At 36.5% G+C, this 144179-nt stretch overlaps 3 protein-coding genes across 3 annotated transcripts; all 3 read left to right on the plus strand.

The window, feature by feature from the left end:
* Positions 1 to 11544: 11544 nt before the first annotated feature.
* LOC125821520 (uncharacterized) lies at positions 11545 to 13208 on the plus strand. The gene is made up of 6 exons (XM_049500941.1): positions 11545 to 11677; positions 11906 to 11983; positions 12068 to 12177; positions 12294 to 12405; positions 12654 to 12841; positions 13023 to 13208. The coding sequence occupies exons 1-6, from the start codon at positions 11545 to 11547 to the stop codon at positions 13206 to 13208; spliced, it is 807 nt and encodes a 268-aa protein (XP_049356898.1).
* Positions 13209 to 36359: 23151 nt separating this feature from the next.
* Positions 36360 to 37606, plus strand: LOC125821531 (uncharacterized). The gene is made up of 2 exons (XM_049500952.1): positions 36360 to 36506; positions 36848 to 37606. The coding sequence occupies exons 1-2, from the start codon at positions 36360 to 36362 to the stop codon at positions 37604 to 37606; spliced, it is 906 nt and encodes a 301-aa protein (XP_049356909.1).
* A 10988-nt stretch (positions 37607 to 48594) lies between these two features.
* On the plus strand, positions 48595 to 85917 carry LOC125821375 (THO complex subunit 6). The gene is made up of 13 exons (XM_049500790.1): positions 48595 to 48823; positions 48925 to 48944; positions 49030 to 49134; positions 49680 to 49750; positions 61257 to 61302; positions 61828 to 61888; positions 62740 to 62793; positions 63003 to 63083; positions 63286 to 63325; positions 63554 to 63666; positions 67465 to 67575; positions 85145 to 85261; positions 85498 to 85917. Exons 1-13 carry the CDS (start codon positions 48626 to 48628, stop codon positions 85612 to 85614), a joined length of 1134 nt encoding a protein of 377 aa, XP_049356747.1. The 5' UTR covers positions 48595 to 48625; the 3' UTR covers positions 85615 to 85917.
* Positions 85918 to 144179: the final 58262 nt, after the last annotated feature.

Below are 144179 nucleotides of genomic sequence, written 5' to 3' on the forward strand. Positions count from 1 at the left end.
AATTCATCTTTTAATTCAATTTGGTCACTAATATTATTTGTCTATTCCAAAGAGAGGAATAATATACTAAAAAAAGCATTAACATAAAGAGGAAAAGAGGCAGAACCATACATGAAATTGATTTGGTCATGTTTAATAAACAACAACATATGACGTCTGCATCTTTTTCAAAAACAAGTAAAATCTCATTGACATATTTCTTATCTCACATTCAATTATTAATGCTAATTCTAAAGGTTTGCTTGAATATCAGCAAGCATTACACCTTAACTAGCTACATATGCTCACAACTTTTCAAATTAAAAAATTAAAAGCTACAAAATTACCTGTTCAAAATTGGCAGATAGAGTTTCCACAAATCGATGGCATGAACTAAAGCTTCAAATTGAGTAAGTGAGTTGACAGAGGCTCAACGGAGATGCAATTCCATCTCTGAAGTTATACAATCGTCTATGAAGAAAAGGGAGAAAGAGACGAGTTAGGACTTTTTAGGTGATATAAAACGTGGGAAAGAGACGCGCCTCTTATTTTAATTTTTTTTTTCCTTTTTTAGTCAAATCTGGTCAGTAATATTTTAAAATAAGAGACGTCAAATTTGGTCAATAATATTTTAAAATAAGAGACCTTATGAGTGTCTCTTATTTTAAATATTATTGACCAAATTTGACTAAAAAAAGGAGACCTTAGAAAGTTTCTAAAATTTATTTTTTATTTTTTGTTGTCACAAATAGTGACCTTGTGAGGTCGCATGGTTTAGGCAAAGTAGCTGCCAAAATAAAATTTAAAATAAGCGATCTATACTAATTTATATATATATATATATATATATATAATCGACCTCATGAGGTCTCTTATTTTAAAAAATAAAATAGAATAAAATTATAGATGCAAATAGTGACCTCATGAGGTCTCTTTTTAGTGACCTACGTTTGAGGTCTCAATTTTTAGGTATCTTTTATCAGTTTTTTTAGTAGTGTCACCTAAGACACATAATTTCCGGATTGTACTCATCATCTTTTTCAAAAACTTGCTCTTCTTCTTTTCATGTTCCGTCATCTTTTTCTTCCTCCTCCCAATTTTTACCATCATGTTCTTGAGAATCTGGTTATCCTGCACTAGAGTGGAAAGGGTAGAAGTAGCACTACCTGAGGCCGATGAGCTTTCTCCTGGTCCTGTAGGAATACTCCTAGTCAACTCCTGAATCTGCAAGTGAATCGAAGTATCCATAAATTGCATCTGTCCTGATAAGTGAACTAGTGTCGGTGGTCCTTTCAATAGCAACTCAGCTGGAGAAGGGATAGAGTCTAAACTATGTGAATCAGTGCCCTCAATGAATGTGCCAAACACTGGATCTTTCACATCAAACTTTCTCTTCTTAGTCACATGCCTTGGACACTTCTTTTTCAGTGGATAGATACTTCCTTTGGGACTCCTCATGTTATCTCTCTCATGTGTCACAAACCACTCTTGGCCTACTTCCCTTGCCCTTGTCATGTGAATATCATTATTGACATCGGAAGACAATAGTAATTATTGATCCTCGTGGAGTCAAAATGAACTTTTTTACTGAGGATCGTAACTACCAAGTCAGCGGAGAAGTTGGTTTCGGCGACATGCACATAGAACTCTCGAACCACCGTGTGGTTAGCCTTGATAGGCACATTCACGAAACACATCCATCCGCCGGCCTCCAATCACCCATAGAAGTTCGGCATGCGCTCTAGAAATTTTTTTTAAGAGAAGATCTCTCTCCTTTGTGATATTCTTTGTGGGGATGTGGTCATGCAATCGGTGGAATTTAGCGGACACAAACCGCTCATGATTAGAGATTTCATCTTCCATGATATTTTCTTCTATTTGTTCCTCCACTTGATTGATGTCGTCGGCCATGATTTTGCAAATAAAATATATATACATGATGCAAACATGGAAAATGAATGTATAGACATGTAAAGCAATGTATTGTCAAGCAATTAGGTAAAGAAATGAGTGAAAAAGAAATCGAGTGAATAGAGGTGAAGCTACTATTTTTGGTAGTTTTCACTACCAGTTATACAACTCATCACGATCACGAGATTAGATGTCGCAATAGTGAGCCTCACCTTTTCAAGTCATCGCGATCACATAATTAGACATCACAATCAATTTCAAAATTTAATACATTCGCAGGATGAGACATCATGATCGCATAGAATACTTCAGCCTAGAAAATATTTTTCACTTTGGCATAACATCGAACATGTTGTGAGCAACCTGTTCTCATGTCGTTTTCAACCAATTGCAAGCCCCTAATTCACCCTTATTTAGTTAACACCCATTACACAACATTAAACAACAACACTACTCCACACAAATAAATTTTCAACACCAATCATGATAAAAAAACTAAGGGCGAGAATCACCCTTTTTGCAAATAATTCACCAATTTCAAGCAAATATAAAATAAAATAGGGGGAAGAAGACATACATTAAGTGATGAAAAAAAGCTTGAAGGGAATTCTTGTCAAAAATTGATTGGAGTAATTGATTTTATAGTGGGGTGGGGTGAGGGGGGAGTTTTTAGGAGTTTATGGGACACTAAAATGAATTTCAAAACTTCTGCCTTGTTATATTCACGTGAGTCATCATGGTCGCGACTCCGCTCTTCGCAATCGCGATAAGAAGCTATTTTACCTTTCGCGAATGTGGCACTAGTCACCCGCGATTGCGACTATAGGCCATCGTGATCGTGATGAGTAACATGATGTCACACTTGCTAAAGTAATTGTCTATTTGGGAGATGGCTGAGCAAAAAAGACGATCCACCCAATTTTTAAGGCACACCTGAGCATCCAAAAATGTGTCAACTCCTATTTTTGAAGGTGTTTTCACCCCAAACTTCAATCCCAATCAATTTTATACATTCAAACCAGTTCAAAACACCAGCACCAACTTTGAAATTATGAATGTTAGTTAAAAACAAAATCAAATCTAAACTACAAATAAAAAATGAGAAATTAAACTAATTTGGGTACCAATGGGTTGCCTCCCATCAAGTGCACAATTTAACAGTGCAATACAACACCAGGTATATCACCTTTGTGTATTCACTTCGAAGCAATGAACCTCCTACCAAAATTTGCCTCATACTTTCATTTTGGATCCTTGGGTAGGGTTGAGAGAGTCACTAGGCCACCTGAGCATTGTTTTTCATGATAGTTAACCCTCAATTGAGTGACACTCTTGATTCCGTATGAACTAAAGTTTCCATAAATAATATTTTTGGTTCTTTTACGCAACTTTAGTATCATCACATTTATTCTAGCTTCTTTTTTGTTATTGGTTTAGATTGGTTGCAAAGGCACAGAATATCCTCAATGCCCACCACCATCCCTTTTTTTATTTCCGCATTAGCTTCCAAAGTAGCGATTTCAAACTCGAGTCAGACCACCTTATAGAACCTAGCTAGGTGTAAGGCATGATACTTCTCTTCGATCCTTTTGACCATTGGATAAGGAGTAACATCTACCTCCTCTCTTGTTCCCACCATGGTCCTAAGAGTTGCGAGTTCAAACTCGAAATTGACTGCCTCATGGCACCGAGTGAAGTGCATTTTGAGAAGCATTTTCTTTTCTTGGGAGAGTTGGAGTAGGGCCCTTTCACCCTAAATGAGCTTTTCTTCCACGACCCTAACCAAAATTAGGTTATCACATTTGATTCACAACATGGACATGGGTCGGTATAAGGCATACCACTCCCAAACATATGATCACAAAAAAACATAAAATCAAAACAAAAGAAAGTAAAGACAACTATAAACAATTTAGATAGAAATAAGTAAACTAGAAATCCTAAATCAATTCAATACATCTAATTGAAATAAGTAAACTAGAAATCCTAAATAAATTCAATACATCTAATTGTTACCCAACAATGGTGCCATTTTTTATAACACTCAAATTACCCTCAAAACAAGTTCTAAGAGTAAACGGTCGTCATCAATAAAAATACACAACTAAGAGTCAGGATCGAATCACACGAGGAACAATTAGTCGGCAATCGAAAAGACAAAGGATAAATAGATACCAGTTTGAATCTAAATATGCAATCTACAAGACAATCAAATAGAAAGAGGTCTTGCTAACAAAATAAAGGATTTGGGCAAAGACAATATCAAGCAATGGATGATTGAGATTTAGGAAATTTGGAACTCAACACTCATTCAACGATCCATTGTCATCTCAACATATGTAAATTAATCAAAGATTGACTAGATCATCATCAATCAACACGTATCTTCTTTTAGTCTCAAAGTGATTTATCACAAAATCTCCTTTCGGGCTCAATTGTGTTCAACAACAAGCAATCCAATACTTTAATCTAAATCCCTGCTCCTAGTAAATTTAACATTCAACAGAGTAATCTAAATTATCTCATTTCGGTCTTAAATTTAGGAATCAAAGTCAAACATGACTATTAATCTAATTCTCTTTCAAGCAATCAACAAAAACTGGAGGCTAGATTTAAGCATGAATCTCAAATCATAGATTAAAGCATGAAAATTAGACTAAACCCTAATCATCAAAGCATGAAACTGTAATGACTCGAACCTTCGTTAATTAGGAAAAGCAAAAATTTGGGAAAAATTTGGGGCCACTGTCCGCCAGGGCGGGCCAGATGCTGCTAAGGCGGTGACACCAAGGCGGGGTAAGTTAGCGCCAGAGCGGGATAGGCGAGACAGAATGTAAATAACGTGAATTCTTATTTTCTCCTTCTTCCTAAAATACCTAGATTAGGCGTAAATCACTCAGAAACCCTCCAAAAAGCTGCTCCAAGCTTAGGAAAGAAGGAGGAAGAGATTCGAGTGTGAGGATGGCGAAATCTTGCGGATTCTTGGCCAAATTCACCGTCATGTCGTCCGAAAAACCAGAAAATTAGCTGCAATTCCTCCGTGCAACTGCTTGGCGTCCAGGTAGGCTAGGTTTTATGAATTAGTAGTTATAAATTTGTGTTCACTATGTAATATATGTAAATCAATGGTAGGATTTATGCGTAGGCCTTCGCGCACCGAACGAAATACGATTAAACCCTAGGAAGAAGCCTTAAATGATGAACTAGGGCTAAGTATGGTTGAATTAATGTCTACATGAGATTCGTCGATGAGTAGTTCATTAGGATGGTTGTGATCCTATTATTGTGTGTTGTGGGTTGCTCTTGCTTCATTGTAATACGTGTTTGTATGTGAACGAAGCCTGTTGATCACACCTAATGTGAACAAGTATGAATGAAGAACTATACATTATGAATCATCTCTTGTTGTATGATTGTGATGATATGCCTTGTGATTGTGATTGTGGATCGGTTGCCACGTTCCGGCATAACTAACTAGGATCGGTTGCCATATTCCGGCATAATCTTTGGATCAGTTGCCACGTTCGAGAATAATCTTTGGATAGGTTGCTACGTTTCAACATAATCTTTGGATTGGGTACCACGTTCCGGTATGCTAACAAATTGAGTTTTGGTTCCATGAGAGAACCAATGACTTGACATAATTGTAGGCCTTGAGAATTGGGAAATTGTACCTTGTTCATAATGATAATTGATGTTGTAATTACCGGAGTTGTTTTATGGTTATGGGGACTTATGATTGATTGTTATTCTATGTTGAGTAACTTGATATGTACCTTGAGGTGGAGTGATACAGTAAGTGGGGAGTGAACGTCGCAAAAAGTGTTAAGGACCAGGTAAAAGATGGTGTGTGTTGTAATGGCAAGGAGTGGGGTGTGGTGTACGAGATGTAAGTGTTTAGGTGGATTTCACCTTGGAAAAAGGGAGTTGTGTTTAGTAGTGGGCTTGAGGTAATGTACTACGTGGCCATGTATGGGTGCTATGAGGAGGTAGTAAGGGTGTAACATGAGCGGTTAGTTGGAATGTTGTAGTTGTATTTGGGGAATTGTCTATGTGTTAGAATGGTTACGCTATGATCAAGAACCTAGTAAGTAGGCTGGCCGATAAAGTGGTTAGTAGTTAGAGTGCCAGTGTGATTTGGAGGTATTTCGAGAGAGAGTAAAGGTGTAGAAGCAATAGGTTTTATTGCATGATCTTATTAGTTGATTTCTTATGTTATGTGGCGGGCAGTGGGTTGACCAATGATGTCAACTAGTACGTGTGGTTGTACTGATACTACTCTTGCTATGTCTTTTGACATAGACTGGATGCAGGTTGGAGACGTTTCATTAGATGAAGACGAAGAAATCTCCAACAACTTCTATTTTTCTTTCCGCATGGTGAGAGTTGTGTCTTTTATTTATTATGTCCAGTTGTACTCTAAGTAGCTCTTGTACCTGTTTAGACTAGATTCTTTGGGGGTGTAAGTTACTTTACAAGTTTTAACTCTAAATTGTTTAAAGTTTATTTATGAAAACTCGATGATTTTGTTTATCTCTATTTTTCATTAATTTTTCGCATGTTTTAACTGTGGGGTATGAGTGTTCTCCTACTTAGGTGGTAGTATGTAGGTGCCCACACGGCCCAGTGGGTTGGGTCGTGATAGAAACCGCATACAAAAATCATTAGCGTGAGCAATCAAGACCCAGATGATTTGTCTATTTCTAGCATAAAACATTAATCTCAATTACACAATTCCACTTACAATTCTAGAAATTTAAATCAAGGGAGTGAACAAGGAAATAAGCGATTTTACTAATAAGAATACACATTTTAAATTCAAATGTGAATTGTGAGGCAATTTGCAACTCTCAACCCAGATTGAAATCTACAAGTTTTTCTCTACTCTAAGCTAAGAAGATGGAATTCTCTCTCTAGGATTGTTGTATACAAAATGGATACAAGATGGATATATGAACAATGATTGTTGGTGAGTGTAAAAAAGATTTTAAGGATCAATTTGGGGAAATTCCAAATCTGCCCAGGTGCTAGGCGTTTTACCCTTCTCGGTCATGATAACTAACTCACGCGGTCGCGATGAGTAGAGTTTCTAGGTCATGTGATCCCGACCTCTGACCACGCGATCGTGAGATTTAAATCTCTTGGGCAATGCGATCACGACCTTTTCTTCACACGGTCGCGATGAGCGAACTTCTGTCAGTTCTACTTTCTTCTAATTGACCTCCTCTTGTTTCAATTCCACTTGATTTCTTTAAACATCTTCTCAATCAACTCTGCATTTCATTTTCCTGCAAATATGAAGCAAACCACATTAAAAAAACAATTCTAAACTAAAGAAGGTCAAAATAACTATCAAAAAAGCCTCAAATGAGTGGAAATCCACCACTCATCACTCACTCCCTTGTTTTCTACACTTGTGTAGTTTATGGGATCCGTTCATCCTGATCATCCTCTCGCACCTGTGTCTGAGGCTTGATTTGAGGAGTTTGTGAGGTAGTTGTTAGTCATCACGGAAGGCATCACTCACTCTTCACTATGTGTTTCTACTATTCTAGGATTGTATACATTCAGACTTATTCTTTTATAAAAATCTGTATATTTACGTAGTGGCTCGTATACGTGACACCAGGTTTTGGGGAAGGTTTGGTTATGTTATTATTTCCGCTATTCTTACGTTATGTTTAGTCCTTTTTTCCTTTCTTACTTCCGTATATTCCTTTGTCGATGGTTGCTTTGTTGACATGTCTTGATTGGATAAGGCAGGTGTCATCACACCCAATTTTTGGATCATGATAGTTAGAACTTTTACCTCTTCACACCGTTGCATTTTTAAATTGTAAAATGATAAATTTGAATGATCCAAACTCAATGAATGTAGTTCTCTAAAGCAATGAAGAAACAATCTATTGGGGAGGGGAAAGCTCCACGGGACCACCTATCAGTAGTTCTAGAATTCTTTCACCGAAGTAAGAAGATTGCTACTCTAGCCCTAGCTGCTCTACGCAGATATGATCTTTCCTCTTCCCTGGGCAATCCGCTAGAGACAAGGACTTAACATTTGTTGTTTTAGTGGGTATGTTTTTGCATGGGTTTATGTTATGAAACATTAACTTGCATAAACTCCCTTTTTTTCTGTGCAGGTCTAAGTCTATGTTTTTGTTTTGTTTGTGGACAAACGATATCCAGTTAGGCCTATGGCTGGATCCTTTTAGATCTACGAGTCATCCGGCCCCGACCGTTTACATAAGAACAAGGAATATATGGTTGTTGAAGTGTACACTTGTACACTGAATATGTAGGAGTAGTCTCACCCAGTAGATGGACAAGCCAGTAGTACAAATCAAGGAAGCCTTGAATTCTAGAGCTTTCTTTCCTGATGGGGACTAGGAAAAGGAGACGAATATAGCTAAACAACTGCAGCAGAAAGAATGAAAAGCCAAAAGTCAAGGTGCATAGCGGTCTTTTCAAGAATAAGGGAGTACAGAATAAGGGGTTTGCAAGAAAAAAGTGAGTCCGCTGGAACTATGGACAAGGATATTTTACTCAATTCCCCTCTTACTATTTTGAAAAGTGGAATAAAATGAAATTCCATCGATGTGTATGTAAGACAACCAACATTCTTTGTGTTCAATTAGGCAAGCCAGGCAAAACTTCTTTGTGGGAATACCCGGCTATCTCTTACTTTAAATAGAGAAAATCTCTGGAATTCTCTGATGCCGGGGATTCTGTCTAAAAAACTATGTATTGTGATCTCCGCAGATAGATCGTTCTTTTCTTTTCATAAGATCTGAGTCTTTCGCTGATTGACAGAAATGCCGGTCGGAATTCGAGAACGGTCCATCCCATCATAATGGAAGGAAACCCGGGACTGAAAACAAAAAGGATAGGAATGAATTGAGTAAACAAAGAATATATAGAACCTTGAGAATTTTCTCTTCTCGACAATGGTTCGAATCTTGGGCAACCCACTATCATATCAAAATTATAATTCTCTGTAGAGAAGTTCGGATTTTTCCAATCAACTTCATTAAAATTTTGAATAGATCCACATACACCTTGGTTGACATGAGTATATAAGTCATGTTATACTGTTGAGTAACAAGCCTTCCATTTTCTGCAGGCTAGAAAGATGTTGTTTGCTGCAATTCTATCTATTTGTGCATCAAATTCGAAGAAGATCTCAATTTATAATGAAGAAATGATAGTAGCTCTATGTTTTATAGGCTTTATCATATTCAGTCGGAAGAGTTTAGGTAATACCATCAAAGTGACTCTCGACGGGAGAATCTAGGCTACTCAAGAAGAATCGCAGCAATCCCCAATCCAAAAGAAGTAGTTCCTCCGAAATCCAATGAACATCAACGATTACTTAGGATCAGCTTGCGAATTTATGGCACCGTAGTAGAATCATTACCAATGGCACGTTGTGCCTAGCACCGAAAGAGAAGGCCTTGTTCTGCAGGGTATGGCCCTGGACAATGGAAAAATAGAATAAGATGGAGCCTACCTACTTGGTTCGGACGAAGTGTCTAAGTCACTTCATTTCTTTTTGTCCAAGTGCACGATCAAGATCAAAGTGTCCGTCCGTTCGATAAGTCAGCCAGTCGTCATCTTATCTTGAACGAGCATCATCGTCCCCTGCATTTATTGAAAAATTATATTTGATATAGGCTTAATTTTTTCTAATATCTATACATTGTTGGTTTCCCACACCAGGAATAAATTTCTCTTCAACTATTTTTTGAATTCCTTTACTAAAAATCTTGATGTTATTACTATTCAAAGGAATAGTTCAACAACTAAGAGGAGACATATAAACACGACAAAACAATTAATTTTTCAATTTCATTTTCCCATAAATTTTTTGTCTATCACATTGCAAAAAAAAAGTGAACGTTTTTTATTTAATTTAAAATTGAGTTTTTATTTTATTTTAATATATCTTATAGTATTATATGAGCAACTACAAATATATTACTTTATGTATGTCACATATTTGTTAATTTCATAATCTAAACAAGTTTAAAGAAAAGAGATGTGTAGTCTTCCACCCCAAAACAAAAATTCAAATACTTTAAGTTTAGGTCAAACTAGTCTTTTCTAAGAAAAATATTATTACCTCAATCACAATTTAATGTCCTATATCAATTTTGTAGTGAATCTGATAGTTTGAATTAGATATGATATTGGACTAACTCTATGAAAACCATTTAACTTTCTTTGGTCAAAGTCTTAAAATCAAAGTTGTCATGTATTATGCTAAATTTAAAACACACTACACATATAATAAATTACAAAAGTAAAAGAAATAAATCATATATTTTAAATAAATTTCTCAATTAATGTTAAAATATCATTATTAGCACAATAATAAAATTCTTCGCAATAATTAATTTAACAATCTAGTTTGTTCACACCTTTGCACTTAAAAAATTTATCTTACATTTAATTGACAAATAATAAATTTTCCTAAATTGAACAAACATAATTTTCAAGAAACAACTTAGCAGTCGAGAGTGTACATACAAAACACGAGATACTGTCTGGTTCACTTCTTCATTTTAATTTTATTTTTTAAAAAAAAATCTAAGCAGTCAAGAGGAGACACTTGAATCAATATAGGTGATAAGCGATATCATTTTGCTTCTTCACTTACTTCAGTTTTGTAAGGGAATAGATTAACAGCCCAGAGGAACATGTAAACGCGATCGAGACGGTATTGATTTACTCATTCATTTTATTCAATTCATTTTTATTTTTTATTTTATTTCAATAAAGGACTCGAATTACATGATGGTGAGTTTGATTCAATTCAAATCTTGTTTTGTTTCTCAATTTTTTCCCTTGTGTTCATTTTAGCAAGTGCCTTTGAATTTATAGACCATTTTTAATAAATTTTAAAACCTAAAAATTAACAAGATTGACAAATATTTGGTTTCTCCTTCTTGAAATCCTGTTTCAATTTTTTTTGTCTAGGGCATATCGAAAAAAATATCTCTACCCCACAAAGGTTGTACCAAAAGTTGTATACATCTTCCCATTTTCAAACCCTAGTTTGTGTATATCTCACCCTTTTTAAATCCTACTTGTGGGATAACACTGGTATGTTGCTTTTTTTGTGTGTATCGATATGTATGAACAATCTCATTTAAATAAAATGAAACTTCCATCGATTTTCCCAAAGGTATTCACTCAATTTTTCAATCTGAGAACGAGACTTTCATCTCGATCTGAGAATGACCGTCATTGAAGGATGATGCTTTCTTCATTCCTTATAATCATTCCTCTATGTTTCTCTCAAATCTAAAAGCTTTGTTTTTGCTCTCAGATCTATATGTAATATTAATTTCTAATTTTAAAAAAAATTATTTTCACTTTATGACATACAGTGTATATGTACGGTGATGATTAAGATAAAGTGTATGTATCTTCAATGGCATATGTGTATATTAACCTAATTAGGATAAAGTGTATGTATGTTTAACGGCATATGTGTATATTAACCTAACTATTTTTCTTTTGTGATTTCTAGAATTTCATTTGTTTTTCAAATTAGACTCATTAGTATGGAGGGAAGATCTTACTTTGTGAGAGCATGATTTGTCAATTTGAATAATTAGTTGATATTGCTTTTTGTATTTAATTCCACAGTATATGTCCAATATGCTCGAAGCACAAAATAAAAAGAAAGAAGATGCCAAGAGGAACAACAAATCTTCTGGAAAGGACCAAGAGAACTCTCCCAAGAAGATATTACAGAACAAGCGAAAGCAAAAAATTATTTATGGTATGTATTTAATTCATTCGGCATCTTACACTTGACTTATGTTGATTATTATTTTCCTTGTTCACTTTAATAAATTAAGAGAGAATTAATGTCTTTTTTAATATTAATCTTATTATTAAATAACCTTTTTAAAATTAATTGAAGTATTAGTAGTCAGCAAATTAATTTCAATGTATCATTAATAATTTTTTCTTAGTAAAATAAATTTATAACAAATATTGTTTCAAGGGAACAAGGGAAGCAATTCACAACTTCCTATGAAAGAGGGGAAGGATGCAAACGATCATGAACAACAAATTATTCACGGTACATAATTTATTAATTTATTCTACAACTTATAAATGAATTATACTATTAATTATCTTTCATTTGGTTATTTATGATTTTCAGGTGAGTTTGAGAGCCTTGGCGAAGATAACCCATTGAATAATTCTAATGCTACCTTAATAGACAATAACATTGACAATACGTGTTTGTATCCCCTCCTTCATGCTTGCGAGGTAATTGTTCAGAACTTATGTCTATCAATAAAATTTTTTATTGAGTATGCGTGTTATATTTCACAATATATTTTTATATCTCCAATCATTTATAAAGGAATACTATGAATTTGCAGGAGTTAGAAAGTGAGAAATTCAAAGAATGCAGTGAAAGCAACATAAAACAGGATCAAAAGGATTCTTTTGAGGAGGAACTTGTTGATCAACAACAAGAAGAAGATATCAATGGTACCTAAGGAATTTTACATTTTACAAATTAAACTTATGTTAACTATTTGGAAAAAAAATTCCCATTGAAAGTAGAGATTTATCCTAAATTCAAATCAATGAGCGCATGGTAGTTGAAACACTTGCCCTAAATGGCATAAAACACAATGGTAGCCTAAAATACAACCATTAGATTGAAGCTTCAGTCCCACTTTTTGAACTTATTATTTATTTTACATATATCATGCAATCTCGCATATAATTTTCAGGTGATTCAGATCTCAACAAAATTACTTGTGAAGATGGTCTCCCAGATAATTCTGATCGTATTATAAACGACAATATTATCAATTATGGCTCGAGACTTTTGGCAAGAGATGAAAATGATGGAAACTATCATATCACACAAGGAATGCCGAGAAGTACAAAATTTCGTTCCATCGACAACCTCTATAAGGTAATTCATATAAAGCTTATGTTTATCTTCTTCTATAACATAAAGTATTTTCAACAAGTTTCTAATATTGTTCAACAATAAGTTGCTTTTTCTTTACTTTTGGTAATTAGATACTTGACAATATAAAAGAAATTGTTAAACTTATTTTGATTATCTCATCAAATTTCCTTTCATTCCACAGTGTACTTCCAGGATCTCACCAATTGAAGATGAATATAATTGGAATTGTCCAACTAAAGAAGACCCAAATATGAATCATTTGGCAAACGAATATTCAAGTATCAAAACAAATGAAAAGAACGTTGGTTGTGAGAGAAAAGGGAGAAACAACAATGGAGAAAAGGATTTTGATACTTCTTCCCCCTAAGTTCAAGATTGCATTTTTATCATTTCTTTGAATTCTATCTCCAAGCTCAGATTTTCTTTTGATCCATTTTTTGAATGTTGAATTTTATCATTTCATGTAAAACTTTAAATTTAAGTCGCCTTTATAAACTTTGTCAATTACTTCTTTAGTTCTTCTTTATTAACTATCCTTTATTAAGGTTTATTTTCAAAATTCATCAACAAGAATGGTGTAATCTCTCTCGAGTAATAAAAGATCACATTTGACATCAAGGGTCTTTAGAAAACAGCCTATCTACCTTTACGAGATAGTGATAAGGTCTGCATACACTCTATCCTCCCCAGATTCGACTTAGTGAATTTCACTGGGTATGTTATTGTTGTTGTTGATAGTATACCAAATCAATAAAGGTAAGTATTCTCAATATCAAAATGTTTGTTCACAATAGTCTATGAATTCATAGAGTCTAAATAGCTCACACAGCATGTAATAGATCTTATTTCCTACAGTTCAACATAATGATCTTCACAATAACTAAATAAGCAATGGACGCCAACAAGACACCAACCATGTGTCCTTATGAACAGCCTCACTATAATAAATAAATGATTTAGTGGCAATAGTATAATTTGTCGCTATATTGTATTTAATGGCAATAATCAATAAATATGAGTATTTATAACCAATACTCATAAAAATGTCATCAAAGGCTTTAGTGACATTGGATGCATTAACTCAATTACCACTAAATGTCTCTTTGGTTGTAGTGCTTGTAAGTGAAGTATCAGTGTCACAGCCTATACATGAATTTTGAGGACGTTAAGGGATCATGGAAAAATACTATAGAAAGGATGACAAGATTACAACAGAAAAAAATATATTGAAGGTCAAGATAAAACAAGATTATATGCTGCAAGATTACAACAGAAAAAAAGTTTGAACATGCATACCCAACCCTAATCCAATCCTTTTAACTTCCTATCTCTTATAGCTTCACCAAATTATAAGGTCTTTGATCAAGAAGGAAAAGGGGGGGGGGGGTATTAGGTAGGTTTTATCTAACCTATTTCACTTGTATTTTCAGTCTACTATGAGTATATTCAAAATAAACAAGTCTCTTTTAATTTACACACCTCATGATAACACAGTTCATTCTCTTTATTTTTTCTCACAAACTATTTCTCCATGCCGTCTACGAAAAACCACCTGTCACTTCTCTCTTCAATAATTTAGTGTTTTTTTTATGTTTATTTATAATAGCTGAATATTGCTACTAATGTTATTGGTTGGTCTGCCAAATTCATAATTCCTAGCTAGAATCTTTGAATTACTCTTGCATCAAATAAATACTTTTATATTTCTTCTATTCTAAAATAATACAACTAATTGTTGAAGTAGCAAAGAGGAGATTGTTAAGTTTTAAGGGATGATGACTGAAATGCTCTTATTGCTAAGATATCTATATTTTGTACCAAATATGAAATTTTGATATCGAATTTTGAGGAGCTATATGTTAGCTCTTTAAGATCACGGCAAAAACTTGCTCACTATAGTCTTATATCATTACCGTGTAGAAGTGTTTTGCAACATTATAGATTTGCAACTTCAAGAACTTAATATCGTTTTAATGAAGTGGCTACTGATTAGCTACATTGAATTGCTTATTTAATCCAATTAACTCATTTTCAAATTTTGACATCAAAAAAGTAATAAGAATGACTGAATAATATCCAGATGACTTTGATGAATTTAATATGATATTCTTGAGAATCAACTTGCCAGTTACATTGTTAATGTTCTTGATATTGATGAAAGGTTCTCCGACTAAATGGACTTTGTGATCCTTCCAAAAGATTAGTCCAAACAAAAAAATATTCAAATTATTGTCTGGCATTCCACTTAGTGAAACTTGCTCTACTACTACCAGTTGTCATTGCATTCGTTGAAAGAGTTTTCTCGACAGTGAAGTTTATCGAGAATGAGTTATGGAGTCAAATAAGTGATGATTTTTTAGTGGTTGTTTAGTGCTCTTTTTTAGAAAAATATGTATTTGATACTATTCCTAATGATGCTATTATTAAGACATTTGAAGATATGAAACTGATACGTCCAAACTTACACCTCAATTAAGAAGTATAAATGGTTGAAGTCAATTACAGAACTCAACTGAAGTTGAGGTCAATCCCACAGGGAATTTACTACAGAAATAACCTTATTGATGCTTTTATTCAATTGTGATTAGTATTTTCAAAAGAAAATAAATTACGAAAAGTAAATGTTAGGTTGTTTGTGTTTAAGTAACCAATTTTCAATTCAGATCAACCGTCAACAAGAGCAACAGTAGTTTCAAGATTTCAACAGTTGATTTAACGAGACTAGGATTGTGTTCCCTATGACCTTAAGTTCACTCTCGAATTCTATATGAATAACTATTCGTTGTTAATATTATATGTTCCTAGCAATTTAGATACATCTAAACATTTTTCAGCCCTATTAGATGACTTTCACTATTGCCCTCTTGGTCTTAAAGTGTTTTGAAGTTTACCCTTGTATACTTGTTAAGAAGGTTATCTTCTCTCAATCTCAAATATTCAAAACAAGTTAATGGAGTTTGATCCTAAATTTTCCTAAATATCACTTTTCTCTCGAACAAGTAATAAATACATGCAAGTTCTAATGTGTGCACTCATTAGAAAGCAGTCATTATGAAATTAGAATTAACATATGTTATTAACAACTAAACGTTACTCGTATTTGAATCCGTAGTTATGTTTTAGTCATGGTTCCCACAACCCTGGTGTTGGTGTTTAGCCACTCATTATATCAAGAAAATCAACAAAAGAAATTATTGAAAGCATGATATCAGAGACTTACAATAATAGAGAACCAAAAGATTCTTGATATCAATACTGAATCACGAACACGAAGTTTTGATCCAAAGTAATCAACCAAACAAACTGTTCAAAAATAGAAATTGTTGTTTCTTTGTACTGTGAATGTCTCGATGTAAAGAATGATAAACAGTAACATTTAAAAATAAACCCTAAGTAATTAAAATAGTCTTTAAAAACAAGTCATGCTCGAAGTAGGACTTCACTGTCACAACACCTCATGGGTAGGGTGACGACTCGTGTAAGAGTTGCCGGCTTGCCAAGCCCCCCTTGATGCCACACTTAGACAATGTGGGTCTTCCTTTACTAGTAGTTTCACGAGCAACTAGATGGCCCATCTTAAGCACCACAGCCCATCAATTGCTCTGTGGAGTTGCACATTCACTTGGGTGGCTACTGACTTCATTGCCTCTCTTGTACAAATAGTTGAACGGCTCGTCACCTCAACCACGACCCGTCTTGGGTTCTGTGGCCTTCATGCTAAACTTAGGCATCCATATCTTTAACTGGCTCTCTTCCACGAGCCCTCAGATGGCTCGTCAACTAGACCACGACCCGTCTGGGCTCTGTGGTGTTGATTTCAACTCTATTTTCCTTAACTTTTTTCCTATCTTTTGCATCAAAGTGTTTTACCTATTCAACATCAAAGAAAGCATCGTATCCACATAAACAAACTTGATTTCTCACACTAAGCCTTAGTTTTGAGTGTCAAATGTACTATGAGTTCATAACACATCAACACCCTCTTAGAACCATTGCTTGTCCTCAAGCGATGAAAAAGAACAACACCCGATGCTCAAATACAAAGGAACACATCACAAATATGCAACATCTATCTTCACAACAATCTCATCCAAAATCATTTATCTAATAAGCAAGGATCAATGGACGACATCTCATTACACACAATCGATCATGCTTATGTCAGTACCAACTATAAGCTAACATAGAAACTATCAAATGCAAACATAATGCACTCACAACAAAGAAATCCCTCACACATGATAATTGGGACTGACGAATACGCACTCTCCAAGAGAACTTCTAACACTGCAAGTATACAGACCATACGCTTGCCCTTATTTTCTAACTTAAACTATCAAACAACCGGAATAGGATCACTATAAGACTTTTATTGGCTTGTAAAGTTGGTTCAGACTAGGGAGTGGAACATTTGGTCTATGAGTAACTAGATTACCTTGGTTCTCCAAAGTTCTTATTACCACACAACTCTTATTCGAGTGGTTCCAACTTCTTTTTCTTCAGCACATCCTGGCACCCACATCATTTCTTTTCTTCTTTTCTTATTCTCTTTCTTTTTGTTTTTCAATTCCTTTTTTCCTTTTTTTTGTTACTACCATTTACTTGAATCATTCAAACTAGACCCATTCAAACATACATTGTGGTTTCATGCCTTCGGAATAACCAAGGATACGATACTGCTATTCTTTTATTCAGGTCATGACCACCCTCAACTTAGGCTTTTGGCCTGAGTTGTGACATTGTGCCTTTGGAAAACCAAGGATACTATATCGACAAGGTGACAAAACAAATAGCTTCAAGGCTCAAATAGGGTTCAAGGATTCATGATTTCATTTGGTAGTTGTTTTTTATTACAGTGGACTTAATACAAAAATGAACTATGATCATTTCTTATCCAGTTATTCAATGATTTTAGCAAGACTACTTGGGCATGTTCTAGATTCTACTTACAGAGTTAGACTTCATATCAACCTCACAATCACATGGAACATGCTTAGACTTTTAGTATTCAGTCAACCAATTTACGTCCAAGATAGCAATGATCAACACGCAAGTATATGAGATGTCGCACAAAGAGCCTAATAGTCAATTTTTAGATTAAGAATTGTTTTCTTATCATTCACACAAAACACAAAATTTAGTTGCTGCTACCAATTCACACATACAAAATGTCAACCTATCCACAGAACAAAACAAAAGAGCCAACCTCCATGGCAGGTTGCTCAACCACCCCCTCCCCAACAAAATAGACTTTGGCCTCAAAGTAAAAAATATAAGGGCTGTGAGGAGGGGTCATACCTGCGACGCTCTAGGCGTCGGTAGTATGAGTGATTTCGATATACTTATCAATGGTTGCGTGCTCTGGTGCAGGGACGGTATCAGGACAACTACTATCTACATAAGTAAGAGATCTACTAGCTCAGCTCCAGAGCTTATCGCATCACGTAATTGCTGCTCCAGGGCTTCCTTCCTTGAACTCTCTCTTAGCTTTCTTCATTCTCCTCCGGTCTTCCCTCAAAAGTTCTTCATGGCGCTCCGAGTCAGAGCCTATATCTTTCCCTTTGCCTTTTCTTGTCTCAGGTCTAGCCAAATCACCTGAAATATCTCCAACACGTTAAGTGGCTGGAGACATGCCAAATAGTTTCATCAATGAATCTAGTACAAGTGGTGGAGGCGTCGTAACTGGCTTATCTACTAGTTTTGCAAACCCAGCTTTCATCACAACCATTTATGCTTGCAAAGAGGCACCATCTACAAGACCCAAAACATGTAGCCGGTTATTCACATGAGCCTCTAAGCCGTCCATTCGGTTATTCAGCACAGAAACCTCTTGTTGGAGTTACTATTGTAGTTATTACTCCTCACTCTAAACCTGACTCTGGACTACTGATGGTAGTTTGTCAACTAATTAATCTAGTATGGACCGAGTATACCTCTGCTCTACTACGAGTTTCTCAGGGAATATGGTGAGCAAAGAAGCAAATGTACCTGAAATTGCTGAAGGTGATGCTGGTGGAGGCTGCACTCCTGAAGCTACACTCTTGAAGCTGTCTGGGCTATCCCCTCTGCCTGATCATTGTCTCCCTCGGCGCGAAAAGGATCAATCGGAACATGTGGCAACATCATCAAAGGTGTTATAGGACTTGCTCTTGAACCATATAACGGGTTCGCACATGTTTTATCTTAGTCACTCACCGTAGTGACCTTCTTCACCTCAAGATATTTGTCCACCAATTTGTTAGACAGTATGTTGGCATGTGCACACAGTCTCCTTATTAGACAAGGAAATGACATACTAACTCTTTTATTCAAGGCACAATCTCTCATCTCAATAACAATAATTCTCCCAACATTTAATGGATAACAAGTTGTGATACATGCAACCAAGGAAGCTTATGAAGGTGATAGGGTGTTGTCATTCCCCATTGGCCGCAATTGGGCACGGACCACTGCCCACCAGATCTTTGATGGAAATGTCAAGGATGCCTTGGTGATGTGAACCTATGGGTTGGCTACCCACGTTGTTGCTTCATCATCAGTCGCAATCAGCCCCACCATCCATCTTAGAACACTCCTGTGAGACGGGATCCTCCATCTCGACTTAATTGGTCACCGAATGGTGGCGAACCTCATATAGACCTACCATGGTAGGTGCAGTGTACCCCTGACCATGTAGAAACTTATTTATAGTGGTCTTCGAGATATCAACCTTCTCACCCTAAATAACCACCTCAACTAGTGGTCCCAATTTAGAAGTTGTTACTTTATTCCCCGTCTTGGATGATTCGGTGTGTGATAAATTCATCAATAAGGCAACATAGAAGGAGTAAAATTCTTTTGTCAAGTGTCACGCGAACTCTCTTGGATTTTTGGTCATCCATTCAAACTGATGTTGTTTGAACAGGTTGTAAATATTGAAAATGCCTCCAAGTCAGCCTCCACAACTCTACACTGGTCCCCCTCAAATGCCGCTGCACTTGGATAGTATTTTGTTATCAAATATGTCCCTTTATTCAGGAATAGACCAAGTCCTTCGAAAGACATCTATGAGGTGTTGTTGCATCACTGGGTCAGCTTGCCTCTATCGAACAAACTGTACTAGTGAGTCATCGGTGTCACAAACATCACTATCCTCATGACTGTTCCTCTCTTCTTCTATAATTTCAAATGTTGGTGGGTCAATACTGGATGCGCAAGAATCATCATCAGACCCATGCTCTCCCTCAAAACTACTTTCTTTCCCTTTAGACTTGGAAGGGGTGTTCTTATTATCACTTGCACTAGCTGTCCGAGATCTAGTCGCATGGGGGGAGTGTGGCTCAATCTCTGTGTTGACCTAGACCCCAGGGCTACTAGGAGCTTCCTCACTCAAACTTTGTTCTGGAGAAGCAGGGGGTGAGATGTGCAACAATGTCGTCTTGTGCCTTGGTTTTTCCATTGTACTTGAGAGACAAAAAAATAGAATCCATGTATACCAAACGACAACACTAATAGGTACTCAAAATTCCCCTCTATATTTATACAAAGTAACACTTTGCCTTAAGTATGTCGTCACTCAATTTATCATTGGGAAGGGCAACGCACTGAATAAAGAATGAATTAAAAAAAGAATTTTTTTTGGTATTTTAAAAATTATATATATATAAGGCTCTATACGGTCCGTGGTAAGTACCACAGCCGGTCTAAGCCATCGTGAAACCTGGCCAATGTGTTCTAACCTTCTAAGTGTGGTTCACGAAGGGTTTCATGCCCCGTGCACCCTTGCACGGTTGAAACCTTCGTGTACTGACACTTTGGTTAGGTTTTGACTCGAAATTTCTAAGAACTCACATTTTCAAATTAATCAATCAAAAACACCCAAAAATGACTGGAAATCATCTAATTTCAACACATCCATCATAAATTACACATATAATCACCATCCAACATACCATCCACTACTTTCACACCCTTCCGTCAACTTACAAACCCACAAAATATTAAGAAAACCATGAGATGATCAATAATAAGTAGTTCTTATACTTGATTTCAACAACATCAAACTTATATCAAGTAGAGACTTAGGACTTACTTCAAATTGAAATTGAATTTTTGCACAAAGAGGGAAGGAGGAATGCTTGACTTTAGGAATTTCTTGAAATATAGAATTAGGGCTTGAACTCCTCTTTGATTCCTTGATATTGATATTAGAAAACTCCTCAAGTTCCAAAAAGACGTTATGAATTCAAGTATAGGGGGAAAGAACTGGTCCTTTCACGCTTTGAAGCCTTTAATTTTAAAATATGGGTTTTGATCGAGTTTAGGTCGGGTCGGGCCAGGTATGGCACTGCCGACTTAACCTGAAGGGCCATGAAGTGGCTCGTGAAGAGCACCACAGCCCATAGTAGTGCTCATGAACATGACTCAGACAAGAAATCTTACATGCATGTTTACGAGAGGCTAAACGGTCCGTCTAGGATCAGACGGGCCATAAACCCTTTCGTGAACATTTATTGTCCTTATTCCAATGAGCTCCACTTCAGTTGGCTCACATCTTCACGGGCCGTATAGAGTGAAATGGCCCGTCTAACGGCTCGTGAAGAGCACTTCATGCTTCAGCTTTCCTACACACTTGCTCACACTTTGACCTTATATATAAGAATAATTGAAATTCATAGAAATTAAACTATTTATTATAATTACATCTTGGGTTGCCTCCCAAGTAGCGCACAATTAAACATCGCAACGCGAAGCAGGTTACTTAATTACTGAAACTTCATCAAGTTTGCACTCCTTAACTATCTCCACTTCTTCTATTGACCCCCATATATGCCTTGACTGACTAACCATTTGCCTTGAACTTCTCACCTTTTTCGTTTTCAAGTTCAATTGCTCTCGATTGAAACACTTGGGTCACATTGAATGGTCCAGACCATTTGGGCCTTAACTTTCCCGGAAATAGGCGTAGCCTTGTGTTAAACAATAACAACAAGTCTGCAGCACTGAAAGTCCTCTTCTCAATATGTTTGTCATGATACAGATTCATCATTTCCTTGTACAATGCAGATCTCTATAAGCTCTCAGTCAAAACTCATCCATTTCATTTATCTGCTCAAGTCGCATATTCGCTGCCTCACTCCAACTCAAATTTAGTTTCTTTAGTGCTCATAATGCCTTGTGTTCCAACTCCACAAGCAAACACTAAATGATATGGTGACATACCAATGGGTGTTTTGAAAGCTATCTGATATGCCCATAAAACATCATCTAATTTCCTTGTCTAGTTAGTTTTGTTGGCATTCACTATCTTCGTCAATATTAATATTATCTCCCTATTGGAGACTTCCACTTATGTACTAGTTTGTAGATGATAAGGCGTCGACACTTTATGATGTTTCACCCCTTATTTAGCCAAGAGAGTTCTAAAAAATTTATTGTAGAAGTGTGAGCCTCAGTTTTCCCTAGGTGTGCCAAACCTCGAGAAAATATTCTTCTTTAGAAATCCTGCAACACTCTTGCCATCATTCTCCGCCAAGGCCACAACCTCAACCCACTTGGAGACATAATCAACTGCCACCAATATATATTTTTGCCCGAAATAACTCACAAATGGTCCCATGAAGTCAATCCCCCAGACATCAAATAATTTGACCTCCAAGATAGCGGTCATAGGTAGCTCATGTCGGCGAGAAATGGCCCTTTGCCTTTGACACATATCACAACTTTAATCAGGTCGAATACATCTTAATGAATTGTAGGCCAATAGTATCCGCTTTGGAACACCTTATGGGCAGTGTGAGCACCCCCATGGTGCCTACCAACTAGAGATCAATGACAGGCTTCTAGAATACTACACATTTCAGCCTCAGGCACACGTCGCCTGATTATATTATTCACACAAACCCTGTCTAAGTAAGGCTCATCCCAAAAGTACGTTACCACATAATGCAAGAACATCTTCCTTTGTTGAAAATTCAAGACCTCAAGCATCAAGTCACTGACAAGATAATTGGCAAAGTAAGCGAACCAAGGAATGGAATCAAGAGTAACAGCTAGTACCTGCTCATGTGGAAATTAATGTCTAACTCAGCTTCCTCTTTCTTCTCTGCCTCTAGTCTGGACAAGTGATATGCCACTTGATTTTCATAGCCTCTTCTATCTTTGACTTCAAAATCAAACTCTTATAATAACAACACCCATCTTATCAATCTCGGGTTAACATCTTTCTTCCCCATCAAGTACCACAATGATGCATGGTCAGTGTGAATTACCACTTTAATTATTAGCAGGTATGCTCTAAATTTCTCAAAGGCATATACTACTGCAAGCAATTCTTGCTCAGTGATAGTATAGTTCCTTTGTGCTCCATTCAACATTTTGCTTGCATAGTATATTGGGTGAAAAATCTTATTGCGTTTTTGCCCTAACAAAACCCCTAAAGCAACACCACTTGCATCACACATCACCTCAAATGGTTCCGACTAATCTGGACCAATGATTTCTGGGGCTGAGATTAATTTAGCCTTCAAACACTCAAAGGCTTTGGTGCATGTTTCATCAAAATTGAACTAACTCTCATTTTTTTTAAAACTTACATAAAATATGTGCAATTTTAGAAAAGTCTTTAATGAAACGCCGATAGAAACCTGCATGACCAAAGAAAACTCTGAATCCCCTTCACAGAGATAGGTGGAGGCAGCATTTCAATCTTCGCTCTATCAACCTCCAAACCTTTCTCGGACACTTTATGGCCCAGAACTAGGCCTTCCTTGACCATGAAGTGGCATTTTTCCCAGTTTAGCACCAGGTTCGCCTCTTCACACTTCTGTACTATCCTGCTAAGATTCAACAAACAGTCATCAAAAGTGTTACCTACAATAGAGAAGTCATCCATGAATACCTCCAAAGTGTCCTCAACTATATCCAAAAAGATGGACATCATACATCGTTGGTGTATTACATAATCCAAATGGAATGCACTTGAACTCAAAGGTTCCATAAAGACATGTAAAAGTTGTTTTTTCCTGGTCTTCTGGTGCAATTGAGATTTGATTATACTTAGAGTACCCATTTAAGAAGCAATACCACCATTTTCCTACCAACCTATCTAATATCTAATCCATGAAATGCATTGTGAAATGGTCATTCAAGGTTCATTTGTTTAACTTTCTGTAGTCCATGCACACTCATCAACCTGTAACTGGCCTTTGCGGGGTCAACTCATTCTTCGCATTGGCCATTACTTTCATTCCACCCTTCTTGGGCACACACTGCAACGGTCTCACCCAATGACTATCAGAAATGGGGTACACTACCATGCATCTAGCCACTTCATAATTTCCTTATTTACCACCTCTTGCATTGGTGGATTAATCTCTTCCTATGCTCTATACTCGGGCTGCAATTGTAACGACCCCAAAAATGAACTAGTAAAACTAGAGCCTCACATGTGAGTTTGGAGTTGAGAACTTGATGAAATGATGAGAAATGACCGTGACGTCCGGAAACTAGTCATTTGAACTAGTGAGTTGTAAGGGTCAACTTTAAATGGTCATATCTTTTAGCTCAAAATGAATTAGGTGGACCTTTACCTATCCAATTAAAGGTCTTTGAGTCCTCTTTCCAACGACACCAAGTTTGCCCAATTCCGACCTTGGAGTAAAAAGTTATGCCCGAAATATTGAAGCACTGTCAGGCTGAAAAAAAAGGGCGAACTAAGACGGGAAGGGGTAGAATTTTTAAGTTAAGACTTTATGGGTCCTTAGTCCTTTTCCAAAATTGACCCTATGCTATTTTATTCTTTTCTTAGCAACTATAAGACCTTTTTATGACTTAATTCCTTTCATTTAAGCCACTCCTCTTAGAATTAAAAAGAAACCCATCTCCTTTCATATATTTCTCTCTAACTCAAGGAAGAAGAGGAGTTGGAGCTAGGATTGAAGATTTCGAGTGCTTCTTCTTCAATTTTCGTGGGTTTTCAACTTAGAGGTATAGGGATCCTTATCCTTGATTATTCTTTCTTTCAAGGAACCCAATCAAAAAGGTTTTCAAGGTTTTTCAAATACACACAAAAACCTATTTCGATTCAAGCATGGTTCTTGCATAAAAAGGTTTTAAATGATGATTTATATGGTTATTAATGATTATTAATGGTTTTTAGAAAAAATTCTCATGAACCCATGTCTTCTCAAATTCTCTAAATTTGGCCTAAAGTGGGTGTATTGATTTTGTGTAATTGATGGACGATTATTGTGTAGATTGTTGTGGACTGTTCATATATGTATTTATCTATGTGGAATTGTTAAGAATTGTTAGTGAATTGAAGGATGTGGGATGTTAGCCTTGAATGGACAAAATTGTGAATTGGTCTTCATGTTGATTATTGGCTTATGCTTAGCTTAGCTTGTATAGTTGAATGTTGTTATTATCATTGTTATTGTATTGTTAATTGTTGGAATATGAGGATGATGAAGATAGCCATGGAAAGAGGGTAAGTTGATCAAACTTGATAAATATTGTATAATTGGCATGGAATTGAGTATTGTGGCTTATGGCCTTTGAAAAGGGTGGTAAGATGGTTTGATCTCTTAGTATTAATATAATTGTTATTGGTTGGTTTGATCCACCTTTGGTGGAGGTGGTTATTTGTTGTATTATTGTGAATTGAGGCCATGAAGGGCATTATGTGAATGTTATTATATTGTTGTATTATTATACACATATGAGGCTATATGTAAAGTCCTATATGAAGCTATATGTAAAGTTTTATGTGAAGGTATGATGTGAATGAGTTTTATGTGAAGCTATATGTGAAGGTATGATGTGAATGAGTTTTATGTGAAGGTATGATGTGAATGAGTTTTATGTGAAGTTATATGTGAAGGTATGATGTGAATGAGTTTTATTTGAAGCTATATGTGAAGGTATGATGTGAATGAGTTTTATGTGATCTTGTGATGATCCTATGTAAAGTGGATAGCATTGTGAGTTAAAGTATGATTTCTCATGATGTATATATGAAATGATGTTGGATTATGAAGTATCCTTAGATGAAAATGTTGTGACTTGGTTGGTAGACTAAAGTGTCCCTCCTTGTTACTTAAAGTCTTGAATGCATGAATGTGTGAAGTGGGCAAGAACTAAGAAATGGTGCCCTTTCTATAAATGCTAAAAGAGGAATTATAGGCCAAGACTTGAATCAGCAAAACTAAGAAATGGTGCCCTTTCATAAGTCTAGCTTTCCTAAGTAAATGTAAAACCATGAAATCGGTAGACCTAATGGTGGTAGCCCTTCTCATGTGTGAAATGATGAACCTTGGACCGGTAGGCTTAAGGCACCCTTAATGAAAAATCGGTAGGCTTAAGGCACCCTTCCAGGGGGATTTAATGAGCTATCTTTAATGAACCTTGATCGGTAGATCCTTGTGGTGCCCTTCTTGGTAGATGTGCTATGGGTCGGTAGACCTAATGATGGTGCCCTCTCTAGCACATACATGTGAATGAAATTACTTTATGGGAACTAAGGCTAAGCACCGAGTGGATATGGTTAAGATGGTAGCTCTCCCGAGTATAAGGCAAGAGTACAATGAACATCTTTGGATATCCCCTAAACCATGTGCCTACAAGGGATGTGTCCTAGTTCTACCCTTGGCAAGTAGAACACCTTCCACGGTGTAGGGTTTTATGACACCGGATTCCATGTCTAGCTTGCATGGTCTATGTCGGTTAATGCCTATTCCCATCATGTGGGATGTGCACTCTAGTTATTGGATAGGTTCTACAACGTGTAGGTAGTAGTATGAGATTCTATCTACACATGGCACGAGTAGGCTTTGAAGATACTAAAGTGAGTTCCCTAACTCTAACGACTATTATGTGAAAGTCCCCTTATGTGCTTGAATGTCTCCAAAATGGTTTCTTAAAGAATGTTGGTCTATTGATGTTATGTTGTAAAGGAAATGTCCTTATCTAAGGTAATCTTGGGGAACACTTAAGTGTGCTTGAAGAGGTTGTATGGGCGGTCACTTCTTGTCTCACTCAAGTGTGTCTTAAGATTATATTAGGTAGAAGTCCTATGGTAATGAAATGACATGTGTTCTTTTAAAGTTAAGCATGGGTTGTATATGGACATATGTTGAGTATATGTATGGTTGGCTATGGTCTTATATGTTAATGTTGACTTGTATTATGTCTCTTATACTTGTAAAGGAAAGGTTTTATCAAATGATATGAAAGCATTTACTTCCTTGAAAATGTCCTTTTTGGCATGTTTTTGCATGGTCTCCATACTTAGTACTTAATTGTGCTAACCCCTTTCTTTCCCTTTTTGGACTAAAGTGTAGGGATTTGGAGATGATGACATGTCATGGCTATTTGATAGGTTTCTAAGTGTTGAAGATGAAGATTTGGTGAGTCCTCATATATTCGAGGACAATACCCCATATGTTCTTTTATGTCTTTTTAGTATTGTTTAAGTTGTGTATGGGATTGGTCCCGAATTTTGTACTCTAAAGTATTAGATGGTTTTGAGACATCATGTATAAAGTCTAGAAAGTCTTCCGCTTTCTATTGTTTCTTTTTTTATGAAATGTGTTCTTGGTAAAGAAAGTTTTAATTCCTTATGGTTTTAGTGTCTATGCGATGAATGAATTGCTAAGAGGCTTATATTAGACCTCTTCGAGGTCGAGTACGCCGGTTACGACTAGGGGGTGATCCCGGGTCGTGACATCAATCTTCCTCCAGTTGAATTTTGTGAGTGCAAATACCTGAAGGTATCCCATGATGTAAGCAATGGTCCAACCAATTGCTTTCTTGAAAATCTCTTCAACACCTTCACCCCTACTTGCACTTGTTCAACATTAAGATCTATAGCCAAAATAAATGGCAAAGTGTTATTTTACCTAAGAAATACATACCTCAAGTGACTAGACAACTTCTTTAATTCAAGCACAAGCGTTTCCTCAATGGATGGTTTTGCTGGAGGGTTTGGCCTGTTCTTTAAATCCAAGTCCAACTTTTTGGGAGAATATGAATGTGAACCCATGCCTTGCAGTGCATTTAGGATCTCCACCTAATCGACTCGAAAGACTTCATTAAAGTTCATTACCACTACAACCAATGTCTCCACACTAAATCATTCTTCTATAGACGTTTTTGTGTCTCTTTCTTCACCAATATTGATTGTAGACACCACACATATATCTTGTGGTTGCTTCATCGACTTACACTCTTTGAATTTGACTTCTTCATTATTAACCCAAAATTTCAGCTCCCTACTTTCTACATCAACTAAAGCTCTCCTAGTGGCAAAAAATGGTCTTCCTAAAATTATAGGAACCTCGAAATCCACTTCGCAATCCAGAATCACAAAATCAGCTAAAAAGATAAAACTTTCTACCTTAACCAACACATCACACAAAATGCCCACAGGCCTCTTCACTTATCTCTCTGCCATCATCAACCTCATAGCAGTGGGCCATAGAGCCCCCAACCCCAATTGTTTGTATATGGCCGATGGCATAAGATTGATACTCGCTCAGATCACATAAAGCTTTAGAGAACTCGAATGCGTCAATACTGCATAGTATAGTGAATGTGATTGGGTCCTCTTTCTTCAACACCAAGGTCCTTGTAGCAATAACACTACAATGGTGAACATTATATGTTGGTTCAAAACTCACAGTCCACTTCATCGTTACTAAGTCCTTCATGAACTTAACATAACCTGGCATCTGTTTCAGAACTTCTACTAGCAGAATATTTACTGATAGTTGCTGAAGCATGGAGATAAACTTCAAGAATTTTCCATCTTCAGCTTTCTTCTTGAGCCTTTGAGGAAATGGAGGAGGAGGTTTAGGTATTTGCCGTAAAGGTAAGGTTACCTCTACTATAGAGTTTTTCGCTCTTGATGACTTCTCTACCCATCTAAATACCTTTGAGTCATCCACAACTTATGCATCTACTTATGTTTCCTCATTTCTTTTTATGCTCTCGTTCTGCTCAATGCTTGAAGGTTTAGGTTCTAGAAGTGATTTACCACTTTTTGTAGTGATCGCAATGCAATCCCTATCTTTCTTTGGGTTTTGAATGGTATCACTAGGTAGTGTTCCATTATTTCTCTAGTTTAATGAGGCTGACAGTTGCCCCATCTGCTGCTCCAACTTCTTAATAGATGTTGAATGTGAGTCTACAAGTTGACTTTATAGTGGAGAAATCATTTCTTAGCTCTTTGACCCCCACATCTATGGATTCAACTCTTCGAAGGACCTTCGCTAATATGTCTTCTAGCTCGGACCCGCTGGAGCCACTATCTTCTTGATCTATTTTACCTAGAGGTACATACACACCAATGTGCTCATTTTTATAACCCTCATTGTTTTCCAGTTGCCTTGTTCACGATTCCCTATTATGTCATACTGACCATCTCTCTAATAGTTCCTACCTTGATTTCCAGAACTATAACCTTGGTTGCCCAAGTTATAAATTTTGGAAACCCCTTTATTGTTTAAGTACTTGGCCTCTTCATCAAAATCAACTTCATGTACTTTATACCTGTTAGCTGCACCCACTATATTTACCTTTTCTTGCCCAGTAGTGAGATGTTTCGTGATGAGGTCCATCTTGGTTTTAAAGTGGTCCATGTCTTGTCCCCATTCTTTCTCTCTCTTTCTTTACTCAGTAGAGATTTCAAAGGTGAACCCAAGGTCTCCAACCTCTCCATCTCTTGTGTGCCAGGCCCAAGTGTTCTTTGATACTTCATTCATGACAACCACAATCTCAGAGAATGGTTTTATGATGCCTGATCCACCACATACTACATGTACAACAGGTTTAGTCACAAAATTTAATGACCTCTAAAATACCTGGCCATGATTCGGGAACTTCTTTAGCTTTTGGAAAAACTTCCACCATGTGTCAAGCATTGCTTAACCTAGTAGCTTCTTATGAGAACCTATATCATCCTTCATTTGCAGCTTTTTTGCTTCGGGGAAAAACCTCTCCATGAAAGCTTCCCTTAGCTCTGCCCAAGTTCTGATTAAGTCGTGTGGAAAATCATTCAGCCAGTTTGTTGCTTCCCCAGTTAGGGACAAAGGAAACAACCTCAGCCTCATAGCAGTTTGACTGACTCCCAGAATCTCCGCTGACTTGCAAATCACCACAAAATCTTTAAAGTTCAGAAGTTGGATCATGGTGCTAGTTATGGTGAAATTTACTCATAGAGGTAGCATTGGCAGTACTATGGCTCTGGTGGGTCCAGTTCCATCTAACTCAAGGTCATCTTCTTCAAACCACCATACGTGTCGGTTGTTGGACTTGACCCCTTGGATCTAGTGGGTGGTGTTGATAATGGGCTATCTCTTATATCCCTTCATTTTCTTCCACCACCCTGTTTGGATCATTAGCATTGTTGTGAGAACCTCTAGCATGGGCCTCAACATCTTGTCTCAATCTCTGCCTCTAGGCATCTAGTTCCTATGCATTCACCATTTTCCTTATAGTTTTACTCAACATGGGGTTGTAAGGAATCAAAGGTGCTACCTTACTTCTGGTGTTTGGCATGCACTAGAGAACTCACCTGTAAATGACACAAACAAGAACCAAGAAGTAAAATTATGAAATACAACTACAACCGAAGTGATAGCTAGTAAAGTATTTCTGAACCGAAATTCCCCAGTAGCGGCGCCCAAATTTGATACGTCCAAACTTACACCTCAATTAAGAAGTATAAACGGTCGAAGTCAATTATAGAACTCAACTGGAGTTGAGGTCGATCCCAAAGGAAATTTACTATAAAAATAACCTTACTCGTGCTTTTATTCAATTTCGGTTGATATTTTCAAAAGAAAATAAATTACGGAAAGTTAAAGTTGGGTTGTTTGTGCTTAAGTAACCAACTTTCAGTTCAGATCAACAATCAACAAGAGCAACAACAGTTTCAAGATTTCAATAGTTGATTTAATGAGACTAGGATTGTGTTCTCTTCTACCTTTAGTTCACTCTCGAATTCCATACGAATAACTATTCATTGTTAATATTATATGTTCCTAGAAAGTTAGATACATGTAAGTGTTTTTCACCCTATTAGATGACTTTCACTATTTTCTCTCGGTCTTAGAGTGCTTTAAAGTTTACCCTTGTATACTTGTTAAGAGGGTTATCTTCTCTCGATCTCAAATCTTCAAAACAAGTTAATGAAGTTTGATTCTAACTTTTCCTAATTACCACTTTTCTCTCGAACAAGTAATAAATACATGCAATTTCTAATGTGTGCACTCATTAGAAAGCAGTCATTATGAAATTCGACTCAACATATGCGATTAACAACTTAACGTTACTCGTATTTGAATCCGTAGTTAAGTTTTAGTCATGGTTCCCACAACCCAAGTTGTGGTATTTAGCCGCTCATTATGTCAAGAAAATCAAAAGAAGACATTATTAAAAGCATGATAAGAGACTTACAATAATAGAAAAAGAAAAGATTCTTGATTATTAATACGCAATCACGAACACGAAGTTTTGATCCAAAGTAATCAACCAAGCAAAGTGTTCAAAAATAGAAACTGTCGTTTCTCCGCGCTCCGAATGTCTCGATGTAATGAATGATAAAAATTAATATTCAAATATAAACCTTAAGTACTTAAAATAGTCTTTAAAAATAAGTCATACTCGAAGTAGGACTGCACTGTCGCGACACCTTACGGGCAGGGTAACGGCTCGTCAAGCCCTTCTTGATCCCACACATAGACAGTGTGGGTCTTCCTTCACTTCTAGTCTTCACCAACTAGATGGCATGTCTTAAGCACCACAACCTGTTTAGTGCTCCGTGGAGTTGCGCCTTCACTTGGGTTGCTACTGACTTCACTGCCTCTCTTCTACGAGCAATTGGACGACTCTTCACCTCAACCACAACCCATCTGGGGGTTTTTTGGACTTCAATCTAAACTTAGGAATCCACAACAATCATTACCTCTCTTCCACGAGCCATCAGATGGCTCGTCAACGGGACCACGCCCCGTTTAGGCTCCGTGGTGTTGACTTCAGCTCTATTTTCCTTCTTTTTTTCTATCTTTTGAATTCAAGTGTTGTACATGTTCAACACCAAAGAAAACATCATATCCACCCACATAAAAAAATTGATTCCTCACACTAATTCTTAGTTTTGAGCGTCAAATGTGCTATGAGTTCACGGCACATAAGAAACCTCGTACAGTACAATTGTAATAATGTAGGTAGTTTCATTTTCAATTGTAAAATTATATTTAAATAGGCTTCACTATGTTTTGTTATACATTCTATGATGTGATGATTTTTACTGATTTATTTGAATGAAAATTAATATATATATATATATATATATTTGTCATTTCCAATTTCATTCTTGAAACTTCAAGACTCTCCTCATGTTTACATTCTACATTATGTTTGATCTATTTAAGTCTTTAGATATATGTGCTCTAAATTAAGTATTTTTTATCCGATCCGTTCATATTCGATTCGACCCATTTATTTGTAGATTTTATTTGTATGCTTAGTGTTTTTCTTGAACCCCCTTTATGAAAATCATGTCTTCAGCTCTGCTAATTCATGCACTACTAATTCATGCATTACTAATCTCTAAGGGGTCATTTGGTTGGGAACAAGTTATCGCAGGATTAGTTATCTTGAGATTGGCTATCCAGTTATAACTTATCCCACCATGTATATGGAATAACTTATCTCATCAATATGGTATAAATGGTGGGATAAGTTATGACAACATGGCAACCAAGCAACACACAAAAAAATTATCCCATCACTATTTTCTTATCTCATCACTATTTATTTTTATCCCTCATACCAAACAACCCCAAAGTTATTAATCTTTGTGCATAACAACCCCTTAATGGTAGCTCTTAACTTTTATACACAACATGTGTAATGAATATAAACAAAATGTCTAGCAACACCCTCATATATATATATATATATATATATATATATATATATATATACACATATTGAGTTTGTACCCTCTTTTAACATATCTCCTTTAACAGTCTTAACAAGAATGTCAAATCATAAAAAACTGAGCAACACAATCACCAATCAATATAAATCATCAACACATTTGTCAAAGTACAACCAAGTCAATAAAATCTTAAAATCATATACATCCCGACCTTGTAGTTGTGCATCTGTCAGAAAACACTAGCATATGTATAGGTCTAGACTGATGACCTTTTCAATATGTTGAAGTTGTAGATTCAATTAAAAAAAATATAATCACAATTAAAAATTGTTGCCACTGATGAAACAACATTTTTACAAATGCTCTCTCCTGAAATTTAGTGAACGTGTGTCATAATCTGACAATCATTATCCTTTAATTTATGAAACACTCCGGCATTGGGTAGACTTACCTAGAGCTAAAATGAATGGGGTAAGAGTTTAGAGAGAAGGCAAGGGCCTAAATCACCTAAGAAACATGGAAGAAAATGATTATTACTTTGGTCCATTCGGAGATGGGTAGTAGCATCGCCCAAGTACCTTGGCGATTAGCCAAATGGACTCTCCTCTCCTAGTGGGCAGACTCCCCTAGACCTAGCTACTGGGATTATATGTGAGCTAGGTCGAGGCTCACCAACCCACTTGGTGCATCACCCAAAAGACCTTCCTCTCGCCCATTGGAAATGCTCCATGATGGAGAATTCTGGAAAATTAGGCAAGCCAAGGGTCTATTAGGCGTGTCGCCTAGTGCCCTTGGCGAGCTAAGGGGGTGCATTGGGCGAGCCAAGTCGTGAAAGAAGGGAAAATTTAAGTTGTAACTTAAAGGGTCTCAAGTTTTCTTCCAAAATTAAAACCACTTTATTCTACTCTTTTCTCAATAAGTATATAACCTTTTTAGACTTGAAATTCCTCCAATTAAGTCACTTTTAAAAGAATTAAAAGAAGACCCATCTCCTCTCCAATATTTCTCTCACTAAAAATCCTCCATTGAAGAAGAACAAGAACTTGAAGGCTAGGGCTCAAGAACTCATCTTCTCAACTCCAATTCGTGGGGAAATCTTCAATCAAGGTATGGGGATCTTGATTCATGGAAAGCATTCTTCCATGAAGCCCTAAAACTCTCAATTACAAATTAGTAGATTCTTCAAAACCTAGGGTTTTCAATCTATGTCATGGGTTCTTCCTAAAAACGATTTCAATGAGTTAATTGTCTATTATTATGATTGAATTGTTGTTTATTGGTGGTTTTATGATAAAATTCCCCATGGACCCATGAATTCCCCCGTGACCCAATTTCATGAATTGTGATGGGTGTATTGATGCAAGATGAATACTATGAATTATGTCTATGGTATGTTAGTTATTGAGATCATGTTGTCATTCATGCCTATTGTAGTATTTCTAGGTGTGATTCTGAGACTTGATTAATGACCCTTGAAGGGTAAATTATGAGGGTCTGTACATGTTGATGAAAATTGTGTATGAACTTATGATTCACTTAGAAAGTAAAGATCCTATGACTATTGTGTAAATTGTGGTATTGCCGAAAGATCATTCTCCCCTTACCCTTACACATGACTATGTATGAATTGTCTAGGATATGATCATGTGGTTGTGTTGATTGAAAGTCTATTCTCATGAAACATTATGAACATAATGTGAAAGGTTTACTCACATATTGATGATTGAAAGTCCATTCTCACCTAATTGAATCCATGAGATATTTTATGAGTTGTCTTGAATGAAGGGTAAGATATCGCTTCACACATGTAAATGGAATTCAAGAGTAATTATGTATAATTAGGGAAATAATGTTTAGCACCGAGTGTATATGAACAATGAGATAGAGGCCCTCCCGTCAATACAATAGGCCGGGTTTCTAAAAGGTAACCTCATGAGATGGAAGTTCTCCCGTCAATATATTAGGCCGGGTTTCTAGAAGATATCTCCATATCGCTTAACTATGTGCCCACATAGGTCTTTAGCTAGTGGATCCACCTAAAAGCTAATACATTTAGTTCTACCTTAGGCAAGTAGGACACCTTATTTCGGTGTGGGGTTACATGACACCGGATTCCATGTAGCTCACATGGTCTATATCGGTTAAGGCTATCTTCCCTACATGACAAGATTATGAATATGACACGAACTATACCTATGACTTCTTAATGAGCTTTGCTTAGTAGGAGTGGGTGTATGAGACTTCACTTTTACATTGCACAAGTAGACTTTGCAAGGGGTTATGGGGTGGTTTCTAATGTTATGAAAATGTATGAATGTATGCATGTATGTTGAATGAATTGTTGCTATGGATGACTTCCTTATGTTCAAGTTAATGTACACGACTATTTCCTTATCTATGACTATTGACTATGATGAGATCTAAGGATTATATGTATGACTAAGGTGGGCTCAAAGGGGTACTTAGAATGGTTGGTATTATAGGATACCAACCATACATTGCACAGGTATACCTTAGGGTTACTAACGTAATGGATTTACTATGTTATGAGGATTTATATGATGAACATGCTATGACTTGTGTTTTAAATTAAAGATGTCTGGTGATTCTCAAACTTAGTAAATGCATACTTTTCAATTAAATTGTCCTTTTTAGCATGTTTACGGTTTTATTGCACGGCTTCCATACTTAGTATATATTTGTGATAATCCCTGTTTCTTTTACATTTTCTCCAAAGTGTAGGTTCCGGGCATTGAAGTTTTTTCTTTCTTGACTAAGGCTTGGATTAATTATCTCCAAGACTTGTGGTGAGTCCTTATGGTTCGAGGACAAGATGTCATTCTCTTCTAGTTACTTTCCTATTGTTCTAGGTTGAGACTTTTGATTGAAAAAGGGTTGTGACCCTATTGAAATTCTATTGTAGTAGATGGCTATGAGACAATGTCTAGACTTCGCTTTTGATTTTTAATAAAAAGACTTCGATTGTAAAAATTTAAACTTCGCGTCATTTTCATTTCCTATGTGTATGATATGCTAAGGGCTTGTATGAGAGTCAAGTACGCCGTGTTGCATCTAGGGGGTACCCCTGGGTCGTGACTAACTTGGTATCAGAGCATAAGGTTTTGGGATTGATTTTTACGTTGATGTCTCATAAACCACGTCTAGTAGAGTCTTGTTCATGAGTGTGAAGCGTGTCACACTTATGAATGAGAGGCTATACGACGTTTAGGAAAGTTCACTTCATTCATTACTCCTTAGTCGTGCTTTAGAGTTTTAACTCTATGAATTCATTTTCCTAACCTTCTCTTGTGTTTATAGGCTATGAATACAAGAAGGGCGAATGCAAGATGGATGAAAGAGGAGAACGCGAATGAGGGAGTTCCTCCCCAAGGTACTCAAGTTCCTATGGATGACGGGGCTATGACAAATGTGGAAATAAGGGCGGCTCTCTACATATTGACTCAAGTCGTAACCACTCCAGCAATGAAAACTCAAGCTCAAGCCATGACGGCCCAAGCTACTAGGACAGTTGTTGCTCCGACTAATCCAAATCTAAATTCGGCAGCTTCTAGGGTTTGAGATTTTTCTAGGATGAATCCTCCGGAGTTCCATGGCTCCAAAGTGAGAGAGGATCCTTATGAGTTTATGGAAGAGGTTCTCAAGATACTTGATATTATGGGAGTGAGTTTGGTGGAGAAAGCGGAATTGGCTGCTTATCAATTGAAAGGTGTTACTCAAGTTTGGTACACTTAATGGAAGGCGAATAGGCCGGTTGGAGCGGGTCCCAATGGGAAGTGTTCAAAACCGCATTTCTTGCTAGGTATTTTCATCAGGAATTGAAATAGCCTAAAGTTCAAGAATTCATCAATCTTCGTCAAGGAGGCATGAGTGTGCAAGAGTACTCCCTCAAGTTCACTTAATTGTCTAAGTATGCTCTTTCTCTAGTGTCGAATCCGAGGGATGAAATGAGTAGATTCTTGACGGGGGTGTCCGACTCAATTGAAGAAAAATGTCGTGCGACAATACTTCATGACAACATGGACATATCACGTCTTATGGTTTATGCTCAACAACTTTAGGGGTTAAGGCTTAAGAAGAAGAATAGGGAAGTGAAGAGGGCAAGGACCAATGATGGAAATTCTTCCAAAGGTAAATTCGAAGGTCAAGGTAGACCAAGGTTCAAGGGGAAGTTCTCCAATCAAAGCTCCTCTAATGCTCTAAGGGGAAACAAAGGTAGGGTGTCTAACCCTAAGCCTCAAGGACGCAATAGTGGTGGATCTTCCATGAAGAGGCCTACTTGTGCCAAGTGTGGCAAAAAACATGATGGTAAATGTCTTGTCGGCATGGGTGTGTGCTATGGTTGTGGTAAGAGTTGCCACCAATTGAAAGATTGCCCAACACGTACGACCAAGGGGAGGGAAAATAAACAAACTGCTCCAAGTGGTTCAAATTCTGATGCTCCCAAGAAAAACTACTTTTATGCTCTTCAAGCTAGAGGTGACCAAGTTAGCTCCCCGAATCTGGTTACCGGTACATTGCAAGTTTTTCTTATTGATGTTTATGCATTATTGGACCCAGGTGCCACTCTATCTTTTGTGACGCCCTTTGTGGCGATGAGGTTTGATGTTCATCCGAAAGAATTATTAGAACCTTTTTTGGTTTCTAGCCCAGTTTGTGACTCTGTGGTGGCTAAGAGGGTGTATAAAAGGTGTCCCATTTCCTTGTCCCATAGAGTTACTTTTGTTGACTTGGTAGAACTTGACATGTTAGATTTCGACGTAATTCTTGGTATGGATTGGTTGCATGATTTTTATGCTTCAATTGATTGTAGAACTTAGGTGGTTAAATTCCAATTTCCGAATAAACCTATTTTAGAGTGGAATGGTGGAAAATCTATGCCTAGAGGTCAAATTGTTTCTTGTCTTAAAGCTAGGAAAATGATCTCCAAAGGGTGCATTTACCATCTTGTTAGGGTGAAGGATGTTGAATCTGAAACCCCTCTTCTAGAGTCCCTTACGGTAGTGAATGAGTTTCCGAAAGTTTTTCCCGATGATTTACCCGATATTCCTCCCGAACGGGAAATAAATTTTGGTATTGACCTTATCCCGGATATGCAACCTATCTCTATTCCTCCTTATATAATGGAAAAGCAACTAAAAGATTTGCTTGACAAGGGTTTTATTCAACCAAGCATCTCTCCATAGGGTGCTTTGGTATTGTTTGTTTAGAAGAAGGATGGAACTCTTAGAATATGTATTGATTATTGGCAATTGAACAAGGTGACCATTAAGAACAAGTACCCACTTCCTAAGATTGATGACTTGTTTGATCAACTTCAAGGGGCTAGATACTTTTCCCAAATTGACCTTCGTTCGGGATATCACCAACTAAGAGTGAGAGGGGTTGCCATTCCCAAGACGGCTTTCTGAACTAGGTATGTGCACTATGAGTTCCTTGTTATGTCATTTGGCCTAACTAATGCCCCGACGGGATTTATGGACCTTATGAATAGGGGTTTCCAGCAATATCTCGACATGTTCGTCATTGTGTTTATCGACGATATCTTGATCTATTCTAGAAGTGAGAGTGACCATATGGACCATTTGAGAGTTGTGTTACAAGTACTCAAGGATCATCAATTATTCGTAATGTTTAGTAAATGCGAGTTTTGGCTAAGGTCTGTGGCATTTCTAGGTCACATTGTGTCAAACAAGAGTATAGAGGTAGATCCAAAGAAGACGGACTCGGTCAAGAGTTGGCCTGGACCACTATCACCAACCGATATTAGAAGTTTTTTGGGTTTGGCCGGCTACTATAGGAGATTTGTTGAGGGTTTCTCCTCTATTGCTTCTTCTTTGATGACCTTAACTCAAAAGAAGGCTAAATTTGTGTGGTCGGAAGCTTGTGAGAAGAGCTTCCAAGAATTGAAGAATAGGCTTACCTCCGCTCTGGTGTTGACCTTGTCGGAGGGTACCGATGGTTTTGTTGTATATTGTGAAGCATCTAGAATGGATTTAGGATGTGTCCTTATGCAACATGGGAAAGTAATTGCCTATGCTTCAAGGCAACTCAAGATACATGAGAAGAACTATCCGACTCGTGATCTTGAATTGGTGGCGGTGGTATTTGCTTTGAAAATATTGAGACATTATCTATATGGGGTGCATGCTGATGTGTTCACTGACCACAAGTGTCTCTAATATGTGTTTAGCCAAAAAGACTTGAACCTCCGACAAACAAAGTGGTTAGAACTTTTGAAGGATTATGACATGAGTGTCCTTTACCACCCTGGCAAAGCCAATGTAGTTGTGGATGCCCTAAGTCTATTGTCCATGGGTAGTGTGGCCCATGTAGAAGATGAAAAGAAGGAGTTAGTTCGTGATGTTCATAGGCTGGCCCGGTTAGGTGTCCAACTAGTGGATTCCACCAAGGCTGGTGTCACGGTCCATAATGGTTCCAAATCGTCCTTTGTAATGGATGTTAAGGCAAAGCAACACCTTGATCCTATTCTAGCTAAATTGAAAGAGTCGGTACTCAACAAGTCCATTGAGGCTTTCTCCTAAGGGGGAGATGGGGTTCTTAGGTACCAAGGTCGATTATGTGTTCTGGATGTTGATGGCTTAAGAGAGCAAATTTTAGATGAAGCTCATGGTTTGCGGTATTCTATTCATTCGGGAGCCACCAAGATGTACCGTGACCTACGAAAAGTCTATTGGTGGAATGGTATGAAGAAGGATATAGCGGGTTTTGTAGTCAAACGTCCGAATTGTCAACAAGTTAAGGTTGAACACCTAAGACCGAGAGGTTTGTCCTAAGATATAGATACTCCCATGTGCATATGGACTTTGTTGTGGGTTTTCCTCGTACCCGAAGGCAACATGATTCTATTTGGGTCATTGTGGATAGAATAACAAAATCCGCCCATTTTATTCCCGTCAAGGTTTCCTTTTTGGCGGAAGACTATGCCAAATTGTACATCAAAGAGGTAGTGAAGTTGCATGGAGTTCCTTTATCTATCATTTTGGATCGAGGTACTCAATTTACTTCACACTTTTAGAAGGTATTCCAAAAAGGGCTTGGTACTAAGTTCAAGCTTAGCACGACTTTTCATCCCCAAACCGATGGTCAAGCGGAACGTACCATCCAAACCTTAGAAGATATGTTGAGGACATGTGTTATTGACTTCAAGGGTAATTGGGATGACTATCTTCCATTGATAGAGTTTGCCTATAATAATAGCTACCACTCAAGTATTGTCATGGCTCTTTTTGAAGCATTGTATGGTAGGAGGTGTAGATCTCCGGTTGGTTGGTTTGAAGTAGGTGAGATTGCTCTACTTGGTCCCGAACTAGTTTGTGAGGCTATTGAAAAAGTCTGACTCGTTAGAGAGAGGTTAAGGACAGCCCAAAGTCAGCAAAAGTCTTATGTGGATGTTAGAAGGAGGGACCTATAATTTGAAGTCAATAATTGGGTCTACTTGAAAATCTCACCTATGAAAGGTGTGATGAGGTTTAGCAAGAAGGGGAAACTTAGTCCCCGGTATGTGGGTCCCTATAAAATTTTGAAGTGTATTGGGAAAGTGGCCTATGAGTTAGACTTGCCGAATGAGTTGGCTCCAATTCACCCGGTATTTCATGTTTCCATGCTTAAGAAGTGCATTGGTGATCCGGTATCCATCATTCCTTTAGAAGGTTTGGGAGTTGATAAGAGTCTTTCGTATGAAGAGATTCCGGTAGAGATCTTAGACCGGCAAGTTAAACGGTTGGGAAATAAGGAAATAGCTTCCGTGAAAGTTTTATGGAAGAATCATTTAATTGAGGTACATGGGAGGCCGAAGCCGATATGAAGTCCCGTTATCCTCATATTTTTCCTTCTACTCCTATCCAAGCTTGAGGTAAGTAGTTCTCTTGAGTTTGGTGTTTTAGGAGTCATGTGTGCTATCTGTGTTCAATAGGATTTCTTTATGATATGCATGTTCTTGTGAGAATTCATGTTTAGAATAAAATGAGTTTTCATGAATTTTATGTTCTTCATGTTGTTGTACATTTTAGTATGATGATTGCATATTTGACTTCGTGAGATGATTTGATGAACATGTTTTACTATACTTTTGATGAAATGGCATATTGGCTCCATAATGTTGTGTTAAGCTTATTTTAGTTGGAGAAGGTAATTCCTCCTATGATTATGTGGAATGATGAGTTTTGTGCATAATGGGTTGTGGATATAGCTCCTACTTCCTTGTGTTGCATTGATTATGTCTTATGATGGAGTTGATGTTTCCTCCTTTGAATTGCGCATTATTTTGATGTTGCATGCATGATGGGATGCTAGTCTTGAGTCTTTACTTCCGTAAGGTGTCTAGATCGTCATTCGAGGATGAATATCCCCAAGGGAGAGATAATGTAACACTCCGAAAATGTGTAGACTTAACTAGAGCTAAAATGAATGGGGTAAGAGTCTAGAGAGAGGGCAAGGTCCTAGATAACCTAAGAAACATAGAGGAAAACGATTATTACTTTGGTCCATTAGGCGATGGGCAGTAGCATCGCCCAAGTGCCTTGGCGATTAGCCAAATGGACTCTCCTCGCCTAGTGGGAAGCCTCCCCTAGACCTAGCTACTGGAATTTTAGGCGAGCTAGGTCGAGGCTCACCAACCCACTTGGTGCATCACCCAAAAGACCTTCCTCTCGCCCATTGGAAATGCTCCATGATGGAGAATTCTGGAAAATTAGGCAAGCCAAGGGTCTATTAGGCGTGTCGCCTAGTGCCCTTGGCGAGCTAAGGGGGTGCATTGGGCGAGCCAAGTCGTGAAAGAAGGGAAAATTTAAGTTGTAACTTAAAGGGTCTCAAGTTTTCTTCCAAAATTAAAACCACTTTATTCTACTCTTTTCTCAATAAGTATATAACCTTTTTAGACTTGAAATTCCTCCAATTAAGTCACTTTTAAAAGAATTAAAAGAAGACCCATCTCCTCTCCAATGTTTCTCTCACTAAAAATCCTCCATTGAAGAAGAACAAGAACTTGAAGGCTAGGGCTCAAGAACTCATCTTCTCAACTCCAATTCGTGGGGAAATCTTCAATCAAGGTATGGGGATCTTGATTCATGGAAAGCATTCTTCCATGAAGCCCTAAAACTCTCAATTACAAATTAGTAGATTCTTCAAAACCTAGGGTTTTCAATCTATGTCATGGGTTCTTCCTAAAAACGATTTCAATGAGTTAATTGTCTATTATTATGATTGAATTGTTGTTTATTGGTGGTTTTATGATAAAATTCCCCATGGACCCATGAATTCCCCCGTGACCCAATTTCATGAATTGTGATGGGTGTATTGATGCAAGATGAATACTATGAATTATGTCTATGGTATGTTAGTTATTGAGATCATGTTGTCATTCATGCCTATTGTAGTATTTCTAGGTGTGATTCTGAGACTTGATTCATGACCCTTGAAGGGTAAATTATGAGGATTTGTACATGTTGATGAAAATTGTGTATGAACTTATGATTCACTTAGAAAGTGAGTATCCTATGACTATTGTGTAAATTGTGGTATTGTTGAAAGATAATTCTCCCCTTACCCTTACACATGACTATGTATGAATTGTCTAGGATGATGATCATGTGGTTGTGTTGATTGAAAGGTTATTCTCATGAAACACTATGAACATAATGTGAAAGGTTTACTCATATATTGATGATTATAAGATTGAAAGTTCATTCTCACCTAATTGAATACATGAGTTATTTTATGAATTGTGTTGAATGAAGGGTAAGATATCCCTTCACACATGTAAATGCAATCCAAGACTAATTATGTATAATTTGGGAAATAATGCTTAGCACCGAGTGTATATGGACAATGAGGTAGAGGCCCTCCCGTCAATACAATAGGCCAAGTTTCTAAGTTAACCTCATGAGATGGAAGCTCTCCTGTTAATACAATAGGCCGGGTTTCTAGAAGAAATCTCCATATCCTTTAACTATGTGCCCACATAGGTCTTTAGCTAGTGGATCCACCTAAAAGCTAATACATGTAGTTCTACCTTAGGCAAGTAGGACATCTTATTTCGGTGTGGGGTTACATGACACCGGATTCCATGTACATCACATGGTCTATATCGGTTAAGGCTATTTTCCCTAAATGACAAGATTATGAATATGACACGAACTATACCTATGACTTCTTAATGAGCTTTACTTAGTAGGAGTGGGGGTATGTGACTTCACTTTTACATTGCACAAGTAGACTTTGCAAGGGGTTATGGAGTGGTTTCTAATGTTAAGAAAATGTATGAATGTATGCATGTATGTTGAATGGATTGTTGTTATGGATGACTTTCCTTATGTTCAAGTTAATGTACACAACTATTTCCTTATCTATGACTATTGACTATGATGAGATCTAAGGATGATATGTATGACTAAGGTGGGCTCAAAGGGGTACTTAGAATGGTTGGTATTATGGGATGCCAACCATACATTGCATAAGTAAACCTTAGGGTTACTAAGGTAATGGCTCTACTATGTTATGCGGATTTATATGATGAACATGCTATGACTTGTGTTTTACATTAAAGGTGCGTGGTGATTCTCAAACTTAGTAAATGCGTATTTTTCAATTAAATTGTCCTTTTTAGCATGTTTACGGATTTTATTGCATGTCTTCCATACTTAGTATATATTTGTGCTAACCCCTATTTCTTCTACATTTTCTCCAAAGTGTAGGTTCTGGGCATTGAAGTGTTTTCTTTCTTGACTAAGGCTTGGGTTGCTTATCTCTAAGACTTCTGGTGAGTCCTCATAGTTCGAGGACAATATGTCATTCTCTTTTAGTTACTTTCCTATTGTTCTAGGTTGAGACTTTTGATTGAAAAAAGGGTTGTGACCCTATTGAAATTCTATTGTAGTAGATGGTTATGAGACAATGTCTAGACTTCACTTTTAATTTTTAATAAAAAGACTTCGATTGTAAAATTTTAAATTCCGCATTATTTTCATTTCCTATGTGTATGATATGCTAAGGGCTTGTATGAGACCCCTTCGGGGTCAAGTACGTCGTGTTGCATCTAGGGAGTACCCCTGGGTCGTGACAATTTCACATATGATACCTCATCTAATCATAATATATCAATTCTATTTATATATTTACTCTCAAATTTAGTTCAAATTAAATATAAAAATTTATGAATTTCACAATTATATAGTATTTTCATGAAGTGTTGAATTGTCATATTCCATTAAATTTTGTTTGAAGTTTTTCATCTAGACTAGATGGACTTTTTTTTTGGCTAAAAGTGGCCGACAAACCCTTTATTAAAAAAAGAAAAGATACAAGAAAAAGGTTCGATCCAAAAAGTGATCATGACCTACAAGACTTCTAAAAATAATAAAATAAAATACAAATAACTAGAGAAAAAAGAATTTAAAAAAGAACTAGAAAAACAAAAAAAATAAAAATAGAAATGCGGTCAAATCCACATTAAACGATCCCAAGTCTTCTTTTAGGAAAGTTACAGAGTCCGCTTCACCTTATTCTTTATCATCTTCGCCAATAGAGCTTCGAAATCCTTTCCGTCAAGGTGGGTCCTTCATTCTTCATATCGTAAGAAATTCTGTTGATTTTATCTGATGAAATAAATGTGTGAAATAGAGGTCGGAGATTTGGAGGAGCTAATGAGGTGATGTCGAGTTTCTTGAGCTCGATGGTGGATAACTACTAGTGTAAGAAAATCCTTGGGTAGATGATGCCTAAGTAGCCTCAAGCTTTCACACAGGTGCTACATAATTTGTCCCTAGAAGGGAGAATTTCTTCTTGCTTTGCATTTGTCAATACCATCTACTACCAATAGGTAAACTAGACATGCTCTCTCACTAATTGAAAAACTAAATTGTTGATCTAATCCTATCATGATTTTCGCTGTCTTATTCTGATGAGTTGAATTTCAAAGAAATTGATACCACCATCTAGGAAGATGCATTTGATATCATGATTAACTCACACTCGAAATAGATTGCTGTGTACCATTGTTTAAAAAATTATTGTTGTTGTATTTATTTTGCTCCTTATCATGTTGTCTGAGTAGCTGATTGTTAACGATAACCTTAGTCTTGTTCTCTTGTTCTAATAGGTGTAAACTTGAGATTAGGAATTTGTACCTTGTCCATTTTTAAGAGGGTTTTTCCCTTTCCTGGCCACTGCTGATTATTGTTAAATTTTGTTGTACCTACAAAATTAAATGAGTAGTTAGTAAAAAAATCTGCCACCATATTTTCCTCCCTCATAATATGTGTCACATGAGTTTCTTTTCTATCCCTTAGCTTGTTAATAGATAGTAGATCACTTCTGATGCTCTAGGGTGAGACCTATTCTCCGATAATAACCTTCTTTAGGACTAAAGAGTCGGTCTCAATAATTAGAGGGAATAGATCATGAAAACTACAATAATCTAGACCCTCTTTTATAGCATTTGTTTCTGCATTGATGTTGACAGTATCCTCAATAACCTTAGACCTTACAGAGATAAAATCTCCACCTTCATTCCTTAGGTACAAAACAATTGAGTTTGGTTCCGAATTTTCTTTTAATGCTCCATCTAAATTGCATTTAAATCATCCCGATGGGGGGTTTAGATCAGACAATCTGGACACATTTGATCCTCAGACTATAACTTTCTAGGCACCTAATCATATGTTCTCAAGACCTTGGGATGTTTTGTAGCCAAAAAAATCTACTTCTTGCAAACATATAGAGATTTTCGTTAATTTCATGAGCAACTCTCCCTCTAGTCATATTCCCCTATTAATAAGAGTGTTTCTTCATTTTCATATTTCCCACAAAATAAAAATTGGGGCAGCCTGAAACATAGACTTTATCTTACGTTTACAATCTTCTTTCCACCATTTAGATATTATTTGATTGATTTGCAAAAATGGTCTATTATACCTACAATACTATCATAATGAGCCCATATACCCTTAGCAAATTGACCCGAAAGGAACAAATGATTATGGTTTCTAGCTGAAGTGCATCACAATAACATCTAAAAACCATGCCTATGCCACACCTAACCATTACCTCGTCAACTTGTAACTTTTGTTTCCACAACCTTCATAGGAAGAATGAAACTTTGAATGGAATTGTCACGCCCCGAGCTACCCCCGAGACGCGGACATGGGACCTAGGATCACAAGTGATCCCAAGCTAACCCTGCTGGCATGATCATAAGCATACTAAAGATATTAAACTGATGCGGAAGCTAAATCATAAATAAATCTGAAAAGATGGGGAATACCCATATACTATAACTGAGATATATCAAATCTGAGAGTTTAATACAAAAGAAATATCAAACTCAAAACACTAAGCTGAATCTAACTATGTCTGAAATAAGCCTCTAAACTGACTAGAAATGTTGGGACATGCCCCAACTAGATCTAGCAAAACTGAAACTAAAGACTAAAAGCGATAAAGATAAACATGTCACTAGTCCTCGAAGAATGAGGACTCACCACTGATGCCGCTGAACTGAAGATCGAGAACCGATCTAAGCGTGATCTAGAAGCTGAGAACCTGAACCTACATCACGAGAAGATGTAGCGCACGTGTGCGTCAGTACTTGAGAGGTACTGAGCATGCAGGATAGAGTAAAGCTGAAATAACATATAACTGAACAAAGCAATAAAGCAATGAAATCATCTTAACATGATATAGATATTGAAATACTGAATACTGAGCTAACTGATGCAATGACCAAATTTATAACATGCTGAGACTGAATATTGACTGTACTGAAATATGGTCAATGCAAAAGAGTCTGACTGAACTGTGGGAGCTACTAAAAACCGACATAAAACCACATGAGCTAAATGTGGAGTCCGATGTATACGCCCCATCGAGAGGACCCAATATACCCTGCCAGAGGTATAGAGGCATGTTGACGTGATCACTAAACTGATGTTGCCCACAAAGAGGACTTACACCTACGTGGCTCGTAGTTCTGGGACTATATGGGTACGCTGAACCCTAGTCCAACTCGGTATTATGCTACTCCCAATGAATTAAATGGTTAACTGGTTATGACTGAATTTTTGTAAATACTGGATAGCTCGAAACTGAACATGCAAACTGAGAATGCAACAATTAATCTGATAATGATGCATTCATAAACTGAGGCATGTAAAACTGAATACTGAAATATCTGACCTAGCATGTGTAATTCAAGAACTAAAGAAATACATAGCTAGGGTTCTGAAATTTATGCGATAAACTGAGCAATAACATGAGAATCTGATTTGGAACATTTAAATAACTAATTCATGATGATCTATTGAAATTCTAGAAACCCTAGGTCTGTTCATAATCATGGAATCAAGAATCTGACTGAATTCTAGGGACCCAATGGGTGAAAGGAACCCACTAGTGAAATCCCACATACCTGGTGACGAATTCCACGGAGAAATCTTTCGATTTCGGGGCTGGAATTGATGGAACCTTGCTGCGTTCTTGAACTAGGGTTCTTGACCTTTTTCTCCTCTCTTGATTCTAATTTTCTAAGTTTTGATTAATGATTTTGACTAAGGTAAGTTCTAGTTATGTTTTTAGGCTTAAACTGATTAAAATCTCATGATTTAGGGTCTAAACGACGTATCTTAGGGGTTAAACGAAAAAGGAAAAGACCAAAAGACCCCTGACTTAACTGCTGTCGGAGTGATCGACGGATTGGACTGACGGGCCGTCATTCAATCGACGGTCCGTAGATTGGGTCCGTCGATCGAGTCAGCCCGATAGGGCTTCACTAAAATAAGCATAATTTTTTACTCGGAGGTCAGAATTTAGCAAACTCGGTGGCGTTGGAAAGATAATTCAATTATCTATCTAACAAAAGGTTATGGGACACATAATTCATTTTTTGCTAAGAGTTATGACCATCTGAAGTTGACCCATCAACAATTTTCATCTAACTGGCTGCTAATCCTCATCTACGGTCAGACCTACGGACCGTGGATCGATTGACGGTCCGTGCTGGTCGACCGTAGTTTGTGTCAGAAGCTGGGTAAGGGAAATCTCGATCCACGGACACAGACCACGGACCGTGGTCTGATCTACAGACCGTGGGTTTGTCCGTGAGTCGGGACTTAGCCAAAATTTCTAACTGAGTTCTGGGGAAGTTTTCTGTCACGAACCACGGACCTGCAGGACGGACCGTGATTCCATCTACGGTCCGTGAATGGTGTCTGTGAGTGCCACCTGTAACACCAGAAATCTGAAATCTCTATTTTTGGATACGGGGTGTCTGATCAAATCCCAAGCACTCTTCACTGTGAATAATCCTGATTTTGTGGCAATCCATCAAGGATGATTCCATATATCTTCAAAACTTACAACCTCTAAATTAGAGTAAATATACTCAACAATATTAGAAGGAATATGTTAAACTAAAGAGATGTTCCAATTCCAATTCTCCTTAGGGAAGTCAAGGTTGTCCATTCTTTCATCAATTTGAATGTTTTGTGGCAATGCTTGATAAAGAGGACCAAGGTTTAGTCCAATTAGCAAATCATAGGCTATTTTTACATATTTTTTTATAACTTAGGGGTATGGAAAGAAGAAAGAGAATTACAATGGAAGAAATGAAACTCTTACCAACAAAATGAAAATTTATATGGTCAACCAACTAAACTGTTGAGATTTTCCAATTTTATTTTTGTATTAAGAAACAATTATTTTTAATTACATGTCAAATGTGGCTAAAATTTGAATTTTGATCCGAAAGTGGCTAGTCCACCTAATATTCTTTTCAAGTTTTCTTCATAACCCTGATTCACTACACCCAAAATATTCCGGTAACAATGGCTACAGCCATGGACTGCAGAAACTGGGACGAAGACATATACAGAGATTCCATTATACTCGAGAGAGAATCTCAATGTCGAACGGTCTTCCGGACTGCATTTGCCCCGAACCCGGACCATAATTCCTATCCGGACCTCATCGTCGGCGCCATTAGCGATGGCTCCATTGCCGCTTACTCTATCTCTTCTTGCCTTGTAAGCTCAATATTACAGTCTATAAAGTAAGAAAGAACGTTAATATAGGGATTGCTCTACAAACTAATTGCTATTATTTGATTCCTTTTTCTTATTGATAGGGATTGAACTCCGCGGGCAAGTGAGTTTCTGTTTTCTCAATGTTTTCGAAGTGTTCTGGTCAGGTTTGGTTTGAATTGATATTTTATTTGGTGACGTTGGTTTAGTTCATTGGTGCCAGTAGCTGAACCTAGTTGGCTGGTGCAAGGACATGATGGACCTGCTTATGATGTTAAATTTTATGGTAACCATGAAGATTCACTGTTATTGAGGTATATTTTCAGAATTTGCGTCTATCTGTACTGATAAAAGCTGTAGGTAAATTTGCACAGATTGGAGATAGTACAACTTCTTTTTTTTTTTGTTTAGAATCAAAATTATGGGAAAATGTTACTTCAAGTATCCAAAATGCAGGTACAAAACTTTTAGCTTGACTAGAGCTCATATGCTATATTGCTTGGACTCTTCAAAATGTCATCGGGTGCGTGTCGGATTCTCCAAAAGTAGTGTCTTTTTGAAGAATCTGACACGGGTGAGGCATCGAAAGTGAAGAGTCTGCGCAACTTAGCTCATATGTTAGGGCAAGTAGAGAAAAGTTGTAAAACTGTTTGATACTGAGGTTTTAGAGAGTTGTAGTTAATGACTGAGCTGTGAAACTTCGTGAACTAATTTTCTTTTTAATCAAGTAAGCAAGAGAGGCAATTATCTTGTGGTACTTATTACATAAAAGTAAATAACTCCTATAAATTTCTCCGGTTAGTGTTATTTATTCTATCGTATGTGCCAATTCTTTGTTAATATATGTAATTCCATGCAGTTGTGGTGATGATGGTCGGATTCGAGGATGGAAGTGGAAAGAAATATTGGGGTCTAAGGAATCGGCACAAGGTACCATCTTTTTTGTGTGTGCAGTAATGAATCCTTGAGTAGTTTGAGATTGAGGCGTAGTTATATTGTTGTTGAATGACAGATTCTAACATCCTATTTTTGAACATTTTAAAATGTTGAGCTCCTTTGCTTGGTTTTGCTTCCAGTTCTAGCATCCAACTCTTTTGCTGTATTGAAACTCATGCAGCTGAGTGATTTCTTCGCCGGACAAACTTGTTATAATGTCCTCACATTATGAAAGGAAGTTCAGGAGGGGAAAGAACAGGGGATGCAATGCATATGCATTCGTGTCTTTCATCAGCTTAACTAATTAGAAGTTAAAAATGTCAATTCAGCAACTTAAGATTTTCAATCTGCCCCTCTTGTAGCAGTTCAGCTGACGTTTTTTTTTTGACGAAGGTAACAACTTATATTAAATCACAAAAAGGGCTGTGAAGCCAGTATTTGCAGGAGTATTAGAAGGCAAAAACTACTATTCTAGGAAGATATCTTCTAGCAAAAAGGAAAACTATAGAGACTCTAGGACTTGAAGTAGAGTCTCAGTGTCTTCTATGTATTCTTGTTTACACCAAAAATGAAATAGCAAAATACAACTAAACTTTATCTTTTGGATTGGGTTGCTTTTGCATTCAAAAAATCTTAAATTTCTTTCCTTCTAAATAGTCCTCCGTATGCATCCTAGGATTATGCTCCATCTTCTTTTCTGAACTTTGGTCCCCCCCTTTTCTGCTCCAGCTAGATAGCATCTCTAGTGAACTCCCTGGCATAGTTCAGCTCAAGCCTGTCATAACCCAAAAAGAATCCCAGAGTTGGGTGGTTACTCTGCAGTACAGGAACAAATGATTATTTGTCTCTGCAGTCCTTCCATATAAAAGACAGATAGAACATAGCTGTAGTTGCCTTCTTTGTTGCTTATCCTGTGTCAAAACCATACAAAACAGGGCACTTTATATGGAATCATAGTCTTCCATCTGTGCTTCCAAGGCCAAAAGTCGCTGATAGTGTTGCCATAATTCAGCTAGTGGTTTGCTGTTTTGACTGAGAATTCACCTGAGTTGTGGTTTTTTCCACCATAATACGTCTCTGAGGAGGGTGGTTCCAGTAAATTGAGCAAGTGTGTCGTAGAATTCTGCAAATCCACCAATCTCCTATAGCTAAAATTCCAGCCATGATTACTCCAGACTTCACTGATATTGGCTCTTTGCTACTGATTCAGGAACCTCCATGAAGAGAAATTTTAAGGAGCCGATTCAAGCCAGTTATTCTTCCAAAAGGATAGTTTTTCCCCATTTCTAACTTTGTTCTATAATTGAAAGATTGGAATAGGTTCCTAATAGTCCTTCAGATACTGACCCCATAAATTGTGCTCAGCACCTTTGTCTTCCATGATTCATATTCTCCATACTTGCCTTCAATAGCATACTTCCATAAAGAATAATCTTTATTAGAGTATCTCCATAGACCATAACCACTTCATGAGTAGGCTTTGGTTCTGCTTTCTGAGTTTTTTTTTTGCCTAGGCTCCTTGTGTTTTAACAGTCTTCCATTTGATAAGGTTGTAGCCCCTCTTCTCCTTGTTTCCCTGCCACAAGAAACTTCTTCTAAGTGCATCAATTCTCTTCTCAAATTTCAACCTTTGGGGGGATTAGAAATAATGACATCATGTATGTGAGACTTAACCTTTGAAAAGATAAAAAAATACTCCCAGGCACAGCTCCCAAGGGGAACCTGTCCTAGGTTCTCTCTCTTACTTCGTTTGATCCTTTTCCGGCAACTCCTATCGGAATTAGTTTTTTTTACCATGGGGGACAAAATTATTTACTTTGCGGTGGAATTTTAATCATACGATCTCTTAAGTATGGGTGACAGGGTGTGCCTTTTCATTTCCAGTGATAAGTCTTTTGAAATAAATGATATCAGTGAAGGTTCTTTTAGGTGGTTCTTGTTCAAGGAGTTCAGTAGTCGGTTTGTCAGTAAGATTAAGATTGACGAAGTCATTTTAAGATGGGTATGCAGTGTTATGAGATTAGCTTCCAAAGGTGTTGGGGACCTTTATAGAAGATGGGGCAGGCTTAAGGAGGGGGATCTGTTCAGAGTTTATCAGAACTTCAACTCTTATGGGAGATTTCTTCGAGTAGAAACATTGAGGGGCCAAAGAAAATCAGCTATTATCATCCCGGAGATGGATTACAATGTAGGGTGGAGTGATTTAGCCGACAAAATTATCAGATCTTTGGGTGAGCCAGTTAACCCAGTTCTCCGGAAGTTTGTCACCCCAGGGAAACCTTTCATGGATGCTGCAAATATCCAGAAATGGCCAGTCATGAGCTCTCAGTCTCATTCTGAATTGGAGAATCTACAGGAATACTTGCAGTGTTGCTTAGTTGGAACCTTCAATGACCCTTTCAGCTCGAGTCCAAATCCAACAGTCATCCATCAGTGGTTCCTGAAAAGGTGGAAGATGACGGCAGGGTTGCGTGTCTTACAGCTCACACATAACCAGATGATGTTCGAGTTTCCATCTAGGCAAGAAGCGGAGAGGATAATAATGGGGGAATGGTTTTGGAATGGGAGAAGATTATCACTTGAGTGGTGGTCTCCAGAATCAGGGACAGATAACTCTAAAAAAGAATTAGTAGCAAATCAGAGGTGGATTAGGGCTTTTGGCATCCCGCTTCACGCATGGTCGGAAAAGTCGCTGAAATTTATCGGGGACTGTTGTGGTGGTTATATCGGTGCAGATGAGGACACAAAGAAGAGAAATCATATTCTCTGGGCTCGGATTTGTATTCCAGCAGTAGCACGAGAACCTCCACACAAAATTGATTTGAGAGTAGGCGGCAAAATTTATGAAATATCCATTATTGCTGATGCCTTCTCGAAAATCTCAGTTGCCGGTGATTCTGATGAACAGGGTTTTAACCAGCGGTCCAAACAAGTTTGTGTCTCGAAAACTGAGCAGTCTATCAATTCAAATTTGAAATCTGCTGATGTCCCTAGGGTTGGGCCCAAAAAACCTAAGACAACCTTGGGCCAACTTAAAGCAAAGGCCTAATTGCAGCAGAAGACTCCAGACCAAGTTTATGTTTTTCAGAATGAGCAGCCTATTGATTCAAATCTCAAATCAGCTGAGGACCCTAGGGTTGGGCCTAAAAATTCTAAGACAACTTTGGGCCAACTTAAGGCAAAGGCCCAGTTGCAGCAAAAGACTTCAGACCATCTTTATTATTCAAGGAGGAAAAAGGGGAACTTGCATCTCAATAAAAAGAAGGAGATATTAAAGGAGTGGAAGACTATTAGGCCAGCCCAAGCCCAATCTATAGTGGCAGAGACACAAAAACTTTTCGAACGACAGTCGAATGCTATGTTGTCTCAAAAGCCATTGTTGGCTCCCCTAACGCAAACTGATTCTCTTGATGAGTGGGAGGGAGACGCAGACGACGAAGCCGAATGCATGCGACCTCTATCTCTTCTCTCTCTTCCTCCTATCCACTCTGTTTTCTCTATTGGGTATTCTCAAGATTCAGGTTTCTCTTCCCCAATTAGTAGCGACACTTTGTCACTACCCTGGTCTGGTGACAGCTTGGTGGAACAAGTTATTTCACACCCAACAGTTATCGAAACCTCCCATTGGACCAAGATGGTGATGACTAAAGCTTGTAAAGCCTTTGGGGTCAATTCAGTGGGGTTTGAGCACGAAATCTTCGATATGATACTGCGAATGGAACAAAAGAGGAAGTTATAGTTGCAGAAATCAAAGGGGAAAGAGCAACAGAAGAAAAGATCAAAGGAAAAGGGTGAGATTGTGGCCAAGAAGTTGCAGTGCACAATTAATTATGAGAATGGAGAAGGGTCAAGTAGGGGCAGGTTCCACAAGGCTTTCTCGGAATGAAAGCAAAAATTATCAGTTGGAATATAAGGGGGCTTAATGATATAAGCAAAAGAAGCACCATCAAGCTACTTATTCAAAAATGGAAGCCTGACATCTTGTGTTTACAGGAAACAAAAACAGAGTGTTGTTCTGTGGCAATAGCAAGACATATTTGGGGATCAAGATGGGTCGAATGGGTTGAATTGAAAGCAAGTGGTACCAGGGGTGGCATTATTATTTTGTGGGACAAAAGACAATGGAAATGCTTAGACTCTTACCAAGGGCGGCATACTCTTTCGGCCATGTGGGAGGGTTTGCAGGTGGACTTCAGATTCTGTTTCTCTGGGGTGTATGGACCTCACTCAACTCCAGAAAGGTTTGACCTATGGGATGAGTTGGCTGCTGTCAGAGGCATTTGGGATGGATGTTGGGTCATAGGTGGTGACTTTAATGTATGTAGATATGAACATGAGAGGTACAATTGTATAAGGAGATCCCAGGACATGAAAGACTTCTCTGAATTTATTCAAGACATGGGTCTTATTGATCTCCCCTTGCATGGTGCAACTTATACATGGACAAGGGGAGAGGATTTTCTGCAGGCTTCCAGAATTGATAGGTTCTTAATTTCCGCTGAATAGAATGAATTCTTTGGAGTTGTGAAGCAGGTGGCCCTGCCAAGGGTTCTCTCCGACCACAGTCCCTTAGCCCTAGAGAGTGGCGATTGGACTTCTGATCCTTCCTACTTCAAATTCGAGAACATGTGGCTGCAGCATGAAGGTTTTCATGAGATGGTCAAAAATTGGTGGCAAGGTTATATAGTAAATGGCTCTCCAGACTTTATACTCTCCCAGAAATTAAAATTTTTGAAGAAAGACCTTGTTACTTGGAACAAGGAGGTCTTTGGTAAGCTAAATTCCAGAATCAGTAAAGCCATGGATGATCTTCTGCTGACAGAACAAGCAACTGAAGGAAGGGTTCGGTCTCAAGTTGAAAAGAACAAAATATTGCAATTACAACTAGAGATTCAACAATTAGCAAAGGCAGAGGAAACCTCTTGGAGACAAAAATCGCGGTGTCTATGGTTAAAAGAGGGGGATAGGAATACAAAATATTTTCAAAGAATAGCCAACTCCCACAGGAGATACAACCACATTGACAGATTGCAGGTAGGAGATGACCTCATTGAAGGAAAAGAGCAGGTGAAAGAGGTAATTCTTGACTTCTACCAAGAGTTATACTCTGAAAACGAATCATGGAGGCCTACTGCTTCTTTTGAGGGCCTGGGCAGTTTGAGTTCTGAAGAGAAGAATGCTTTGGAGCAGGCCTTTGAAGAAGAAGAAATATTGAATGCAATCAACTCATGTGCCCCAGACAAAAGTCCAGGGCCAGATGGCTTCTCTATGGGGTTTTATCAGAAGTGCTGGGGAATTATCAAGCAAGATATTTTGGGTGCGCTCAATCACTTTCACAACAATTGCCACATGGTGAAATCTTTTAATGCCTCTTTTATTGCACTTGTCCCTAAAAAGAAAGGTGTGATAGAACTTAAGGATTTTAGGCCTATCAGTCTTATTGGTAGTGTGTATAAAATTTTGGCCAAAGTGCTCTCAGAAAGGCTAAAGAAGGTGATTGGGAATCTAGTCTCTGGTTTTCAGAATGCTTTTGTTCAGGGAAGGCAAATCACTGATGCAACACTTATTGCCAATGAAGTTCTAGATTGGAAGCAGAAAAGTGGTACTCCAGGACTGCTTTTTAAACTTGATGTTGAGAAGGCGTTTGATAAATTGAGTTGGTCCTTCCTTATTTCAATCCTAAGGCAAATGGGATTTGGAGAGAGATGGATTCGGTGGATCAAGTATAGCTTCTCCACCATAAAGTATTCTGTACTAGTGAATAGAAGTCCTGTGGGTTTTTTCTCTCCCGGTAGAGGCATCAGACAAGGGGATCCCTTATCACCCTTCCTTTTTATTCTGGCTATGGAGGGTTTGAGTAGGATGTTGGAGAAGGCTAAACAACTTCAATGGATAGAAGGCTTTGAGGTGGGCAATGGTTATGGTCCACCAGTCTCGATCTCACATCTTTTATTTGCTGATGACACCTTGGTTTTCTGTGGAGCTAAGAAATCTCAAGTGCAATATCTTAGCCTCACCCTTATGATCTTTGAAGCATTGTCAGGTCTCCACATCAACATGTCCAAGAGCACTATATACCCTGTAAATGAGGTCCCTGATCTGGAAGATATGGCAGCTATCATGTGTTGCGCTACTGGCTCCTTTCCCACCACTTACTTGGGTATGCCTTTGGGTGCTATGAATAGATCATCTCAAGTTTGGAATGTGATTGTGGAAAAGTTTGAGAGAAGGTTAGCCTCCTGGCAACAACAATACCTCTCTCTAGGGGGGAGATTAACACTCATCAATAGTGTATTGGACAACATTCCCACCTATTTTATGTCCTTACTCCTTATGCCAGCTAAGGTGAAACAGCGACTTGACAAAATCAGGAGAGACTTTCTCTGGGAAGACAACAACAAGGACCACAAAATTCACCTTGTTAAATGGGCCAAAGTCACTTTGCCAAAACAATATGGAGGATTGGGGATAAAAGACTTGGCCTTACATAACAAGTGTTTGCTATTGAAGTGGCACTGGAGATACAATCAAGAGGCGGCTGGCTTGTGGAAGGAAGTGATTCAAGCAAAGTATGGTAGTGATAGTTATTGGTGCTCTAATAAAGTCAGTACCTCTTATGGCACGGGGGTCTGGAGAGATATAAGGAAACTGTGGGAAAAATTCTTCAGTGATGCCTCACTTATGGTGGGAAATGGGGAACATATTCAGTTTTGGAAAGATATTTGGCTAGGAGACACTCCTCTAATGAGTGTTTTTCCAAGCATTTTCCAGATTGCATCTCATCCAGACTCAACCATCTCGCAGTACAGGGAAGACAATGTGTGGAATCTGATCCTAAGGAGAAATCTTAATGACTGGGAGTTGGAAGAGGTTTTTAGCCTTATGGCCACCATTCAGACTAGTGCAATCAACAGTCAACGCAGGGACAAACTTATCTGGAGACATAGCAGGGATGGATCCTACACAGTTAAAGCATGCTACCTTCAACAAAGCTCCAAGAAGACCGTAATTGATCAATGGCCATGGAAATTAATCTGGAGAACTAAGTTGCCACCTAAAGTTATTTGTTTCAGTTGGATTACTCTAAAAGACTCTTGCTTGACTCAGAATAATCTCATGAGGAGGAAATTCCAAATAGTCAACAGATGCTACATGTGCTTGTGCAACTCAGAATCTATTAATCACTTGTTCCTTCATTGCACAGTTGCAACAGGCCTATGGAACATGTTCTTCTCACTTTTTGGACTCACTTGGGTCATGCCAAGATCATTGAGAGAGGCTTTTGTGTGTTGGAGTTCTTGGAAAGTTGGGAAGTCCGTCAAGCATATCTGGTCTTTGGTTCCAGCCTGTATTTTGTGGTGCTTATGGATGGAGAGGAACAAAAGATGTTTTGATGGCACCCCAACTCCCATCTTTACCTTTAAAGCAAGATGTTTGATTACTCTTTTTGGTTGGGTTAATTTCTCTCCTGTACTTAGTGTCGATTCTTTCCTAGAATTTATCAGCTCCATAGATCTCTGCTGTTAGCTGTTTAGATAGCTTTTTTTGCCTTTTTGGGAGCTGATATTTCTTTCTTTTGTAATCTGTGCATCTGCTTGATGCTTTGTTAATGACATTCTTCTTACTTCATAAAAAAAAATAAAAAATGACATCATGTATGTGGAAGGGCATCTAAAACACTATTCATTAGAGTGAATCTGCCACCCAGAGACAAATATTGGTTTTTCCATCTGGAAAGTTTCTTCTCACACTTATCTAGAACCCCATTCCATATGTCTTTAGACTTGCTCTTTGCTCCCAATGCCATTCCAAGGTAGACAGTAGGTAATGTTCCTATTTCACCTCCCAGGATCTCAGAACATTAGTGGAAGTTCTGAGGATAATTGATGGGATACATCAAGTCTTTTCTTTGAGCCATTTGTTTCTTTTTAACCGCTCCATTGCTATCAGAAAAAGGAAAGGAGACAGAGGTTCTCCTTGCCTCAGTCCTCTGTGAGATTGAAAGAAACCTTCAAGTGAACCATTAATCAAGACTAAAAACTTGAATGCATTGATCCAGTTCACCCACTTACTTCCAAAACCCATTTTTCTTGAAGTTCTCAACAAGAATCTCCAATTCACATGGTCAAAAGCCTTTTTCTATGTCTAGTTTGCAAAGAATTATGCTTCCCCTTCCTAGAATCTGGAGTCTAGGCATTCATTTGCAATTAGGGCAATATCCCTAATTTGTCTTCGTTTGATGAGAACTCTTTGATGTGTGCCCACCAATTTATGCATCATCGCTGTTTTGAGCCATTCTGTTAGAAGCTTGAAAACAATCTCGGAGACACTGCCAATCAAAATGATAGGTCTATAGTCTCTGTGCTCCTTAACCCATCGGTGGCCCCATAAAGTGGACACTAATTTTCACTTAGACACTCCAACTAGACTTTGTTCATTTTAGACACCTCATGTCATGTCCCGCTGTGTCATTTCGACACTTTTTGCTGACATGACATAGTGAGTGATACACTCCTTACCGGAGCGTGGAGAGCTTATTTAACCTATTTTTATTTTATTTTTTCTTTTTCTTCCCCATTTTAGCCTCCATTTTCTAAAACTTAAACTCCTTCCATGGAGAAATAGATCTAATGGTGCTACAACACCAATAGATTTCAAGCTTAAACAACTTTTCTTATTTTGTTGCCATTCTTCCTCGAAATTTTTTGAAAAAAATCGAAATATATATATATTTTCTTAAAAGTTCTAGGAAATTCTTTTAAAAGGGAACTGTTTGTTTAGATTTGAAGAATTTAATTTTATTTGAAGTTATAAGTAAGACGAATTAGTTTTTGCAAAGAGATTGTGCTTTTGTAAAATGTTTTTTTTTTTCAAATAGTTATATTACTATGGAAGTATTTTGGAGAAAGACAATCTGGATTGGGGAGAGGTTGGGGTTCGGGGGGTGGGGGGTGGGAGGTGGTGGAGACGATGATTTGAGTGTGGGAGGGGTAGGGGGTTGTGGACTGTGAAGAAGACAATTTGGTGGGGGAGGGGTTGAGGATCGGGTGTGGGGGGTGGTGGAGAAGACAACAAAGGATGAGTTGTGCAAGTGGTTCATTTTTTAAAGATTATTTGGATAAAAATTGCCACGTGTCATTAAGTCATTGCATTCTTTTTATACTCAAAATTCATTATTTAAAAATTATTTTCAATATATATGCCACGTCTTTATTTAACTCGTCATGTTGACACGTCATCGTCGGTGTGTTACACACACCTTACACATTTGACTGATAATAAAAAAAGTGTCAAAATGACACACCGAAACATGACATGAGGTGTCTAAAATGAACAAAGCCTAGTTGAGGTGTCTAAGTGAAAGTTAGTGCCAACTTTAGGTGGCCACCAATGTGTTAGGCCTTTCTTTTAGGAATCAAAGCAATGCTGGTGGCATTAAGGCTTTTTAAAATTTTTTTTTTTTTTTGATGACAAAGGAAACCCGCAGCCGCTACCCTTTGGGTGCGCACAGGGTAAAACCCCCGCTCCTATACAATAGCTCGCAAACCACATAGGAGAGGTAGCCCACACTAGGCAAGCCCGGTGCGACGAGCTCAACCTAGAAGGCAAACCCCTTGCTTTCACTGGCAAGGGGTTTCGAACATAAGACCTCCAACATAGAAGTCCCAAACCCAAACCACTGGGCCACCCCGAAGGGTAAGGCTTTTTAAAAATAATTCTTGACTGTGAAAGTTCTGGATGGACATAATGTGTATTGATGACCTCCCAGCAGTGTATATGAAAACCCCTACTAAACCCATGTTGCTTCAATTTATTGGAACTACCTCTTCTGATTGTAGAACTTAGAAGTAAGATACTTCTCTCCCTTTGTCAATTCTTCATGTGGTATGTTCTTGTTAGGTAAAAGAGAAACTGAATAATAAAGACAAGGAGAGTAACATGAGGGTAGCAGTGAAATGGCCTGCAAAAGTTGTGTCAGACATAAGTGAAAAAACTGTTGGAGTGCCACATTGTTTGTGGGATGGGAACATGGACTAATCATATGGTCTTGGACAATCCTCCCCACTTGAGCTTAGCTTTTGGGGTTGAGTTGGCCCAAAGTCCATGTCTTTATCGTGATATGGGAGTTGGGCTCAAACCAATTCATTGTTCCATTCGGTGTTGCATCTCTTGTCTTATATTGTCCACGCTCCAAATCTGCAGTCCTAGCGTGCTGTGGATGTTGAGGCCCACATGGGTGGGATAAGGGAAATTTGGTCTCCTTGTATGGTCTTGGGCAATCCTTCACTCTTTTACCTTAGGCCTAAGTCAACCTCAAATTCTAGCTCAAGAGGAGAGGATTCCCCAAGACCATATAAGGAAGACCTAAGTTGCTCATACTCTTCACTTTTGGTGCCACACTCGTGTCGACACGACGTGGGTGTGGGATCCGTGTCCGATTTGGTCAACCAATTTTGGGTACTTTTATCAAACTCGATGGGGAAAGTGTGGACAATTTTGATGATTTTTGTAATCAATACAAAAGCTAAGGTGAAATTGAAGGAAATGGAATACCTTTTCTATAGAAATTTCTATGTCACTGCCTTTCCTTGGATCTCCTTCCATGATTCTTCTCAAGTTCTCCACATAATATCTCATAGTTTAGGTTTTATAGCTCTATTTTTAGATATTCTAATTATATTTAGGCGAATCCCCGCACCCGTATCCACACATGGATTCATATCCCTTGATCTTAAAAATTAGACCATGAAGGATCCGACCTTTAGATCCGCACCTGTATCGAACACCCACAATCGAGTCCGAGCAACTTAGAGGAAGACTAAATTTCCCTAATCTCAGTGGTGTGGACTCAACATACCCTCACATGCCTAGGACTGTTGTTCTGGAGCATGGTCAATACAAGATAGGGGGGCCAACATCAGATGAAATAATGAATTAGGTTGGCCATGGATCTGATATCATGATAAAGAAATGAACCTTAGGCCTAACTCAACACCAAAAGCTAGCTCATGAGGGGAGGATTGCCCAAGACCAAATTTCCTAAGCCCACCAATGTACGACTCAACAAAAGCACAGAAAAATTGGATTCTAATATCGTGGCTCTATTGCATTATAGATCTACCAGTGCAAGAAATATTGTTAATCTTGGATGAAAGAGAAGTGAGGGAATGCACTTTCTGCCGCACCTAATGAACTGGCAAAATATTAGTCTTGAAATGTTCTTGCCTAATTCTGTAAGATGCCCCTTTCTTGTTTCCCACATTATATTTTGTTGTGTGCCCTCTTAGATACTAGTTTAACAGCCACAAACCAAATTACCTTTTGAACATCAACATACTTTTTCTGTTTGGGCAGAAAAATTCTGCAAGTCAAAGCATCAGCTGAATGCCGATAGGCTGTCTGGTTTTCACTGTGATGTTGATGCAACTTGAAATTATTTTGTTACTGCTTTTGGCTATGAGTTGAATTCTCTGCTTACTTTTCTTTTGTTACTATTCAGGAGGCGTATCAAAGCCGGTACTTGACTTGGTAAATCCTCAAAAGAAGTAAGTTACCAAGAAACATAAAATAATTTCAGATTTCTTCAAATATCCCATGTTGTAGGGGCTTCAAAGAAAGCTTGTAGTTTAGGGTGGAATATTACTAACTTCTCACACAGTTTGCATTACTGTTATGTGTTGATATTGCATCCTTAGCAATTGACGTGCAACAAAAGATGTCCTGTTCAGGATTTAAACATTTTGTCTTTTCAGTTTCCTGCTTACTGATGGTTATTGAAATTTTCCTCTCAAACATAATGTTAGTAGCTTTTATTGTTTACCTGGAATCAGGGGGCTTGGGTGTTGGGGGAGGGGGACTCTGAACAAATATATTATGCAATTAAAGTTTTTGATTGCTTTTAATTTAAAAAACTTCTTGGATTGGTGTGTAGATGAAATGTTGTCTTTGACCTTTGCCTTCTATATCTGAAAATTAGTGGTTACTGCTTATGATGGTTCTATTATTTCATCCTCCTCTACTTTACACTATTATTGCCTTATTTGTGTTCCAACCATGTTCTCATATCTCAGAGGTCCGTGGGGGGCGCTTTCGCCAATTCCTGAAAATAATTGCGTGGCTGTTAATACTCAGGTATGTTATCCTCTCTATCTTTTTCTAAACCAGCCTAGCGGCTTCTTGATTGATGCTATAGGGTGAGAGGATAGAACTATAGGTAAGTCTGATTTCTGGTTATGCGTTAGCTGCTAGGAGGTAGATGTGAATCGTGACTTAGTAATCTTCTAATGTTAGATGCTTCTTAAATCTGAGAGGTAAAACCAGCTGTATCACTACAGATACTTCATTGTGAAGGAATGTCTTGGGTTCTTCACTAGATTATGATGTTCTTCTGAAACCTATCTGCTGTGCAGCAGTGAGGCAATAGTTTGTTTCATTTCATTTTTTACGAAGAAGAGAGCAGAGCATGGTAGTGGGGGAAGCTATCATTTCAAATCATACAATTTACTGAAGTGCTAAATATTGGATGAACTACAAAAGAACTTTATAGTAGTGGACAATGTATACTATACTCTTATTCATCTGTTTCTTTGATGCTCTGTGTGTGTTTGGGGGGTGGGGGTGGGGAAGGGGGGGTTTACAATCTCCTTTAGTACATCATCAACCTACTCCATTTGGAGTTGAGAATTGTGCATTTGATAATATAATACCAAATTTGGAGAAGGCTTTTGCAACAACCCTATGAGGTGGTAGGGAGAGAAGAATTAAGTAGTCATTTAGGCATTCATGCTGAGTGGACTTTGGGGTCTGGATGCCATAGTTGGAGCTGTTAGTTCAAAGCATGTGACTTAGCTAACTTTGTTTATACTTATGCGTTTAGCATTTATATCTCATGGATTCTTCTCTTGCTTCTCTCAAGTCCAGTTTCCTACCTCCACGTTGTCCTGTCTACATATGTTTATTTCATTTTTTGTGTTCTATTGTAGACCGGATCCATATTTGCTGCTTCTGGTGATTCTTGTGCATATTGCTGGGATGTGGTATGTATTTGTGCATTGTGCATGGTTGATTATGATATTATAGTATTTCTTAATTACTTCTTTCTTTTTGTTTCCACTAATGACTAGTCCCTACCTAATTCATTGCTTCTTCTTAAAAGGATTTTTTTTCTTTTTCCGAATAAAAGAAAAAAGAAATCTTCCAACTAAGACTTTTTTGGTGATAATGTGATTTAAATTATGGTGCTCAGGAGAAGAATGAAATAAAGATGGTTCTTAAAGGACATTCAGACTACTTGCATTGCATTGTTGCGCGAAATTCTCACAATCAGGTAAAAATTTCTGTTTGTCTCTCATGCATACACACTCTTTCTCTGTGGCTAGTCTTACCCATTTCCATTTTATGCACTTGTTAAGTACAACAGCACCCTTTTGTTTTTTAAATATAATATTTCTTGAAACTTCAATTGTACCTTGAATTTTGCCCAATTTTGCTTCTTTTTTTTTTTCTCTCACTCCCTCGGCAATTTTCAGGTTATAACTGGTTCAGAGGATGGGACAGCACGAATATGGGGTATATCTTTCATATTCCTTCTAATAATAGGAGCAGTGGTTATTCTTGCTCAAAAAAAAAGTAGGAGCTGTAGTTATAAAAAAAATTTGGAACACAAGGAATTTGCCTATTTTGCCTTCTATTGATAGCTTTGGGCTCTTCCTTACTTGGGAGTAACACATGATTTTCTCAATTTTGATCTATCTTTATGTGTTGATTATTGACTGCCATTTTATGAAATTGTCTTAGATTGCAGAACTGGTAAATGTATTCAAATAATTGATCCCCAGAAGGATAAGAAGTTGAAGGAGTTGTATCCATATGTCAGTTGCATAGCTCTTGATGCAAGCGAGAGTTGGCTGGTAAGAGTTCAGATGCCATTACCAAACTAACTTTATTGTCCATTTGCTACTGTACGAACTATAATAATTGTTGTTTGGTTAGAGCTGTCATACTGCAATTACTTTTGTTGCAATGGTCAGTGGGGGTTTGACCATGTAAACAGAATATTTTTCACTTTACTTGGAAAAGTCACATCTCAAAATACCCCTTAGACTGGCACCCGCTAACATCACCTGTCGAGCGAACCAATCATCCATTCACTTACCCAATCATATAAGCACTGAGAGCAATTACATGCAAGTCTGGACACATTAATAAAAATCAATAAATGGAGAATAATAATCCAACGAAATCCATAGTCAATCTAGTAATTCAAAGATCACTCATACTAGTTCTCTAGCCCTAATCAAACAATATGACTATGGAACATTTAATACTTAATAGAATGACATGCGTTTAACTGTCGGACATGCAAACCCAAGTAAATAAATAAATGACGTTAAATAAGGTAAGTTGAAACAACGGCCTCCACGAACAATGAAGCGGCTCACCTCAACAATAGAATCCACTCAACAAACTCTTTAGCCACTAGCCTCATCCATAACAATAATATGTCCATGCAGATAAGGAGTGAGTTATACATAATATAACCTAGGAAGTCTTTGACTCGCCACACCCTTCGGGGTGGCCCAGTGGTTTGTGCTTGGGACTTCCATGTTGGAGGTCTCAAGTTCGAAACCCCTTGCTTGCGAAAGCAAGGAGTTTGCCTTCTGGGTCGAGCTCGTCGCACCGGGCTTGCCTAGTGTGGGTTACCTCTTCTATGTGGTTTGCGAGCTATTGCATTCGAGCGGAGGTTTTACCCTGTGTGCACCCAAAGGGTAGCGGCTGCGGGTTTCCCTTGTCATTAAAAAAAAAGTCTTTGACTCACCACTAATACCCCTGGAATAAGTGTTAGAAAATACAAACACACCACGAGCACAAAATATTATGCACACGAATCATATCATAATAGAATATCCAACAAGTTCCAAACAATTGTTTATCAATAAACTATGTTTCTCAAAACAATTCAGACTAAAGACTTGTCATGAATTATAGTTAAAACAATTAATTAACACCATGAGTCCCCAATAGCATACACAATGCTCAGGGAAGCATACACAATGCCCCAGTAAAATCAAGAAGCATACACTATGCCCCAACCTCATGGCACAGCCATATCACATCACAAAACAATTTATAAAGAGAGTTTTCGTGTACTTGAAAATAAAGTATACGTGGCTGGCCTCAAAGACCGCTGACTCTGCCAAGCACACTCTCGTCCCAACATATATACCGGGCAGACAACATTTTTGAATCGGATTTGAAAGCAAGCACCCAAAGTGTGAAGTCTCACTTACCTTGGTAATGACACGTTCCCAACGTTGCAACACATAAAGCACCAACCAAACAACCTTCAAAGGTCTCAACTATGCAAAAACATTGATTAACTATATCAATTATGCTAGCGGGGGTTTTACCCTGTGCGCACCCAAAGGGTAGCGGCTGCGGGTTTCCCTTGTCATCAAAAAAAAATTTATGCTAGTCGAGGTCAAGTCTCAATATCCCTAGCTTGCAAGCTTAAAGCTAACTTAAACTCTCACATCTTAAACCATGAATTAAAGGGGGAAAATTATCAAAGTCCAACCTAATTATTCAATTATAATTTATATAAATTAATACCCATACTCCAAGAACATTAAGGGGTCGTTTGGATGTAGTAGAAAAAATAATTCATTCATTAGCTTTGGACTTTGTGTATTACTAATACCTTATTTGGTATTATGCTTCATATAACTAATACATGGGAAACCATGGTATTAGCAATGCAAGGGGGTTTAATGCATGCATTAGCATGAGTAACGACACAATTGCTCCTCAAAATCTTTTCCACATTTTTTCCACTATATTTGTGGGTATACTTGTAAACAATTTTTTTTTCTAGAAATATGCAATGCATGAAATAATCTCAGCATAGCTAATGCAAGCATAATTAATACACCATATATATCACTATTCTTATACACCCTACCAAACAACCCCCAAGTAAATACAGTATCTTTATAGCTAAAAGAATAGCATTCTAACAGTGGCTAAAAGAGACTGTTGAAAGTCGAAACCCTAACTAGATTTCTGGTGCAATTTTTGTACCCGGGCTCTCATTTGAGAATCCAAATTCCATTGCACTTTTTAAACTTAACAATATATAATTGCAGAATCAATCTCAATTAGCGACATTATCAAGCATTTTACTTCACTGCAACTCCACTGAAAAAGGTTGGGACTAGGTATTAAATTTTTACACTCAGTGAATAGTTATAAAAATACCTTCCATTGTCTTCTCATTGTTTCTACATGATTGGTTCATTGTTGAGCCATAATTAATTGCACTTCTTAGACAAGAGCATCAAGCAACATATATATAATTAATGCTAATGAGAGCATCACGACAACAAGAAATTTCAATACCTGGCTATGCAATCTCTACTGCACCAGCTTCCTGTCCTGCCCGTGAACTCCTTAAAACTCTTCTATGAGGTTGCTTCTTCCCGTTTAAAAAAACTAAGAGATCAGTTACCCTACTTTTTACTCCCTCAGTCGAAATGTGGCAGCAACAAGAATAAGAGAATGGGCTTGCCCACTCCTTTTAATTTAATAGCCCTAGTTAGAGTCAACTAAACAAGTAGAGTTGAAAACTTAGCCACTTATTTAGTCACTATCTTATATATAATAAAATTCTTTCCACTAGTTTAGTATTTGACCCAATAGCTATGAATAAAATTAATTCTCCACATCATATAAATAAACCAGGTTATTACTGACATACTGTAGTCTGTTTAGTTATAATAATCATGTCAATGATGACTGGTTTTGCTGAAGATGACAGTAAGATATGAATCTCCAACGCTTTACATACTAAAGTTATTTCTCTTTCCTTATAAAACAAAATAAGTTGGTATACATCTTTACTAGTCAAAGGAAAAAATAGCGAGGTGGGGTGGGGATGTGTGAACTACTTGCTGTCATTACATAGAGCATAACCTGTATTTGGCCTTGTAAAACTAAGTTTATGTTGAAATAACATGGTAACGAGAACAGCTTCATGCATTAGACGTAGAGCCTCGAGCCAGGTACTGTGTTGCTTGATTGCTAATGGACATCTGAGGTATTTGCCACTGTTGTGATGCCCCTAATCGCAAAGGACGAACAAGGGTCCATATGAGTACCTGCTATACAAATGGCTTGTGCTAATCAGATGACCCGTTATACATAAGACAATAGATAGATGCTATACATAAGGTGTGCTGGCCAATTGGCCACACTAATATAGTCGGCAACTGAAACTATAATTACTCATGACAACTTTAAATGGTCTACGAAGCCTATTAATGGAATCTATAACCATATAATGACAGATCACCGGGACAGGGCCGCCACATACCTAACTGTGACTATAAGTATGACTTAATGGTATTCGATATCTCTTGGCTCCAGATAAGAAATGGACCTTACCAACTGCTTCGCTAAATATGCAACAGCCTACCCAAACTTCATGTTGATGCATGTTTTGCATCTGACCATGCAATCTGTGTTTCAAGTCATCTCCTGGTTTGTTTCAAGTTGTTTCTTTTTTTCATTTTCTTTTGCCTGGTTTATTGTTGCTTCACACCTTTGAGGTTTAAATCAGAGAAATGAATATGCTCATCGACTTTTCATGCGTAAAAGTAACTTTCCCACATCAAGTATATTAATTATGGCCACTCTGTTTGACTTCACAGGCTTGTGGAAGTGGCCGGTCTTTATCTGTTTGGAATCTTCCAGCTAGTGAATGTGTTTCAGGTATCACGACAAGTGCTGCTACCCAGGATGTCTCATTTGATGATAATCAAGTGAGTTCTTTGACTTACATCAAATTCCAAGTAGTTTTGATGTTTCCTGTGTCTGTTCAAAGAGAGTTACAATTATCCTTTCTTTAAATCCCCCTTTTCCGATGGTTCCACTAATAAACTGTGTTGGTTGGCTGCAAGCAGTACTATAGGTCTTGTTAGATCAAATACAAAGTTGTCTGATCATTTCATCTAAAAGCTTAAGTGGTTAGAGAGAACATACTTTTATTTACTTAATTTGTATCTCCAACAGAAGCAGATCTAGGAGGAGGTGAGGGTGTTCACCCGAACCCCCTCAGCAAAAAATTATAGTGTATATGTAATGTAATTTTAAAAATTGTGTATTTATATAGATTTTGAATCCCCTGAATACAAAAGTAGAGGTTGACTTAGTGGTTTAGGGGTTCAAAATTCACCTTGAGGTTCCAAGTTCAAATCCTAGGTACTACACTTTTATTTTTTGAACCCCCTTAGTGAAAATCTTGTCACTAATCTCCAAGACGTCTACTTAAGTGTGCACTTAATACTTTTTCATGAGCCAAAACGTGGATATTTTTTTAATAATTGCCGACTATGAGATACAAACCCTGGAGCTCTATTATGATATCATGATAAGAATATGAACCTTGAATCTAACTCTAACTCACACCTGGAAGCTAGCTCATAAGGTGGGGATTGCCCATGATCATAGAAGGAGATCAAATTCCCATCCCACAACTGATGTAGGACAAACTCAATACCCCTGCACACCCAAGTCTTCCGTTGGAGCGTGAACAATATAATATTAGAGCCAAACATCGAGTAAATCACAAATTGGGATGAGCCTCATGAGCTAAAAGTTTATTTCCAATAACATGAATAATAGCTCTAATACCATGTTAAAGTTGTGTGACCATCTCATCTAAAAGTTTGAGTTGTTAGAAAGATCGTATTATTATTTACTTTATTTATATCTCCAACAAAGCTATTCATTATTTGATCTCCCCTATCTTCTTGTATAACATCTAAGAGTAGATAGCTGTAGCTAAATAGATTTCATTCTTAGTATTTGAACAAATCTAGTAATCACCGAGACTAATTAAAAGTGTGGGGCAAAATTCTCTCAGACACTTTTTTCGAGGTTGTCAATTTTAGTCCTTTTTGCAATTTTCACTCTCCAGGGGAGAAATTCTTCTCCGTCTGCGCTGGTCGGAGTTTTCAATAGATATGGGGGAAGATAGGATTTTTATAATGCAGGGTTTAAATCCTATGACATTATTAGGATTTAGGAGATATTTAGATTCAGAAGTATGGTTCGACTGGATTGAGCGCAACAGATAATTAATGAGACAAGTCACTATTAGCATTAATGTCGTGGTTGGTGTTCGTCTTCAATGTAGCTACAAAAGAAAAGAGGAAGACAATAAAGAGATAGAACATGAAGGACCACTTTTCAGAGTTCTTTTGTACTCTGAAATATAATGAAGCTGGTAGATACATAAGCTTCACAACCATTCAAGGGGGAAGGAAATCTATCATTATTACATCAGAGGGTCCTCTTAAAGAGGGTTAGGCAAATATTGCCCAAATATTTACTAATTTTATCAATGATACAAACCGAGTGAAGAACCCTATTCCTAGCAGAAATAGACAAATAGAAACGTCCTACAAGGAGGCTTTCAGAAACAATAGATGGATGACGGAGGAGACGAAAACAACACACATAACAACAAGGACATAATCAGATCTGTTGAGTCGATGCCTAGTTGGAAAATTCCAGTTGCCGCCAAAAGAGACGCCAACTCTGAGTGATGTGAGGAAATGGGCATGTAACTCATGGAAGTCAACTTTTGGAGTTAATGTCTTCAACATGAATGACTCTCAGTATCTCTTTGAATTCCCCACAAGGAAAGCCGCAGAACATACTTGGCCAAAGAAAAAGCTGAATCTCCAATGGTGGAATCCTACCGTTGGATGTTGGCCAGAGGAGATCAACAGGGATTTGGTCTGGGTCAGATTGCTGGGTTTACCATTGAATTTCTGGTTACAAAAGATATTTGAAGAGATAGGTAACTGTTGTGGTGGATTCATTGAAATAGAGGAGGAGACAACTTTGAGAAATCATCTTCACTAGGCTCGAATCAAAGTGAAGGGGGAAGGGGGATGGAAATGAGCTTCCTAAAAAGGTTGAAGTGGAAACTGAAGGTCTCATCTATACAATTCCGGTGTGGGTGGAAGCTCCGGTCAGTGTGAAATCAGAAAGAAGAAGAAGTGGGGGAGCCTTTGAATTATCCACAGGATAATAGTACAATGCCAACTTTTTTTGATAGAGATATGAAGGCTGACACCTGGGTGAAGTTGACAGGGCATGTGGGCACATTAGTCGATGGGGGAAAGTTTAGGTCAAAGGCACATGGGTGCCAAGTAACAGAGAGGGGCCTTTTAGAGATAATCTTGGACCTTTTACTCAGCCGCAAAACTTGGGCCCAATTTTAAGCCCAACAAAAGCAGACCCAAATAATTCAGACATTTCCCAATTTCTCTGAGAGTGAAGCCAAAACTATAGACCCAGTCACAATTGAAATCCAAGCAACCACACTTAGAGAAAGAAGAACAATATTGCACATTCAGTCATCTACAATAACTCAAGCCGGGAAGAAGTGAGTGATGTACGAGGGTGAGGAAGAACACACAAAGATTCAAGAAGATCAATTCAACATTTGTATGACTAATACAACAGTGCCAGGAAATAAATCAACTGAAATCGTGCATTTAAAGGAAAGCTTAAAGTAGACAAAGAGGAATCTAAGGCCTTGCAACTGAAGGAACCGGATGAAGCAGCAACTGGATCGAGACACCAAAACTTCAGAATGGATTCAACAACACTCATCAAACTAAGCACAAAATTGGGTGTAGATCTTAAAGGGTGTAGAATTATTTATGAAGATAGACAATAACAATCGGATGAACAAGGGGGAGCAAGCCATTGTAAAAAAGAAGGGGGTGAATGAAATGAAAGGGTCAGAACTTGATGCCAAATTCTATAGTTATGGCTCAAGAAGTAGGGGGAATACCTGGCAATAAAAGTTCAATGCAATTGGAAAGAGTGCCTTGGAATGTTAGGGGGCTATATATTGGCAGAAAGAGAAGGCTAATCAGAAACCGTCTACATACATAGAAAGCTGATGCAGTGTCTCCAGGAACCAAAGCTCATGGGGGATACCTCAAAGATATTGAAGGAAGTTAGGGGGGACAATTGGGTTAGCCATGCCCAATTGGAAGCTAGTGGGACTAGGAGCGACATTGTTATAATATGGGACAAAGGGAATGGGAGATTAATTATAATGTGAACTACTTTACTAGGGTTCTAGTTAAAGAAGTGTTATTGACACATGAGAATTTGAATCAGAGAGATGCGGGGAACAGGAGGAGACAATCAACCATCTTTTTATACATTGTATGTGGACAAACCAGTTGCGGAAGATACTCATTTATCTGAGGAGGACTAAATGGGTGAGGTCAGGGAACATAAAGGGATTGCTAAACTGCTGGAACACGGATGTCAATGCAGCCAAAAAGGAAGGAAGATGGAAGATTGTCCATGCATGCATTTCGTCGACAATGTGGAAAGAAGGGAATAAGAGATGTTTTGAAGACAAGTAGAGCAACTTGCAAGAGTTCAAAATGATATGCTTAGCTCTAATTTATTTTTGGTGTAAACAAAAATAAATAGCTCAAATAGATTATATTTTTGATGTTTTAGACTATTCATAGGAACGACATATAGATGTTCAAGCTGTAAGTTGTACTTTTGAAGGGGCACTACATACTTTGATGTAGTATATCTGTGGACAGATAGATTAATTGTTGCCATTCTAAAAAAATAGATTTCATTCTTACAAGAAGTGGCACCTCCATATGTAAAGACTGCAATGTTTATAATGGGAAACCATGACCACAACTAGTTTTGACTGTAAAGCGAAAGAGTGAGGAACAAAGAAAAGTTTTGTGGAATTGATAAATCAATGGTGCACACAAAATTATACAAACCAAATTACATTTAAGAACATAGTACAGAAGGAGGGAGCGAGATCGGGAACATGAACTTAAAAGCATAAACAAATACTTATGGGCGTGTTTGCTATGAAGAAAAATGTTTCCAATGAAAAATATTTTTGTGGAAAATAAGTGGTTTTCTGACTTATTTTTTAGTGTATGGTAAGTAAGCAAAAAATATTGTCCCAAGAGCATTTATATGTAATCTAGGAAAATATTATGGGGTGGGGTGGGGTAGTTGGGGTCAGGGTGGCAGGGGTAGGGTGGTCAAGTGGTGCAAGTTAGGGGTATTAGGGTATGGACTGTGGAGAGCAGAGTATGAACTTGGAATGCCACGTATGGAACTTGTTTCCCTTACTCCATTCCACGTATGGAACTTGTTTCCCTTACTCCCATTGGGGAAGTCATTTTCCTTGTTTTAAAAAATCTTTTATTCCTAAAAAAAGATTTTTCGGACATTTTGACCCCAAACAGACGATTGGAATAACACTTTTCCATACCAAACACACCAATAGTGGAAAGTAATGACAATTGCATTAGAAAATTAACATGTGAAGTTAGTTATGTCTCACAACCTAAGACCTCAACTACAAGGATTGTGGAAGGACATTGAAATAGGGAACTTAACATTTTTTTCAAGAATGGTAAGAAGAGCTTAGTTGTTCGGGTGTGGGCGTTTGATATGGGTGCAGACCTAGAGGTCAAATCCTTCATGATTTAGATTTTAAGATTTAGGGGTATAAATCCTGATACAGATGTAGGGTTCGACTAAAAATAATTCAATTTTAAAAAAAATAGATTTATAAAAATATGCCTTAATTATAGTGGACTATTTGGAAGGAAAGGAATGCACGAAATTTTGAGAGCAAGTTTGGGTTTATTATTATTATTAAGTACAAATGCATTTCTTATTGTTTTTTCCTATTGCAAATGATATAGAGGTCATGATGGACTTCTTGAGGTCATTCGTGATGTTTACCTGTGACTATATTTAAAGCACTTTGTGCTTACTGAGCTTTTAATACAAATATCTTTTAATGATAAAGAACATATGCCTTAATTATGATATTACCTTAAACTTTTGTTTTGATTTTAGAAATCATTGTATCTTTCTTGGATTTCTCTATCGATTTGGTCAAAGTACCAAAAATCAATTGACCATATTCCTTATTAATGGTATCTTGAATATTTTTTCTACACTGAGATCTAATTCTTTTCCTTTTATTTGTTCAAAATCTAGAAATTCAATATTCAGATTAATGATAAATCAGGAATACTTAGAATATTGGCAACAAACTATAATAGATATTACATTATTAAGTAATTTAATAAAAGAAAATATAGAAACATTCCAACAAACTCACGACATACAATACATAGAATATATATTGGAAAATATAAAAGAAATCATAAGATTAATACCTTTAGAAAAAATGTATTATGAACGAATTAACTTATAAAATAGGGACCCCCCCCCCCCAAAAAAAATAAAATAAAATTGGTATCAGAGCTAAGTGTGATTAAAATTACATATGGATAATAAAGAAAATCATAAGTACGAATTAATTAGAATAGTAATAATAAAACGACAAGAATTAAAACATAAACAAGAAAGGCTTCAATACAATATATATGCAGGAGTAGATAAAAAATCTTTACTAGCCAAAGAAAGGTAATATTTAAACTACAACTAGAAATACAAAAAATAGAATATAAATTGAAACACAATTTAAAATGAATAAGGAAGAATTTGCTATAGAAGAAAAAACCTACGAAAATCCAGAAGGATTAAAAATAAAAATAATATTTTCAAACTTAGGAAGAAGGTATAAAAAAATAGGCGAAAATTTATATTTAATGATAGAAAAAGAGACAGTAAGATTAGAAGATAGTTTAACTGCAATGGTACGAATAACTAGAGAAAATGAAGAAATAGATAGGAAAAAAGAAATAGATACGATAAAACAATAAGCAAAATTAGAAATACAGCAGATTGAAGAAGTAAAAAATGATAAAATAATAGCCTTAGAAAAAGAATTAACTATGCTTAAAGAATTATATGCGGCCAAACAAAATGAAAAAGAAATAGAAACATAATTAAAAATAGAGATAGAAAAATTTAAGGAAAAATTAAATCCAGATATAAGAGTTGATAATATATTGATATAGATGAAAATTGCTCAGAACAAGGCTCAGATATAAGTGAAACATATACGGAAATATTAGAAAAAATAGGAGAAACCGAAATAATTAATAACACAATAGAAATAAATACGGAAGAAATAAAAAATAAAGCAAGTACAAGCACATCAGAAGTAAAAAATCCAAAAACACTAAGTCCTAATTATTACACAGTTAGTTATGAAGAATCTGACATATATGATAGTTTGTGGAATAAAAGATTAAACAAAAAATGGACACCATCTACAACATCCCGAAATAATAGTTTTTTAGATTTAGATTGTGTAACGGATATAAACAAAACAATACACTATGGGTAGGATACATATCGAAACAACTAATAGATAACAAGATTGAAATGACAGAAGTACCAGGATATATAGAAAGAACACTTATAGGAACAGTAAAATTATGGTTATAAAATTTAGCAGAAGAAAGTATAAAAACATTAAGAAATAATAAGAAAATAGATGGAGAAATTGCAACTACACCAATTGAGATATTAAATAAATATGAAATAGCTATAAGAAATGAATTCAGTAGTACAACTACAGAAGTAGAGGAACAAAATAAAGAGAAACAGTTAAATAGGAATTTAATGTTAAAGTTAGCTATATGTAATAAGTGTTACATAGACGAATATACATGTGTATTTAGAGATTATTATTATAAAGGAACATATAATACAGAAGAGGCAAAAGAAATAAGAAAATTATATTTTACAAAATTACCAAAACTATTTAGTTCTAAAATAATAAAAGACTGGAACGAAGCAGGTTTACAAGATACACTTGGAGCAAGAATAAGATATTTACAAAAATGGTATTCAGAAATATGTGAGAAATATAGAGAAGAGATAAAAATGGAAAAAACAATAATTAAAAACCTAGCATGTTGCAAAGATAAGATAGCACCTCAATTTGGATGTAATGATAATTATTATAAAAAGAAATACAGAAAACCAGGGAAATATAAAAAATATAAATCTCAATATAAGTATAAAAGACCAAGAAGAAGATATTATATAAAAAATACTAAAGCAAAAAGACCTTTTAGACCAAAGAAAAAGATAACAGAATATACATGTTATAATTGCGGAAAACTAGGACATATCGCTAAAGATTGTAAATTACCTAGGAATCCAAAAGAAAAAACAAATATCTGTAATAATAATTAATGAAGAAACATATACACAAGTAGATTATATAGATTATGAACCAGAAAGTGATGATAGTATATATGAATTTGAACTTGATGAACTTGCAACCGAACTATCTGAAAATGAAAAAGAAGAAAAAAAAGATAACTGAAAAAGACGTACAAATAATAAATAAAGAAGAATATACAAATGAAGAATCTACAGAACAAAAAGTAATATTTGACATCAATATATTTGAACAAATAAAAGGAAAAGAATTAGATCTCAGTGTAGAAAAAATATTCAAGATACCATTAATAAGGAATATATTTAAAAAACAAAAAGAGGAATATTATGTAGTAAGTCAAAAAGAACATATAATAGATTGTAAATATACCAAAGGAAAAGCAAGAATACCTATAATAAACAAACGAATAATAAATAAAGAAATACAAGCAATTAAAGCTAAAGACCCCATAAAATACGTACACTTAGGCGGAACAGAGATATTAATAAAAGCTTGTTTCAGAGAAGGAATAGATACACCAATAGAAATATATTTGGCAGATGACAGAATAATAGAACCAATAGAAAAAAATATAATAAGCGCAGTAAAAGGAAATTTAATATACCAAAAATTTAAATTTATAATAAGTGCTAATTATTCAGTAGCAATAGAAGATAGGAACATAGATAAATCATTAGTATTATATTGGAAAATGTCAGGAATAGAGTTAGCCCCAGGAAGTAAAATATTTACAGCTCGCTGTAAAAATCTATATGTATTAACAACAAAACATAAGATACCAACAAAAAATAAGATTAATAAAATAAAAATAGAAAATCCTTTTGAGCAAATTGTTACTGTAATAGATAATAATGATTACAGTTACAAAGAAATAGATATAGAAGAAGATTTAGAAATAGTAAGTGACAGAATAAGTACATCAAAAAGAATAAAAAACATAGATAAAGATGTTGATACATCTCAACTCTCAAGAAAATCAGTAGAATATCAAATGATAAAAGAAATTGAACCATATCACTACTATATAACTGGAATAATAGAACAAAGAAAGCATATTATCATAATAAATACTGGACAGGAAGAAAATTATATATCAAGAGAACTAGTATCAGAAGAAGAAATAACTATTAAAGAACAGGTATGCCCAGAATTACCAAAAGAACTGTCATATATAGAAGAAACAGCCCAAAAAGAAGTTATAATAGGGGGAATAATTATATTAATAAAATTTAAAATATACCAAGGAGATAATATAACATTAGGAATAAAATGGTTGGAAGAAATGAAACCATATAACCTAGAAAATACACAATTAATTATAACTTATAAAAATAAAAAGGTTACAATAGAAAGGGTAATATGAAAATCTATATACTTGCGAAATTAATAGTAGAAAATTACTATAATAGATACTACACTCCAATGTTAGATACAGGAGCAGAAGCAAACATGTGTAAACATAATTGTCTACCAGACGAAAAATAGGAGAAACTAAAAACACCTATAGTTGTAACAGGATTTAATAATGAAGGAAGTATGATAACATATAAAACAAGAAATATAAAGTTACAAATATGAGATAAAATATTAATTATAGAATATATATATAGTTATGAATTTATAAATAAAGATATGCTTTTAGGAATGCCGTTTTTAGAAAAATTATACCCTCACATAATAACAAAAACACATTGGTGGTTTACCACACCATGTAAGCAAAAGATAGGAGCAAAAAGAGTAAATAATAAAAACAGAAAGCCTACACCATGGATTAAAGGGAGTGAAAAAATCACACAAAAATTAGAAAATATTAAAGAAAGTACCCACAATATAGAATTAATAATATTTTCAATAGATAAATTAAAAATAATTCAAGAAAAATTAGATATGTTATATAGTGAAGATCCCTTAAAAGGATGGGAAAAACACAAAACAAAGATAAAAATTGAACTAATTGATGAAAATAGTATAATAACCCAAAAACCATTAAAATATAATTTTGAGGATTTAAAAGAATTTAAAATGCATATAAAGGAATTATTAGAAAACAAATATAATCAAGAAAGTAATAGCAAACATACAAGTCCAGCATTCATAGTAAATAAACACAGCGAACAAAAAAAGAGGTAAAAGTCGGATGGTTATTGACTACAGGAATCTAAATGCAAAAACGAAAACATATAATTACCCTATACCAAACAAAGTATTAAAAGTGAGACAAATACAATGATACAATTATTTTAGCAAATTTGATTGTAAATTAGGATTTTATCGTCTAAAGTTAGAAGAAGAATCTAAAAAATTAACAGCTTTTACAGTACCACAAGAATTCTATGAATGGAACGTACTACCTTTTGGATATAAAAATGCACCAGGAAGATACCAACATTTCATGGACAATTATTTCAACCAATTAGAAAATTGTATAGTATACATAGATAATATATTGTTATATACACAAACAAAAGAAGATCATATACGATTATTAGAAAAAATTATACATATTATAACGCACTCAGGAATAAGTTTAAGTAAGAAAAAAGCAAAAATAATGAAAACTCAAATAGAATTTTTAGGAATACAAATAGATAAGAATGGTATAAAAATGCAAAATCACATAGTACAAAAAATAATAAATTCTGAAGAACAAATAGATACGAAAAAGAAGTTACAATCATTTTTGGGATTAGTAAACCAGGTAAGAGAATATATACCTAATTTAGCAGAAAATCTTAAACCTTTGCATAAAAAACTAAAGAAAGATGTAGAATATTATTTTGACAGGAAAGACCAAGACCAAATACAAAAAATAAAATTATTATGTAAGAAATTACTTAAATTATACTTTCCAGATGAAAACAAAAAATTTATATACATAGTAGAATCAGATGCAAGTGAAATAAGTTATGGAGGAGTACTAAAATATAGATATGATAAAGAAAAAATAGAACATCACTGTAGATATTACTCAGGGACATTTACAAATCCTGAAATAAAATGGGAAATAAATAGAAAAGAATTATATGCACTATATAAATGTTGATTAGGCTTTGAACCATATATCGTATATAATAAGTTTATTGTAAGAATAGATAATACGCAGGTAAAATGGTAGATCACAAGGAAGATACAAGATTCGGTAACAACTAAAGAAATACGGAGACTAGTATTAAATATACAGAATTTTACATTTTCAATAGAAGTAATAGGTACTAATAAAAATGTCATCGCAGATTACATCTCAAGACAAAGCTACACAGACGAATCTAGACAGAGAAAATATTATTGAAAAGATACTTAATACTATGACATTGCTTTGCACAAAAGTAGATAGCCTGGATAAAGAGCTACAACAAATGAAAAGTCAGCAGCATGACAATAAATATGCGGAGCTAAGTCAATCGGAAGACTTGAAAATTCCAGAGCTAGAAGGTGACGATGGGAAACACCGAAAAACTCAAACTAATAATTTGTTACATGCAGCTACAGGAAGTACCTCTGCAACAAAGGAAGAAAACAAAACTAGATATGTCAATACAAACATGAACAAAATATTTGAAAAATCATTTATACCAAAAACTCAAAAAGAACCATTATTCCTACCACCTCAGCTTAATACATATAAGGAAAGTCTAGGACAAAACAAAAAGACATATAATCAGAGCCTATATAGAAAATATTCACAAAATACAAACTTTCTTAAACCTAAATCCCAGATCCAAAAATGCAAAAAACCCTAATGAAGACTATATTACCCAAAACCTACAAGGATATAACAAATTGATTGCACAACCAGGAACCAACACTAATCTAGTAGGAACTTGCTATCACTATGGATTACTAAGTACCGTATATACCGTAACAGGAGACGAGATATCAACAATCCCAGAGCTACACAAAGCATTTATGCATTATAAGAGGATCACTAAAGGAACACTATTTTATATAAAATTTTATTCAGCACCAGCCGAAATATTGTATGACGAAATCAAACCTATTATACAAGTGATAAAAATTGGATTGATAAGAGAGATGATAATACCAGAAAAAAATAGAAAAGCAAGAGGAAATACAAAAGATAGAGATACCAGGATTCTATGCAAGAAAAAGAGTTATTGGGATAGCTACAATATTAAATGAATTATCAACTAATTATTTAAGTGGAAATTCAGTATGGAGTTATTACGCCAGAGAACAAACCATGATATATTCAAATTCTAGAGAAACCAGAGAAGCAGATATGGAAGAAATACGTCAGTGGATATTAAGTCTACTAAAACCTGAACAACAACCAACTACAAGAGCTATACGACGAAGTTTTATTTCACCAGAGATAATGGCAAATTATTGCAGAACTATTGGACACAAATACCCAGATGTTATGGTGAAGATAATGTAATTCCAGCTGTCAACCTAGAATAAAGAAGACCGGCAAGATAAAGAAACAAGATAAAAAGCAGCAAAAGAAAAGTTCTTTGTCCTATTATAAAAATAAAGTTAGTGGAGGACTTTATGTAAAGTAATAAGTAACGTGTATATATATTATTAGAAATGTAAAGTAACTATAGTTTATGTAAAGTAACTATAGTATAGATTAAAGTAACTATAGTTTATGTAAAGCAACTATAGTATAGATTAAAGTAACTATAGTAGAGTTACTTATAGTTGTATATATAGTAGAGCCAGAAGGCAACATAAGGCAAGACTTTCTCGACGGAAAGCAATGCCTCTTGTATACAAAATATTCTCTCAATAAAAATCTAAATTGCAAGCTAAGCTATGGATCAAAATATTGCAGATACTACACAGGTACATATATTCATGATTATGCATAGCTAAACCTATTAATTCCTGAATATCATAGCGTTGATAGAATAAGTTTATATTAGTTATTATATACTAGAATTATTATCAGATGTTTTCTAGTTTGTTAACATGAGGAAAGAAAGGAAAACTTCCAGACTATGCCATCCTAAAGTTGAAACTATAGGCATGAGAAGCCATGAGAGGAGTAAACGTAGTTGAGGCGCTGTTAGGAAGAAAGTACTTTTGAAAGTACGATGTTAACAATGATAGGAAAACATGTTGAAAATAATCTAGTTTATAGTAATCTAATATGAATAATATTCGTCAAGACTATGATATAAGAGAATTATATTAAAATTGTTATGTCTTATTTACATGATGAAATGATATTAGCATATAAAACATTAATCCTATACATACTTAATAATATAAAAGTAATGGATCTAAGAAAGATAATATGAGAAAAAATATTTGAAGAAGAAGAGGAAGAATTAATGAACCAGATATGGTATGAAATAGATGAGATAGATAGAATAAATAATGAAGTCTTAGAATTTAATTTAAGTGATCTAGAAATTCGATATTCAGATTAATGATAAATCAGGAATACTTAGAATATTGGCAACAAACTATAATAGATATTACATTATTTAGTAATTTAATAAAAGAAAATATAGAAACATTCCAACAAACTCACGACATACAATACATAGAATATATATTGGAAAATATAAAAGAAATCATAAGATTAATACCTTTAGAAAAAATGTATTATGAACGAATTAACTTATAAAATAGGGACCCCCCCCCCCCCCCAAAAAAAAAAAATTGGTACTAGAGAGGGTGAAACAAATGTACAACTAGCGCAATCAAGAAAGAAGAGGGTAAAACTTAAATTAGGTTAAATATGTTGAAGCGGTTTCCAATATATTTTGATATGAAATAGTGAGATCAAAAAAAGATGGAGAGGTTATTTTGATCAATTGAGGAGATTGACGAGGATGCCACGCATCATATTATAGAGCAGAGTAGATGAAATGGAGGCTCACATTTGATATTTTGTGTGATAAGAATGTGCCACCCATAATTAAAGGTACGTTCTATAGGGTGGTGGTTAGACTGACTATGTTATATGGTGTAGAGTGTTGGCCAATCTGAAACTCTCATGTTTAGAAGTGAGAGTGGCAGAGACGAGGATGTTGAGGTGGCTGTGTGACACATCAGGACAAATAAGATTAGGAATGAAAATATTGAGGATATGGGGGACAAGATACGTAAAGTGAGACTGAGATGGTTCAAGGAGATGTGTTGTTCAGATGCCCATTAAGTAGGTATGAGAGGTAGGTTGTAGTGGGCTTCAGAAGGGGTAGAGGTAGGCCAAAGAAGTATTCAAGTGAGATGATTAGGTAGGATATGGTGCATGTTCAACTCTGTACTAACATCAAGATCGTCACTATCATCAATATGGTAAGACTAATGGGGCACATGACAGGTGCACAATCTACTTTGCATGTTCCATCCTTCAGCTCTTCGCCTATCGGCTTATCTTAAGCAGTTACGTATCAAGACCTTCTACACAAATAGACGGTGACCAATAGTGAAGTAGTACCGTGATGGAAGGGTGAAAAGAAACACTTTTAGGGCTATGCCATCCTAAGGTGATGCTAAATGGATGTGAAATATCGATTGCTTATTGAACCCAGTGAATTGTGTTCAAATATATTTTCCCATATTATCCTTCTTAGATCCATTACTTTTATATTTTTAAATATGTATAGGATTAATGTTTTATATGCTAATAGCATTTCATCATGTAAATAAGACATAACAATTTTAATATAATTCCCTTATATCATAGTCTTGACGAATATTATTCATATTAGATTACTATAAACTAGATTATTTTCAACATGTTTTCCTGTCATTGTTAACATCGTACTTTCAAAAGTACTTTCTTCCTAACAGCGCCTCAACTACGTTTACTCCTCTCATGGCTTCTCATGCCTATAGTTTCAACTTTAGGATGGCATAGTCTGGAAGTTTTCCTTTCTTTTCTCATGTTAACAAACAAGAAAACATCTGATAATAATTCTAGTATATAATAACTAATATAAACTTATTCTATCAACGCTATGATATTCAGGAATTAATAGGTTTAGCTATGCATAATCATGAATATATGTACCTGTGTAGTATCTGCAATATTTTGATCCATAGCTTAGCTTGCAATTTAGATTTTTATTGAGAGAATATTTTGTATACAAGAGGCATTGCTTTCCGTCGAGAAAGTCTTGCCTTATGTTGCCTTCTGGCTCTACTATATATACAACTATAAGTAACTCTACTATAGTTACTTTAATCTATACTATAGTTGCTTTACATAAACTATAGTTACTTTAATCTATACTATAGTTACTTTACATAAACTATAGTTACTTTACATTTCTAATAATATATATACACGTTACTTATTACTTTACATAAAGTCTTCCACTAACTTTATTTTTATAATAGGACAAAGAACTTTTCTTTTGCTGCTTTTTATCTTGTTTCTTTATCTTGCCGGTCTTCTTTATTCTAGGTTGACAGCTGGAATTACATTATCTTCACCATAACATCTGGGTATTTGTGTCCAATAGTTCTGCAATAATTTGCCATTATCTCTGGTGAAATAAAACTTCGTCGTATAGCTCTTGTAGTTGGTTGTTGTTCAGGTTTTAGTAGACTTAATATCCACTGACGTATTTCTTCCATATCTGCTTCTCTGGTTTCTCTAGAATTTGAATATATCATGGTTTGTTCTCTGGCATAATAACTCCATACTGAATTTCCACTTAAATAATTAGTTGATAATTCATTTAATATTGTAGCTATCCCAATAACTCTTTTTCTTGCATAGAATCCTGGTATCTCTATCTTTTGTATTTCCTCTTGCTTTTCTATTTTTTCTGGTATTATCATCTCTCTTATCAATCAAATTTTTATCACTTGTATAATAGGTTTGATTTCGTCATACAATATTTCGGCTGGTGCTGAATAAAATTTTATATAAAATAGTGTTCCTTTAGTGATCCTCTTATAATGCATAAATGCTTTGTGTAGCTCTGGGATTGTTGATATCTCGTCTCCTGTTACGGTATATACGGTACTTAGTAATCCATAGTGATAGCAAGTTCCTACTAGATTAGTGTTGGTTCCTGGTTGTGCAATCAATTTGTTATATCCTTGTAGGTTTTGGGTAATATAGTCTTCATTAGGGTTTTTTGCATTTTTGGATCTGGGATTTAGGTTTAAGAAAGTTTGTATTTTGTGAATATTTTCTATATAGGCTCTGATTATGTCTTTTTGTTTTGTCCTAGACTTTCCTTATATGTATTAAGCTGAGGTGGTAGGAATAATGGTTCTTTTTGAGTTTTTGGTATAAATGATTTTTCAAATATTTTGTTCATGTTTGTATTGACATATCTAGTTTTGTTTTCTTCCTTTGTTGCAGAGGTACTTCCTGTAGCTGCATGTAACAAATTATTAGTTTGAGTTTTTCGGTGTTTCCCATCGTCACCTTCTAGCTCTGGAATTTTCAAGTCTTCCGATTGACTTAGCTCTGCATATTTATTGTCATGCTGCTGACTTTTCATTTGTTGTAGCTCTTTATCCAGGCTATCTACTTTTGTGCAAAGCAATGTCATAGTATTAAGTATCGTTTCAATAAGAAGTTGAAGGGGGTTCAACTTCTAATATATATACACTTAAAAAATAATTTTAGCCATGTATAAACATTATAAAGCGCTACTTGGCTTCGTCCCTGCGTACAATAGAATGCAAAGATGTCTTCCGGTGGGTAATAAAACAAAAAGGAATTCTTTTTTAAATACATCCTCTTTATAAAGGATATTTACAAAGAATCCATCACAAGTGAGAGAAAAGTGAGATGAGAAACTTCTCATAACCATGGGTTTATACTAAGGATCATCCTTGAGTGCCCGTACACATTTACCCAAATTATGGATGATCTAACAACTGATATACAAGATAGATTTTCTTGGTGTATGCAACAAGCAGATGTTAAATGATGAAACTAGTGCGGGGATCGACCAACAACATGAACTATGGAAAAATACTCTGAAGAGTTGGGGTTTTAAGATAAGTAGAAGTAGGAAAAAATATGTGTAGTACAAGTTCAGTTTGCATAATAATGAAATTGAGGTGAACCAGATGAAATTATGGTGCCAAAATCCAAACAATTCAGATATCTAGGTGAAGTCTTTTAAGAAATTGGCTTAACAGGTGAAGATGTTAATGCATAATACTAAAATGGAGATTCAACAAAGTTGAGGAGTTACTATGGGAGGAAGATGCTATACTTACGTTAGTCTGGTGTTCTCCAGAAGTTTTAGTTTGGTCAGATATTTGTAGATCAATATATGTGAGATTCAGAGAATTGAGGCTACTTTTGTCTCAAAGGACAATTAATGAAGTTATGGAATGAAAAGGACCAAAAATTGAGCAGAATGTGTACATACGATTCATATAATTGATCCCAACTAGTTTAGAACTGAAGTGTACTACTTGTTGAAGGAGGGTAAAGGTGCAACTCATCCCTCACCTTTGCATGGCCAGCTACCAACCAAAAGGTAAAGGGAAAAGAAAATAGACTTATCAAGAAAATACAAATTAAATTCCTTTAGGAAGGGGGTGGGGGAGAAGATAATAACAACAATTCTTCGGTGCACTAGAATTGTGTGAAAGAGAGTTGCATTGAAGTGGCAATATACGTATATATATGAGAACACTCTAGATAAGTAAAGCTATTGGTGACAGCTAAGAGCTTTGAGTATTTTGAAGTGGATGACTATCTCATCGAAAAACTTAAATTGTTAGAGAGAGCATACATTTCATTACTTAATTATATTATATCTCGGTGCAGTCCCTCACATGTGGGCTTGATTTTGTTTTATGACCCAAGCATCTGAATTATTATTTTTTTGATAGTGGGTGGCGGTGAGACTCAAACTCTAAACTTCTGTCTGCTCTGATACTATGTTGAAACGTGTGATCAATCTCATCTAAAAACTGAAGCTGAGTACACTCAATTTACTAAATTATATTTTATCTCACAAGCTCTAGTCTTCTAAATATGTCAACTCCTTGAACTATTTACACTTGTGTTGTTTGTCATGCCAGAATTATGGTATAATCTTTTGTGCTTAATTTATCCCTTTTGCATATATGCTGCCCTCTCTTTTTGTGCCTGTGGACTTAACAAGGTCAATCTAGTTGATTGCAGTCTTCAATCCACCATTCTAGTGGGAGTAACCAATTCCAGCAAATGCTTTTAGGATATTTCCAGTTCCTTTTTTCCTAAGGAGCTTTAATTTTCCTGTCAGGTTTTAGCAGTTGGAGCAGAGCCACTTCTTAGTCGCTTTGACCTGAATGGAGATATTATTTCACAGATACCATGTGCTCCTCAGTCGTTGTTTTCCATTTCTGCACATCCTTCAGGGGTAAGAGACTACTTTTATTTAGTTTGCTGATACCAAACACTTTATATTTAGTGTGATCTACTTTTTTTAGGTAGATTTGTAATTCTACTTTTCTTTTTTATATAAAAAACCAGAAATGCTATATACACCAAAACTGAAGTTGAATCGCCATTGTGGCAGGAAGGATATTACAATGTTTAATTATCGTTATTGGTTATCATAACTCAAACATAGTTCCACCTGTACATAACTTTCAGGTCACAGCAGTAGCTGGTTACGGAGGAATAGTGGATATTGTATCACAATTTGGTAGTCATTTGTGCACATTCCAGTGCAGAGGAGTTCAGAAGGGACTGCCAATGCAGCTTATTTAACTTTGGGACATTGTTAGATGAATCAGTCAAGACAGGAAAGAATTGCCTGCAAAGAAAGTTGTCAGTGAGATGTTATGGTTAAGGAAAACCAACTTTTTCTCTGAAAAAAACTTGGTCACCACTTACTTGCAGCAAGCTATATGAGTTTCACTTCAAAAAAATGAAATTTAGCCCTGTATCATCAGCTTGGGGAGGAATTACTACTAACAAATATTAGAGTTATTTTTAGTGAAGTGAGGTGTACATATGAATAGCTGATGAAAGTATCACTGTGTAGTAACTATTGCCAGCAAAAATGAAACAGTCTAAAATAAGTGTTGTTTTAAGGTTTTTAGGACACCCATTAAGATAAGAAAAATCATATATCTCATAAACTGTCATTTATATCTCAGTTTCCTAAAGCAACACTTTGGACCAAATTGGTGAAAATTAGATGACCATTTATTTTCTTCATATATTACTGTAAGAACATAGAACTAACATTAGAAGAGACTATTCGTCGAATTGGTGAATCTATACTTATGAGCTCATCAAGATTATCATATTGGTAGATAAATTTCTGGAATTTGGATATTGTAGGGAGACAAGAAATGAGCACTTCGAGTTTTGAGAATAGAGAAATTTTTGGTAGGGAGCATTTCCTCTTTTAACAGGTTTTTAACAGGTTTTACATAGTGCAAATTTTGATTAGTCGAGTCAGTGAGTTATAAACTCAGATGATTAAATAAAAAAGAAAGAGCTTGCACCCCTTTGCGGTGTAGAAACACCAGATTAAGGATGTGCTTAGACAAAAACATTGTTTAGGCATGATCACACTTGTATACATAAAATGTCAAGACAATCCCCCATTCTTTTCTTTTTTTTCAAATAAGTTATTTAAAATTTTAAAATAAACTTAGCACACTTAAAAATTAAGTGAAATAATAATTCTGTGTTTATAAATAATTTGTCGCTTGGGTTGTTGAATGGTGTAATAGTCTATTATGAATTTATTACTAGGGGTGGTACGTATATTTATTTTGGTTCAAAATTTTCATCTATTATGAATTTATAGCTAGGGGTGGTACGTATATTTGTTTTGGTTCAAAATTTTCATTTATCAAGTTAAACCAACTATTTTAAAAAAAATATGTAAATCAAATCAAATCAAATCAAATAAAGCGGTCTCGATTTTTCTTAGTTTTTTTTTAAAAAGTTGGTTTGACTTTTAAATATTTTTTTCGATAAGGTCTTCCAAATATGTAATTAGTTCTCCCCAAAGAAAAATTGTCCTAGTGAAATCAACAATTATAAGACGTTTAATACAAAATACGAGACGTGTTCTGACATTATGTTAAAATATGGTGTTAGCAAATATCATAGAAATTTATTGAACAAGTACTACTAATAAGAGAATGAAAATGAAGATTTGATTTAGGCTTTATTTGAGTTATTAATATGTATAAGCTATAGTTTTGATCATGGCCACAATCTTTATAGGAAAGAATTATTTTTTCTTTTGTCGTTGGATAGTTCATTGTTGCTTCCGAATGCACACATGAGGGTATGTGGTCGCTCAAGTAATATATGGCTCTAAAAGAGCCGGATTATCGAACCTAAAAGATTTATCGATTAACTATTTTACTAAATTATACTAGTCTAAATATTTATTCAAGAGTGCCAAAAGAATTCAATTTTTATTTGTAAACAAAAGAATGCAAGAATTAAATAATAAGATTAACTTACAATGATTGATGCAATTCCAGGGCTACAACATACTAAGAATTCATGCATCACATCTTTTTCATGGATTTCATAAGGTTATCAAATTATTGATTTACCGGGTTGTTATTATGATCATGATCTCTCGATCTCTAACCACCTACCCAAGTTGACCGTCTAACTACATCGTTGAGCGGAAATAGACAGACTCAAGTGTTGAACATTTATTTTTCATCTTGTATCGTAACCACGCACGATATTTGTGTGAGCGTCAACACTGAACACAAATCTAAACAAGTGGTATGCAATAAAGATCATACTTCTCTGTTCTATCTACCTATTCGTCATTCGAGTTAAAGAGTAGACAATGTATTTATTTTATTGGTGGTCTAGTATCAAAATACTAAATCAAGAATACAAGAATAATAATTTATTTAATAATCAAATTCATCCATAAAAGCAATGTTCAACAATCATTCATAGCTACAGCCACATAACAAAAGTCTTTAGTGAAACTGAAGGGGGGGAAGGGGGTGAATTAATAATTCCTTTAGTCGACTCACCTGCAGATTAATTTAACAGTATACGATAATAGTAAATGCAGTAAATAAAGGACTCACAGAATATTATGCTGGTCCGAAACACCAAAGTGGTGCCTACTTCCAGTCCCCTTAGGTTTAAGGCGCGTCCTTAAGATCTTGTTGAGAAATTGGGTGTTTACAAAGTAGTTCGACTTGGAGCCCTATCTCATATACAAATAAGATCTTTCTACTTTGACACAACCTCTACTTGTATAACTTACACTTTGATCTTTTTTTCTCTTTTCTTTTTCAGTTGTATACTTAAGAGAATACAAAGCTTTTATGAAAGACAACAAAAGACAATAATACAAGTTCAAGTGAAGTGCGTACTTCACAACTATGGCCAAAGGAGGTTTATATAGATAGGTGGGCTACTTGCTCTTGTAAGGAAAAACCCAAAGGTGTTTCTCTCAATCAGGGATATTGAGGGATTCCTTGATTGAAGTGATTTGCTGATTCACGTCCATATTAGATATGTACATGATCAGACCTTCCTTGATTGAGGTGATTTACTGATTCATGTCCATATTAGATATGTTCATGATCATTCCTTCCTTCTTGAGATGATCTTCTCCAATCTCGGCTTGATTTGAATCTCTTCCTTCTCGTGATAGCTTCCTTGATTCTTGGCAGGATTGTTGATGATTGTCCTTGCTTAATCAAACTGTTTCTGGGATTGAAGGTATCTTGAATTGATTTGTAATTCCTCTAATCGTGGCTTTCCTATCTTCCGTTGGATATCAGTTTGTACATGCTTGACTTATTTTCTTTTTGATTTTTTTTCCTACAAAGGGTACAAATATTTGTTAAGAGTCGTTTATCAAAAATCAACTGGTTTTATGAGGGTAACAATCTCCCCCTTTTTGATAATGACAATTAATTCACAATTTTATATAATGGAGCTTCCCTATTTTCCCTGGAGTGTGTGGTTGTAGATTCTAGTTTAATTTGTAGCCTCCCATGCCTTTATGGTTTGTTGTAGCTCCACCGTCTTTATGAAAATTGTGGGAACAAATCTCCCTCTTTGGCATAATCAAAAAGAAGAAAAATTAGGAAGACACAGGATAAGGCCAAACCAAGGTTGCAACAGATAATAACAGAGCAAGAGTCCTCAATAAGCAATCCAAAAGGCAGATAGAAGTAGGGACATGCCCTTTGTTGAAAGATAGTTCAAAAGTAGTAGTAGACAAAAACAAAAGATCCAAGGTTAGATATTCAACGATCACCCAAAAATTACTTGTGGGTGTTGATGATCTTTACACAATAGGAATTTTAGGAGCGTTCCACACTTTTAGAGAGACTGGAGTAAGAGGTCTGGACACTGACAACAAGTTCATTGTTTGAAGAGCTGACTCCACTTTTGAGAGAGTCAGCTTGTTGAATAAACTTGTTAACTGTGGAGATCCCTTCCTGTTTTATGCCAGTCATAGCAATACGTAACTTACCAACATCACAGCTCGTATCCTTTTGAAGGCGAAATACAATTTCAACCACATCATGAAGAGTCTCCAAACCACTTTCCACTGCTAGAATACGAGTTTTGAGTTCGTCATTGCCCTGCATCAGGAGGGCAGCCGAATTCGCAGAGATCTTTATGGGTTTGACACCTTCAACTCTTGCTTTAACAGAGTCCTTTTTCACCCATTTATTTTCCACCTGTGCATACCCCATACTAGAGAAAGTACGAGAATCATAAGTAGCATTAATGACAACATGTGTAAACATTGAGAGATCCACAAGACGATTTACCAGGATGCGTGAGCCAAGTAACTCATATGGCAAATTTGCAGAGGCATTAGGGTCTTCAACACTTTCCAACATGTGTTCTTTGAACCAAACTGCCTAGTTGATGCTGTATTTCTTGAGTAAACAGTAGAGAACAAACGTGTCTCGAGTAGAAATACTACTCAGAGATCCTTTCCTGGGAATAAGAGTAGTGGCTACAATATGTGCCAGAATACGATGTTAACAAAGAGACAAAGGCCCAAAATCAGATAAGTTAGAGTCTGGCTCAGTTACGACTCTCTTGGCACCTTCCAGAGAGACCTCAAAATCATCAGGCCAAGTTCCGTCCATATACGAAATTACGCTAGCAAACTTAGTACCAAACACATCTTCAAACAACAGTTCGTTGATAATTATATGATTTCCCATAATGAGGGTTTCCGCCTCACCATTGTCAGAAGAGATGTAGAGATTTGCGTAGAAGAGTCGAACAACTTCTTCAAAAAAATTCAAGACCACACAGACTAAACAACAAAGAGAGTTTTTGAGCCTTGAGAAACGAACTTACCGCACATTGAGAGTCCTTCAATAGACTGAGATTGATAACACAACCAGGAATGATAGGTCGAGTTTTGAAGCTGTCATACTTGATTTTATGTTCGATTCCGCAAAATCATTGCATGTCTTCAGGAGATAGAGATCCTGATGCATTAGGACGAGGTTTCTTTAGATTCTTCTTCTTGGAAGAGGAAGCTTTCCTTTTGACGGGAAAGGTAGGAGAAACGAGCGATTCATTAGAGGAATCGGAAGAGAGGAATAAGATGTTCACTTCATCGAAGCTTGAAGAAGTTGAGTTCTTGAGAGAGGCCATGGAGCGAGTTCTAGGCATTTTGGATGAGAGAACTAAACAAAGAGAGGAGACAAATAAGGAGAGGGGAGAAAATTGAAGGGTTTTAAAAAAGATAGAGAAGAGTCAGAAATGAAGGGGAGACGTCTAAAAGAAAGTGAAAAGACGGGGGTTATGGAGAAGAGGAAAGGGCGATACATGTAACAATTAAGGGCAGGAAGTCTGAAAAAGAAAATAATGTTAACACATAAAAGGAAAAAGTCACATTAATTAAATCAAGTAATACCAAGGCAATTTTGAAGAAAACGAAATCTTTCCTCAAGCAGAGGTTTTGTAAAAATGTCAGCTAACTGATTTTTTGAATCAATGAGTTCTAGAGAGAAATCCCCATTTTCAACATTATCTCTAATAAAATGATGCTTGATATCATTATGCTTAGCTTTAGAATGATTCACATTATTTAGAAAGACAAATGGCGCTGGTATTATCACAAAAGATAGGAACTGCTTCATAAGAGAGATAATAATCAAGTAATTGATGCATCATCCATAATAATTGAGTACCACAACTTTCCACTGCTAGATATTAAGACTCAGTAGTAGAGAGTGCAATAGAGTTTTAGTTTTTGTTGTGCCATGAGATCAAAGATTGTCCTAAAATTTGACAAGTTCCACTGGGACTTTTGCAATCAATTTGATCACCTGCAAAATCAGCGTCTGAGTATCCAATTAAATCAAAGTTAGAAGAGTGAGGATACCATAGCCCTAATTCAATAGTTTCAATCAAATAGTCAATAATTCTTTTTACTGTAGTGAGATGTGATTCCTTTGGAGCAGATTGAAAGCGTGCACACTTTCATACACTGTACATGATATTTGGTTGACTTGCGGTGAGATAGAGTAGTGATCCGACCATTCCACGATACATTTTCTCATCCACGTCTTGTAACACCCCAAAAATTTCTAAGTTAAGACCCAAACTATTCTTCATTTACATGTAGGGTCATATCGGGTGATTCTTAGATTGACCATATGTGTAAAGGTAAATTCTTTAGTGTGGGAATGATTTGGATATTAATTAAAGTCACTAGAAACTCCTAGCACAAACTTGAGTTGAAAGTTTCCTTACCGATTAAGTTTTGATGTAAGATTCTCTTTAGGTCAACTTCAAACGACTATGTCACTTAGAATATATAGAGTTACGTGGCTCATAACCTATCAAATTAAAGGTATTTGATCTGAGTTTTGAGTAAAAAGTTATGACCATATTAGTAACATGATACAGTGCAGTGACGAATTAGCCAACGAGAAAACTTTAAAAAGGATCGTCTTTGTATTTTTACCTCAAAGAAAACCCTAAACAAATTTCTTGACTAATTAAAAACCCAAAACAATCAGATGTTCATCTCTTAATCCATCATTCTCTTCTCTCTCAAACCCTTAGGCAAAACCCTAAGGAAAAATCAAAGTAAAAGACTCCATTCAAGATATTTTCAATCTTTTTCAAGAGATTTCAAGAAACTAATTCAAGAATCTCAAGAAAGGTTTTCTTTATTGTTTACCTTCAATCTAGGGTTTCAAGGCTTCTAATAAAGTTTTTATTCAATATTCTTCCAAAACCTTGTTCTTCCATATATATAAGGCTATCATAGTGTTGGACTGGTTCGTCCTCACGCCCTACATCTAGTTTCAAATGAGTAAAAGAGTAATCTAGGATTCTATCCCTAGATTTGAGTATTCTTGAGATGATTTGATTTTGAGTTCTTGAGTTTCAGATTCTTTTTGAAATTCTATTCCTAATTATGGAATTGCTATATGAAATGCAGTAAGATTCTTGAGTTGATTCGTTCATGTCTATATTTTAGCATAAACCCTATGAATTGAGTATTTATTTGAGATGAGTAGTATCATTGAGTATCGAGTTTCCATATTGCTATTAAGATCCATGAGTTGAGTCGTTCATGTCCATAATTCCATATGAACCCTATGAATTGACTTATAAATATTGAGAAGCTTTTTAAAGCCAACACTTGAGTTTTAAACTGAGTATTTGATGAATTAAAGATGAGTTTTAAGAAAGAGTTTCTAAAACATGATTCGTATGACAATTGAGTATGTCATCAATGTTTAAGCAGTATGGTATCTAGTTATGCCATCAATGTTTATGCAGTATGACTTGCCGAGTCATCAATGATTATATCACAATATGATGTTGATGTATTTTTGAGAAAGAGTTTTCAAGTATGAATTGAGTAAGAGTATAAGGGAACTAAGTATTCCCAAAGGTATCAATTTTTACATCGATAAAAGAGAAACTTTGATTTCTAAATGAGTTATGAGTTCAAAGATATTTCAACAGCAATTATCTCTTTTAGGAGGATAGTTTGAGCAATTATCTCAAACCAGAGGAAGAGCTTGTTTTTAAACATTTAGAATGAGTATATATTATTGGGAGTAGTATTGAGCACCAATATGGGGATGCGTTCAGACAACTCACATTCCTCATAAACAATGTATGCCAACATGGGTACAAGATCATACTTTTTAGATGAATCCTAAGTGCATTCAGGCAGAGCTTAATAATGGATCCACTTAGTTGAGGTATTCTATACCCCGACAAGGTATAGGACAGTTCTGGCAGTGTGGACGAGACGTTGTATCATCACGTAGCTCATAGTGATGATTGTCGGTTAGAAAATCTCCCAAATAGAGTTAAAAGAGTATTTTCATTATATCACTTAATATGTTGAGTTCTGAGATGAGTAAGTATCTTTGTAAAGTTTTAACGATTTCACTTCTTTATTTCTTTACATTCAGTTGAGTATATATTTATATTTATAATAGTCCTTTCATTCAATTATTTTTTATTAAACTATATTACATACTCGTACATTCAATGTACTGATGTCATGCGACCTACATCTTTTAATGATGCATATAGAGGTTCTTAGGTACCTCAACAAGAGTTTGTTAAGATCACTTCATCCGCTCGTCAACTTTTGAGTGAGGTCTCCTTGCTTTCGGAGGACTCCAGTTTTATGAGTTGCTAGTAGTAGTTCTTTTGAGGAGTCGTGGGTCTTTTCCCAACACTCATATTTTTTATAGTAGAGGCTTCATAGATAGAATGTTTTCGAGAGTCTTACAGTTTAAGATGTTTTATTTAAAACTAATGTTTCACACTCAGTATATTTAGAGAGTTTTGAGATTTATTACACTGTTTTTTAAAATGTTATTTTCAATTTGATGATTATGTATGCTTGAGTTAGTCTTCCGATTGTAGTCAACCAGGATGAGGGTTCGCTTGGGACCAACAATGGTTCTCGAGTGCCAGCCACGTCCAGGGTGTAGGTCTAGGTCGTGACAAACTTTATCCCAGAGCATAGAGTTCAAGTGTCATAGGGTGTCTATGAAGCCGTGTCAGTAGGATCTTATTTATGGTTGTGAGGGCCCCACTTCTTTAAATGAGGGACTACAGAGATTTAAGAAAAGGTTTCCTTCTTTCATACTCTATATCGTGCAGTAGAGTTATGTCATAAGGAATTTTTTCTAACTCGTTCTTTTCTCATATCCATTCGACTACCTCTCATACTTAAGGTAGTTGAAAAATCAAAGCCAGATCCTTATCGATGAGTTACTCTGAGCAAAAATCTTGAGAAAGTCATGAGACTGAAAAGGGGCTTGAGAGAAGCCCGTGAGTGAGTTTAAGTGTTGAGTTTTGAAATAATGCACTTATATTCATGTGAACCATGCGTTAAAGCTAAAAGCGAGATGTACTCTCTTCGCTAAACCTTGTTTCAATTGAGACCCTTATGAGAAGGTTTGTTGTAGAGCTTGAGTAGTATTTGCACCCAAAAAGATAGTATGAGTACGAGGTTATAAGTAGTAGTAGTAGTAAAAGTACCCAAGGTTAGAAGAATGCATGCAGAGGTTCAGTAATCTAAGAAAGGGAGATAGTGATGAGGCAAATTATGCTATTTTAGTCATGCCCCTAGTGAGTTATTAATGAGGATTTTTCCTTTATGAGTAGACAAAGGAATAATAACTTTGTGTAGATTTCATGATAAAAGATAGAGTAAGAGTTACTAGTATGGATGAGTTAGAGTATACTTTAACTAGAAAGGAGTTTATGATGATGTGTCAATGTGTTAGTAACGATCAAGTATAAGTGTTGAATAGAAGTGGAGGAGTATTCATGAGGTAACAGATCTACGATAGGCTTATAACTTTTTCTTAGGTAGAGTCTATGATTTGTAGAACTAATTAAGTAATTATGTATAGTGAATGAGTAAATAGTACTTAATTTGTGAAATGGAATGTGATGGTAAATTGTAAGTATGTAGAACTGAAAGATAAAGATTGACTTCTTGTCATGAGGTCTTGGTGGGCGAGTATTTCTTCATTTTATCTAGAAGTCATAAGTAAGTATAGTATGTGAGAAAATATATTGATATCCATATTTAGTACTAGACACTAAGCTTGAATTTGAGATGAGTGTCATGATTTAAAAAAATAAGATGATAATATGAGGGTGATAAAGTTGATTTTGAGAGATCTGGTAGATTTGACATAGAGTAGGTGGGGAATTAAGATGCTAGTTGCAATTAATGTGAGTGGTACAAGTGTGGGATTCTAACTTAAAGATGAGAGCAATAAAGTGTGATTAAGTCATTAGATTATCAAGAGCATTAAGGGGTGCACCTGAGATAATATGTATTCAGACGAGATTCTAATAAAGTTTATGACTTTCAATATGTGCCTTGATAGAATATTTGAGTTATCAATGTAGAGTAGACTGATTTGTGTTTTATTTATTACCCTTTATAGTTTCGTCGAAGGAACTATACATAGCCAATGATGGCCTTTCAAGCATAGTTCAAGTTTTCTCCGGTTAGATTGATATGAACTTAGAAGGACAATATTAGTGGGCTAAGAAGGAGAAGTCATACTATTAAGGTTAGATTAAGTGGGTTTATAAGCCAATGTGAATAGGTTAAAAGAAGCATCTTAGAAAGAAGCTCTAGAAGGAATCTTAGTATTTGCACATGGAAAACTCTATAGACATGAGATTTGAATTTTTCTGAGTATTAGAGTAAATTGAATATAGACTAGTTTAGAAAAGATGGAATAGATCCATAACTATAAAGTATCAGTTTGAGACCTAAGGGGGATATGATAAGATGAGAAACAAAGTCAAGTGTTGAAAATCAGATAGTGATGTGTTCAAAAAGAGTTAGAGTGACATATCGATTTATTCATTCTCTAGCGTATTCCTCAAAAATCAGTCGTTACAACATATTGTTGATATTCCTAATATCAGAATTGTGTCTATGACCTATGCTCATACACTTCAAAGAGATACACTTTTATCCTCAGTTCACAGAATGAGGGGCAAAGACTTTAGCCCATTGGTCTCAATCTTATCCATAAAGTTATGACTATCAGCCTCATGATATGAACTTATTCATATAAGCACTCATGTCTCATAGTATGTTCAGTCTCACAAATTCATAATTTACTCTTAATGGCTAGCAACATAATGTTATGTCATGCATATTCTTATATAAGATATCTCGAATGAATCGTGTTTATGATCTTTTGCCCTAGAACTCTTTAAGTAATTTTTTTAGTTTTGAGAGTGTGTTGTTGATAGTAATTGTGTAAAGTATAGAGAAGAGGATTGCTATTTCTTATTGTGATAGTGATGGTGTGTTTATTCCATCTAAGGTTATAAATGTGGAGGAAGAAGGAGAAAAGGTTTAACGATGAATAATAAGTCAGTTTCCAGGTAATAATGCATGAAAGTTAAGTTGGTAGAAGTGACAAGAGAATGAGAAATTCTTATAAGGGTTAGTTAGTAGGAGTTCATGGAGTGATTATAGTACTAGGCTTGAATGTGGTGTTAGTAGCGTGTGGATGAATGCATGATGCACTAGATATTTCTTGATATGCTCAAGGTTGGTTCAAGGCAACTATAAAGAGAAGTATTCTTAGGATGAGATTCCCTAAAGAGGTATAGAACCTGAATCTTGTGGTTTAGATAAGTATAAACATCTCATGTTTAACATCTTCTGATTTAGAGATTAAGCTTGAACACAATAAGAGCAGACAATCTAACTTAGACCTTGGTAGGACTAGTCATAAATCCTTGTAGGAGTTATGAGTTGCAGCTAATGAGGTGTGGTATTCATAAATAAGGGTGTGGTTTCGAGGTGTTGCTAGGCTTGAAAGCTAGAAGTTGTATTTCTTAAGGCATAATAGTCTTATTCTTGCTTCATGTTAAGATTCATTTAATTCATGTAAGTTAACTTCAGAGAGAGCGTGACTATGTTCAAAACAATATCGTTCTTGACTTATGTGCTATAGACAATTCCAAACTCTTAGTATGATTCAGTTCCGCCTATGTTAGTAGGGAAGTTCAACAGTCAAAGTGATAGTAAGAGTAACTCCTTTCCTTTCCATTTTCAGTTTAACCATCATTCGAGGATGAATGATCCCAAGGGGGAGATATTGTAACACCCAAAAAATTTCTAAGTTAAGATCCGAATTATTCTTCATTTACATGTAAGGTCATATCAGGTGATTCTTAAATTGACCATATGTGTAAAGTTAAATTCTTTAGTGTGGGAATGATTTTGGATATTAATTAAGGTCACTAGAAACTCCTAGCACAAAGTTGAGTTGTAAGTTTCCTTACCGATTAAGTTTTGATGTAAGATTCTCTTTGGTCAACTTCAAATGACCATATCTCTTAGAATATATAGAGTTACGTATCCCATAATAAAACAAATTAAAGGTATTTGAATCTTCTTTCCAATGCCACAAATTTCGCAACAATCCGAGTTTTGAGTAAAAAATTATGACCATTTTAGTAACCTGATACACTACAGTGACGAATTAGCTGATGTGAAAATATTAAAAGGGGTAGTTTTAGTCTTTTTACCTCTAAGAAAACTTGACCAATTAAAGATCCAAAACAATCAGATTTTCATTTCTTAATCCATAATTATCTTCTCTCTCAAACCCTAAGGCAAAACCCTAAGGAAAAATCAAAGTAGAATACTCCATTCAAGATTCTTTCAATCTTTTTCAAGATTCTTCTTCAAGAGATTTCAAGAAACTAATTCAAGAATCTCAAGAAAAGTTTTCTTGATTGTTTACCTTCAAATTAGGGTTTCAAGGCTTCTATCAAGTTCTTATTCAAGATTCTTCAAGAACCTTGTTCTTCTAGTTATGTAAGGCTATCATAGTGTTGGACTAGTTCGTTCTCATGCCCTACATGTACTTTCAACTGAGTAGGGCTGGGCATTCGGTAATTCAGTTTGGTTTCATTTTTTTTGTTTTTTCAATTTTCGGTTCTTGTACCACGTGTACCAAACACCGAACCAAATTATTTCGGTTCGGTTTATGTTATTTCAGTTCGGTTTTTGTTGGTTTAGTTTTTTGTTATAGGGTTCTTAGTGGTTTTTTAAAAATTTAAAATTTTACAATTTTTTTTGTTTGATTTTTCAGCTTAATGGGCTAAAAATAAGTGGTCCTTAAATTGTTATGAGTATGTTTGTGGATATGGAGGGTCTAGAGGATTTACAGAGGACGTTTGTGGATACGTTTGGTGGAGATTTAACAAAGATGATGGGTGATGAAACTCCAACGGCGAAGAAGACTAGAAGAGGGCACATGATTCAAGTTGCAGCATAAGAGATGCGTCAAAAAGCAACAATGCTAATGTCTCTTAGATTAATTAAATTAGTAGTACATATTTTTGTGGCTCTTCCAAAATATCTAATTTCTATTCTAATTTCTATGGTATGCTACTATGCTTTAGTGGTCCTAATTACTTAAGCTATTACTAGTTATCAAATATTTAGACTTTAGTAATGACTAGCAATCTAGCCAACTATACTAGGCATTTAACAAGTAAAAATAATAAAGCCAAAATGGCACTAACAAGCAACAATTTAACAAGTAATAAAACTTCACTACACTTCACAAATACAATGATCAATTGATCATGTCATTACACAACAACATAATAACAATATAACAAGTAACAATAATGCACCAATGTAGTTTCTTCCATGAGACCACTTTCAAGTTTGAAGTGCCAACAATAACAAACAACAATAATGAGCAACAAACAATGTAGCTTCTTACATGAGATCACTTTCAAATGCCAACAATAACAAATAACAATAATGAGCAACAATGTAGTTTCTTGACTTTCTTCCATGAGACCACTTTCAAGTCTTAAGTGCCAACAAAAACACTAACAAAACTTAGTACTCTACACCTTCTTCATTGTCTTGACTCTTGGACCTTTTAAGATAAATTCAAATGTTAGAATACTACTTTTAAGATTAAAAAATGATATGATTAAATAAATAACGTATTGAACTCACCACTATTAAATACTTGAGACTTGCAATCATAGATCAACAATGCAAGAGTTTCTTCCACTATTTGCCATCTCTATAAATAAGAAAATCAAATATGTCATACAACACAATAAGTATTTTATTTTTTCCAAAAATAAATAAAAAATAAAAAGTCTTACCAAGTTCAATTTTTTCAAGAAACTCCAATTTTTCTTCAACACAAATAGACTTAGTTTCTTGTCTAATCCAATCTTGGACACAAATAAGGCATTGCACACATTTGGGAGTCAATGAACTTTTAAATGGAAGAATATGACCATCGGTGCTAAATTAACATTCCGATGCCACACTCGACATAGGAATAGTCAATACATCTCGAGCCAACTATGAAAGTATAGGAAGCTAGGAGAATTAACTTTCCACCAAATTAAAATATCAAAATCCTCAAATTCAGGCTCTTGGTCTTCAAGAAGATATTTATCCAACTCAGATTTAACACCTAAACTTCCAAAATCTTCCTTTTGTTTCTTCATTTAAAACTTAGTTCTCAAAGAATTTGTTTTCACATTTTGAGAAAGACCATAAGTAGATGCATCAGATGAGTTAGATGAAGATGATTAATTTTAGAACCTTTTGCATACTTACTTACATAGATCGCAAATAATTTCTTCAAGTAAACATCTACTTCGTTATTCACTATATTTCTCTTTTCTTCCCCAAATAATTCTTCAAGAGAAAAACTTACATACACAAATTTATTGCGAGGATCCAAAACAGAAGCAATAAAAAGCATTTTGTTCATATTTTCAGGAGTACCCCAATATTTCTTGAACTTTTCTTTCATCCTCAAAGCTATTTTACTCAAATCAACATCATCACTTGTCATACATACTTTCAAATATGTATCAAGCTCACATATATCCTCAAAATGAAAATTAGAAGTAACAGTGAACCGAAAACTTTCAATGTGAGCTCATAAATTTTTTCAAGAAACTTTGTGACATTCCTCACATTAGCCCAATCCTTATTTTGAATTGAACTTGCAATACTTCCATCTTCACAAACATCAGTAGCAAAAAAAGAATTAAAATTACCATCATAAAGATCAAACCTCTCAAAAGCCTTCTCAAACTTTTCTACTGTGTCCAACATCAAATAGGTGGAATTCCATCTAGTAGGCACATCTAAAGACAACATTTTATCACATTCTATCTTTTGCATTTCAACACATTTCAAGAAGTTTCTTGTCTTTGTAGAAGATGATCTAACATATTTCACCATTTGTCTCATCTGTTTGATAGAATGACCAATTTCTTTCAAATCATCTTGCACAATTAGATCAAGTATGTGAGCCATACTTATACATGGAGATGCTTACCATCCATCATATTAATTCTCCACATATCTAATTTTTCGGACAACTCTAAAGCTACCACATCATTTGAAGAAGCATTATCAATCATAACAGTGAAGACATTGTTCAAGTTCCAATCAAGTAAACAATTACTAATACACTCAGCCAAATTCTCACCTTTATGACTAGTGATAGGACAAAAAATCCATATTCTTTTATGAAGCACCCAATCCCTATCAATAAAGTGAGCAGTCAAATACATATAATTGATTTTTTGCACTAAGGTCCATGTGTATGTTGTGAGACAAATTATTGGTTGTATTTCTCTAAAACACTTTTTCAAATTCATTCTTAATTCACCATAAAATTCATAAGAATTCCTTGTAATGGCTCTACAAAAAGGAATCTGAAACAAAGGTTGGACTTTACTCATAAACTTCTTAAAGCCTTCTTTTTAAACAAAACTAAAATGTAGTTCATCCAAAATTATCATCTCAACAAAAGCTCTCCGAGATACCTCTTGCTCAAATTTCCAATTCTCTATCAAAGAGTTGTTACTTTGAATATTTAACAATTTTTTAATACCAGGTGCAACAGGCGGGGGCTTATACACTTTACATCGGTTAGTCAAATGTTGTCTAGTCCACTTGTTCCATTTCTAGTTGTATTAGCAACATAATTTTGTTTACAATGTAAACAATTTTCTTTAAATAATACACCATTTTCAAAAAAAAAAATCAAAGTGTTGCCAAACTGTAACACCCCGGAAACTAGTAGGATAAACTAGAGCTTGACGTGAGCGTTAGAGTTGTGAATACCTTGACGTACCTAAAACTAAAGGGTTTTGTGTTAGAACATCAAGGTATGACCCCGAAGACCAACCATGGGTCCTTGAGGAAGACCCTAGAGAATTACCTAAACAGTGACCAACGGAAGGGACCTACGCCCCGTTAGTCAGTCCACGCCCGTGGGTGAGGGGTCGTGGGTTGAGGTCCCAGGAAAAAAGTCCCAGAACCAAACCACGGTTCACCAGCACGGTCTGTGGGTCTAACCATGGTCCGTCAGTGGTGAGTCGTGGGTGGTGACCTGGGAACTGTTTTAGGGAGTTAGTTTAGGGAACTTTGGGGTTTTCCTATTTTAATTAATATTAAGTGACATCATTTTATTCCAATTTAGACTAACTATATATATGTTTTAGACCCCTAAAATAACTCATCCAAATCATTATTTCTAAATTCCCAAAACAACTCATCCTCTCCAAAAAAAAATTCTCTCTCTAGAACTCAAGGAAGAAGAATAATGAAGTTGGAGCCTAGAGTTTCAAGGAGCAAGGCTTTTCTACTCAATTTCGTGGGGATTCATAGCTAAGGTATGGTAGTCCTTCATCCATAGAGTCCCTTCAAAACCAAATTTCAAGTTAGAAATCCCCAAAAGTTAGGGTTTAACTCCAAGTTCATTGATTCCTTTAAAATTTGCTTATATTGATTGAATTATGTTTTATTATGGATAAATTGATGATTTTACATGGTTTTATGTTGAATTCCCCAAGAATCCATGAATTCCCCTATTTTTCCAAATATGATCTCAAAGTGTGGGTATTGATTGATGCAAGGAGAATATTATAGAATTATGCATGTAGTAATTGAGCTACTTGAATTATGATTATATCCATGTCTAAGGTAGTGAATTCTAGATGTGTTGGTTGAATATGATCTATGGTCCTTGAAGGGAAAGGTATGAGAATTATGCATGATTATGAGATTTATGTATATGTTTTATGAACACTTTGAGAGTAAAGTGATTATGATTACGATTATGATCTTGTTGTTGTGTTGTTGAAAGGCTATTCTCACATACACACCTATGCAACAATATGATATGATGTGAGAGGTTTTCTCACAATATGATGATTCTAAGGTTGAAAGGCTTTCTCACCTATTTGAATTTAGGACCTATCTTATGAATTATGTTGGATTGAGTGTCAAGACATTCCTTCCATGACTATGAACTAAGTCAAGACTTAATATAAACTCTATGGGAATAAATTCTTAGCACTGAGTGGATATTGATATGAGATGAAAGCCCTCACAGTAGTAGAGGCCGGGTTTCTAGGAGAAATGTCTTGGGATGGGAGCCCTCACAATAGTAGAGACCGGGTTTCTAGAAGCAATCCCATTATCCCATAAACTATGTGCCGTCATAGGTCTTTAGCTAGTGGATCCACCTAAGCTATGTGTATGGTTCTACCTTAGGCAAGTAGAACAACCCTTTTTGGTGTGGGAGTCACCGGATTCCATGTTTAGCTCACATGGTCTAATGTCAGTTAAGGCTTATTTCCCACAACATTAATATGAATAAGATTATAAGTTATGAACTATGGTTACTCAATATGAACAAGAATATGAATGATGGCCTAAAAAAGGATTACTTAGCGTGGGTGAGATTTATTGAGTCTGATTCATGCATTGCACAAGTAAGCTTTAAGGTTGTTTATGAAGTGTTCCTTTTATGATGATTATAACTATGTTGAATATGCTTATGACTTATCTTTTTACACTAATCTTCATGATGATCCTTAAACTTGGCAAAGTGCATGTTTTCAACTAAAATGTCCTTTTTAGCATGTTTTCAAGGCTTTTATGCATGTATATCATACTTAGTGCATATTTGTACTAACGCCTACTTTTCCTACATTTCCCCCAAGTGTAGAGTCTGGTTCTCAAGGTGGTCCTCATTGTGGCTAAAGCTTGGATTTGCTCATTTCTCCTAGCTTGTGGTGAGTCCTTATGATTCGGGGACGGATGTTTCACTTGTAGTTACATTTCTCGTGTTTACGTTTTGGCCTATTTTGTATGGGTTGTGTCCCTTTCTTATTTCAAAGATTGTAATAAATGGCTATGTTGAGACATAGAGTCTAGACTTCTTCTTTTGTTTTAAATGAAAATTTTAGACTTGGACTTGAAATGTGTTTTTACTATTATTGTTCTATTTCTTATGTTATGATATGCTAAGTGGATTGTATGGAGTCCTTCGGGGTTCTATACGCCATGTTACATCTAGGGGGTACCCCTAGGTTGTGACAAACTAGGTAATGAGAGCACAAAGTTTAGAATGATTCTAGGATCATGTCATGTCTCATAAGACACATCTAGTAGAGTCTTATTCATGAGTGTGAAGCGCACCACATTTATTAATAAGAAGCTATAAGATGTTTAAGAAATTCCACTTCTTTCATTACTCTTAAGTCGTGAGATAGATTTTAACTCTATAAGGCCTTTCTCCTAATCCTTATTCGTTGGTCTACATGATATGAATACTAGAAAGGCTTTCGCAAGAAGGGTTGAGGAAGACAATGTGAATGAAGGAGTTCCTCCTCAAGTTACTCAAGCTTCGATTGATCCTTTGGCAATGTCGAATGTGGAGGTTAGGTCAGTTTTTCAAATCTTGGCCCAAGCTTTGACGGTTCAAGCTTAAGTTATGACGGCTCAGGACAATAGAGAGGTTGTAGCTCCCGTGCATCCTAATGTGAATTCGTCAGCTTCGAGAGTGATGGATTTTGCAAGAATAAACCCCCTCACCCCGAATTTCATGGCTCCAAAGTGGAGGAATATCCTCAAGAATTTGTGGATGAGGTTTATAAAGTACTTGCTATTATGCGTGTGACTTCGGTTGAGAAAGCGGAGTTAGCCGCTTACCAATTGAAAAGTGTTGCTCAAGTGTGGTATAATTAATGGAAGGATGGGAGGCCAATAGGAGTGGGTCTCATAGAGTGAGAAGTGTTTAAATCGGCATTTCTTGATAGATTCTTTCCCCTAGAGTTGAGGGAGGCAAATATGCAAGTGTTTATTAACCTTCGTCAAGAAGGTATGAGTGTGAAGGAATATGCTCTAAAGCTCACCCAACTATCCAAGTATGCTCCAACTATAGTGGCGGATTCAATAGCTAAGATGAATAAGTTTGTGATGTGAGTATCCGATATAGTAGTCAAGGAATGTCGAACGACAATGCTTATCCCCGATATGGATATTTCACGTATCATGGTGCATAAATGGAGGAAGAGAAACTCAAGGAAAAGAATAGAGAGGTGAAAAGAGCTAGAACTAGTGATGGGAATTTCTCCACTACTAGATATGATGGACAAGGTCGACCAAGGTTCAAACAAAGGTTTTCCAACCAAGTCTCCTCTAGTGCTCCAAGGGTCAACAAAGATAGGGTTTCCAACTCTAAACCTCAAGGAGTTAATGGCAGTGGTTCTTATGTGGCTAGATCTACTTGTACGAAGTGTGGAATGAAACATGATGGTAAGTTCCTAGGTGGCACGGATGGTTGCTATGGTTGTGGAAAAAGAGGTCACAAAATGAGAAATTGTTCGATGCTTATGGCTAAAGGGAGAGAGGGAAAGCAAGCTTCTCCTAGTGGTTCAAACTCCAATGCTCCAAAGCAAAACCGCTTATATGCTCTCCAAAACCAAGGTGACCAAGAGAGCTCCCCGGATGTAGTGACCGGTATGTTAAAAGTTTTCCATATAGACGTGTATGCTTTGTTAGACCCCGATGCTACTTTGTCTTTTGTGACACCATATGTGGCAATGAGATTTGATATTTTCCCCGATGTGTTGTTAGAACCTTTTTTTTGTCTCTACTCCCGCTGGTGATTATGTGGTGGCTAAGAGGGTTTATAGAAGATGCCTCATTTTCCTATCCCATAGAGTTACTCTTGTTGAATTGGTAGAGCTTGACATGTTATATTTTGATGTTATACTTGGTATGGATTGATTGCACTCTTGTTATGCATCGATCGATTATAGAACTCGGGTAGTCAAGTTTCAATTCCCGAATGAGCCCATCTTTGAGTGGAAGAGAGGTAATTCTATAGCTAAGGGTCAGTTTGTTTCATGTTTGAAGGCTAGAAATATGATCTCCAAGGGTTTTATTTACCATATTGTTAGGGTGAAGGATGTAGATTTTGAAATCCCTACTCTTAAGTCGGTCCCTATTGTAAATGAATTTTCGGAAGTGTTCCCAAATGATCTACCCGATATTCCTCCAGATCGGAAAATAGACTTCGGTATTGACCTTTTCCCAGATACGAAACCTATCTCAACTCTTCCTTATAGAATGGCCCCGGCTGATTTAAAGGAGTTGAAAGAACAATTGAAGGATCTATTAGACAAGGGTTTTATTCGACCGAGTATCTCACCATGGGGTGCTCTGGTGTTGTTTGTGAAAAAGAAAGATGGGTCTCTTCATATGTGCATCGAATATCGTCAATTGAACAAGGTTACCATATCCTCTTCCAAGGATCGATGACTTGTTTGACCAACTTCAAGGGCTAGTTATTTCTCTAAGATTGATCTTCATTCAGGTTATCACCAATTAAGGGTGAGGGGTGAAGATATTCCCAAGACGGCTTTCCGAACTCAATATGGTCACTATGAGTTTCTAGTAATGTCCTTTAGTTTGACTAACGCTCCGGCGGCGTTTATGGACTTAATAAATAGAGTATTCCAAAAATATACTGACATGTTCGTGATAGTGTTTATCGATGATATTTTGATCTATTCAAGGAGTGAGAATAAGCATGTTTACCATTTGAGAATTGTATTGCAAGTTCTTAAGGACCATCAACTTTTTGCAAAGTTTAGTAAGTTTGAATTTTGGTTAAGATCTATGGCTTTCCGTGGTCATATTGTGTCAAGTAAGCATATTGAGGTAGATCCTAAGAGGACGGATGCGGTCAAGAGTTAGCCTAGACCTCTAACTCCTTCAAACATTAGAAGTTTTTTGGGTTTGGCTGGTTATTATAGAAGAATTTTTGAGGGGTTTTCTTCCATTGCCTCTCTGATGATGGCTTTGACTCAAAAGAAGGCTAAGTTCATTTGATCGGAAGCTTGTGAGAAAAGTTTTCAAGAGTTGAAAAATAGACTTACTTCCGCTCCGGTGTTAACCTTACCGAAAGGTACAAATGGTTTTTTGGTGTATTGTGATGCCTCTAAAGTTGGGTTGGGATGTGTGCTTATGAAAAATTTTTAAGGTGATTGCCTATGCTTCAAGGCAACTTAAAGTCCATAAGAAGAATTATCCTACCCATGACCTTGAGTTAGCGGCAGTTGTTTTCGCCTTAAAATTTGGAGATATTATCTATATGGGGTTCATGTTGATATGTTCACCGATCATAAGAGTTTACAATATGTGTTTAGTCAAAAAGACTTGAATCATCGACAAAGAAGGTGGTTATAACTCTTGAAAGATTATGATATGAGTGTCCTTTACCACCCCAGTAAAGATAACGTGGTAGCGGATGCTCTTAGTAGATTGTTGATGGGTAGTGTAGCTCATGTAGAGGATGAAAAGAAAAAATTGGTTTGTGATGTGCATAGGTTGGCCCGGCTAGGTGTTCAACTAGTGGATTCCACCAAGGGTGGTGTCATGGTCCATAATGGTTTCAAATCATCCTTTGTGATGGATGTGAAGTCTAAACAAGGCCTTGAACCTATTTTAGTTGAGTTGAAATATTCGGTACTTAAGAAGTCTGTTGAGGCTTTATCCCAATGGGGAGATGGGATGCTTAGGTACCAAGGTCGGTTATGTGTTCCGGATGTTGATGGTTTGAGGGAGAAAAATTTAGTGGAAGCTCATAGTTCTCGGTATTCTATTCATCCGAGAGCCACCAAGATGTACCGTGATCTATGCGAAGTCTATTGGTGGAATGGGATGAAGAAAGATAATGCGGGATTTGTAGTCAAATGTCCAAATTGTCAACAAGTTAAGGTTGAACATCAAAGGCCGGGAGGTTTATCCCAAGGTATAGGTATCCCCACTTGAAAGTGGGGAGAGATAAATTAATATGGATTTTATTGTGGGTTTTCCTCGCATCCGAAGGCAACATGATTCAATTTGGGTCATTATAGATCGAATGACAAAATCGACTCACTTTATTACAGTCAAGATTTCTTTTTCGGCGGAAGACTATGCCAAGTTATACATAAGAGAGATAGTGAAGTTTCATGGGGTTCCTTTGTCTATTATCTCCGATCGGGGTACTCAATTTACTTCACATTTTTGGAAGTCATTCCAAAAAGGTCTTGGCACTAAGGTTAAGCTTAGCACGACTTTTCATCCTGAAATCGATGGGCAAGCAGAACATACCATCCAAACATTGGAGCATATGTTAAGGGAATGTGTAATTGACTTCAAGGGTAATTGGGATGACCACTTGCCATTAATAGAATTTGCCTACACTAATAGCTATCACTCAAGAATCGGTATGGCCCCCTTTGAAGCCTTGAATGGTAGGAGATGTAAGTCTCTCAATGGCTGGTTTGAGGTAGGGGAAGTTCCCTTACTAGGCCCTCGAGCTAATTTATGAACCCATTGAGAAAGTCCGACTCATTAGAGAGAGGTTGAGGACAACCCAAAGTCGGCAAAAGTCGTATGCCAATGTTAGAAGAAGGGATTTATAATTTGAGGTTAATGATTGGGCCTATCTAAAAATCTCACCTATAAAAGGTGTGATGAGGTTTGGCAAGAAGGAAAACTTATTCCCCGGTATGTGGGTCCATACCAAATTTTGAAACGTATTGGGAAAGTTGCCTATGAGTTAGACTTGCCAAATGAGTTGGCTCCGGTGCATCCGGTGTTTCATGATTCCATGCTCAATAATTGTGTTGGAGATCCGGCATCCGTTATTCCTTTATAAGGGTTGGGGTTTGATGAGAGACTTTCATATGAGGAAGTTCTGGTAGAGATTCTAGACCGGTAAGTTAAAAGGTTGAGAAACAAGGAAATAGCTTCCATGAAGGTTTTATGGAGAAATCATTCAGTTGAGGGTGCTACTTCGGAGGCCGAGGCCGATATGAAGTCCCGTTATCCTCATTTTTTTTCCTTCTACTCCTACTCTAGTTTTAGGTAAGTAGTTCCTCTTGAGTTTTCCTTGTTTTGGGAGTCATGTGTGTTAGGTGAGTTTTCCATGATTTTCTTATGCTATGCATGTTCTTGAGAAAGGAATACATGTTTAGTAAGAAAATGAGTTTTATGATTGATTTTCCTCATATTGTTGTGCTTTAAGTAAGCGTTACCTATATGCTTCATGAGTTGAGTTGTGAACATGCTTTAGTTGTGCTTTTTGAAAATATGTTGCATAAAGGCTCCATGAAATTGTGTTGAGATTGCTTTTAGTTGGAGAAGGTAGTTCCTTCTATGAATATGAGAAATGTTAAGTTTTCATGCATAATGGATTGTTAGATGTAGTTCATACTTCCTTGCGTTGCATTGATTATGTTTGGGATGGAGTTGAAGTTTCCTCCTATGAATTGTGCATCATTTTGACGTTGCATGCATGATGGGATGCTAGTCTTGAGTCTTTACTTCCGTAAGGTCTCCAGATCATCATTCAAGGACGAATGTTCCCAAGAGGGAGATATTGTAACACCTCGAAAACTAGTAAGCTAAACTAGAGCTTGACTTGAGGGTTAGAGTCGTGAATAACTTCTCGTACCTAAAAATAAAGGGTTTCGTGTTAGAATGTCAAGGTACGACCCCCAAAGACCAACCATGGGTCCTTGAGGAATACCCTAGAGGATTGTCTGAACAGTGACCAACGGAAGGGACCTACGCCCTATTGGTCAGTCCACTCCCATGAGTGAGGGGTCGTGGGTTGAGGTCCCAGGAACCAAGTCCCAAAACCAAACCACAATTCACCATCACGGACCGTGGGTCCAACCATGGTCCGTCAGTGGTGGGTCGTGGGTGGTGACCTGGGAACTATTTTAGGGAGTTAGTTTAGGGGCATTTTGGGGTTTTTCGGTTTTAAGTAATATCAAGTGACGTCATTTTATTCCAATTTAGACTAACTATATATTGATTTTACACCCCTAAACTAACTCATCCAAATCATTATTTCTAAATTCCCAAAAGAACTCATCCTCTCCAAAAAAAATTCTCTCTCTAGAACTCAAGGAAGAAAAAGTAGAAGAAGGAAGTTGGAGCCTAGGGTTTCAAGGAGCAAGGTTTTTCTATTCAATTTCATGGGGATTCATAGCTAAGGTATGTAGTCCTTCATCCATGGAGTCCCTTCAAAACCAAATTTCAAGTTAGAAATCCCCAAAAGTTAGGGTTTGACTCCAAGTTCATGGATTCCTTTCAAATTCGTTTATAATGATTGAATTATGGTTTACTGTGGATAAATTGATGATTTTACATGGTTTTATGTTGAATTCCCCCAGAATCCATGAATTTCCCTATTTTTTCAAAATATGATCTCAAAGTATGGATATTGATTTATGCAAGGAGAATATTATAGAATTATGCATGTAGTAATTGAGCTACTTGATATGATTATATCCATGTCTAAGATAGTGAATTATAGATGTGTTTATTGAATATGATATGTGGTCCTTGAAGGGCAAGGTATGAGAATTATGCATGATTTTGAGATTTATGTATATCTTTTATGGACACTTTGAGAGTAAAGTGATTATGATCTTGTTGTTGTGTTGTTGAAAGGCTATTCTCACATACACACCTATGCAACAATATGATATGATGTGAGAGGTTTTCTCACAATATGATGATTCTAATGTTGAAAGGCTTTCTCACCTATTTGAATCTAAGAGCTTTCTTATGAATTATGTTGGATTGAGTGTCAAGACATTCCTTCCATGATTATGAACTAATTCAAGACTTAATATGAACTCCGTGGTAATAAATTCTTAGCACTGAGTGGATATTGATATGAGATGGAAGCCCTCACGATAGTAGAAGCAGGGTTTCTAGGAGCAATCTCTTGGGATAGGAGCCCTCACGATAGTAGAGGCCGGGTTTCTAGAAGCAATCCCATTATCCCATAGACTACGTGCCCTCATAGGTCTTTAGCTAGTAGATCCACCTAAGATAGGTGTATTGTTCTACCTTAGGCAAGTAGAACAACCCTTTCCGATGTGGGAGTCACCAGATTCCATGTTTAGCTCACATGGTCTATAATGTCGGTTAAGGCTTATTTCCCAGAATAATAATATGAATAAGATTATGAGTTATGAACTATGGCCTAAAAAATGTATGCTAACATGGGTACAAAATCATACTCATAAATCATGTATGCTAACATGGGTACAAAATCATACTCTTTTGATGAATTTTAAGTGCCTTCGGGCAGAGCTTAGTGGATCCACTTAGTTGAGGTGTTCTATACCCCGTCAAGGTATACGACAGTTCTGGCAACGTGGGTGAGACGTTGTATCATCACGTAGCTCATAGTGATGGTTGTCGGTTAGAAAATCTCCCAAATAGAGTTAAAAATGTATTTTTATTATATCACTTAATATGTTGAGTTTCGAGATGAGTATGTATTTTTATAAAGTTTAATGATTTCACTTCATTATTTTTTTACATTCAGTTGAGTATATATCTATATTTATATCTATAGTAGTCTTTTCATTCAATTATTTGTTATTCAACTATATTACATACTTGTATATTCAAGGTATTGATGTCATTCGACTTGTATCTTTTAATGATGCTGATAGAGGTTCTTAGGTACCTTAACAAGAGTCTGTTGAGATCACTCCATCTGCTTGTTAGTTTACGAGTGAGGTCTCCTTGCTTTCGAAGGACTCCAGTTTTATGAGTTGCTAGTAGTAGTTCTTTTGAGTAGTCGTGGGTCTTGTCCCAACACTCATCTTTGTATAGTAGAGGCTTCATATATAGACAATTTTGGAGAGTCTTTCAGTTTTAGATGTTTTATTTAAAACTAATGTTTCATACTCAGTATATTTAGAGAGTTTTGAGATTTATTACACTGTTTTTTTAATTTTTCTTTCAATTTGATTCTTATGTATGCTTGAGTTAGTCTTCCGCTTGTAGTCAGCTAGGATGAGGGTTTTCTTGGGGACCAACAATGGTTCTCGAGTGCCGGCTACGTTCAGGGTGTAGCTCGGGTCGTAACACATCTTTTCCTGGTGCATCTATTTCAAGGCAAGTGGATGGACTCATAGGAGTTCCAATTTTTTTCTTTTCTAGGAAGAACTTTTTTATAAGTTCCTTTGTATATTTGGTTTGACAAATAAACGTTCCATCAGTTGATTGCTTGATTTGTAATCCAAGGAAGAATGTAAGTTCTCCCATTAGACTCATTTCGAATTCATCCTTCATAAGATTAGCAAAATTCCCACATAGAGAGGGGTTAGTACTTCGAAAGATAATATCATCAACATAGATTTGAACAATAAGATTGTATGCACCAGATCTTTGTATAATAAGTGTTGTATCAATTTTCCCCCGTTGGAAATCATTTTAATGTAAAAAGGTACTTAATCTCTCATACCAAGCTTTTGGAGCTTGTTTGAGACCGTACAGTGCTTTGGAAAGTTTGTAAACATAATCAGGACAAGAAGGATTTTCAAAACCAGGGGTTTGTTTAAAAAAAACTTCTTTCATAAAACCGTTCAAGAAAGCGCTTTTAACATCCATTTGAAAAAGTTTAAAACGTATAAAAGATGCATATGCGAGAAGAATAAGAATGGAATCTAACCTTGCTACCGGAGCAAAAGTTTCATCGTAATCAATACCTTCTTGTTGAGAATATCCTTGAACTACCAATCTTGCTTTGTTGCGAATAACTTTTCCATCTTCATTTAGCTTATTTCGAAAGACCCACTTGGTTCAAATTATTGAACAGTTCTTTGGTCTTTCAATAAGAGTCCATACTTGGTTTCTTTCAAACTAATCAAGTTCTTCTTTCATTTCTTGTCTCCATGATTCATCATCCATTATCTCATTTATACGTTTAGGTTAAATTTGTGAGACGAGTGCTACAAATGCTTGTTTTTTCAATGATGCTCTAGTCTGTATTGTGTCGGTTGTCTTACCCATGATGAATTCGTTCGGATAGTTAGTGTTATGTCTCCATTCTTTGGCAATGCCAATATTTTCAGTGGGGAAAGTCAGCTCTAGTTCTTGAGTAGTCGACTCCTCTGGTGTAACTTGGTCAGACATGTTTGTGAGACTTCCAGTATTTATAGTAGGGGTAGTTTCATCATTAGTAATTTCTACTTCCTGCATTATTGGATTAGTATCATTAAAAACAACATGGACATACTCGAAAGAAATGACTGAAAGGTACATAACCTAAAAATATACCTCCGTCACTTATTGGATCAAACTTTCTCAGATTTATCTTACCGTTGTTGTGCACAAAGTATTTGCATCTGAAAGAATGAAATTAGCTAATGTTAGGCTTCTTACCTCTCCATAGTTCATATGGAGTTTTCTTTAGTATTGGTCTGATAAGGCACCTGTTTAGAATATGACATACAATACTTACTACTTCTGCCCAGAAATGGTCAGGAAGATTTCGATCAAAAAGCATGGTTCTTCTTGCGTCCTACAACGAGCGATTTTCTCTTTCTACCACTCCGTTTTGTTGTGGTTATCTAGGAGATGAGAAGTTTTGAGTGAAACCATTTTTATCACAAAAATCCTCAAATGCTTTATTGTCAAATTCTCCACCATGATCGTTGTGAATTGTAGATATAAAATATCCTAGTTCTCTTTGAACTTTTCTACAAAGCACTTCAAAGTTAGTGAAAGCTTCATTTTCATGAGATAGGAATATGACCCAGGTGAATCTTGAGAAATCATCGACAATGATGAAAGCATATTTCTTACCACCAATACTAGTTGTTCGAGTGGGACTAAAGAGATCCATATGCAGAAGTTGCAAAGGTTTAGAGGTACTTATAGTATCATTGACTTTGAACGAAGAATGAGTTTGCTTATCAAGCTGAAAAGCATCACATATGTGATCATTTTCAAATTTTATCTTTGGAAGTCCGATGACTAGTTCAAGTCTGGACAGTTTTTCAAGAGCATGCATGCTTGCGTGACCAAGTTTTCTATGCCATAGCCAAGATTATTTTGACACTGCAGTGAGACATGTAAGTGTAGAAAAATCAAAGTTATTTAGAACGTAGATATTTTCAACCCGATCTCCAATAATAGTGATATCCTTAGTCGTATGTCTGATGGTGCAGTTTGTGGTGTTGAATGAGGCATTTTATCTGACATCACATAGTTGACTGATGTTGAGAAAGTTGTGCTTGAATTCGTCTACAAGATATACTTATCATAGATCGCATGATAAGCTGAGAGTGATTGATCCATCTCCTACTACTTCTACTTTTTCATTATCTCCGAACCGTACAAATCCTCCATCAAATTTTTCAAGAGTTTTGAAGTTTTCTTTCTTTCCACACATATGTCTGGAGCATTCACTGTCTATTACGCACATTCTCTTTTTGTAGGTTTTCTTGATTTACTCCTGCAAGACAAACACATTAATTCCTTTTAGGTACCCAAGTATTTTTGGGTTCTTGAGGGTTAGAATTAACAGATTTTGGTCTCCAAATCCATTTTTCATATTTCCTAAAGTGAAAAGATTTGTGGCCAACGTCACTACAAGTGAAACAAGTGATTTTAATAGAGTTTTCTGCAGAATGAAAAAAGGATTTATGGGAGACATTTAAGATAGATCTATTTGAGCTAACAGAACTGTGACTAGGAGACTTTCTAATACTATTCAACTACATTTTTACTTCCTCCAGTTCTTCTTCCAGCAAGTCGACTTTAGTCTGACTTGCTTCTAGAAAAAAATTTCAGTCCTTCTTTTCTTGAGAAAGTTTGTTATATTCATCAATATCTTTCTGCAATTCGTCATTAACCATATCCAGAGAATTCTATAAGTTATTGCAATTTGAATAGTTAAAAGGTCTTACCTTACTTGATTCCCCTAGTGCCATGAAGCGTATGTTGGCGGTTTCATCATGATAATCTTCAGATGTTTCTCATTAACTCTGGGCTCCAAGACTCTTTGGATCTTCATTTCTTTGGTTATTTCTTCGTTTTCGTTCTAGACAATTTTGTTTAATGTGGCCTGATTTTCCACAGTAGTAGCATCGATCATCATTCCTTTGGTATTTATTGTTCTTGAAACTTTGTTGAGGCCTTTGTCTCATTTGTCTCAGCCTTTATCTTGACTCCTCGATTGATGAGGGTCATTCCCTCACTTTAAGTTTCATCTATCTCCTCTTCAACTTCAGTAGTTCCAACAGTGAATGTGACAATTTTTATTTTATCATCTTTCTCATATCTATTAATGTGATTATTGTTGTTCCCAATTGCTCATGCAAGTGTACAGTGTCGCTCAAGTAATATAGTGACTCTTAAAGAACCGAAAGATTGAACCCAAAGGACTTGTCAATTAACTATTTTACTAAATTATACTAGTCTAATTATTTATTTAAGAGTGCCAAAAGAATTTGATTTTTATTTAAAGAACAGAATGCAGGAATTAAATAATAAAATTACTTATAATGATTGGGATAATTCCAAGGCTGCAGCATATATCGGATTTCATGTATCGCATCTCAAGTAATGAACTAACTAAGGTTATCAAGTTACTGATTTACAGGATTGATTTTATGATCATGGTCTCCCGACCTCCAATCACCTACTCCAATTAGTTATCTAACTACATCGTTAAGCGGGCATAGGCAGTCCTAATTGGTGAGCATTTATATTTTTTCCAGTTTCATAACCAAGCTAGGTGTTCGTCCGAGCGTCACTCCTAAACACAAATCAACTCAATTTAATGGAAGATCAAGCTTTATGTATCCTTTGGTATATGTACCTTAGTATCTCCCGACTTTAAGAGTAAACAAGAGATCTCTATGATGGTCGGTCAAGAAATACTAAAATAAGTACACAAAAGTAACTTAAAATGATAACCATGAATTAATTCTAAACCATTGATACTCAATAATTATCCGTAGCTACAGCCCCAGAACAAAGGTGTTTAGCCATTAATCTCTAAGAAGTATTGGCAATTTTTCCTTACAAAGTATCTCCTAAAGTATTTTTTAAAAAATAATTATTCACATGGGCTATTATAGAGGTAGAAAACCCTAAATAAAATAATTGAATCCAAAACAAATTGAGAAACCAAAACCAAAAAGAAATTGAATTTCTAAGTTGTACGCAAGAACAGTAACCGCCTTAGCGCTTTGACTTCCGACGCCTTCAATAGTTGGATATGCCTTACATGCTGCCATGTGGCAGTAAGGACAATATCAATTGGCTTTTCTTTTTCTGTCTGCACAATTTGCGTATAAATATGAATATAATATTCAATTTAATCAATTAAGTTGTCTGCTTGATTTCCTTCTATAATCTTCCATATTTAATTTATTTTAGCTTCAAACTTCTTCAAGTTTACACCAATTTACTCCTACAAATAAAATACACTATTTAGCACAATCCATAAAATTCATGCTCAAAAAGGATAAATACAAATAATAAATTTGAGGCAAATAATGATTAAAAATATATATTTTTGGCTTCACATCAAGGATGTTCGTAGGCCATAAGATTTCCACTGAGTTCGTCATAAGTCATATTTTCCATATCACCATCTTCTAAAATGATTGCTTTAGTTTCCCAAGCTTTTGGGAGACTGCTAATGAGTTTCCTAACTTGTAGTCCGTTTAAGTATATCATACCCAAGGACTTGGGTTCACAAATGATTTTACTAAACCTTGAGAACATGTTCTCAACGTTTTCATCTTCAACCATTTTGAATAACTCATATTCATTCACCAATGAACTATTTCGAGCTTCCTTGACTTTGTTGGTTCCTTCACAGGTAACTTCGAGTTTGTCCCACATTTCTTTTGTAGTTTCATAGGTTGAAATATTGTCATATTCAGCTCTGCTAAATGCACAGTACAACTAACTTATTGCCCTAGCATTAGTTTGAATTACCTCTTGTTGTTTCTTTGTAACGTCAAAAGATTCTGGATCAAAGGGCTTGTTTGTAGAATTCTTTCTAGTGAGTCCAGGAATTGGCTCTGGTCCTTTATTGATGACTATCCATGACTGGAGATTGTTTGAGGTAACAAAAATTCTAAATCTGTCTTTCCAATGAGAGTAGTGTTGACCATTGAAGTAAGGGGGCAGTTCGAAGAGTGTTCGTCTTGAAGGAGAGCACATGGGATCTGATAGTTCTACATAGATCTTTGCTCATGTGTGGTTAAACACTTTAACTGTGAGTAGAGTTGTCAATATGGGCTAGCCCATCCCATCCGTGCTAACCCATACAGGTTTTGAAATTTGTTGGGCCAGGCTGGGCTAGCCCATTTTTTGTGTGGACCAGAAAATAGTCTACCCTGCCCACAAGTACGTGGGCTACGGGCTTTGCTGGGCCAGCCCTCTTTTTTTAAAAGTATACTTTTTATGATTTTTTAAATTAAATTATAATTTAAAAATATTGTCATAAATATCGACAAGACAAGATTACATGGTGTTAATGTTACTATTTGTTAATCAAATCCACAAATAAAATTATCTTTATAATATTTATTAAGTTTGATTTCAATTAAAAGCATAAATAGCTAAATAGAAATATTAACCTGATTGTTTTTCAATGATCATAATAAAACACAAAAACTATGACAATATTCCATTGGCTACGGCCTAATATACCGTGAGTTTACGGTATTTCTAATACATTTCACTTACAAGTTGTGTGTGTCTAGGGCCTTTTTGTATTGGTTTTTATGTGTTTTTATCATGTTTTGCAGGAAAGATGTTCAGGCGCGGAAGTATAGAGACAGCTGAAAGAAATGCAGAAACAGGACATTCACGGAGGTGATCTACGGACCGTAGGTCCATTCACGATCCGTAGGTGATAACCGTAGATCAGCAGGCATGGTATTGAGGACAAATCAAGGAAATCTAACCAAGTGTGGAACCACGGTGTCCATTGACGGTCTGTAGATTGATCTACGGACCGTACTATTGATCCGTAGAGTGATACTGTGAGGGTTCCAGTACCTGATTTTTGAAGATTCTAAGTGTGGAGCTACGGAGGGGATTGACAGACCGTAGATCGATCTACGGTCCGTACTGCTAGTTCGTCGTTTGCTTCAGAGAAGCTGATTTTTGGAAGCGGAAATATTTTCTAAGTCCTGGCTGACAGAAGGGACTTACGGACCGTAGATCCATCGACGGTCCGTAAGTCAGTCTCGTGGATTCAAGACGCGTACCTGAACAAACTTTCCTTAATTTGTTTCCCTTTTAATTTAGGATTTGTTTTCTATAAATAGGGCATGTAAACCTCGTTTTTGGAGGTTAGACATTATTATTCTAGTTTTACTTTGTGACTTTGGAGATTAAGTTGCAAACCTAGCAATTATTGATTTCCTACATTCATTTTGAAGATTTTGGCTTTGCAATTCAAGTTGAAATTCTGGGTTTATTATTATCGTTACGTAAGTTGATGATTTCTTCATCTAATATTATGAATTGTGTTCTTGCTAATATGGGTAACTAAATCCACAACTAGGGTTGTGGGAACTATGAGCGATTAACAAAGTATGAATAGTAAATAAGTAATTCTTGAATAGTGTTTTGCATGCATTGATAATTCTTTCGTTTAAAAGTCTTTTAACGAGTGCACGCATTAGAACTCGCCTTGTTGCTACTTGCCGGATCAAGGAGGTAATCAACAAGAAAAGAATTATCAACATAGATTTAGTGGGATACTACCTAATAGGCTAGTATCGATTGGTGCAAAGTAATAACTAAGCCAAACATCGATTATGATGTCTAATATGAGGTAAAGGTAAGGGTTAGTAAATTATACACACGTAGCCGGATCAAGGTGCGGGGTGAAATTCTCTAAATGCCGGATCAAGGATTTAGAGATACCTAACTTATCACTTTGCATGTAACACACTAGGAAAGGATTGCGATTACTAGGATTACGGTGTTATGAGCTTGTGGGGAACACGTCTACCCTAGTTAATTTTCTCATCTTGATAACAACCGAAATTGACTTTTGTTTATTGATTACTTACTGAATTCTTCCAATTTGTTTCACAAATTCCCCCTTTTTTATTTCTTGTTTCGGGAAGTACTTTGGCTAATTGAATATAATTGTTGGTTAAAGTAAAGTCTAAACCATTTTCCTCGTGGGATCGACCCCAACCTACAAGTTGGGTTCTTTTCTTGATAACGATCGCTTATACTTCTTTAGGGAAGTGTAATTTGAGCGTATCACGACCTATGTAGTGATTCCCTAGGAAGTTTTGGGAATTTTTATTGTATGTAGTACATATTTTATAAACATAATTTGTATTTAAATTGTAATATTTCAAACTTTAAATAGATTTTGAGTTTAATCTCTTGTTATTTTTAATCTTTAATTTGGCCCACGGGCCGGCCCTATCCATATTTGTCAAGCCCCACAAATCGGCAGGCTCATTCAGGCCGGACTAAATAGCCTTTTTTCTTAAATGGGCTCCAAAATCATAGCCAAGCATCCTATGCAAACCTAAACCTTAACATGTTTTTCAAACAAGTCTCTAGAGATGACCTTTGTAAAATGATCGACTATCATTTCACGTGCATGAATGTATTGCAAAGATATTTCTCCACTTGCTACTACTCTCTCACAAAGTTATACTTAATGTCAATGTGTTTGATCTTGTTGTGATACTTGAGATCCTTTGTGTATGTGATATCCTCTTGACTATCACAATATACAATCATGGGATCCTTAATTTATTTTGCAATATTCAAATGCTCAAAGAATCTCTTTAACCAAACAACCTATTGTACTGCAGATGTATAAGCCACGAATTCAATTTTCATGGTTGAAAGAGTTGGGCAAGTTTTCTTCTTACTTTTCCATGAAACAACACTACCATTCAGTTAGAAAGCATAATCGAATGTTGATTTTCTATCATTCCGACCACCAGCTCAATCAACATCTATATAACCTCTTATGAATAAATTAGATCCACTATAATACAGTGTATGATCCGTAGTTCTTTTCAGGTAACAAAATATTATATTTGCTTCTTTTCAATGGTCTGTTTCAGGATTGAATTCATACCTGCTAACCAGACTTACGACATAACAAATGTCTGGGTGAGTACACATCATAGCATACATAAAATTATGGGTTAGGCCAGGCCGGCCCAACGGGCCTAGCCTATATTGACGGCTCTAACTGTGATACCTGCTCTGATACCAATTAAAACTAAAGAGGGATGGGGTGAATTAAAAATTCTTTTAGTCGACTTCCTGTGTGGGATAGTTAACTCAACTGCAGATTAGTTTAACACTATACAATAATAGTAAACGCAGTAAATAAAGGACTCAGATAATTATATACTGGTTCGGAACACCAATGTGGTGCCTACTTCCAGTCCCCTTAGGTTTCAAGGGCTTTCTTAAGAGCTTGTTGAGAACTTGGGTGTTTACAAAGTAATTCGGCTTGGAGCCCTGTCTGATATGCAATTCAGATCTTTCTACTTTGACACAACCTCTACTTGTATCACCTACACTTTGATATTTCTCTATCTTTTCTTTTTCAGTTGTATACTTACCAGAATACAAAGCTTTTATGAAAGAAAATAGTACAAGTTTAAGTGAAGTGCATTGTAACGACCCGAGAGCACCCCCTAGTCGTTACCAGCGTATTCGACCTCTCGGAGGTCTTATACAAGCCCTTAGCATTCGTCATAACATTTATTATAGAAAAATAGTGGAAAGTTTAAAACTTTTTCATAATATAACACAGGACATAAAAGTCACCTCATTAAACCTTTAATACAAAAATTGGAGTACTACGTCTCAAGGTAGCCACCTTAAAACATGACTACAACACAAGAGGGGCACAACCCTTACAATACAAAAGAAACTACTATCTAGTACATAGAACTTAAGGAAACTCTTTAACATAAAGGTCCTTGAATCTTTAAGGACACACCTGAACTTGGGAATAGTAAGCCAAGCTCATCACTTCTAGGAAATAACCTTTAGCCACCACCACCTACACTTGGTATAAAAGATGAAAAAAATGGTGTTAGTACAAGAATGCACTAAGTATGATAACCATGAAAAACATGCTTTTAAAAGGACATTTAGTTGGAAACCATGCATCATGCCGTTTTAGAGAAACTTCAAGAACATTTAGTACATAGGCACAATATAAACCACATACATCATCATACACACGGAAACCATTCATAATAGCACATAGAGCCACTTATAACATTTTAGGCACATTCAATGCATACAATACATTACCTTCCTCTTTATGTTAACTCTTTTCCTCAAGCAATCCTTAGGGAATACTTGGTGCAATGTATCACCTTAAGGTTACCAAGGGTGAACTTACAAATAGCCTTCATCAATCCAACCACATATATTCATAGAGTCATAAGCACATCATAAGACATAGTCTTCATATAGGAACCATCACCTAAGACAACCTCTAAGTCACACTAGTGCAATGTGCAAGTAGCATCCCATAATACTACTCACACCAAGAATTCCTAGGAAGCCACCATAGACTAGGCACATCATATTCAACAAGTCATAACATCTTCATTTAGACATAAGACCAACGTACTTCATAACATCATATAAGGACTCATTCATTTACTACATCATTAGTTATAACCCATTTAGTTCATATCATAGGTAAACCACCCTCACAACCCCTTCACAAGATCACTTGTGCAATGTACACATGGAGTCCCATACCCCCCCACATATACTAAGCAAACCCATTAAGAAGTCATAAGTGTAATTCACATGCATAAACATACTTCATGTCTTGACATAAGTAAAGTAAACCTTAACATGCTTTCATATTAACATACATAGACCATAGTTTTCATTACATAAAGAGCCTAATCATAACCTCCCTTAGAGTACACTTGTGCAATGCATAAGTAGGGTCCATAGTCCTACCTATACTAAGTAACTCTTCAAGAAATCATGACTAGAGTTCATATTCTTATCTTAGTTCATTTTATAACTTTCGGGAGACATTGCCATAACCGACATAGACCATGTGAGCTACATGAAATCCGATGTTCTATTCCCACACCGAAAAGAGAGGGTACTACTTGCCAAAGTAGGACCTACATACATAATAGCTATCTAGTGGATCAACTAAGCTAATACCTACGGGGGCACGTAGTTATGGAACAAGGAGATTGCTACTAGAAAACCTTGACTTACTAAGCGTTGAGGTTTCTATCTCATGAGACAACATCTATGTTGGGAACCCGGACTTGCTAAATGTGAAGGTTCTCTTGTGGGAAGCCAGACTTGCTAAACGTGCAGCCCCCACTCTCATTTTTCATGTTCACTCGGTGCTAAGCTCCAACTCCCTTTTTAAACATATTTAAGCCTTTATTTAACATTAGTTCATAAAGTAGGCTTTAGGGACTTAATCCCTCATATCATATAGCTCAAAGGTTTCTAAGATGAGAATGACCTTTCATCGTAGAACCTACATTATGTGAGAATGACCTTTCGCATAATCATACCATATTCATAACATAGTCTAGTTTAGAGTACAATTGAGGAAACCTTTCAAGAGACTCACTTTCACTAGATTATCATAAACTTTATTTATTCGTTCATGTGTGTGTACATATGTGAGAAAGCCTTTCACATAAACACCTTTATACAACACATATTCATACCTTGCTAATCATACAATTTGCATGCATAATAAGATGTAAAGGTGCATATAAGAGTTCACTTTTCAATAGACACCATAACACATCATATTCATAGCTAAACATATAGAGTATGTGTGTGCATATTGGTCCTCATAGTGACATATTAGCAACAACATTGATATTGAGTGTTCTCCCCTTAAAGGGATCACAACACATTCACAATGTCCCCAATTCATGAGCAATTCACATATAAAGCCCTTAGGGATTCTAGACCACACACCCACACTTCATCATAGGAGACAAGGACATATTCAACATTGAATAGGTACTCCTAACATGTATATGATCACACATTCATATATGGATTATATAGGTAAGGGTCATTCCACAATAGTACCTAACATAATCAATCATGTAGACCACACCTTATCCCTAACATTATCATTCGCATTATACTCCTCATCATCAACACACTTTAAAAATCATGCTAGCATTGAGGATTTCATACATAACCTTCATAGCACAATTTCATAAACATATGCATCATAATCATCAATTCACTTCACATCTATTGTCTTCAAGACCATGATCTCAACATGCATAGATAGACAAGAAGTGAACACCTCCACCATAAGCAGATCAAACCACACAACATAAATTCTCATACTATAGACTAAAAGTTAGGTTAACTTACCAATTATCTAAGCCATGATCACCATGGATCAATCCTCAACAATTCATAATCAATTGACATAGGTAGCAATAGGAATCAACAATGTAATTCAACAACATGAACATAATCTAAATACAATTCTATAACAAAGGGATCAACCCATAACTTTTCCCATAAGGCCATAATCCTACTCTCATCAATATACCAACAATTCAACATAAATAAGTATAGATAATCATAGTAAACATCTATACAATCTAATCTAAATATAATTTCACCAATAGAGATCATATTCACAAAGACCCACATTATAGGCCAATTTTGAGAATTTGGAGATCATGGGTTCTTCAAGAATTCCTTTGAAAATTGTCTTTAAAACATTAATTCCACATTAATTCATCAAAAGAATTATTTAGAAAATCGTTTGACAAGGAACACATATTTAGATTAAAAATTGGGAATTTTGGTCCTTGAATCACTTTTGAAATTCTTTGATAGAACTCCTTGAATGAGAGGTTATTCAAGAATCAAGAGTCACCATACCTTAATTATTGAAGACCCATGAAATTGAAGAAGAAATCAGTTGAAAACCCATCTTCTAGCTTGAGCTTCATCAAGGTCTTCAACGGAGTTTTTGAGAGAATCTATTTTGAAAGGGAAGGGTCAATTTGAAGAATGGGGTCTAATTTTAGGTTTTGGGGTTTTAACCAACTTAAAATACCCTGAAATAGGTAGAATAACCGTTTATAATAATTCCTCAAAGTACCCAAACTACCCCTCACTTAGTTGGACCTTTTAAACAAGTCAAACTTGAGTTTTATTTTCACAGATTTTGTCGGGAAACAAGTTCGAGACGCGGAGGTGTTCCCATAAGTTTTTTGGAAATTAAATTCGAGACAGTAGAGTCTGCAACATGTCCGCGACGCGGACCAAACTTTTGGCCCTTGGTGGAGCTAGTCCGCGATGCGGACATGCTCCCTCCAAGTACAACTTCAAGCTGCCTTGGCACCTTGCTTGGCCAAGGTTGGGGTCCTCCTCGGGGACCCTTAGGGTGGCCCCCGGGGGGTCGTATTCGAACGTTTTGACCCTAAAAACATTTATTAAGACACTAGGGTCACCTCCACTAATTTTAGACTCCAAACAACACATAAAAACATGAACAACATACTAGAACACACCAACAGATAAATGACTAGTTTCCGAACGTCTTGGTCGTCCCTTGACGTTTGACTTCCAAACTCTTTAAAACTGACTTAAAAGGCTATTCTTCATTATTTTGACAAATTATAAATGCATAAAACTCATGTGAGGCACTACTTTATCCTACTTTGTTTTGAGGGTCATTACATGCGTACTTCACAACTATGACCAAAGGAGGTATATATAGATAGGTGGGTTGCTTGCTCTTGTAAGGAAAAATCCAAGGGTGTTTCTCTCAATCAAGGATATTGAAGGTTTCCTTGATTAAGGTGATTTATTGATTCATGTTCATATTAGATATGTGCATGATCATACCTTCCTTGATTGAGGTGATTTTCTTATTCATTTCCATATAAGATATGTTCATGATCGTTCATTCCTTCTTGAGATAATCTTCTCAAATCCCAACTTGAATTGAATCTTTTCCTTCTCTTGATAGATTTCTTGATTCTTGTCTTGATTGTTGATGATCGTCCTTGCTTAATTGAACTGTTTCTAGGATTGAGGGCATCTTGAATTGATTTATAATTTCTCTATTCGTTGCTTTCCTATTTTCCGTTAGATATAAGATTATATATGTTTGACTCATTTTCTTTTAGATTTCTTTTCCTGCGAAGGATACAAATATTTATTAAGAGTCGTTAATCAAAATCAACTGGTTTTATGAAGTTAACATTTATCTATTAATGTCTAAGAAGAGGAGGAGAAGAAGGAAAAGTAGAAGGAGAATAATGAGAAGGAGAAGGAGAAGAAGAAGAACAAGAAGGAGGAGGAGGGAGAAGGAGAAGGAGAAGAAGGAAAAGCAAGAGGAAAAGGAGAAAGAGAATGAGAAGGAGAAGAAGATGGAGAAAAGGAAGAAGGAGAAGAAAAAGAAAAAGAAGGAGGAGAAGTAGAAGAAGAAGAGGCGGAGAAAGATAATGAGAAACATAAAAAAAATGAGATGGCGAAGGATAAGAAGAAGGAGAAAGAGAAGAAAAAGGACAAGTAGGGATGGCAATGGGGCGGGGCGGATGTGGGGCGGGGTGGGTTTAAGGCTATGTGGGGCGGGGCGGGTTTAAGGTTGTGTGGGGAGGGTTGGATGCGGAGCAGGTTGAAGTGGGTTTTTTTAAAATTAATGTAGGGCGGGGCGGGTTGCAGGTATATGTGATTTTATGTGGGTTCAAACTTAATTTTAACTTTTTAAATGTTATAAGAATGATAGAGCATTATTTATTAAGATAATTTCATTAAAGTTACTAAAATATTCAATATAATAAATGGAAATGGTTCAATAAAAAATAATATAATTTCTTACATGTTTCCTAATTGACCTCTAAAAAATAAAATTTTAAGTCACTATCCTATTAAATTAATACAACTTAATGAAAAAATGAATTTCTTTTTATAAATTTTATTTTTAGTATCAAACATAACTAGAAAAAGTAAATATTAAAAAAATTATGTGGGGCGAGGTGGGACGGGGTAGGGCGGGTTGAAAGTGAAAAGAGTTGCTATGCGGGGCGGATAGAAAGTTTTGTGGGTTAAGTTCAACCTGCATCGCCCAGCCCTACACTGCCCCATTGCCATCCCCAAGGACAAGGAGGAAAAAGAGGATAAAAAGAAGGAGAAGAAGGAGAAGAAGAGGGAGAAGGAGGAGGAGAAAGAGAAGAAGAATCCTAATGGTAAATTCTATTTCTTGCCTCTTTCACTTGAAAAGTATGATGAATGCCTGTAAATTCTATTCCTTGACTCTTCCACTTGAAAAGTATGATGAATGCCTAGAAAATAAGCACAATGTTATATTTATAGGGTTTGGGAAAATCCTTTTTTATTCTTGGATTTGGAATCCTAAAATCTAAAATTTTCATTGGGGCATACGTGGGGCAACGCACACCATAACGCAAAACCTAGGCTTCAGCACTTTGAGACCAGGTGCGGCGCGCCATCAGTGCGCCAGACTTGGGCTTCAGTAGTTTGGGGCCTAGCGCAGCACTCCACTAGTGTGTCAGAACACAGATTTCTTTTGATTGTTCATTTTCATGCACTTCTCAAATTTTCTTCCAAACTTTCATCCCTTGTTTCATCTCCTATTTGGTTGATCTTGCATCAATTCCCTACAACATCTAATTACATGTCTTAGTGCATAATTAGCAGCATAATCATCAAAACACAACAAATAGAGTAAAGAATTGTCACGGCCCAAAGTACAGCCTAGATACGATATGACGAATAGGATCCCAAGAGACCCTAAAAAAACCACTTAACATTAACATGACATAATAAAATAAAATTTAAGAGATATAATCAATATAAGTCTCAAATCATAAGATGTCATAAAACATACTAACACAGTACATATGAGAATATGCAGAAAACTATTAAGTCTAACACAAGTATTTCTAATATCATAAGAGTGGTTAGGACGTAACCCATACACCAAGAGTGGTTGAGACGTAACCCATACACCACTTTACAAGTCTGAAACTGAAATGAACATAAAAGCAATAAAAGTGTCTATGTCTTTGCCCTCGAACCATAATGACTCACCAATTCAAGGTGCTATTAGAGCAATCCAGGCTAGACACGAGCGGGAGGAGGAGCGTCAGACCCTATATTATGAGACAATATAGGCACAAATAAAAATTAGTATGATAAGTATATTAAGTATAGAAAATGCATAAAAACATGGGCATGGTAATAGGAGGAACTTTAAACATGATATGCATGACCAAGTAAAACGAAGTAAGAGTTGTTTACATCCCTACTTTATTCAAATAGGGTAAAATGTCACGGTGACTCGAAAAATGATCAATTGATTCAATTTTAAAAGAATTTTAAGAATAAACGAATTTTAAAGGAGTCGCCACCTAATTTTAGGAAACCAATTAAAAAATGTCTATGAAACCAATAGATTCTAAGTAATGGGTTCAAGTTATTTCGAAGGGAAGGTGTTAGGCATCCTTCAAAATCCACAATTGTGGATCCCAACTGAGTTCATTTTTTTAAAATTGAGGAAGAGATAAAAACAAATAAACAAGTATAAAAAGAATGTGTTATACACAAGTAATAAAATAGAATAATAATATAAGAAACGACATAAAGTTTGCCTAAAATCAATATATACAAAATAATGAATAAAAAATATAATATTCGAACTTTATTCGAATAACTTCAATGGGAAGCGACTTCGGAGTACCTGTAAACACACTTAGTAAAAGTGTTAGAAATAATAAATATGAATAAAAATGGATGAATCGAATGATAACTTAAAATTAAAAACCCGTCTTATTGACATGGGAGGCCTTGAAAAATGACGGTAATTTCTTCATCGGCCAATTTTAACAAACAAAATATATGAACTTAAACTAAATTTTCCGTCTTTTAAAATGGGAGGCCTTCAAAATCGACGGAGAGATTTTCTCATTGGCTAATTTTAACATGCATCTTTCAAACACGAAATCACATAAAAACTTAACAAAAACACAATATATAGTACTCCCTCCATTTAAAAAAAATGACCTCCTTTCCTTTTTAGTCTGTTTCAAAAAGAATAACCTCTTTCTTTTTTTGGTAACATTTTAATTTCAGTTTTCCACGTGGCATGTTTAAAGCCACAAGATTGATGGGCAATTTAGTACATTTGACATAACTTTAATTTAGGACCACAAGATTCAAAAGTCTCCTTTATTTTCTAAAACTTTGTGTCAAGACAAACCAGATCACTCTTTGTGAAACGGAGGGAGTAATATTCAATAACCCAAAAATAATGACCAAGTGATAACAATACAACTCACTAAAAAAATCTTATAAAAACACAAGCCATTGATTCTAACAAAATTAACAGTAGCCACCAAACATGAAAAAAAATCAAAACAAAAATTGAACAACAACAAATTGATGAAATAGACACATAGTTAAAATACGTGGTAAATTTTCATGGAGGAGATAAACTCAAACAAAAATCACCACAACATTATGAACAAAGTCAAATCAACTAAACAAGTATGTAACAAATTTAAGAATTAAAATACCAAAGCTTTAAGACACTAGAACAAATAAAAGTATTGATAAAAAAATATCATAAGATTAAATCAAGAAATAAAAACAATTAGCTTATCTGAAAAGTAAACAACACTATAGCTAAAAGAACATACTAACAGGGCAAAAGTTGAATATTAATACCAAGTACTACAATGTGAAGATTCGATAATATAACAAAACATTGAGCTAAGTAAACGTGAGAACAATAAGAAATAAATTAAATAACAGTGAAAGCAATTGTTAAAAAAAAGTAAATAAAAAAATTAAACAAAAAATGTAAAGTTAATCTTAATAACCAATGGTAAAAATAAAGAAAGAAATAGTGAACCCTATCGGAAAAGTGAACCTTGTCGGAAATGGAATGGTGGGTTGTTTTGGTTCGTTGAAGATGACACCACCGCCGCGTGGTCGGAGTTCATGCCTGTGTAAGGTCGTGTGGATTTGGAGTTGGAGAAGACGAGCTCGTTGCTGGCTGGTTTGGCTCGCGATCTCGGAGCTCTTTGGTTCAGTTCGTCTAAGTTAGAATTTAGAGCTTCGAGCTCGCCGTTAATGGCTTCTTTAGCTCCATTTTTTCTGGAGGGTTTTGATTTGTTTGCCAGAGCTTTGAAGCTCGCTGGGGTCGTGAGGGAGTAGAGAAACGGGGTGGGATTTTGAGTTGTTATAGGCTGCTGGAGTTGGGGTTTTCGTTGGTGGTTCCGTCGTGGGGTTTTGGGGTCTGGTTGCTGGAAAGTAGAGAAGAAATGGAGAAGATGGGTTTGAAAGGTGGTGTTTTGGTGAGATGATTCACTAGTCGTAAAAGGGAGGATAAGAAGGAAGAAGATGATGGGTCTGGCTTGGAGTTGAATCCGGTGGTGTTTCACCGAAAAAAGGAGAAAATGAATGGGGGTTTTGGGTTGCCGGAGTCCGGGGGATGATGACCGAAAAATTAATGAAAAGTGAAACTTTTGTGAATAAAAATCTGAAAATTCTCAATCATAATATAAAATATTTCACCACACCTTAACTTAATGAGCAAACTATTCTTTAAATAGGAAATTGGAAACCACCAATAGTACAATACCATTATTTTAAAATTGTGGGTCAAAACCATCGATTAACAAAATATCTGTGTATGAAATCTTATCCATATCAGAATGAATTTTTGGACTGTGTAAAATATCAAAATGAATATTAGCAAATGTAACGAATAAACTGAATATTAAAAAATGTAATGAACGTAACTAATGACATGTAAAAAATACAATTTAACACAAATAACGATTTAATCAAAATGAACAAATATTTGAACGTATTCAACCGGCTATGACAAAAAGTAATGTAATTAAAATTAACTGATAAAAAATCGTGAAATTTTGACAAATAAAGATAAATATCGATAAACTTATTTAAAATTATAAAAAAAAGTATTTTTGAACTATTGAATAAATAAAACTTAAAAGTTATGAATTTTGAAAATGTTAGGCCAAAATTGAGTGTCAACAAGAGTCTTTAAAGAGAAACCATGAATCATAAAAAAGGACAATTCATACTTAAAATCATAAGAAAACTTTCATAAAACCTTTGAAGAAAATATAATTCATTTGTGGGATATTTGTTGTTAACCGACAATAAGACCATGTGAGCTATAACATGGAATCTGTCATGACGCTCATACCGAAAAAAATGAATCTACTTGCCAAGGTAGAATTATGTATCATTCATATTTCTAAGGTGGATCTACTAGCTAGGTCATTTAAGACAATCCCACGGGGGGAAGTAGTTTGGGACAAAGAAATTGCTACTAAAGATCAAATCTCTTCATTGTTAAACGCCAAGAAAAGAAAATTTGTACATTGAAAAGATCAATTTGTGGCCTAATACAATCTTCAAGGTAGTGATACCTGAGATTTCATAAAGAGGTGAGCTCATTTGATTTCACCATGTCGATGAAGACCTTTACATCTATGTAAAAAAGTCCAATGAAAAATTTGTAATTCTTTCTCTTTACGTAGATGACATTTTACTAGCTAAAAATAATTTGAAATATGTGAAAATTTTCAAGTCATGAATTTCAAAATCATTTGATCTGAAAAATATGGGTTAAGCAGACTATATATTGAATGTTAAGATTCAAAAAGACCTTTCCAAGAGATTTTCGAGTTTATCTAAATAAATTTACATAAAGAAAATATTGAAACGCTTTCGAATCAATAGTTACAAATCCATGAATACTCTTGTAGCAAGGGGTGAAACTTTAAGCCTTGAAATGTCTTTAAAGACTGAAAAAGAAAAGGAAGACTGCTCAAACCTCTCCTTTTAGAAGGAGACCTATTCTTTTTAGAAGAGCATGCATGATAGAACGTGAGAAAAAGAGGAGAGAACGTGTAAATGTGAAAAACCAAAACATTACTCTTTTCTGCCAATATTCAAACAACACATTCACAAACACTTAGGGGTCGTTTAGTAGAGTAAATCAGAATAATACTAAATAGAGTGTATTAGTAATGTTTGCATTAGAATTACATGTATTAGTTATGCTTGCATTAATTATACATAGATTATTTTTATGCATTGTTTGGTTTGATGCAGCAAAAATAGTATGCATTGCATAAAAAAATAATTTACAAAGATAACTACAACACCCCGCCTTTTCGAAATGTATAAATTTACTCGTATCTTCATGGAAAGACAAGGAGGGTTGGTAATAAATTAATAATGATGTGGTATGTCATATTTTAAGTGTTCAACTGTTGTATTTCAAGTTTTGAAGTTAGGTAAGTGGCAAATAAAAGTTGGAGAAAGTTATTGTAAGTTCTTTTTTAAAGATTTGTCTGAAATGTGGGTCAAATTTCTTGGATGTTTTCTCCCAATATATAAAGAGTTATGGGGCCCACCACCTATGAAATCGAAGGTCTACGAGTCTAGTTTTCAACGCATCAAACCATTTGTTCATACGACTTCAAAATAGAGAGATATTTGCATTTTCGTGGGACAGTGCAAGAAGACATGAGGTGGGGCCCTAGGTCGGTGGAACTTTACATACATTTCCTTCTTCAATCTTTTCTTCATTTTTTAGCTAAGAAACATAAAAATTAGAGAAATCCATTTCTAGGATCAACTAAAGTATAGATTTTCTCGACTTAAGTCCTTGACGAAATTTGTTCTACGCGTTGGGCTCATCATCGTGGTATAATTTGTTTTATTGATTTCGTAGCATATCACACTATAGTGTTGGGACAGCAAGGGTTTGGACATATATGAAGGTTTTGAGGCATATTACGAACTTAAGATCAAGGTAAGACCCTTCTTTCATCGACTCTAGCTTTTATAAGCACCAAATAGCAATTTGCGACGGAAATCCATATCTTTTATCGGATTGTAGTGGTATCTTCTATTTTTGTGTGTAGATTATGGTCATGTCTTGTTGTAGTATCGAAGGGGTTATGAGTAAAATTCATTAGGCCACATGAATTCAGCTAAAAAGGTATGTTAAGGTTATTCCCTACTTACGGCATGTTTCCTTAAAGATTAGGCGCAATGTAATTGGGTTGTTATCCTTCTTATACTTGTAGCCATTATTGTTGATTGTTGGCTCCTCGAGTTGATATAATCCTCCCTTGTCAAGATTCTTATTCATTTAGTAGTGTCCCTATGTTGGACACGACTTAGAAGCTATTTCTATAGGTTGCTTATAACTAAATTTCTCGCTTTTAGCGATTGGCTTGTTATTGTTGTCCTTGAGGATATTGTGGTTAGCTGCAGGAATGTGATCTATGCCAGAAGGGCTATGTTCTGCCTACGGGCTACATAGATGCCTAAAAAGCCTATGAGTTGCCTACAGGGCTATATTGATGCATAGAAGGGCTATGAGTTGCCTACGGGGCTATATTGATGCCTACAAGGGCTATGAATTGCCTACAGGGCTATATTAGCGCCTAAGAAGGCTATATGCTTCCTACAGGGCCATATGGTTGCCTAAGAGGGCTATGAGTTGTCTATAAGATATGTTGATACCTAAGAGAGCTATGTGCTGCCTACAGGGTTATATTAATGCCTAAGAGGACTATGCGACTGCCTACGGGGCTAAGGGACTATCGATAGGGGTATATAGACTGATTAGCACCTTCCAGACTTATGGAACCTGAGTACATTATTTTTTACTGACGCCCATTGCCTTGGGGGCGCTGCATTCATGCATGCAGGTCCCGACAGACGACCCAGCAGACCTCCTCAGCAACAGGATTGACTTTTATCCGATTGGCTAGCCCCTCTACTCCGGAGCTGCCAAAGTTGGGAGGTTTGTTAGCTTTTGTTGTATATATTTTTATGGGTAGGCTGGGGACCTGTCCCGCCAATCTTTACTACTCTTAGAGGCATGCAGATTAGTTTATGGGGTGTATAGCTACGTTATGGCCGTGATGGTCTAGTTTGTTGGTTTGCTGAATCTTGTGAGTTGTTTGATGTACTGTCTTGATATATACCTGCTTTCAGTTTTGGTATAGAGATCATGGTGGCCTCGACGGCCCAACCAAGACTTCTGTACTAGTTGGCTATTTCTTTATATGAACTCTTAGGAGTAGTTATTTCGTTTATAGATATGTTGACAGAGGCATTGCCGACCGAGGGCTTAATTTTAAGCCGAGATATACTTGTTTGTTTTCTTGATTACGTGTGGCTGTCATGTGCTAGTAGCAAATGGTTTAGCAGGGTCGGCTCGAGCCTGAGTTCTGGCATTAGGAGTCAGTTGCGCCCCTTGAATCTGGGGAGTGACAAACTTGGTATCAGAGCAACGTCATATCCTAGGGAGTCAGCAAGCCGTGTCTAGTAGAGTCTTGTTTATAAATGTGTTGTGCACCACATTCGATAAACAAGAAGCTACCGGGCATGTTAGAATGACTATCCTTCTTTTGCTCACCTCGTGCTATAGAGCAGTGTCTTAAGGATTGAGGTTTCTGGCCTATAATCGATATTTGTATGGAGATAGAGATGGCTGACACCAAACAGACCACAGCTAGCCAGGGGCTAGATACAGCTGTAGGCGAGGGTACCGGCAAGGTACCACAGGTGGAGGTAGCCCATTGTGAGACCTAGGGAGAGATATCTTCTCAGCCCCCTATAGCTTTTCCACCGCTTCAGGAGCCTCTGAGGGCTACAGGACTTCCGGCTCCACCAGCAATACCACCCCTAGTTCCTCTTATTCTATCTGATTAGGATTTCAAGAGTGCAGTATGTAAGTTAGCACAGTTAGTAGCTGCACAGCGCCAGCCAGGTGCGCCAGATGTTGCCAGACCTTCTGAAGAGCCTGGAAGTTCGAGAGTTCATGAATTTCTTGCCTTAAATTCTCCACAGTTTACAGGGACAAATCGCTGAGAGGACCTTCAGCATTTTGTTGATCAGCTTCATAGGATCTTCAGGGTCATGCATGCCTCAGCGATTGAGCCAATTTAGTTAGCAGCATTTCGATTGCGTGATGTTGCAGTATTTTGGTACGAAAGCTAGGAGAGATCTAGGGGAAAAGATGCATCTCAACCCACTTGGGATAGCTTTGCAGAAGCTTTCATATATCACTATTTACCGAGAGAGATTAGGGATGGCTGGGTGGACCAGTTTCTGAACCTCCGACAGGGTAGCATGAGTGTCCGAGAGTATGGGCTGAGATTTGATTCAATGGCTAGATATGCACAAGCATTTGTTGATACGATGCATGACAGGGTGCGTAGATTTGTGGGAGGGCTTGACTCAGACTATGTCGATGCTTGTTCTATCGCTGCACTAAATGATAATATGGATATCTCGCGAATTCAGGCCTTTGCACAAAGCATCGCCGACATCTGCAATATATGACTGAGATGGTTGAGAGAGAGAGATAGAAGATGGATAGGCCCGCTGGTTCACATGGAGATTTTTAGGGTGGTCCCAGACCCCCAATATATTATTAGGCCACCTAGACCTCCACCACAGCAGTTCCAGGGTAGTAGATTTGATCGTCAGGGACAGTCAGGCACAGGTGAGGGTTCACGAGCATCAAGCTCTCAGTAGGAGAGGGGTTCAACCCAGGCTAGGACAACCTCGCTGCGTTGCTCTACTTACAGTAAGATGCATTTCAGGAGGTGCACACACAGTTCCATAGGTCGTTATTCTTATGGACAGGAGGGGCGTGGGTGGAGAAATTACTCGACCATATGTTAGGGTGGTATAGGTCAATCGACCAGGTCAGTAGTAGGTTCCCCCTCATCAACACAGCCTATAGGGCGTGGACCCTAGACTTCAGCAGGTAAAGTTAGAGGCGGAGGCAAAGAGCGAGCATCTAGTTCTGGTAGTGAACAGAATAGTATATATTCATGAGCCAGCCGACAGGACTCAGAGTCATCCCCAGATGTTGTGACAGGGAATCTATGTATAGTAGCAGAGTCATCAGATCGACCCTTTATTTTATCTACACCAGTTGGCGAGGTGAGTCTATTGTTGCCAGGAAAAGTCTATCGAGGTTGTACGGTAGAAATTATCGACCGTCAGACCTCTGTAGATCTCGTAGAGTTGGAGATGGTCAATGTCGACGTCATTATGGGTATGGACTAGTTAGCCTTTTGTTATGCTAATATTGAGTACCGGACAAAGATTATTAGATTCCAATTTCCAGGAGAGGCAGTTCGAGAATGAAAAGGCGATACAATAACTCTGAAAGGTAGGTTTATTTCCTATCTTAAGGCGAGAAGAATGATCACTAAGGGTTGTATTTATCATGTTGTTCGCGTTCATGATATAGATGCAGAACCACCGACTCTTCAGTCTATTTCGGTAATGAGTTTCTAGATGTATTTCCAAATGAGCTCCCTAGTATCCCTCCAGAATGGGAAATTGATTTTTCTATCGATATGCTACCAGGTAGACAACCCATATCTATTCCACCTTATAGAATGGCTCCTGCTGAGCTAAACGAGTTGAAGGATCAGCTGAAAGACTTGCTGGATAAAGGTTTTATCAGGGCCTAGTGCTTCACCATGGGGTGCACCAGTGTTATTCATGAGGAAGAAATATGGCTCACTAAGAATGTGTATCGATTATCAACAGCTGAATAAGGTGACTATAAATAATAAATATTCCCTTCCGAGGATCAATGACTTGTTTGATCAGTTACAAGGTGTTGAGTGCTTCTCAACGATTGATTTAAGATCAGGGAGAAAGACGTTCCAAAGACAGCTTTCAGAATGTCCTTTGTATTAACTAATGCCCCAGCAATGTTCATGGACCTGATGAATAGTATATTCAGGTTGTATCTAGACTTGTTTGTGATTGTATTTATTGATGACATTTTGGTGTATTCACGTTTAAAAGTTGAGCATGCAAATCATCTGCGAGCAGTCCTTCAGGTTCTTTGGGATCGAGAACTTTATGCAAAGTTTTCTAAGAGTGAGTTCTGGTTGAACTCTGTAGCTTTCTTAGGCCATATTGTATCATATACAGGCATTGCGGTTGTTACACAAAAGATTGGGGTCGTAAAAACTTGGCCTAGACCTGTGACTTCGACTGAGGTTCGTAGTTTCTTAAGGTTAGTTGGGTACTACAGAAGGTTTGTAAAGGAGTTTTCTTCACTTTCAGCACCATTAACGAAGCTGACTAAAAAAGCAGCTAAGTTCCAATGGACTGAGGCTTGCGAGCATAGTTTACAGCAGTTGAAGGACAGGTTGATATCAACACCAGTTCTAGCATTGCAAGAGGATCAGAAGGCTATGCGGTGTATTGTGATGCTTCTGGTGTTGGGTTGGGATGTGTTCTAATGCAACATGGTAAGGTTATCGCATATGCTTCAAGGCAGTTGAGAAAGCATGAGAAGAACTATCCGACCCACGATTTAAAGTTGGCTGCAGTTGTGCATGCATTAAAGATCTGGAGGCATTATTTGTATGGAGTTCATGTTGACATCTTCACAGATCATCAAAGCCTTCAATATATCTTTAGACAGAAAGAGTTAATTCTGCGGCAGCGTCGATGGCTTGAGTTACTGAAAGACTACGACGTGGATATTTTATATCATCCAGGAAAGGCGAATGTGGTAGTTGATGCCCTCAGTCGAAGATCCATGGGTAGTTTATCCTATTTAGGTATTGCAAAGCGTGAGCTAGCGCGAGAGCTTCATCAGTTAGCTAAATGGAAGTCAGATTGTTAGAGGCAAAAGATAGTGGGGTAACAATTTAGGACACAGCTGTATCATCTCTAGTTGTAGAAGGAAAATCACGGCAACAATAGGATCCTAGCTTAGAGCAGCTCAGAGCCAAGGCTCAGAATCAATAGACTTTAGTATTTGATATAGCAGGAGATGGAGTCCCTAGATATAGCGGTCGATTGTGTGTTCCGAATGTTGCAGGGCTTCCACATCGGATTATGGAAGAGGCACATCATTCCTATTATTCTATTCACCCTAGTTCGACGAAGATGTACCATGATATTAAGGAGATCTATTGGTGGCACGAGATGAAGAAGGACGTTGCTGAGTTTGTGGCACCGTGTCCTAACTGCCAACAGTTGAAGGTTGAGCACTAAAAGCCCGCAGGTCTAGTTTAGGAGATAGTCATTCCTTTGTGGAAGTGGGAAGCAATTAATATGGATTTTATTACAAGGTTACCTCGATCGCGTCGCAAGTTTGACTCTATTTAGGTAATTGTTGATAGACTAACAAAATCAACCCACTTCTTACCAGTCAGGGCTACTTTTACTGCCGATGATTATGCAAGGCTCTCTATTAGAGAGATTATTAGGCTATACGGTGTCCCAATATCTATTATCTCTGATAGAGGAGCATAATTTACCGCCAACTTCTGGAAGTCCTTCCAGAAAGGACTGGGGACACAGGTTAATCTTAGTACAACCTTTCGCCCTCAAACAGATGGCCAGGTTGAGCGCACAATTTTGACACTCGAGGATATGTTACGGGCGTGCGCTCTAGACTTCAAGGGAAGTTGGGATGACCACTTACCTCCTGTTGAGTTCGCATATAATAATAGTTATCATTCCAACATCGGGATGGCACCTTATGAGGCTTTATATGGGCAAAAATATAGGTCCCCCATCGGATGGTTCGAGGTAGGTGAGTCAAGGTTGATTAGACCCGACTTAGTACAGCAGACAGTGGAGCAGGTTAAGCTCATTCGAGAGAGTTTAATAACAGCTCAAAGCTGACAGAAACCATACTCAAATGTGCGACGAAAGGACTGAGAGTTTTTTACCGATGACTGGGTATTCTTAAAAGTCTCGCCTATGAAAGGTGTTATGAGATTTGGCAAAAACGGCAAGCTTAGTCCAAGATTCATTGGACTATACCGGATCCTTCGAAGGGTAGGACGAGTGGCTTAAGAGTTAGAATTGCCTTCGGGGCTAGATTATGTTCATCCAGTTTTCCATGAATCTATGTTACGAAAGTTCGTAGAAGACTCTTCTCGGGTTGTCCCAGTTGAGGATGTTCAGATCACAAAGGAGTTGTCCTACGAGAAAACTCCAGTTGCCATATTAGATCGGCAGGTCCGTAAATTGAGGACCAAAGAGGTGGCTTTTATTAAAGTATTGTGGAGAAACAAGAATAGAGAAGAGGTGACCTGGGAAGCTGCGGATGGCATGAGGTCCAAATAGCCGCACTTGTTTCATACCCACAGGGTGATGGCATATCAGTTTATATTAGTGCAGTGAGGTTAGATACCAATCTGATTTTTTTATATTGTTGCTTATTATTATTGTTGTTGTCGTTGTATATTTGCTCGCACTGTTATTGTGGAGCTATAGTGCATAGCTAATTAGGTCATCTTATGTGACGCCTGGGTTAGAATTTCTGCGTTTCATGTTCCTGGATAATCATATTTACAAAGGACATTTTGCCTAAATTTTTTAAACTCCTAAGGACTTAACCACGTGACTCACATATTTCATTCGAGGATGAATGTTTCTAAGGGGGGAAGGATGTAACACCCCGCCTTTTAGAAACGTATAAAATTACTCGTATCTTCGTGGAAAGACAAGGAGGGTTGGTAATAAATTAAGAATAATGTGGTATGTCATATTTCAAGTGTTCAACTGTTGTATTTCAAGTTTTGAAGTTAGGGAAGTGGCAAATAAAAATTAGCGAAAGTTATCGTAAGTTTCGTTTTAAAGATTTGTCTGAAATTTAGGTCAAATGTCTTAGATGTTTTCTCCCAATATATAAAGAGTTATGGGGCCCACCACCTATGAAATCGAAGGTCTACGAGTCTAGTTTTCAACGCATCAAACCATTTGTTCATACGACTTCAAAATAGAGAGATATTTGCATTTTCGTGGGACAGTGCAAGAAGACATGAGGTGGGGCCCTAGGTCGGTGGAACTTTACATACATTTCCTTCTTCAACCTTTTCTTCATTTTTTAGCTAAGAAACATAAAAATTAGATAAATCCATTTCTAGGATCAACTAAAGTATAGATTTTCTCGACTTAAATCCTTGACGAAAGTTGTTCTACGCGTTGGGCTCATCATCGTGGTATAATTTGTTTTATTGATTTCGTAGCATATCACACTATAGTGTTGGGACAGCAAGGGTTTGGACATATATGAAGGTTTTGAGGCATATTACGAACTTAAGATCAAGGTAAGACCCTTCTTTCATCGACTCTAGCTTTTATAAGCACCAAATAGCAATTTGCGACGGAAATCCATATCTTTTATCGGATTGTAGTGGTATCTTCTATTTTTGTGTGTAGATTATGGTCATGTCTTGTTGTAGTATCGAAGGGGTTATGAGTAAAATTCATTAGGCCACATGAATTCAGCTAAAAAGGTATGTTAAGGCAATTCCCTACTTACGGCATGTTTCCTTAAAGATTAGGCGCAATGTAATTGGGTTGTTATCCTTCTTATACTTGTAGCCATTATTGTTGATTGTTGGCTCCTCGAGTTGATACAATCCTCCCTTGTCAAGATTCTTATTCATTTAGTAGTGTCCCTATGTTGGACACGACTTAGAAGCTATTTCTATAGGTTGCTTATAACTAAATTTCTCGTTTTTAGCGATTGGCTTGTTATTGTTGTCCTTGAGGCTATTGTGGTTAGCTGTAGGAATGTGATATATGCCAAGAAGGTCTATGTTCTGCCTACGGTCTATATGGATGCCTAAAAGGGCTATGAGTTGCCTATGGGGCTATATTGATACATAGAACGGCTATGAGTTGCCTACAGAGCTATATTGGTGCCTAAGAAGGCTATGTGCTTCCTGCAGGGCCATATGGTTGCCTAAGAGGGATATGAGTTGTCCATAAGATATGTTGATGCCTAAGAGAGCTATGTGCTACCTATGGGGCTATATTAATGCCTAAAAGGACTATGTGACTGCATACGGGGCTAGGGAACTATCGATAGGGGTATATAGACTGATTGGCACCTTTCGGCTTATGGGGGCCTGAGTAGGTGGTCTTGTGAGTTGTTTGTACCTGTCGAGCTTATGGGGGCTTGGTTAGGTTGTTGTTTTATTATTTTTGATAAGTTTAGATTTACGAGCAGGTCAGTACACTTATCTTATCCTTGATTTATTTATCGGATAATTCCAGTATATTTGGATACATGCTCATAGTTTATTACCTTTCATACTCTGTACATTATTTTATATTCACGCCCCATTGCCTTGGGGGCGCTGCATTCATGCATGTAGGTCCCGACAGACAACCCAGTAGACCTCCATAGCAGCAGAATTGACTTTTATCCGATTGGCTAGCCATTTTCCTCCGGAGATGCCAGAGTTGGGAGGTTTGTTAGCGTTTGTTGTATATATTTTTATGGGTACGCTGGGGACCTGTCCCGCCAATCTTTAGTACTCTTAGAGGCTTGAAGACTAGTGTGTGGGGTGTATAGCTACATTATGGCCATGCTGGTCTAGTTTGTTGGTTTGCTGAAGCTTGTGAGTTGTTTGATATACTGTTTTGATATATACCTGCTTTCAGGTTTTGTATAGAGATCATGGTGGCCTCGACGACCCAACAAGGACTTATGTGCTAGTTAGCTATTTCTTTATATGAACTCTTGGTAGTAGCTGTTTTGTTTATAGATCTGTTGACAGAGGCCTTGCCGACCGAGGGCTTAATTTTAAGCCGAGATGTACTTGTTTGTTTTCTTTATTGTGTGTGGCTGCCATGCGCTTGTAGAAAATGGTTCAGCAGGGTCGGCTCGAACCTGAGTTCTGGCATTAGGAGCTAGTTGCACCCCTTGAATCTGGGGCGTGACAATACCCTCCAATATTTTGGTAACACCCCGTATCCAAAATTAGACCAAACCAGAAGTTGCAGCTGCAACCCACAATTGCCACCCATGGACCATAGGGTGACCCACTGTCCATTTTGGTGGTCCGTGGATGGCCACCTGCAGCCCTCCCCAGAAGTAATCCAAAAAAATTATTATAAGGGCCGACCCACGACAGACCTATAGATCGTAGGTCAGACTACGGGTCGTGGTCTTGGTCTATGATTCGAGACCCTAGATTTCAGCCCCAGACGTCGAACAACGATTGACCAGCACAGACCGTTGCTCCACCCACGGTCCGTCGGTGACCCCGACAGCTTTTAAGTCAGGGGTTGTTTGGTCTTTTCCCTATGCGTTGGACCCCTAAACTACGTGGTTTTGGTCAGTTTTAGCCTAAAAACTAAATTAGAACTTACTATAATTAATCATTCACCAAATCAAACGAAAACTTAGAGCAAATTAAAGGAGGAGTCGAGAAGCCCTAGTTCAAGAACGCAGCGAGTCTTCATCAGTTCCACCCTGAAATCAAAATATTTCTCCGTAAATTTCATCACCGGGTATGTGGGATTTCGCTAGTGTGTTTCTTTATCCCTTTAGGTCCCTAGATTTTAGTCAGAATCTTGATTCCCTTGATATTATCTAGACCTAGGGTTTCTTGAATGATAGAAATTGTTGGGTTTTAGTTGTTAGAATGATCCAAATCAGATTATCATGTTGATGCTTCAGTTCTTGCATAAATTTAGAACCTTAGCTATGTAGTTCTTTTAGTTCATGAATTACGCATGCTAGGTCAATTATTTCAGTTATGCATGCTTTAGTTTACGAATGTCACATTATCAGATATAATTTTTGCATTCTCAAGGTTTGCATGTCAGTAAGTGAGCTATCCAGTATTACAGAATTTAGTCATAAATTGTTAATTACACTATCAATTGGAAGTAGCTTAATACCGAGTGGACTAGGGTCAGTCACCCTCAAGTCCCAGAAACACGTGCCCCATAGGTTGTAAATCCCATCTGTGGGCATTAATTTAGTGATCACGCCAGTCATGCCTCTATACCTCTGATAAGGTATATTGGGTCCTCTCGATGAGGCGTATACATCGGACTCCACATTTAGCTCATGTGGTTTTATATCGGTTATTAGTAGTTCCCACAGTCAGATTCTTTTGCATTGACCATGTTACCAGTTACAGTCAGATTTCAGTATCCCCATGTTATAAACTTGGTCAATGCATTCAGTTAGATCATGTTAAGTATTTTCAGTATAGTATCATGCTCAGCTTATATCATCGCTCAGTTATATGCTTTGTTCAGTTATGTGTGTTCATTCAGCTTTACTCTATCATGCATGCTCAGTACCTTTCAAGTAATGTCGCATACTCTGTGATACATTTTCTCGTGATGTAAGTTTAGGTCCTCAGATTCCAGATCACGCATAGATCGGTTATCGATCTTCAGCTCAGCAGCATCAGTGGTGAGTCCTTATTCTCCGAGAAAGACAGACATGTTTCATTTCTACTTTTAGTCTTTAGTTTTAGTTTTTTCTAGATCTAGCTGGAGCATGTCCCAGCATTTCTAGTCAGTTAGAGGCTTTATTTAAGACATAGTTAGATTCAGTTTTAGCTTGGAGTTTGATATTTTCATTTGTCGTTAAACTCTCAGATTATATATTCAGACTTAGAATAGGTATTCCCCATCATTTTCAGTTTACATGATGTTTTAAGCTTCCACACAGAATTTCCTTACTTCAGTTTATCTAGTATTCTTATGATATGCCAACAGGGTTAGCTTGGGGTCACTCGTGATCCTAGGTCTCCTGTTTATATCTAGGGGTATCCTCGTGGAGTAACAAACTGGGTATTAGAGCATTATGTTTAAGTGTCCTAGGATGTCTGAAAAGCCGCACTAAGTAGAGTCCTTTTAATAAGTGTGAAGTGCACCACATCTAATGAGAGGGAAGCTACGAGGTGTTTAGGAAAACTTTACTTTCTTGCTACTCTTATAATGCGTGAGGTATGATCCAACTTATAAATTCTAACTCGTCGTTATGAGTTTCAGATCATGCCTCATTGTAGAGCCTACCACAGGAATGTGAATGCCCACAATGCTAACGCAGCTTCCCTAATCCTAGATTAGGAAGTTTCGAAAACAGAGTTTCGGAATGTTATTCAACTGTTGGCTTTGAGTGTGACTAACCAAAACAATCAGCAGGTTCTAGCACCTGCAAATGCTAATCATGGGTCAGCTACAGCCAGGGTCCGTGATTTTGTTAGGATGAATCTGCCTGAATTTTTAGGGTCGCATGTTGGTGAGGATCCTAAAAGCTTCATTGATGAGGTCAAAAAAATCTTTGGAGTGATGCAGGTAACTGGGAATGATAGGGTTGAGTTGGTGTCCTACCATCTTAAGGATGTAGCTCACATTTGGTTCACTCAGTGGAAGGAAAATAGGGGTACGGATGCAGTTCCTATTACTTGGGAGTGTTTTAGTGAAGATTTTATGGATAGGTTCTTCCCACGAGAGTTGAGGGAGGTAAGAGCTCAAGAGTTCATGAATTTGAGACAAGGTAACATGTCAGTCCAAGAGTACGGACTCAAGTTCACCCAACTATCCAGGTATGCTCCTCACATGGTTGCCGATTCCAGATCTCAAATGAACAAGTTTTTGTATGGGGTATCCGACTTAGTGAACACACGGTGTAGAAATGCTATGTTGCTGGAAATTATGAACATCTCTAGGCTCATGACTCATGCTCAGCAGGTTGAGGGAGATTAGCTTAGGGAACAGGCTAAGGAAAACAAAAAGTCTAGGACAGGCAACTATAAGTATTCTCAACAGAAATCGGGTGGTGAAAATCACTCGTAGGTTCAGCAAAAGTCTTCTGCCCCAGTACCTTCATCAGCTAGTGCTTCATCTTCCAGGTTCTGACAGGATCAGAAAAGTAGGGCATCAGGCTCTAAGTCTCAGGGGAGTGTTTCGGGTACTAGGGCCTACCCAACTTGTCCTAAGTGCGGTAAAAACCATCCGGGCAAGTGTCTTGCAAGAAAGGAAGGAAGTTTTAGGTGTGGCCAGACTGGTCACTGGTTGAGAGAATGTCCTTCTTCCAAATAGGGTCAAGGAGGTAATAATGGTAGAGCTCAGTCTACAACTTCAGCAGCACCAGCAGGTCGCCTAACTCATCTGGTACAGATGGCGGTCAGTGCCAAAACAGGTTGTATGCTCTTCAGGCTCTCTATGATCAGGAAGATTCTCCAGATGTGGTCACTGGTACGTTACGAGTCTTTAAATTAGACATTTATGCTTTGCTAGATCCAGGGGCAACTCTTTCCTTTGTAACTCCTTATATAGCAATCAAATTCGATGTTAGTCCAGAAACTCTCTCAGAACCTTTCTCAATCTCTACTCTAGTTGGTGACCCAGTCATATCTAGACGTGTATACATAAATTGCCCTATCACAATTTCTCAAAAAATCACCTCAGCAGATCTTGTCAAGTTAGAAATGGTAGACTATTCTAGGCATGGATTGGTTACATTCTTGTTATGCCTCAGTCGATTGTAGAACTAGGATCGTTCATTTTCAGTTTCCAAATAAACCAATCTTAGAATGGAAGGGTAGTAGCTTAGTGTTTATGGGTCGATTCATTTCTTACCTTAAGGCTAGAAAGATAATTTCCAAAGGGTATATCTATCATCTAGTTAAGGTTAAGGATTCAAGCTCCGAAACCCCAACTCTTGAGTCAGTTCCTGTCGTTAATGAGTTCCCAGAAGTTTTTCCAAAAGATCTTCCTGGAGTTCCTCTCGAAAGGGAAATCGACTTCAGAATTGATCTCCTTCCAGATACCCAGCCCATTTCTATTCCTCCTTACCGAATGGCCCCAGCTGAACTTAAGGAATTGAAAGAGCAGTTGAAAGACCTTCTAGATAAGGGCTTCATCAGAGCTAGTATTTCCCCATGGAGTGTGCAAGTGTTATTCATGAAAAAAATGGTTCTCTCAGAATGTGCATTGAATATCGACAGTTGAACAAAGTCACAATCTAGAATAAGTACCCTATCCCCAGGACTGATGACATGTTTGACCAATTTCAGAGTGCTGGTCATTTTTTGAAGATAGACCTCAGATCCGGTTATCAACAACTCAGAGTCAGAGATAATGACATTCCAAAAATAGCCTTCAGAACTCGGTATGGACATTATGAATTTGTAGTTATGTCATTTGGACTAACCAATGCTCCTGCAGCTTTCATGGATTTGATGAACAGGGTGTTCAAGTAGTATTTGGACTTGTTCGTTATCGTATTTATTAATGATATCCTCATTTACTC

This window comes from Solanum verrucosum, unplaced genomic scaffold (genome assembly GCF_900185275.1).
Source record: "Solanum verrucosum unplaced genomic scaffold, falcon-dt-bn FXZP01000305.1, whole genome shotgun sequence".
NCBI lineage: Eukaryota > Viridiplantae > Streptophyta > Magnoliopsida > Solanales > Solanaceae > Solanum > Solanum verrucosum.

Excerpts from the sequence above, each read along its gene's own strand:
- LOC125821520 (XM_049500941.1), top strand. The coding sequence starts at position 11,545 with ATGTCCAATATGCTCGAAGCACAAAATAAAAAGAAAGAAGATGCCAAG. Across the intron at positions 12,406-12,653 it reads ACAAGAAGAAGATATCAATG|GTGATTCAGATCTCAACAAA; the intron begins GTACCTAAGGAA and ends TATAATTTTCAG. Across the intron at positions 12,842-13,022 it reads CCATCGACAACCTCTATAAG|TGTACTTCCAGGATCTCACC; the intron begins GTAATTCATATA and ends TTCATTCCACAG.
- LOC125821531 (XM_049500952.1), top strand. The coding sequence starts at position 36,360 with ATGAATCCTCCGGAGTTCCATGGCTCCAAAGTGAGAGAGGATCCTTAT. Across the intron at positions 36,507-36,847 it reads AATTGAAAGGTGTTACTCAA|GGGTTAAGGCTTAAGAAGAA; the intron begins GTTTGGTACACT and ends CAACAACTTTAG.
- LOC125821375 (XM_049500790.1), top strand. The coding sequence starts at position 48,626 with ATGGCTACAGCCATGGACTGCAGAAACTGGGACGAAGACATATACAGA. Across the intron at positions 63,084-63,285 it reads CGCGAAATTCTCACAATCAG|GTTATAACTGGTTCAGAGGA; the intron begins GTAAAAATTTCT and ends GGCAATTTTCAG. Across the intron at positions 63,326-63,553 it reads TGGGACAGCACGAATATGGG|ATTGCAGAACTGGTAAATGT; the intron begins GTATATCTTTCA and ends AAATTGTCTTAG.